This window comes from Pristiophorus japonicus, chromosome 14, assembly GCF_044704955.1.
Source record: "Pristiophorus japonicus isolate sPriJap1 chromosome 14, sPriJap1.hap1, whole genome shotgun sequence".
Lineage (NCBI taxonomy): Eukaryota > Metazoa > Chordata > Chondrichthyes > Pristiophoridae > Pristiophorus > Pristiophorus japonicus.
In genome coordinates, this window is record NC_091990.1 from 10,778,803 (window position 1) to 10,912,043 (window position 133,241).

At 45.8% G+C, this 133,241-nt stretch overlaps 1 protein-coding gene across 1 annotated transcript; it reads left to right on the forward strand.

Annotated features, from left to right (window-relative positions):
- The first annotated feature begins 22,740 nt into the window (after positions 1-22,740).
- Positions 22,741-119,962, forward strand: lck (LCK proto-oncogene, Src family tyrosine kinase). Its single transcript, XM_070898414.1, has 13 exons — positions 22,741-22,796; positions 24,904-25,016; positions 37,772-37,841; positions 42,637-42,730; positions 47,717-47,815; positions 50,905-51,008; positions 56,233-56,382; positions 59,147-59,299; positions 65,042-65,221; positions 81,870-81,946; positions 89,538-89,691; positions 117,406-117,537; positions 119,728-119,962. The coding sequence occupies exons 2-13, from the start codon at positions 24,909-24,911 to the stop codon at positions 119,928-119,930; spliced, it is 1,524 nt and encodes a 507-aa protein (XP_070754515.1). The 5' UTR covers positions 22,741-22,796; positions 24,904-24,908; the 3' UTR covers positions 119,931-119,962.
- Positions 119,963-133,241: the final 13,279 nt, after the last annotated feature.

Consider the following 133,241-nt stretch of genomic DNA (forward strand, 5'->3'; position numbering starts at 1 on the left):
TAATGTACTAGCATGGATAGAGGATTGGTTAATGGACAGAAAACAGAGAGTAGGAATAAACGGGTCTTTTTCGGGTTGGCAGGCTGTAACTAGTGGGGTACCGCAGGGATCAGTGCTGGGGCCCCAGCTATTTGCAATCTATATGAATGACATAGAAACATAGAAACATAGAAAATAGGTGCAGGAGTAGGCCATTCGGCCCTTCTAGCCTGCACCGCCATTCAATGAGTTCATGGCTGAACATGCAACTTCAGTACCCCATTCCTGCTTTCTCACCATACCCCTTGATTCCCCTAGTAGTAAGGACTTCATCTAACTCCTTTTTGAATATATTTAGTGAATTGGCCTCAACAACTTTCTGTGGTAGAGAATTCCACAGGTTCACCACTCTCTGGGTGAAGAAATTCCTCCTCATCTCAGTCCTAAATGGCTTCCCCCTTATCCTTAGACTGTGTCCCCTGGTTCTGGACTTCCCCAACATTGGGAACATTCTTCCTGCATCTAACCTGTCTAACCCCGTCAGAATTTTAAACGTTTCTATGAGGTCCCCTCTCATTCTTCTGAACTCCAGTGAATACAAGCCCAGTTGATTCAGTCTTTCTTGATAGGTCAGTCCCGCCATCCCGGGAATCAGTCTGGTGAACCTTCGCTGCACTCCCTCAATAGCAAGAATGTCCTTCCTCAGGTTAGGAGACCAAAACTGTACACAATACTCCATGTGTGGCCTCACCAAGGCCCTGTACAATTGTAGCAACACCTCCCTGCCCTTGTACTCAAATCCCCTCGCTATGAAGGCCAACATGCCATTTGCTTTCTTAACCGCCTGCTGTACCTGCATGCCAACCTTCAATGACTGATGTACCATGACACCCAGGTCTCGTTGCACCTCTCCTTTTCCTAATCTGTCACCATTCAGATAATAGTCTGTCTCTCTGTTTTTACCACCAAAGTGGATAACCTCACATTTATCCACATTATACTTCATCTGCCATGCATTTGCCCACTCACCTAACCTATCCAAGTCACCCTGCAGCCCCTTAGCATCCTCCTCACAGCTCACACCACTACCCAGCTTAGTGTCACCTGCAAACTTGGAGATATTACACTCAATTCCTTCATCCAAATAGTTAATGTATATTGAAAAGAGCTGGGATAAACGGGTCCTTTTCAGAATGGCAGGCAGTGACTGGTGGAGTGCCGCAGGGCTCAGTGCTGGGACCCCAGCTCTTTTCAATATACATTAACTATTTGGATGAAGGAATTGAGTGTAATATCTCCAAGTTTGCAGGTGACACTAAGCTGGGTAGTGGTGTGAGCTGTGAGGAGGATGCTAAGGGGCTGCAGGGTGACTTGGACAGGTTAGGTGAGTGGGCAAATGCATGGCAGATGCAGTATAATGTGAATTAATGTGAGGTTATCCATTTTGGGGGCAAAAACACAAAGGCAGAATATTATCTGAATGGTGGCAGATTAGGAAAAGGGGAGGTGCAACGAGACCTGGGTGTCATGGTTCATCAGTCACTAAAAGTTGGCATGCTGGTACAGCAGGCGGTGAAGAAGGCAAATGGTATGTTGGCCTTCATAGCCAGGGGATTTGAGTATAGGAGCAGGGAGGTCTTACTACAGTTGTACAGGGCCTTGGTGAGGCCTCACCTGCAATATTGTGTACAGTTTTGGTCTCCTAATCTGAGGAAGGACATTCTGGCTATTGAGGGAGTGCAGCGAAGGTTCACCAGACTGATTCCAGGGATGGCTGGGCTGTCATATGAGGAGAGACTGGATCGACTGGGCCTTTATTCACTGGAGTTTAGAAGGATGAGAGGGGATCTCATAGAAACATATAAGATTCTGACGGGACTGGACAGGTTAGATGCGGGAAGAATGTACCCGATGTTGGGGAAGTCCAGAACCAGGGGACATAGTCTTTGGATAAGAGGTAGACCATTTAGGACTGAGATGAGGAGAAACTTCTTCACTCAGAGAGTTGTTAACCTGTGGAATTCCCTGCCGCAGAGAGTTGTTGATGCCAGTTCATTGGATATATTCAAGAGGGAGTTAGATATGGCCCTTACAGTTAAGGGGATCAAGGGGTATGGAGCGATAGCAGGAAAGGGGTACTGAGGTGAATGATGAGCCATGATCTTATTGAATGGCGGTGCAGGCTCGAAGGGCTGAGTGGCCTACTCCTGCACCTATTTTCTATGTTTCTATGTTTCTATGTTGATATATACCACAAAAAGCAAAGGTCCCAGTACTGAGCCCTGTGGAACCCCACTGGAAACATCCTTCCAGTCACAAAAACATCCATCAATCATTACCCTTTGCTTCCTATCTCCAAGCAATTTTGGATCCAACTTGACACTTTGCCCTGTATCCCATGGGCTTTACCCTTCATGACCAGTCTACCATGTGGGACCTTATCAAAAACTTTGCTAAAGTCCATATATACTACATCGTATGCACTACCCTCATCGACCCTCTTGGTTACCTCCTCAAAAAATTCAATCAGGTTAGTCAAACACGATCTTCCCTTAACATATCCATGCTGACTGTCTCTAATTAATCCTTGCCTTTCCAAATGCAGATTTATCCTGTCTTTCAGGTTTTTTTCCAATAATTTTCCCACCACTGAGGTTAGGCTGACAGGCCTATACCTTTCTCCCTTCTTAAACAAGGGTACTACATTAGCAGTCCTCCAATCCTCCGGCACCATGCCCAGATCCAAAGAGGACTGGAAAATGATGGTCAAGGCCTCTGCTATTTCTTCTTTTACTTTGCTCAACAGCCTGGGATGCATTTCATCCGGGCCTGGGGACTTATCTACTTTCACAGCTGCTAAACCCCTTAGTATTTCCTCTCTCACTATATTTATTTCATCCAGAATATCACACTCCTCCTCGATAGCAGTATCTGCATTTCCCCTTTCCTTTGTTGAAACAGATGCAAAGTATTCGTTAAGAACCCTCCCAACATCTTCCGCCTCCACCCAAAGATTACCCTCATGGTCTCTAATCTGCCCTACTCTTTCTTTAGTTACCCTCTTACTCTTCATATATTTATAGAACATCTTAGGGTTTTCCTGAATTTTACTGGCTAAGAATTTCTCGTGCTCTCTCTTAGCATTCCTAATATACTTTTTAATTTTGCCTCTTAACTTTCTATATTCCTCTAAAAATTCTATAGTATTTAGCCGTTGATATATGACATAAGCATCCCTTTTTTTCTTAATCCTCTTCTGTAAGTTCCTAGACATCCAGGGGGCTCTAGAATTATTTTTCCCAACCTTTTTCTTTAAGGACACATGTTTGGCCTGAGCCTTCTGGATCTCCTCCTTGAATGCCTCCCACTGTTCCGACACTGATTTACCCACAAGTAGCTGTTTCCAGTCCACCATGGCCAAATCACTCCTTAACTTAGCAAAATTAGCTTTTCCCCAATTCGCAACTTTTATTCCAGGCCTATTCTTGTCCTTATCCATAACCAACTTGAATCTGACTGAATTATGGTCACTGGCACCCAAGTGCTCTCCCACTAATACCCCTTCAACCTGCCCAGCTTCATTCTCCAAAACTAAATCCAAGACCGCCCCCTCTTGTGTTGGGCTTGCTACATACTGACTAAAAAAGTTCTCTTGAATGCATTTCAAGAATTCTGCACCCTCTATACCCTTCACACTAAATTTGTCCCAATCAATATTTGGATAGTTAAAATCCCCTACTATTACTACCCTATGGTTTTTGGACTTCACAGCAATTTGCCGACATATTTGCTCCTCCATCTCCCTCCCACTGTTTAGGGGTCTATAATACACGCCCAGCAGTGTGATGGCCACTTTTTTATTTTTCAATTCGACCCATATGGCTTCATTTGATGATCCCTCGAACATATCATCCCTCCTCACCGCTGTAATAGTTCCTTTAATCAGTACCGCGACCCCCTCCCCCCTCCCCCCTCCCCCCTCCCCCCTTTTTACCCCCCTCTCTATCTTGTCTAAAAATCCTGTAGCCAGGAATATTGATCTGCCAAACCTGACCCTCCTTCAGCCATGTTTCTGTAATGGCGATAATGTCATACTCCCAAGTGTCTACCAGTGCTCTTAGCTCATCTGCCTTTTCGCTATACTCCTTGCATTAAAGTATATACCATTCAGCACAGGAAGACCTCCTTGCTTACTACTTACTAAGCCCTGTTTCCTCTGTCTTACAGATTCGCTTTCTAGATTCTTGCTATCAAATTTCAGCTTTACTTCCTTCCCTTTTGAATTCGTTCTCCGGTTCCCATCCCCCTGCCAAGCTAGTTTAAACGCTCCCCAACAGCACTAGCAAACCTCCCCGCGAGGATATTGGTCCCGGCGCTGTTGAGGTGCAACCCGTCCGGTTTGTACAGGTTCCATCTCCCCCAGAAGCGGTCCCAATGACTCAAGAATTTAAAGCCCTCCCTCCTACACCAACTTTCCGGCCACGTGTTCATCCTCCCTATCCTTCTATTCTTATACTCATTAGCACGTGGCACCGGTAGTAACCCGGAGATTACCACCTTTGAGGTCCTACCCTTTAATTTTCTTCCTAGCTCCCCGAATTCTTCCTGTACAACCTCATCCCTTATTTTACCTATGTCGTTGGTCCCGATATGGACCACGACCTCAAGCTGTTTACCCGCCCCCCCCCCCCCCCCCCCCCCCCCCCCCAGAATGCCCTGCGTCCGCTCTGTGACATCCTTGATCCTGGCACCAGGGAGGCACAAAACCATTCGGGAGTCACGTCTACGGCCGCAGAAACGCCTGTCTGTTCCCCTAACTATAGAATCCCCTATCACTAGGGCTCTTTTGTTCTTCATCCTCCCCTCACCCCCCTGTGCAGCTGAGCCACCCGTGGTGCCTTGGAACTTCTGCACGACCTGCCGAGCACACTTACTACGTCTGGTGGTCACACACTTTCCCTCTACCTGCACGCCTTTAAGTTGCGGGGTGACCACCTCCTGAAACGTGCTAGCCATGTAGTTCTCAGCCTCGCGGATGCACCTTATTGACTCCACCCGCTGCTCCAGCTCTGAAACTCGGAGCTCGAGTAGTTGAAATTGGAGATACCTCCTGCACACATGGTTGTCTAGGCTGCACAAAGCATCCAGGACTTCCCACATGCTGCAGGATGTGCACTCCAAGGGACTGAGCTGCACTGCCATCCCTCTAGTTAGACTTAGCTAGTTTAAAATCTACTTAAAAAGAAATAGAGAAAAGAGAGCTACTTACCAACTCAACTCACCGACCTCCGTGGCCTCCCGAACTCACCGACCTCTGTGGCCGTCCAACCTCTCAGTCTCCAAACTTCCAACCTAAAAGAAATAGAGTAAAGAGAACTACTTACCTTGGGATGGGCGGTTCCAGTTACACATTCCTGTGAAACTTCAGGGTGTTGCTTATCCTCCAAGGGGACCAATCATTGATAAAGGGTGGAGCATGGTGGCCATTTTTGCAGTACAAATAAACGCGTGCTATGATCAACATCCAGTGGCAAACCGAAGTAATTAGCATTTCTATATGATCCTGTTAAAATAAAGAAAACAACATCGAATCATAGAAATATACAGCACGGAAGGAGGCCATTCATCCCATCATGTCCCTGTGCCGGCCAACAAGAAGTTATCCAGTCTAATCCCACTTTCCAGCTCTTGGTCCGTAGCCCTGTAGGTTACGGCACTTCAAGTGTACATCCAAGTACTTTTTAAATGTAGTGAGGGTTTCTGCCTCTACCACCCTTTCAGGCAGTGAGTTCCAGACCCCCACCACCCTCTGGTGAAAAAATTTCCCCTCAAATCCCCTCTAAACCTCCTACCAATTACTTTAAATCTATGTCCCCTGGTTGTTGACCACTCTGCTCAACATGGTATCATTGAGCCACCCCCTTTTCTAAAAGCAGGAAAATGCCTCTTTACATGACTTTACATAGTTGGTTATGTCATTATACATTCTGTTACTCCAGTATTTGGAGGAGTATCCATGTGTACATTGAGCTAGTTGACATAGTCATCCACAGGTGGTCAGCTAGAGGTAATGTATGTACTGGTCTTTCCCATGCTGTATGTGGGGCCTGTTTGCTGTGTTGGCTCTCTTGTCATGTTGGTCTGTCCCCTTTCTGTACGTGTTCATAGCCTGACTGGGAGATCATGTGATGTTGGCCTCCATGTCAACAAGCACAACGTGAAGGTAAGAGGTCACCAAATAATAAAGAAAAAAATACAGACTTGCATGTCTATAGTGCCTTTTCATTAAAATCGATGCTTACACTATGACTAATTTCATCACATTTTCACCCCAAATTCCATAAAGCCTTTTCACCACTCGTCGCATTTTGCAGTCAGTGAAGTACTTTTGAAGTGTAGTCACTGTTGCAATGTGGGCAACGCGGCAGCCAACTCCCACAAACAGCAATGTGGTAATGACCGGATAATCTGCTTTTGTTATGTTGATTGAGGGATAAATATTGGCCAGGACATCAGGGATAACTCCTCTGCTCTTCTTCGAAATAGTGCCATGGGATCGTTTACATCCACCTGAGAGGGTAAATGGGGCCTCGGTTTAACATCTCATCAGAAAGACAGCACCTCCAACAGTGCAGCACTCCCTCAGCACTGCACTGGAGTGTCAGCCTAGATTTATGTGCTCAAGTTCCTGGAGTGGACCTTGAACCCACAACCTTCTAACTCTGAGGCAAGAGTGCTACTCACTAAGCCATGGCTGACACAAAGAATGGAAGAACAAGGATATCGTACAATGGCCCCTAAAAGGACAAGTAATGTTGGATTCATTTGGTCACACCACATGGGGGTGTTCATTAAAGGAATAGTGCCTTATGACATCTTATTGTGTTTGGGCATTAAGGCGGGTGGAAATGCTACAGCAGGTACCTGTGTTTTGCCCAATGTGTTGGCTCTGCTCATGGCTGCTCCAAGCACTGAACCTTTCTCAAGATTCCCTGGTACAGTGACACCGCGCATTTAACTTATTAATGGTCAGGACTTACTGGGACAAAAACAGTAACAAGAGCAACACTCGAACAACGGTGAGGCCATTTGCAACCGTGGCTTTCAAAAGGAAATTGGATAAGTATCTGAAGGACTATGGGTAAAGGGTGGGGCGGGGGGGGGGGAGCGGTGATGGGACTAGCTGAGGTGCTCTTGCAGAGAGCCGGCAAGGGCTCGACAGGCCGAATGGCCTCCTTCCGTGCTGTAACCGTTCTATGATTCTAGTGCAAGATGGGGATTACGTAACTGTCCTGTTTTTATGGAATTTGGGGTGAAAATGGGATGAAATTAGTCATAGTGTAAGCACTGATTTTAATGAGTAGGCGGAGAGATTCCTCCAGCTCTCTGGGTCTTGGGAACCCCCTGTAATATGAATAGTGTTGCATGAATTCATTGTGGGAGGCACAGAGGAAAAACAGACTCAGCTCCGAGCAATCAATTACATTATCCATCGACTGTTTTCTATACATCGCCCTGCAAAGCAGAGTAACATTGTCGACAATAACATAGTTGTAAAGCTCTGATATTGGGGCTGACATTGCGGTCGGAGGCTTCCCCGCGGGCAATTGCCTCCGACCTGAAACATTTCTACGAAAGTATCTGGTGGTCCGGGAGGAGCGTGGGATTCCGGTGGGGAGGCCTTCTCTTCCCGCGCTGCAAAGCGCGCTCCCGTCCTCCAGGTTCCTACGGAAACGGTGCAGTCACGTGTGACAGCTCAGCCTATCAGGTACAATGCTTTCTCATTAACAACAACGGCAACTCCGTGTCTACAAGTTCTCATTGCTATTAATTGAGAAAAACAAAACAAATACAGTAACACCAAATAAAAAATAAAAAACATACCTCACATAATTAAAATTAATTGAAATTAAAGTTAATAAATATCTTAGAGAAAATATTTTTTCCCGAGTTTTAAAAAGTTTTTTTAATTATGCTTTTAAAATAAATTTAATATAGTGGGCAGGGTTTTTAAAAATACAATATGTATTTTTAATTTTATTTTTAATGTTTTCAGTGTGTTTTAAGACTCTTACCCCTGTAAAACTAGGCTATGCGCCTGCTTTTATCAGGCGCAAGAGTTTTCAGGACATCCGCTGGGCAAGATATGGGTAAATCCCACAATCTTGCCCGTGCAAATGTCCTGGCTCCCGAGATGCATTGGAGTTGTCAAACTCCAGTTTGACAGATTGTAAAAGCCGTTTTTCAGTGCATGCGCATTATGCGCTGAAAACTGGCTTTTGCGATGCCTTCCCGGGTCTGTACGCACTCCGTACACACCCTGTACACACTCTGTACGGACCCGGAGAGGCTGGGATTTCTGGGTCTTTATTGTTTTAGCATTAGTGATTTCAGGGATGAGGGACTTCAGTTATGTGGATAGACTGGAGAAGCTGGGATTGTTCTCCTTAGAGCAGAGTAGGTTGAGAGGAGATTTGATCGAGGTGTTCAAAATCATGAGGCTTCTGGACAGAGTAGATAGAGAGACGCTGTTCCCATTGGCAGAGAACTAGAGGACACAGATTGCCAGAATAACCAAAGGCGACATAAAAACAAGCTTTTTTTATGCGGCGAGTGGTTAGGATCTGGAATGCGCTGCCTGAGAGGGCGGTGGAGGCAGACTCAATCACGGCTTTCAAAAGGGAGTTGGATAAGTACCTGAAAGAAAATAAATTGCAGGGCTACGGGGAAAGGGCGGTGGGGGGGGGAACTAGCTGAAGAACTCTTGCAGAGAGCCGAATGGCCACCTTCTGTGCTGTAACCGTTCTATGATTCTATGATTCAGTGGCAGTTAAAACAAGCTTAGAACATAAGAACATAAGAATTAGGAGCAGGAGTAGGCCTTATGGCCCCTCGAGCCTGCTCCGCCATTCAACCTCAGCTCCACTTTCCCACCCAATCCCCATATCCGGTGATTCCTTTGGAATTCAAAAATCTATCTATCTCGGCCTTGAATATACTCAACGACTGAGCATCCACAGCCCTCTGGGGTAGAGAATTCCAAAGATTTACAAGCCTTTGAGTGAAGAAATGTTTCCTCGTCTCAGTCTTAAATGGCCGATAATAATTATATGTGCGTGTGTGCGCATGTGCGTGTGTGTGTGCGAATGCGCGTGTGCGTGCGCGTGCATGCATGTGCACGCGCATGTGTGTGTGTGTGCGTGTGTGTGTGCGTGCACGTGGTTGCGTGTGTGCGTGCGTGTGGTTGCGTGTGTGCATGTGTGCGTGTGCATGTGTGTGTGTGTGCGTGTGTGTGTGCGTGTGCATGTGCGTGTGTGTGTGTGCGTGTGCGTGCATGTGTGTGCGAGCGGGAAACACTGAACAGGTCAGGCAGCATCTGTGAAGAGGATAGACGTTAACAGTTCAGGTGATGTTGGATCCACACCTGTAACATTAGCGTGTCTGTTCTGTCCACTGATGACGATCCTCTGCCCTCGGTCCTCGATTTTCTACCGAAAACAGGCCCAAGATTTAATCTTTTATTTCAAGCAGCGCTATATCATTTCTGTTCCTCTATTGACAGGACACTCACTGTGATGATACAGTCAAAGGTATTTTTTGTATGTGGGGAAAAAAATGAAGTATCCAATTATCTGAATTAAACAATGTAAATAAAACAGCAATGTGGGAATTTAGTTCCTAAAGGTTAAATTATCAAACAATCTGAATTAAGCAATTTTAGATTAAGAGGAGCACAGTATAGCATCTTACTCATTGTTGTGGAAATATTGTTGAGCAGGGATGTATTTTTTTAAAAAAACGTTTGACAAGCTTCCCCAATGCAGACAAGTAAAAGCCCATGGGATTCAGGACAAAGTGGCAAGTTAGATCCAAAATTGGCTCAGAGGCAGGAAGCAAAGGGTAATGGTGGATGGGTGTTTTTGTGACTGGAAGGCTGTTTCTAGTGGGGTTCCGCAGGGCTCAGTGCTGGGTCCCTTGCTTTTTGTGATATAGATCAATGATTTAGACTTCAATGTAGGGGGCATGGTTAAGGAGTTTGCAGACGATACAACAATTATCTGTGTGGTTGTTAGTGAGGACGACAGCTGTAGACTGCAGGAAGATATCAATGGACTGGTCAGGTAGGCAGAAAAGTGGCAAATGGAATTTAATCCAGAGAAGTGTGAGGTAATGCATTGGAGGAGGGTTAACAAGGCAAGGGAATACACTGTAAATGGTACGATACTGAGAAGTGTAGAGGAACAGAGGGTCCTTGGAGTGCATGTCCACAGATCCTTAAAGGTAGCAGGACGGGTAGGTGAAGACATGCTGGATACTTTCCTTTATTAGCCAAGGCATAGAATACAGGGATGTTATGCTAGAACCGTATAAAACACTAGTTAGGCCACAGCTAGAGTACTGCATGCAGTTCTGGTCACCACATTATGGGAAGGATGTGATTGCACTAGAGAGGGTATAAAGGAGATTTACGAGGATGTTGCCAGGACTGGAGACTTTTAGCTACGAGAAAGGATTGGATAGACTGGGTTTGTTTTCTTTGGAACAGAGAAAAGCTGAAGGGAGACTTAATTGAGGTGTATAAAATTATGAGGAGCCTAGATAGAGTGGATAGGAAAGACCTATTTCCCTTAGCAGAGAGGTCAATCACCAGGGGGTGTAGATTTAAAGTAATTGGCAGAAGGATTAGAGGGGATTTGAGGGGACATTATTTCACCCAGAGGGTGGTGGGGTCTGGAACTCACTGCCTCAAAGGATGGTAGAGGCAGAAACCCTCACCACATTTAAAAAGTACTTGGATGTGCACTTGAAGTGCTGTAACCTACAGGGCTACGGACCAAGAACTGGAAAGTGGGATTAGGCTGGATAGCTCTTGGTCGGCCGGTGAGGACACAATGGGCCGAATGGCCTCCTTCTGTGCTGTAAATTTCTATGATTCTGTGATCTGTAATCTGGACACATGCCGATCACAACAGCCAAGAACAAAACTGGTTCACTGTCACAGAAATAATTGTGAAAGGAATTCTTATGCGATAGCAAAAAAAGGCCAAAAAAGCATAAAAGAAATTAAAAAGAAATGATGCCATACAAATTTTTGTTACTTTTATGTCACTATGCTTGTATCTTTTTATATAGAAAAAACTATAGCAGCTGCAAGTTGTGGAAGTTGGATCATGTTTACTCTCTGCGTTCTGTAGAATGGCTTTTGTTACTTTCACTTGTTACCTGGAGAAGCAAAACATGTTTACCCGTGTAACAATCTAGATAAGATAGAATGATCCTAAAACCTGAAAGCAATTTTAGAATGTTGAACATTAGTTACTAGATCTTTGCTCAGTGGGTAGCACATTTGCTTCTGAGTCAAAGGTTGTAGGTTCAAGTCCCATTCCAGGAACTTGAGCACATAAACCTAGGCTGACACTCCAGTGCAGTACTGAGGGAGCGCTGCACTGTCGGAGATGCCGTCTTTCAGATGAGACGTTAAACCGAGGCCCCGTCTGCTCTCTCGGGTGGACGTAAAAGATCCCATGGCACTATTTCGAAGAAGATCAGGGGAGTTATCCCCGGTGTCCTGGACAATATTTATCCCTCAATCAACATCACTAAAACAGATTATCAGGTCATTATCACATTGCTGTTTGTGGGAGCTTGCTGTGTGAAAATTGGCTGCCGCGTTTCCTACATTACAACAGTGACTACACTCCAAAACGACTTCATTGGCTGTAAAGCACTTTTGAGATGTCCGATGGTCGTGAAAGGCGCTATATAAATGCAAGTCTTTCTTCTTCCTTCTGTTGGTCGAAGCAAGATATCTGTGGCAGTGATCGCCACAGGAGTTCCCACTGTAACTTTGCTGGAAACCCTGGCGAAATGGTGGAGGAGGCTGTTTATACTGATTGCGTGGGAGATCGGGGAACCCTGATGGAAATTCTACCCTCGATGTTGATGCAGGCTGTGCTGTGCACGTCAATTCACCGTGAACCGACGGACTGGATGTGCTGATTTTTGTAACTGGGGGGGGGGGGGAAAGATGCATGCCCAAACTTGAAAGTCAATCAACTATTACGTTTTGTTTATCAGCGCACTTGTCACAATACAAAATCGTACATTTGGATGTCTGCTGATAGATGTTGTGCCAACTGCCCCAGTCAGCTTCTCCCAGTGCTTTTTTACAATAATCAAACCAGTCATCTGCCATCCACAGCCACCTCGATGTTGTGACGAGGTTACAAGACCAACAGAGATATTGTCACAACTTGAAGTAACACCTCAATGGCCGAAGAATTTGAACTCTCTCCAATGGGTCGATTTTACTGCTCGTTACCGTAGTCTCAACTCTAATTTACGGCAATTTGCGGCACAGAAGGAGGCCATTTGGCCCTTCGTGTCCGTGCCGGCTGAAAAAGAGCTTTCCAGCCTAATCCCACTTTCCAGCCCTTGGTCCGTAGCCCTGTAGGTTACAGCACGTCGTGCGCATATCCAGTTACTTTTTGAAATGCGATAAGGGTTTCTGCCTCTACCATCCTTTCAGGCAGTGAGTTCCAGACCCCCCACCGCAGTTCCAACTTGAACAACACTGACTGTGAATTTCAACTGATGTCAAACTAGAGTCAGTTCGGGTTTTTAAGAGTCAAATGTGAGAACACTTTGGTGAGGTGATCTCCCACCACTTCAGTTTTGCACCAGCTGCAGTATAAGAATATAAGGAATAGGAGCAGGAGTCGGCCATTCGGCCCCTCGAGCCTGCTCCGCCATTCAATAAGATTATGGCTGATCCGATCTTGGCCTCAACTCCACTTCCCTGCCCGCTCCCCATAACCCTGGACTTCCTTATCGTTCAAAAATCTGTCTATCTCCACCTTAAATATATTCAATGACCCAACCTCCACAGCTCTCTGGGGCAGAGAATTCCACAGATTTACAACCCGCTGAGAGAAGAAATTCCTTCTCATTTCCGTTTTAAATGTGCGACCCCTTATTCTGAAACTATGCCCCCGAGCAGGGCTGGATTAAGGCTGTGAGGGGCCTAAATCTAATAGGAGGGAAGGGCCTGTATATGTACTATATATTGCATATAATTCATAAAATCATCAGACAAATATAATTGTATATTTATCCAAATTTAACAACTAATAAAAAATCAAAACTATGTACATTAAAAACAACATACAATTCAAATTAATTTGGAATATTCCTGTTTTGCCCCAAGTAGTTTCTAATAGGATATCTCGGGGTATCTATGGGGGATATCTAGGGGTATCTATGAGGGATATCTCGGAGTATCTATGTGGTATATCTCGGGGTATCTATGAGGGATATCTCGGGGTATCTATGGAGGATATCTAGGGGTATCTATGGGGGATATCTAGGGGTATCTATGAGGGATATCTCGGGGTATCTATGAGGGATATCTAGGGTTATCTATGCGGGAAAACTAGGGGTATCTATGAGGGATATCTAGGAGTATCTATGAGAGATATCTCGGGGTATCTATGGGGGATATCTCGGGGTATCTATGGGGGATATCTAGGGGTATCTATGAGGGATATCTCGGGGTATCTATGAGGGATATCTCGGGGTATCTATGGGGGATATCTAGGGGTATCTATGAGGGATATCTCGGGGTATCTATGAGAGATATCTAGGGGTGTCTATGGGGGATATCTTGGGGTATCTATGAGGGATATCTCGGGGTATTTATGAGGGATATCTAGGGGTATCTATGAGGACATACATACTCTACTAAATACTTTTGACATTTGACTTTGCCATCTACATTTCCACTTTCAAAAGATAAATGAAAATTCTTCATCCTTCCGTAAGCTTTCGCAATGATCAAACTTGATATAATTTATGCGTTTATCCTATGAACAGCGACATAACTCTCCGGGTGAATTTATTTTGGATATCTATCTGTGTTTCAAAATTGTCACAGAACTTTATACACAATTTGAGCCATAGGGACGCAATATTTTGCACCTCTGAAGATATAATTGTGCAGTTATATATGATATTGCTTAACCAACCTTGTGACATTGATTTAGGGTTAATGCTATAAAAGTTAGGGCCTAAACTCGAGGGTCTAAAAAATACAAGGGCCTGAGGCTACAGCCTTATTAGCCTATAGGTTAATCCAGTCCTGCCCTCTAGGGGAAACATCCTCTCTGCATTTACCCTGTCAAATCCCCTCAGAATCTTAGATGTTTCAATAAGATCACCTCTCATTCTTCTAAACTTCATATATGTATAATTATGGTTAAACGAACTCTTTATAATATAGAACGTTGGCAGACCGGCACTTTCAACATTGATGCATTCACTTGTCTTTGAAAGTCAGTTAGTCGTGTATTTAAATACCATGTGACTCCAATGTATAAGCTGTGCAATGCTGTCAGTACCAATGTTAAACCAACACTTGCAGTACAAAGCCAACACTGGTGCAGCCTGTCAACGTTGTGCTAAAACCGAGCAGCGGGCAGCTTTGTGCAACGCTTTTGTGGAGCTATAACTAGAACACGGGGTGGACAACTGCAGGCCATGGAAAATATTTTGTCATGGCCTGACCACACGATAAACCAACTGGCGAGTGAAGTGGTCTGGTTACTGCGAAACGCGTCCTTCGCTCAAAGGTTGCCCGCTGTGCATCTTGTGCCTGAAGAGATTTCAAATCCCTGAAGGTGATTGCGAAGGTGTTCATGCAGTCGGTTTGAAGGTCCAGCATCACGTGATACACAGGCACTCATGGTGCGAGGGACGGACATATTAATATAGTCATCTCTCTGTGACTGCGTCTTTGGTAACTGCACCAAGAACATTCTCCACAGAAGATATGTTTGCATTTTTCCTGTTACTATATCGGATAATTAACCAATATAAATCATACATCAAATATAATTAAAAAGGTTAATGGAATGTTGCCTTTAACTCAACGGGGCTGGAATATAAAGGGGTGGAAGCTATGTTAGTTATATAAAGCTCTGGTTATACCCCCTCTTGGAATACTAGGCTAGAAATTCGTTTGGTTAGTGCCACCTGTTAGCGCCCGCGAGGGGCACTAAGGGGCTGCTAAGCGCTTACCGCCCGAGTGCCGTACTGTCAGTGCCCGCCGCAAACTTCAGTGGCAATTTAGCGACGATGCTAACAGTTAGCGCTGCGCTCGCTAGCCCCGCCCACTTGGTGACATCACCGAGTGTGCAACGCCCCATTAGCGCTGCAATCCCGAACTTCGCTCCCTCCGCCTGCCATAGCGCCCGGCACCGTCACCGACAGGGAGAGTAGGCGTCCCGTGGGAGCTCCCGAGGGGCAGGGGCAGGTGGGGTGGTCACTGTTAAATCTTTGAACATCGCTGCGATTGTGTGAGGGCCGACATACCGCTGCTGATGTTTCCAACGCTCCCTTCAACTTTCTCTCAGTTTTCGGGTGGTCCAGCCGACCTCCCCTTTAGGCACTGGGATGCCGGTTTCCGAGCGCCAGACCTGTGTAATCCCCACGGCGCTCTCGCCCCGTCGTGCCCTAAGACCGGTGTGCAACACTTCCCTTAGCGTTCCACTCCCCTCCTGGGGCGCCAATAGTGAACATCCCGGTTGGAGGCGGTAAACATCGCCTGGCGCTAAAATTAGCGCCTCACACCGGGCTATAACGAATTTTTACCCCACTGTGTTCAGTTCTGGGCCCCACACCTCAGGAAGGATTTGGGGCCTTGCACAGGGTGCAGTGCAGATTCACCAGAATGATAGCAGGTTAAATGGTGAGGACAGGTTGCATAGACTCAGCCTGTATTCTCTTGCGTATAGAAGATTAAGAGTTGATCCCATTGAGGTTTTTAAGATGATTGCATAAGTTGGTAGGGTAGATAGGTAGAAGCTATTTCCTCTGGTGAAGGGGAGTCCAGAACAAGGGGGCATAACCTTACATTTTGAGCCCGGCCGTTCAGGGGTGATGTCAGGAAGCACTTCTTCACACAAAGGGCAGTGGAAATCTGGAATTCTCTCCCCCAAAAGCAGTTGGGGCTGGGGGTCAATTGAAGATTTCAAAATGGAGACTGGTTGATTTTTATTCGGTAAGGGTGTTAAGCGGTTACAGAACCAAGGCGGGTAGATTGAGTTAAGACACAGATCAACCATGATCTAATTGAATGGAGGAACAGGCTCGAGGGGCTGAATGGCCTCCTCCTGTTCCTATCTTCCTATATCATAAGTTGTGGTACATCAGAGAGTTTATAGTAAGAGTAACCCTTGCCACTGGACCAAGACCTAGCTCTGTCAAGCCCGTGTGGTGGCTGGTGAGCAACGGTCACCCCACGTTAAAAAAAATCCACGCACAGGCATCTTCCACCCTTCAGGATGTAGTTCAGGACCTGGAATATTAGGCTCTTCATTGAAACATCTGTGAACTTGTCCCTTTTTGGCGTGGAAGCAAGTCATCTTTGATACGAGGGACAGCCTATGATGATGATGATGATATAGTAAGAGGTTACTGTGCATCATTTCTAACGTTAGTGTTCTCTGCAAGTAATGCAATAATCCATTTGGACAATAAATCTGTCACCACGGGGTCCATGTGTAAATAAATTAAAGCATCTTCACCACGACAGCGACCCTTTAAGCTTTGGCAGCAAAGTGGTTGGGAAAGCAAAAGAGAATGATGCTTTCACTCCGTAACAATACATCCTTTCTCCTTGTGATTGCTCATGAGAGGAGGCGTGATGATATGACCAGTACAAATCAGCTTCACGGAGAATGAAGTCCCAAAGTTCAATCTGCTGCTGTCGGAGACACTGCAGTTTGTGCGAGTAACTTGCGCAGATAGAAAGTTCCATCAATGTGGAGCAACAGTGATTTATTGCGGCTCCAGTGCCACCTTAGAGAGACTCAATAGTTGTAGCTACATCATCATCATCATAGCCGTCCCTCGAAACGAGGATGACTTGCTTCCACGCCAAAACAGGGATGAGTTCACAGGTGTTTCAATGAAGGGCCTAATGTTCCAGATCCCGAACTGCATGTTGAAGGGTGGAAGATGCCTGTGCATGGATTTTTTTTAACGTGTGGTGGCCGTTGCACACCAGCCATCACACGGGCTTGACAGAGCTGGGTCTTGGTCCAGTGGCATGGATTACCCAAGACAACTGGAGACCAGCTCTGCTGCACACATATCACAGCACTCCTCTGCCACGAATAGCAGAATAATGTTCTTGGTTACATGGTATAACCGTCCTGTCCTTCCAAACATAAAAACATAAGAATTATGAGCAGGAGTAGGCCTCTTGTCCAAAAGCATTATTGTATTACTTGCAGGGAACACTAATGTTAGAAATGATGCGTGGTAACCTCTTACTATAAACTCTCTGATGTACCACGACTTATACAGTAGGGAGATAGGAACAGGAGGAGGCCATCGCCATTCAATGAGATCATGACTGATCTTCGACCTCAACTCCACTTTCCCGCCCGATCTCCATATCCCTCGATTCCCTAGTGTCTATCTCAGCTCACTAAAATGGAGCTCTATCTGACATGAGCAAAGTCGTGGGAAACCCATTGGTATTTATTAAGAATGATACTCTATCACGCATCTATGCAAGAGTATGACAATTGCCAATTCTATATATTTGGACATTCAAACTTCACGGTCAGTTGTTCAAATATTTGGCCGAACAATTACAAACACTAAGTGATATTATAAAAGGCAGCTTTACGTGTTTTTATGGCAGTGGTTTTTATTTTATTGAGAGTGCACACTGATATAGTCACGCCCCGTTAACAATAAGGAGAAAGGATATAGGGTAATGAAGTGTTATACAGTAAAAATAATTCTCTTTCGATCTCAAACTACTTTGGTGATTAAGCTTAAAGGGGCAGCACCTTGATGAAGTGTTTGCAGAACCTGCTTCCATTTGTTTCATTTCATTCAGATAGTCATCCTGATGACAGCATTTGTGTCAAAACCTACATTTTTTATTTTCATTCACGGGTTGTGGGGTGATGAATTGTTTCCACTGCTTGCTAAGACAGTAACGAGAAGGCACACATTTAGGAATCACAAAAATAGTTAAAATGTTGGTTGGCAAAAAAAAATGTTTTATTTATTTATTCATTCACTGGATGTGGGCGTCACTGGCAAGGCCGGCATTTATTGCCCATCCCTAATGGCCCTTGAGAAGGTGGTGGTGAGCCACCATCTTGAACCGCTGCAGTCCGTGTGGTGAAGGTGCTCCCACAGTGCTGTTAGGGAGGGTGTTCCAGGATTTTGACCCAGCGATGATGAAGGAAAGGCCGATATATTTCCAAGTCGGGATGGTGTGTGACTTGGAGGGGAACTTGTAGGTGGTGGTGTTCCCATGCGCCTGCTGCCCTTGTCCTTCTAGGTGGTAGAGGTCGCGGGTTTGGGAGGTGCTGCCGAAGAAGCCTTGGCGAGTTGCTGCAGTGCATCTTGTAGATGGTACACACTGCAGCCAGGGGGCGCCGGTGGTGGAGGGAGTGAATGTTTAAGGTGGTGGATGGGGTGCCGATCAAGCGGGCTGCTTTGTCCTGGATGGTGTCGAGCTTCTTGAGTGTTATTGGAGCTGCACTCATCCAGGCAAGTGGAGAGTGTTCCATCACACTCCTGACTTGTGTCTTGAAGATGGTGGAAAGGCTTTGTGGACTCAGGAGTTGAGACACTCGCTGTAGAATACCCATTATTGCATTACTTGCAGCTGATGACATTTGGAACATAAATAACCTGAACCTCTTTTGGTTCTTCTCCCTCCCGGGACAAAAAAAAGGTTACCAAACACTTTGATGTAAAGTATTGCCACTTCAATAATTAAAACAAAACATTTATATTGTGTTTCAATATTCAATACGAAAAATAGAAAAATATTGACATAGTCGGTGACGCCTCCAGTAAACAGAACAATGCTTCCTTTACAGTGGATGATAAAATTAGAGCAGAATTACTCAAGCATTCTGGTATCAGAAATAATGGCTGATTCATCTGGGAGAAGCCCATTTTACGACAAACGGGTTATTCAACAATCAGGATGAGCCACTTAACCAAGGAAACCTTTATCTGCATTCAAAATACTTACCACATAAATATAATTACACATGCTCAATGCCACTTCCTATATTTTCAGTGAGTGAAATAAACTCTGTCAGCATCCTGGAAGCATCTGCTGCAGAACGCAATGGCACGATGCGTGGATGTGAGCCATAAATGTGTCAATATTTTTATCGAGTTAAAAAAGTGCTCACGCAACATTTTGCAGCTTATTCACTGACTGAATGCTGAGGTGTCACAACAGGAAATGGATGGATTCTAATCACAAAACAGAACGACCTATCTACCTCCCTTTCAGGCAGTGAGTTCCGGACCCTCCCCACCACCCTCTGCATGAAAAAAAAATCCCCTCAAATCCCCTCTAAACCTCCTACCAATTACTTTAAATCTACGAGTTTCAGTTCATTCGTGTCACTGTGTGATGGTTGGTGTACGTCCACCTGAGAGGGCAGACGGGGCCTCGGTTTAACGTCTCACCCGAAAGACGGCACCTCCGACAGCGCTCCCCTCAACGACATAACATTTAGATCCATACCAATCTATTACCTTTAAACTTGATTTAACTGTTCCATTATAGCAGCATTCAGCATTATTAATAAGCAGGGGCAGCATGATAGAATTCTTCTCGAGGGCTTGATGGTTTTGGCAATCTACTCAAGTTTGTGCCCATCAGAAACGCTCATCACATTTAAAAAGTACTTGGATGTGCACCCGAAGTGCCGTAACCTACAGGGCTACGGACCAAGAGCTGGAAAGTGGGATCAAGCTGGGTAGCTCTTTGTCGGCCGGCGCGGACACGATGGGCCGAACGGCCTCCTTCTGTGCCGCAAATTGCCATAAATTAGAGTTGAGACTGCGGTAACAAGCAGTAAAATTGACCCATTGGAGAGAGTTCAAATTCTTAGGCCACTAAGGTTTTATTTCTCAAGTTGTGACAATATCTCTGTGGGTCTTGTAACCTCGTCACAACATCGAGGTGGCTGTGGATGGCAGAAGATTGGTTTGATTGTTGTAGAGAAACGCTGGGAGAAGTTCCTACAGGGTTATGGACCAAGAGCCGGAAGGTGAGATTAGGCTGGGTAGCTCTTTGTCAGTCGGCACGGACACAATGGGCCAAAGTGGCCTCCTCTCGTGCGGTAAATTTCCATGATTCTACGATCGGGCAGGGGTGAATAGTGGGTGCTTAATGCACTTCTGCCCAAGATGAATTCCTTCACAGCCTGTGACGGGGTTTTTATTTGTCAGCTTGAAATGCAATTTGGCATTCTGAAAAAAGAACAGTTCTAACCATATTGGGTGGATATTAGTCAGTGCCTCAGAATTTTAGGAGGAAGGAGAATGCCTCAGATAAGTAAGAGGTTTCATTTCCCGTTAGGTTGACAGGAGGAATGGACGGAGAAAACCCACAGAAAGCACCTTAGCAGCTGATAAATAATAAATGTGTTCAAGAAAATTAAAAGTTAAAAATATCAGGGGAAGATTTCCCCACTGTAACAGAATTTGAAAAGACATTTACGATTTCATTACACAAAGTACACAGAGGAACCCTTCCCTTATTGTGGCTTTGTGTTTTTATCATTCAGCCCAGAACAGGAAGATTGCGTGCGATGATGGTCATGACTGCGCTCCCTCTTTAGCAGCCTATTCTAACGTCCCGGATGGGAATATGATGTGACTTGTGCATCTTTCAGGGATACTTGCTCATCAGAGGCGCCATGAGGGAAAATCATTTTACGCCGCGCGTTGTGCTGATCTGGAACGCGTTGTCTGAAAGGATAGCGCTTACAGATTTGACTATAGCTTTCAAAATGGAATTGGATAAGTACTCGAAGGGGGAAAATTTGCAGTGCTGCAGGGAAAGAGCAGGGGGAGCACGACTAACTGGACAGCTCTTTCAAAGAACCGGCACAGGCATGATGGGCCGAATGGCCACCTCCTATGCTGTATCATTCTACGATTCTATGATCTGCTTTTGCAACAACTAAAAGACAGTCAGGTTCTTTTCATCAGCTTATGCCTGGATATAACTTGCCGAATTGTAAAGCATTTCAGCTCACCGAAACCCGCCTACTGTCATTGAAAACAAGTTGTAATTAAAATTGAGTCTGCAAGGTCATGAGATGGGATTTGTTCCAGTTGTAGAATAAACAAAAAAAGTGGATGTCTTTGTACTGAAAAGCAATCTTCCAGCACTGTGTTTGAGTCTGGTCAGAGTATAAGGTTAGAAATGGGAGCAGTAGTAGGCCATTCGGCCCTTCGAATCTGCACCGCCATTCAATATGATCATGGCTGATCTTCTCTCTCAACACCATATTCCTGCTTTTTCCCCATACCCCTTGATGCCTTTTGTTTCTAGAAATCTCCCTCTTAAATATATTCAGTGACTTGGCCTCCACAGCTATCTGTGGTAGAGAATTCCACAGGTTCACCACCCTCTGAGTGAAAATATTTCTCCTCATCTCGGTCCTAAACTTCCTATCCCATATCCTGAGATTGTGACCCCTTGTTCTAGACTTCCCAGCCTGGGGAAACATCCTCCCCACATCCAGTCTATCCAACCCAGTCAGAATTTTATACGTTTCAATGAGATCCCCTCTCATTCTTCTAAACTCTAGTGAATACAGGCCTAGTCGACCCAATCTCTCCTCATACAACAGTCCTGCCATCCCAGGAATCAGTCTGGTGAACCTTCGCTGCACTCCCTCAATAGCAAGTAACACCTTGCACTCTGTAAAATTGAGAAAAAAACCTTCAAGCAAAGGTTTGCATAATTTTTCTTATAAAAATGTTCTGTTTTGTTTATCTAAAACTCTTTTATCTAAAACCTCAGTGCAGTGCTGAGGGAGTGCTGCACTGTCGGAGGTGCCGTCTTTCAGATGAGACGTTTAAGCCAGGCCCCATCTCCCCTTTTCAGGTGGGCGTAAAAGATCCCATGGCACTATTTCGAAGAAGAGCAGGGGAGTTCTCCCCGGTGTCCTGACAAATATTTATCCTTCAATCAACATAACCAAAACAGATTTTCGGGTCATTATCACATTGCTGTTTGTGGGAGCTTGCTGTGCACAAATTGGATGTCGCGTTTCCTACATTGCAACAGTGACTGCACTCCAAAAGTACTTCATTGGCTGTAAAGCGTTTTGAGACGTCCGGTAGTCATGAAAGGCGCTATATAAATCCAAGTATTTTATTTTAAACATAAATTTGAATTTGGAAGCTTTAAAATGAGGTTCATTTGGAAACATTCACTGCACCCAAAGGGAACACTTAAAAGAGGTGCATCAGTTATTTGCCTTTCAATTGTTCCGGCAACACAAGTGTGAAGAGCAAGTGGCATTTGATGAAAATACTTTGTACAGGAGACTTGCGACTGGTACGAAATTTAAAAACTACAAAAAAATTAATCTGAAGAACTTAAATCGCAAAATGCACTGCTCGGGAAATGACAACTTGTGGTTGTAAATGGTGAGTTTTAGAACGGAATTAATAATTAGCATAACATTGGGAAACTGAAAACCATCATGAAATATTAGCAATTTTGAAAGTAATAACAACAGCTGCATAGTTCCTGAATCCACGATCGGTCTGCTTCACTGCAGAATTCCTCCCCCCATCCCAAATGCCCCAAAAATCAACAGCTTTATTTATTTTTAACATAATTCATCCGTTCAATTGAACAGGTAACGTTTATGATGCCCGAAGATACGGACATTTCAACACACTTCTAGCAGTTAAGATCTCTTCGTCGGTGTCTGCTGTGGTAAAACAACTGCGGGATTGTAAGTCGTTTCCTTCTGTCTTCTTGCCAAAGTCTTGTCAATCTTCTGTTTTGATTTACTGAGAAGTATATTCACTCTTTGTTGAACTATTAGACGTGGCTAGCCATGTTAAACTTGATACCCTGGAAATGTGTTCGCAAATATCATTGTTTCTAAAACTGTGGACGTTAATTTTTTCAAAACTTACTGGGTCTGGCCGATATAGTAACTCCAGCAATGTGGTCGATTCTTAACTGCCCGGTGAGTTGTTCCAAACTGCTACAAAGCAGCGGTTCAAGAAAACGGCTCACCACCACCTTCTCGAGGGCAATTAGGGATGGGCAATTAATGTCGGCCTGGGCAGCGATGCCCACATCCCGTGAATGACTTAAAAATATATATTTTTGTTCAAATTGCAAATGTTCACCTTGATTTCCCTAATGGTATTTCAGTGAACAGTACAGATATTTTAATAGAATGCAGCAAAATCGTTAAAAGACATGTAGAAAACTTGGATTCTTCAATTGGGGACCGTGCTTTTGTCAGGAATGTTGATATAACAGAATACATGAAGTTCTGATTGTTTCAAAAGTGTTGATTAATGTTCATTTATTCTGTTAATCACCAGTCATTTTGTTATCATTACCAAAATTCCTTTTGTGTTCCATACACGCAACTTATAAAATATGACATAGCTGCGATACGTTGAAACAAAAATAGTTGAAACCAGCACTGCAGATCAAAACTAGGTTACTGCTGCCCTGCAGGACAGATTGTTCGAAGTTCAGTATCAGATCGAAGGGTTAAATATCACACCTGGATTAGGCATTCTCAATGCCTGCGAACTGGAAGTGAATTTGGTACATTTAAATTCTACGGCAGGTATTATTCTTAAATGTTTTAGTTTTAATGATATGTTCAATGTATAAGATTATGAGGGGGCTTGACAAGGTGGATGCACAGAGGATGCCTCCAGGAGCTGTGGAAGCTGGGGCATTGAATAAATTTAAGACAGAAATAGATAGTTTCTTAACTGATAAGGGAATAAGGGGTTATGGGGAGCGGGCAGGGAAGTGGACCTGAGTCCATGATTGGATCAGCCATGATTGTATTAAATGGCGGAGCAGGCTCGAGGGGCCGTATGGCCTACTCCTGCTCCTATTTCTTATGTTCTTATGGAAGCTGTAATTTCAAATCACTACTGTATCTTATTTGTTAACTTATCTCTAACTATGAACACTCAGACATTTTAGAATTTGCACGTATGCATTTTCAGCTTACTGATGGTAGCATAGTGGTAATATTACTGGCACTGATGATCTAGCAGCCTAGACTAATATTCCAAAGTTATGAGTTCAAATCCCACCATAGCAGCTGGGGAATTTAAAATTCAGTTAATTAAATAAATTTGGAATTTAAAAAAGCTAGTATCAGTAACGGTGACCATGAAATTGCCAGCTTATTGTAAAAACCCATCTGGTTCACGAATGTCCTTTAGGGAAGGAAATCTGCTGGTCTGGCCCATACATGACTCCAGAGCCACACCAATATTTTTTAACTGCCCTCTGAATTGTACCAAATCTCTACGAAAACATCAGCGGGTCTTCTCAAGGGCAATTAGGGATGGGCAATAAATGCTGGCCTTGCCGGTGATGCCCACATCCCCTAAACGAATAAATGTTTTTTAAAAATTGATCATAAACGGTGTTATGCGCACCACCGGCTGTTTGTGCAGACGGCCGCGGACTGGTTTTATTTGTAGGTGCCGCCTTGAAAATCTTTACCCGAGGATACAAGATCAAAATAGTGTAACACGTTGAGCAGGTGGTGAATTTGCCGAAGCGACAGACGGCCGGAATGTTGGTGGGTGCCCGCGATTCCTGACGAGGCAAAATTCCCAGTCCAGAAAATGACCGGGGGGAGGGGGGGTGGGGGCAAACAGATGCCCAGCAGAGAGGGACAGAATTGAAGGGAAAAAGTAAAGTGATTATTTTTTAAACACACTAAGAACTAGGTAAAGAGAGCAGTTGTTGCACACCTGCCTGAGTGGTCTCCGCCTAACCCCAAAGCAAACGTTGTACGCTGTGGTTTGAGAAGATGAGCTGTGAGTGTGTGTGTTTTTTTTCAGTGACAATGGGCTGTAGCTGCAGCACAGACTACGATGATGATAACTGGATTGAGGATATGTGCGAGCAATGCAAACTGGAATATGAACAAGAGCAGAAACGATACCAGAAACCAGTAAGTCGCTTTCGCAGTTAATGTGGGAGACTTGGTTCCAGAGAATTGAGGATTCTGCTAGAGAAAAAAGAAAGACTTGCATTTATATAGCGCCTTTCACAACCATCGGACGTCCCAAAGTGCTTTTACAGCCACTGAAGTACTTTTTGAAGTGCAGTCACTGTTGTAACGTCGGAAATACAGCAGCCAATTTGCACACAGCAAACTCCCACAAACAGAATAGGTGATAATGGCCAGATTATCTGTTTTTGTTGTGTTAATTGAGGGATAAATATTGGCCCAGGACATTGGGGATAACTCCGCTGCTGTTCTTTGAAATAGTGCCATGGGATCTTTTACATCTACCTGAGAGAGCAGACGGGGCCTCGGTTTAACGTCTCATCCGAAAGACGGCACCTCCGACAGTGCAGCGCTCCCTCAGCACTGCACTGGGAGTGTCAGCCTAGATTTATGTGCTCAAGCTCCTAGAGTGGGACTTGAACCCACAACCTTCTAACTCAGAGGCAAGGGTGCTACCCACTCAGTCACAACTGACACTAATCAAGAGAAGGTTTGTCCAAATGAGAGGTTTGCAACAAACAAAGTAACCAGTTGCAGCATCATGGTCTGACGGGTCAGTCAGCGATCCAATTCCTATATTTCTTTGCTCATGTACCTTGAACTATAGCCTCATTGGAGCCCACCATCCTCCCCCTCGCTATACACGTTTGCGATTGGCATTGAGAGTTAATCAGAATCCAAAACTGAAATCTGAGCTCACCTCAGGTCGCTCAAAGTGAGCTAGGTGCTCCAGTTTCAAAAAAAAGATTGACTCAGATCTCTTCTTCAAAGAAAACTGTCCATTCACAGGATTAGAATTGAGCCGTGAGCACTCAGTTTTCTGGACACAAAACAGCACCTCCTCAGAGGCACAAGATCACGGTGATAAATGCGAATAATTGGAACTAGCAGTGGGAACTGCAGCAGCAACTACTTACGTTTATAGATGGCGAGAGATTGTAGAGGGTGTAGAGGGACGTGATCGGGTCCCAGCAGAGGTGTGAGTTCGGGGCCTGGGGCCCAGGGACAGCACGGGCCAGCCCACACTGCGATATGTGCGCGCACTGGGTCCGTGCAGCAGAGCAGGTCTCCAGTCGTCTTGGGTAACCCTTGCCACTGGACCAAGACCTAGCTCTGTCAAGCCCGTTTGGAGGCTGGTGTGCAACGGCCATCCCACGTTAAAAAAATCCATGCTTCAGGATGTAGTTCAGGACCTGGAATATTAGGTCCTTCACTGAAACACCTGTGAACTCATCCTTTTTTGGCGTGGAAGCAAGTCATCCTCATTTCGAGGGACTGCCTATGATGATGATGGGGTTATAGATGGTGCTCCAGACATGTGGGGAGAGGTCACATCGTTCTTTACAATAATGGAGCAAAGGATACAGTGGGCGCTGAACACAGGGAAAGGAGAAGAAAAAAGTGTTAAGCGATGAGGAGGAATTTCTTCACTCAGAGGGTCGTGAATCTTTAGTATTCTTAACCCCAGAGAACTGTGGAGGCTGAATTGTTGTAGATTCAAGGCTGAGATAGATAGATTTTTGGACTAGAGGGGAACTGAGGGATTATGGGGATCAGGCAGGAAAGTGGAGTTGAGGTCGAAGATCAGCCATGATCTTATTGAATGGTGGAGCAGGCTCAAGGGGCCAAATGGCCTACTCCTGCTCCTATTTCTTATGTTCGTAAAATGGAGAACCAAAAGTACAATTGAAGATGGCTTTGAGGAGGTTTATGAAAGTTGGGAGACAAGTGGCAAGGTAGAAGAAAACTAGGTCGAGTAAATATTGACCAATTCACAGCAGTTTGTGGCTGATGAGAATTTAGGTGCAAAATAGCATGTACTCCAATTGTCACAAACACGTCATTAATAATCTCTTTCACAAAATGGTACTTATAATTCAGCCGAGGACCCATCTCCCCCTCACCTGTGGGCTCAGCAGGCAGAATGGTCCACTTGCCTTTGGCCCACTGTACATAGCCTGGCAATGTGAAAGGGAAGATCGGGAACAGCTCTTAACATAATAAATAGGAGCAGGAGTCGGCCATTCGGCCCCTCGAGCCTGCTCCGCCATTCAATAAGATCATGGCTGATCTGATCTTGGGCTCAGCTCCACTTCCCTGCCTGCTCCCCACAATCCTTCACTCCCTTATCGCTCAATAATCTGTCTATCTTCACCTTAAATATATTCAATGACCCAGCCTCCACTGCTCTCTGGGGCAGAGAATTCCATAGATTTACAAATTCCTCCTCATTTCCGTTTTAAATGGGCGACCCCTTTTTCTGAAATTATGCCCCCTATGTCTATATTCCCCCATGAGGGGAGACATCCTCTCTGCATCTACCTTGTCAAGCTCCTTAAGAATCTTATATGTTTCAATAAGATCACCTCTCATTCTTCTAAACTCCAATGAGTATAGGCCCAACTTGCTCATCTTTCTTCATAAGACAACCCTTTTAGCTCAGGAATCAACCTAGTGAACCTTCTCTGAACTGCCTCCAATGCAAGTATATCCCTCCTTAAATACGGAGACCAAAACTGTACGCAGTACTCCAGGTGTGATCTCACAAACGCCCTGTACAGTTGTAACAGGACTTCTCTGCTTTTATGCTCCATCCCCCTTGCAATAAAGACCAACATTCCATTTGCCTTCAATAATTATTTGCTGTACCTGCATGCTAACTGTTTGTGTTTCATGTACAAGGACCTCCTGGCCCCTCTGTACTGCAGCATTTTGTAATCTCTCCCCATTTAAATAATAATTTGCTTTTTTATTTTTCCTACCAAAGTGCTACCTTAACTACCTCACATTTTCCCGCATTATACTCCATCCGCCAGATTTTTGCCCACTCACTCAACCTATCTATAATCCCTTTGAAGATTCTTTGTGCCCTCTTCAATTTAACAAATTGAGTGGCAGCTATCGGTGAGCAAGACAGCTACTAATCTCTACCGAAGGCCAAAACAGCTCTCGATTAAAATGCTCTTTCTTGTGTCAATGAGTCTGCAATCAATACTGATAACTGGTTCAATGACTTATTAATTTGCAGGATGCAGATATAGCGAATGAAAGTCCAATTTGGTTTTGACAATTTATCAGGAAGACAAAATAATGATTAAAAATGGGTGAGGTTTTATTGATTGCATGAAGCAAGTGAAACTAGCCATGGAGCGGCTGGTGACTAGCCAGATAGGAAACATGCAGTTGCTAAATTTGTGTAGCCTATGGTTAACCTATCATTTCCTTTTAGTCTTACGTAAAAGTACAGTGTGAGGGGCCTAGATAAAGTGGCTAGGAAGGGCCTTTTCCCTTAGCAGAGGGGTCAATGACCAGGGAGCATCGATTTAAAGTAACTGGGGGGAGGTTTAGAGGGGATTTGAGAGGAAATTTCTTCACCCAGAGGGCAGTGGGGGTCTGGAACTTACTGCCTGAAAGGGTGGTAGAGGCAGAAACCCTCACCACATTTAAAAAGTACTTGGATGTGCACTTGAAGTGCTGTAACCTACAGGACCTAGAGCTGGAAAGTGGGATTAGGCTGGATAGCTCTTTGTCGGCAAGGACACGAGGGGCCGAATGGCCTCCTTCTGTGCCGTAGAGTTCTATGATTCGATGATTCTAATAGTCACTAGAGCTGGCCCTGCCCATTTGTCAAAGCAGCACTTAAAAAAAAAAATTAACAGTATTAAAGTGTCCCTGCCTCAGCGAAACACGATAAAGGGTTAATTTCATAGAATCAGTGTCCAGGTTTGATTTTTTCCATGATTCAAATTCCGGCAACGTTCAAAATGAAACATTTTTTTTAAACCAATAAAGGTTTGTTCTGTGCTTACATTGCTTTTATTCTGTTAATAGTCAGGGACGCATTAATTGTGAGGCATATTAACCACTGAGTGGATTAACCACGGGGCGGATTAACCACGGAATGGGGCGGATTAACCGCGGGACGGAACCACGGGGCGGATTAACCGCGGGGCGGATTAACCGCGGAGCGGATTAACCGTGGGGCGGATTAACTGCGGGGCAGATGGGGCTGCAGCCCCAGGCCCAACAAATAAATGTAGGTAAAAAATATAAGGCCTCCCAAATAAGCTGAATAGAATCGACAATAAGAGAGGAAAACAAGGCCGAGGAAAATAGATTCACTTGTTTATACCGATACAAAGAAGTACCGATATACACTAATGTACTTATATACAGAAGTACCTATATACATTAATGTACCTATATACAGAACAGAATATGTACTAGCCTGTTTTATTTCACATGTTATTGAGAGAAATCTGCATATGTGTATAGGAATCTAATATTGCAATGTTATCAGAACCAGAATATATACCTACTTGATACAGAATATATTTCATTGTTGAATATACCGGCCTATGTTTCCACACTCAGAATCAGAATCAGATACGTAATGCACTGAACATGAATAAACAGAACTATGGGCCCATGTGGATCAGTTTGTCCCAGGCCCATCAGGCCCTGAATCCGGCCCCCTGTCAATAGTGTCACTGAAACAGACTTGGGGGTTTGGGGGGGGGGAATAGTGATCTCAAGCTGACCGCACTGTAATTGTCAATACTATGAAGGGGATCGATGGCTCTGATTGAGGCAAAGTGTTCACTATGGTGAAAGGCTGTAATACGAGGGGACTTCCGCTTACAATTCGAAAGTTAGAAATAAGATTGGAAATGTGGCTGCTGATGGTGATGAAGTTGTGACACAAGTCACCAGACAAAAGCCTGTGAGAGAGACAACATAAACAGGCTCAGGAAGCAACGTAAGAAATACAATTTCGAAATTTGCAGACATAGAAATCTACAGCGCAGAAGGAGGCCATTTCGGCCCATTGTGTCTGCACCGGCCGACAAGGAGCAGCACGGCTCTCGGTCAGCAGCCCTGAAGGTTACATATAAACCTATGAAAGACGACACCAAATTGGGATGTGTAGTTACCACAAAGGGAGAGTGCAACAAAATACAAGATGACATTAATAAACTTGCAGAATGGGCGTGTAATTGGCAAATTAATTTCAATATAGGTAAGTGTGGAGTGCTGCATTCTGGTCGGAGGAATAAAGAGGCCCCACACTGCTTGGGTAATAAGCGGGAGGAATTGATTATCGCCCAGTTTGGGGAGGCTAACTTTTGAGAGGCAGGAAACGTATCGCCAAGCGCTAATGTTCCCCCCCCCCCCTCCCAAAAAAGTTGCTTTAGCATTCCAGGAAGGAAGTGGAGCAGTAAATCAAACATCCACTTCCTTCTTGGAGCGCTGACGGGACGCAGGCTTCAGCCGCGTTCCACACTGGGCCGTGCAGCGCTGCCGCGTCCGAAGGGCCATCGCTGCAGGCTCGCCGATTAAAGAATCACCTACCTGGGTCACCGGGGAGCGGGGGAGCCACGCGATCAGCCCCGGGCACTCGAGCAGAGCGATCGTGGGGGCCGCACTCCGCGAAGAAAACGGAGAAGCACGGCGCAAACAAACTTACCTCGGCCACCTCGCCTTTAATCGTTGCCCCCGGTAACGGCCGCCCGCCCCATCTCCTGCTGCTGTCGGTGTTTCCGCTCGGCGCTGCTCCCCAGGGGCGGAAGTGAATTTCAGGCCCGGGGCGCTAACGGGCCGATGCACGCGGCGATGAGGCCTCGCTCTCCGGGCGCAGGTGGTCGGGGCGGAATGCCGTAACGTTGCCGCTAAACTCCCGCCCAATATGGCGAGAGTCGCTGTCAGCATCTCGCCCGGGCGCTAACGCATCTGTGCCCGGTTAGTACCCCCCCCCCCCTCCTCCCGTGGGTGCGAATGGAAACACAAATACACCACATTTCTAGACCTAAGAATCTAAATGGGCTAAAGGAGCAAAGGGATCAAGATACACAAATCATCCAAATTAGCAACCCAGGTTAATAAGCTCATAAAAAAGCAAATCAATCATTGGGGTTCATTTCTTGAGGGATAGAATTGAAATGCAGAGAAGTTATGTTAAACTTGTGTAGAACCTCCATTCGACCACACTTGGAGTACTGTGCACAGTTCTGGTCTCCATATTACAAAAAGGATATAGAGGCAAAAAAAGCTTTACCAGAATGATCCCAGAACAGAGAGGTTATACTTATCGGGAAACATTGAACAGGCTGGGTCCCTTTTCTCTAGAAAAGAGAACGCTGAGGGGTGACCTGATGGAGATCGTTAAGATAATGAAAGGGTTTGATTGGGCAGGCGTAGAGAAGATTTTTCTGCTCGTGGGGAGCCCAAAGCTAGGGGCCATAAATATAAGACCGTCACTAATCAATCCAATGGAGAATTCAGGAGAAACTTCTTTACCCAGAGAGTGGTGAGAATGTGGAACTCGCTGCCACAAGTAGTTGAGGCGAATAGTATCGATGCATTTAAGGGGAAGCGAGATAAAGAGATGAGGGAGGAAGGATATGCTGATAGGGTTAAATGAAGAGGGGTGGGAGGAGGCTCGTGTGGAGCATAAACCGCAGCACAGACCAGTTGGGCTGAATGGCCTGTTGCTTTGCTGTAGACGCAATGTAATTTTACAAGACTTGTGCTCTCTGCAAGGGGTCTTGCCTGAGGGGGCTCATAGCTGACATTTCACTGTAAGGGCAGCTTTTCTTAAATTAGCATTAAATATTTTGTTTGGAATGCTTTCCGCATTGCATGATGGGTATATCCCGAGATGTTTTGGGGAAGAAAGGATCCAAACCCCAGACAACTGATGAACTCTCTCACCTTTTCTCTCTCTCTCTCACTCTCTCTCTCTCTCTCTCGCCTTCTCTCTCTCTCGCCTTCTCTCTCTCTCGCCTTCTCTCTCTCTCACTCTCTCTCACCTTCTCTCTCTCTCTCGCCTTCTCTCTCTCTCTCTCACTCTCTCTTGCCTTCTCTCTCTCTCTCTCTCTCACTCTCTCTCGCCTTCTCTCTCTCTCTCGCTCTCTCTCTCGCCTTCTCTCTCTCTCTCGCCTTCTCTCTCTCGCTCTCTCTCTCTCTCTCTCGCCTTCTCTCTCTCTCTCACTCTCTCTCGCCTTCTCTCTCTCTCACTCTCTCTCTCGCCTTCTCTCTCTCTCTCGCCTTCTCTCTCTCTCTCACTCTCTCTCGCCTTCTCGCTCGCCTTCTCTCTCTCTCTCTCGCTCTCTCTCTCGCCTTCTCTCTCTCTCTCTCTCTCTCTCTCTTGCCTTCTCTCTCTCTCTCTCTTCCAGACTGATTCCCGGGATGGTGGGACTAACATATCAAGAAAGACTAGATCAACTGGGCTTGTATTCACTGGAGTTCAGAAGAATGAGAGGGGATCTCATAGAAACGTTTAAAATTATGACAGGTTTAGACAGGTTAGTTGTAGGAAGAATGTTCCCAATGTTGGGGAAGTCCAGAACTAGGGGTCACAGTCTAAGGATAAGGGGTAAGCCATTTAGGACCGAGATGAGGAGAAACTTCTTCACCCAGAGAGTGGTGAACCTGTGGAATTCTCTACCACAGAAACTTGTTGAGGCCAATTCATTAATATATTCAAAAAGGAGTTAGATGTAGTCCTTACTACTAGGGGGATCAAGGGGTATGGTGAGAAAGCAGGAATGGGGTACTGAAGTTGCATGTTCAGCCATGAACTCATTGAATGGCGGTGCAGGCTCGAAGGGCCGAATGGCCGACTCCTGCACCTATTTTCTATGTTTCTATGTATCAAGCTCTCAAATTAGACACTATATAGATGTTTGGATCAGACTAAAACCCTTTTGAGTCCTTCCCTAAGAAGTGTAGAATTCATTATGTCTGCTTACAAAATGCTAGAATCTCCATTTGTACAGGGATCTTGCCTGGTCCCACAATATGTTTGAAATTGTGCAGCATGGGAGCTTTGTAAAACAAACTTTCCTTGTAAAACAAACTCATTGTAAAGCATTCAACCATAGCTTCAAAGACTTTCCAACAGAGAAAAGAAACATGTCAGCGAAATTATCAATGCAAACAAATCAAAACATAGCTTCATTTCTGTAAAGTAACCATATTCTGCCAGATATTTATGTGGAAAGGTGTAGCTATAATTCAAAAGGTTTTACTTCGGAAAATAATTTAGACTATTTACATTAAAAGAGCTCATATCTCTTGTCAAATCACAAACCACAGCATTCAGCCTAACACACCTCAGTCTTTAGACACGTTTCGTACACATCGGTTCAAAGAAGACTACCATTTAACAAAGAGATGACAATATAAAACGTGTTAGTACATGGGCACAGTTGTATCTTCATGCGTGAAATGTCAGCACCAAATATTTATTTCTCAACTAAGAAAATGTTGTTCAATGCCTCTGGCCTGTTAGTTTAATGAAAGGGTCATTCAGGTGTGTGAAAAAGGCTGTACAATATGGACCAGAACTCAGCAAACAGTACTCGGCTGATACTTTCAGTTCATTTCATAGAATCATAGAAATTTACAGCACGGAAGGAGGCCATTCGGCCCGTCGTGTCCATGCCGGCCGACCAAGAGCTACCCGGCCTAATCCCACTTTCCAGATCTTGGGTCTGTAGCCCTGTAGGTTACTGCACTTCAAGTGCACATCCACGTACTTTTTAATTGCAATGAGGGTTTCTGCCTCTACCACCCTTTCAGGCGGTAAGTTTCATACCCCCGCCACCCTCTGTGTGAAAACATTTCCCCTCAAAACCCCCTCTAAACCTCCTACCAATTACTTTAAATCTATGCCCTATAGGTTGTTGACCCCTCTGCTAAGGGAATCAGGTCCTTCCTAACCACTCTATCCAAGGCCCCTCATAATTTTATACACCTCAATAAGGTCTCCCCTCAGCCTCCTCTATTCCAAAGAAAACAACCCCAGCCGACTGTAACTAAAATTCCCCAGTCCCGGCAACATCCCTGTAAATTTTGACCTCGTGTGGCAACAAATAGCTGCCGCTTGGCTCGGTTAGTGGCCTCTCACCTCTGAGCCAGGAGATTGTGGGTTTGAGCCTCCAGCAGAAGACATGACTCAGTGTGGAAGGTAAAAATTTAATGCTGTACTGAGGGGTTTTCCTAGTGTTAAAGATGTCACCCTTTGAATGAAATGATAAAATGAGGCCTGTTAAAGAAAGAAAGACGTGCATTTCTATAGCGCCTTTCACAACCTCAGGACGCCCCTAAGCGCTTTACAGCCAATGAAGCACTTTTGGAGTGCAGTCACTGTTGTAATGTGGGCAACGCGGCAGCTAATTTGCACAGAGCAAGCTCCCACAAACAGCAATGTGTCAATGACCAGATAATCTGTTTCTGTTATGTTGATTGTTGTCGCAAATTGGCTATCGCGTTTCCCACATTACAACAGTGACTACACTCTGAAAGGACCTGATTGAGGGATAAATATTGGCCAGGACACCGGGAATAACTCGCCTGTTCTTCTTCAAAATAGTGCCATGGGATCTTTTATGTCCACCTGAGAGAGCAGACGGAGCCTCGGTTTAAATTCTTATCTGAAAGACAGCATCTCCGACAGTGCAGCGCTCCCTCAGCATCAGCCTGGATTTTTTTGCTCACGTCTCTGGAGTCGGACTTGAACCCACAACCTTCTGACTTAGAGACGAGAGTGTTGCCCACTGAGCCACAGCTGATAGGGTTCTGGTATTACGGGCTATCTGCTAAACATCCGGTGGCATGATATAAAGAGGTCTCTGGTATCCTGACTACTGTTCCTCCCTCAACCAATATCACTGTAGCAAAACAAATTACCGGTAACTAGTCTTGGATAATATTGCTGCTATGGGATCTTGCTGTGTGCAAAGCAGCTGGTGCTGGGATGGGGGGATTGTCCGATGAGGAGAGATTGAGTAGTCTAGGCCTATATTCCCTACAGTTTAGAAGAATGAGAAGTGATCTCATTGAAACATACAAAATTCTGACAGGGCTTGACAGGGTAGATGCAGGGAGGATGTTTCCTCTGGCTGGGGAGTCTAGAACCAGGGGTCACAGTCTCAGAATAAGGGGTCGGCCATTTAGGACTGAAATGAGGAAAATTTTCTTCATTCAAAGGGATGTGAATCGTTTCAATTCCCTGCCCCAGAGGGCTGTGGATGCTCAGTCATTGAACATATTCAAGACAAAGATCGATAGATTTTTGGATATTAAGGGAATCAAGGGATTATGGGGATTGGGTGGGAAAGTGGAGTTGAGGTCGAAGATCAGCCATGATCTTATTGAATGGTGGAGCAGGCTCGAGGGGCCGAATGGCCTACTCCTGCTCCTATTTCTTATGTTCTTATGTACATAACACCAGTCACTGTACTTCAAGGTAATTCATTTGTGTGACGTGTTATGAGATGTAGTAAAAGCAAGTGTTTCTTTTTCTTTAAATCCATTGAACTCATGCCCAGATCCAATCCACTCAAATGAATGAGCTGAAGTCAATCGCTCATGTGCAAACTTGGCTCACCGATACATGTTCCATTGTGTATGACTTGGGTTTCTTGGCAAATTTTGAAGTTTGTTTTCTTAAAACTTGGAACTTGATTCCCTTGATGGTTCAGTGTATAAATAGTGAGGGATTTTGTTCTACAAATTGTTACAGATCAGGTTGGGTCATGAGTCTGTACTAAATTAGCTGATTTCAGGAGTGATTACAAGATATAAATTTCATAGCACCATAGGATGGTTACAGCACAGAAGGGGGCTATTTGGCCCATCGAGCTCGTGCCGGCTCTTTGAAAGAGCACCTCAGCCAGTCCCACTTCCCCGCCCTCTCCCCGTAGCCCTGCAAAATATTTTTTTTCAGATACTTATCTACCTTCCTTTTCAAAGCCGCGATTGAATCTGCCTCCACCACCCTTTCAGGCAGCGCATTCCAGACCCTAACCACTTGCTACGTAAAAAGGTTTTCCCTCATGTCGCCTTTGGTTCTTTTGCCAATCACCTTAAATCTGTGTCCTCTGGTTCTCGACCCTTCCGCCAATGGGAACAGTTTCTCGCTATCTACTCTGTCCAGACCCCCTCATGATTTTGAACATCTCGATCAAATCCCCTCTCAATCTTCTCTGTTCTAAGGAGAACAATCCCAGCGTCTCCAGTCTATCCACATAACTGAAGTCCCTCATCCCTGGAACCATTCTTGTAAAGCTTTTCTGCACCCTCTCCATGGCCTTCACATCCTTCCTAAAGTGCGGTGCCCCATCTGGAGTATTGTATTGGACACAATACTCCAGATGGGGCCGAACCAGTGTTTTATACAGGTTCATCATAATCTCCACACTTTTGCACTCTATACCCCTATTGATGAAGCCCAGGATCCCGTATGCTATTTTAACCGCTTTCTCAACCTGCCCTGCCACCTTCAACCATTTGTGCCCATATACTCCCAGGTCTCTCTGTTCGTGCACCCACTTTAGGATTGCACCCTTTATTTTAGAGTTTCTCCCCTCATTCTTACTACCAAAATGTATCACTTCGCAATGTAACACTTTACTGAAGAGTTCAGGTGATGTCCTGGACGATGAAAACAAAGTTAATCCAGTTTATTGCTATCTGAAGCCGAAAGTCACATGATTTTCATTGCATTGACTCCTGCAGCTCAGAAATTCCGCTCTGTGTGTGGTAATGTTACGGAGATCATTTACAGGTTGTTTATGACTTCAACATTAAAGGTATTTGATTGGTTCTGGATTATTGGGAAATAACAATGCATCTGTATTAAATACTTTCAATTGAAATGGATTTTTTTCCCCCAAAACATAAATTGCCATATTTTTACTATTATGAGGTATGACAACATAGTGGTTATGTTACTGGATCAGTGATCCAGAGGCCTGGACCAATGATCTGGAGACATGAGTTCAAAACCCACCCCCACCACGGCAGCTGGGGAATATAAATTCAGTTAATAAATTAAATAAATCTGGAATAAAAAGCTAGTGAAAAAAAACTAGTAAAGCAGTAATGGGAACCATGAAACTACCGGATTGTTGTAAAAACCCATCTGGTTCACTAATGTCCTTTAGGGAAGGAAATCTGCCACCCTTACCCGGTCTGGGCCTATATGTGACTCCAGACCCACAGCAGTGTGGTTGACTCTTAACTGCCCTCTGAAATGCCATTCAGTTGTACCAAACTACTACCACTGTTCCGCGATTCCAGTAAAATATTATCATTTTAATCTGTGATATAAAGCAACGTCTGACATCAAATTATGTCATCTTACGAGGCATGACCAGCAAAATAAGCAGGCCCAATGTAAGATAGCTGTGCATTGAGCACATGCATCTAGGCTGACACTCCAGTGTGGTGCTGAGGGAGTGCTGCACTGTCAGAGGTGCCGTCTTTCAGCTGCGACGTTACATGGATGTAAAAGATCCCATGGCACTATTTGAAGAAGAGCAGGGGAGTTATCCCCGGTGTCCTGGCCAATATTTATCCCTCAATCAACATAACAAGAACAGATTATCTGGTCATTATCACATTGCTGTTTGTGGGAGCTTGCTGTGCGCAAATTGGCTGCTGCGTTTCACACATTACAACAGTGGCTACACTCCAAAAATACTTCATTGGCTGTAAAGCGCTTTGAGATGTCTGGTGGTCATGAAAGGTGCTATATAAATGCAAGTATTTTTTTCTTACTGTAAGCTCTGAGGGCTACAAGGTAATTAGGCAAGGATGTAATAATAATGGTTTTAATTTTCTATCTTGTTATTTTGATGTTGAATTGCCTCTTCACTAGACAACAATTTATCCACTTTGTATTGTAGAGCTATCCTGAACTACGGGATCCCCTGGTGTCCTACGAACCCCAGTCTCCACCATCTTCGCCCTTTATAGGTAAGTTGCTACCAATACAAATCTGTATCATTACTTTAGTCAGAACCCATAAGTGGATGTCTGGGCTGAATGGATGGTTATCCTCAGTAAATAATGTCTGCCTGCATTATCACAACATAACCCTCCATCCCCCCCACCCCCAGCCCCTCTCCTCCTGCAGCATATTGTTAAAGTAGACATCCCTCAGGACCACAGAAAGTAAGAATGGACCCCAGAGATGTCCATCGCTATCCTGAGGTGACAGGAAGTTTGGTGCTTGAACTTACAGTGTTAGTGTGATTGACATGGGCCAACTCACAAACTGCAAAACATTTCTCAACGCAAGTAAATGTGCTCAGTAAAACTATGGGGCCTACAGGCCACATGGTACCTCTAGATGAGGAAGGCCATTCGCTCACTTGGAAAATCGCTCCAGTCTCTCCATTGCTGCACTGAATTATTTCTCAAATGTTTCCAGGGTTTTTACCTGCACAACTCCATTTAGAAGTCCTAGTTACCACATTTAAAAAGAATTTGGATGTGCACTTGAAGTAACCTACAAGGCTATGGACCAAGAGCTGGAAAGTGGGATTAGGCTGGATCGCTCTGTGTCGGCCGGCACGGACATGATGGGCCGAATGGCCTCCTTCCGTGCTGTAAATTTCTATGATTCTATGATTCTATATATCTACGATAAGTGTTGACATCTCCAGGTGAAGAAGAATTTCCTGTTATCAGTCCTTCAATTATCTTCTGCATGTTTGAACCTGTGTTCCCTGTCCCACGGCCACAGATTAATTCAAGTAATATTCCGGATAAAACCGTTTCCATGCCAATTATTACCTCGTATACCTCAATGAGATCATCTCTCGGTCGTCTCCTCTCCAGATTGAAAAGCTCACGTCCCACTAGTCATTCCTTATAACTCCAACCCTTGATACTGGAGATGAGCCTTGTCCATCACTTGAACATCTCCCTCGGTGCTCGGTGTCCAGCACTGGACATGTACTCAAGTTGTGTCTGACCACTGCACTTTGCAGCTTGACCACTACTTGGGCCCAAGTTTCCACATGATTTGCGCCTGATTTTTAGGAGCAACTGGTGGAGAACGGACTATCTTAGAAATCGCAATTCTCCACATTTTTTTTTCTACAGTTCTAGTCAGGTAGAACAGTTCCACTTTGGAGCAGAATTTTTTCTTCAAAAGGGGGCGTGTCCGGCCACTGACGCCTGATTTGAAAGTTTCCACAGTGAAAACGTACTCCAAGCTAACTTAGAATGGAGCAAGTGAAGATTTTTGTAGAACTGAAAAAACCTTGTCTACACATTAAAAAATTAGACGCAGGTTACAAATTAGGCGTCCAGAACGAGGTGGGGGGGGGGGAGGGGGGGGAAGGGAAGTCATTAAATCCTTATTTCTACTTATACAAATATTACACAAATAAATCCAACCTGAATAAACATTTATAAGCAAAGAAAAGATTAAATAAACCATCTTCCTACCTGTGTGAAAGTGCTTCAGCCTGGGAGAATGGTGCAGCAAGCCTCACAAAACGAGGCAGCCGTTCCCGAAGGCGGGCGGGCAGGAGGGTGGGAGGGAACCGACCGAACGCGGGGGGGGGGGGGGGGGGGGAGGAAGGAAGCCGTTCCAGACGGCAGGCGGGCGGGAGGGGAGGGAACCGACTGATTCCCGGGATGGCGGGACTGACCTATCAAGAAAGACTGGATCAACTGGGCTTGTATTCACTGGAGTTCAGAAGAATGAGAGGGGACCTCATAGAAACATTTAAAATTCTGACGGGGTTAGACAGGTTAGATGCAGGAAGAATGTTCCCAATGTTGGGGAAGTCCAGAACCAGGGGTCACAGTCTAAGGATAAGGGGTAAGCCATTTAGGACCGAGGTGCGGAGGAACTTCTTCACCCAGAGAGTGGTGAACCTGTGGAATTCTCTACCACAGAAAGTTGTTGAGGCCAATTCACTAAATATATTCAAAAAGGAGTTAGATGAAGTCCTTACTACTAGGGGGATCAAGGGGTATGGCGAGAAAGCAGGAATGGGGTACTGAAGTTGAATGTTCAGCCATGAACTCATTGAATGGCGGTGCAGGCTAGAAGGGCCGAATGGCCTACTCCTGCACCTATTTTCAATGTTTCTATGTTTCTATGACTGACCGAACGCGGTGGGGGGGGGGGGGGAGGAAGGAAGCCGTTCCAGACGGCGGGCGGGCGGGTGGGAGGGACGGAGGGGTCCGACCGAACGCAGGGAAGCCATTCTAGACGGCGGGGAGGGACCCAACCAACCGAATGCAAGGGGGGGGGGAGCCGTTCCAGACGGCAGGAGGGAGGGAGGGAAGGAGACAGAAGGCTGCAGGAAGCCTCAGAAATTGAGGAGCCATTTCCCGACGGCAAAAGGGGGAGGTCGTCGGGAAACGGCTGCCTCAACTTTCTGAGGCTTCCTGCAGCCTTCTCACTGCTGATGGCAATGTGCTTTTATTAAAAAATGTTCAAAAACTAAACAGCTACAAAGAACTACAAAAATGGCCGAGTGCCAATGTTTCCTTCACACTGCGCGTGCGCGAACGCTCCAACGCGCAGCGTTGCCGGCAGGAAAAAAACTAATTTAAATGGTACCCGCCCCCTCCCACTTACAAAATCGGCGCGAGTGTAGGCTCCGCCCCCCCTGGGCGCCGCGCCAAACAGACAAGGAGCTGCAGGGCGCTCCAGAATCGCGTGTTTTTTTTCCGGCGCCGTTTTAGGCGCGAAAAACGGGCGCCCAGCTCGGAGGGGCGCCCGTTTTTTATCGTGTGGAACCTTGGGCCCCTTGTACTGTATACTACTCATTGGCTATGTGCAATCAATCAATCATAAGCAGCCCCTCGAGTCGAGGAGGACTTGCTTGCATGGCAAAAAGTTCACAGGTGTTTCAATGAAGGACCTAATATTCCAGATCCCGAACTAAATCTTGTCGGGTGGAAGATGCCTGTACATGGATTTTTTTAACAAGGGATGGCCGTTGCACACCAGCCACCACACGGGCTCGACAGGGTTAGGTCTTGGTCCAGTGGCAAGGGTTATCCAGGACGACTGGAGACCAGCTCTACTGCACAGACCTAGTGAGCACACATATCGCAGTGTGGTCTGACCCGTGCTACCCCTGGGCCCTCGGCTCTTCTGGGCCCCGAACTCACGCCTCTCCTGGGCCCCGATCATGTCGCTCTACAATCTCTCGCCGCTCCTTCACCCTGACCTCGCCGCTCTTGCAGTACCTGCCCTCAATGCAATCAGCGACCTGGATCTTGGTAACGTCCAATCCAGTCGGCCTCTTCGCTGCAGTTGCTCTCCTGCTTCAGCAAGTGCTGCTCCCTGGAGTGGTATGCCGCCATGCTGCTCCCTCTGCTCCCCGGCCTGCTCCCGATGGTGCTCGCTGGCCGGGGGGGGTGGGGGGGGGCGTGCAGACTGCTGGGCCAGGCTGCTACGCTGCTCCCTCTGCTCCCCGGCCCGCTCCGATGGTGCTCGCAGGTCAGGGGGCCGTGCAGACTATGTGCACCAAGCTATTGGGCCTTGCTGATTGCTGTGCTGCATTGCCTGTATATGTTCAGCACTCAGACTCCTGGGTATCTTTTCACTTCATCCACAGCTCTTTCAAATACTGTTCACGGAGTATGCACCCATTCAGGTGCAGTCAGCATTTGAGCTTAAAATGTGATACTGCAAGTGGTAACATGTGTATTGTAGACACAGAATGCACAAGGAGGCTTGCATCAGCTCTATGAGAGGGGTCCACCCACCATTTGTACAGAAGCTCTTCTGTACCCCCTCCAAAGCCTTCACAACCTTCCTCAAATGTGGTGCCCAGAATTGGGACACAATATTCCAGCTGGGGCCAAATTAATGTTTTATATCGGTTTCGCATAACTTCCGGGCTTTTGCACTCTATGCCTCTATTTATAAAGCCCAGGATCCCATATTCTTTATTAACAGCTTTATTAACCTGCCCTGCCACCTTCAAAGACTTGTGCACAAGTACCCACTGCTCTCTCTCTTCTTGCACCCCCTTTAAAATTGCACCATTTGGCTTGTATTCCCTCCTCATTCTTCCTAACAAAATGTATCACTTTGCACTTTTCTGCATTGGATTTCATCTGTCCTGTGTCTGCCCATTCCACCAGCCTTCTCTGTCCTCTTAAAGTCTTCCTCGCTGCTTACTACACTTCCAAGTTTCGTGACATCTGCAGATTTCAAATTCGTGCCCTGTACCCTCAACGTCCACGTCAACAGTGTTCAGGAAGCGTGCCACTATATTCACGGGGTGTGCAGGATACAGGCATCATTTGTACAGGAGGGATGTCCCGCTTGCACGGGGTGTACACACAGCTGCTGTACCTATACGCCACACTGGACAAACTAATAGCCATACTACCATCACCAACATAGCTGGTCCTGCTCTCAAACATTGTCTATCCATCTTCCGTGAGTGAGCATCATGCCCAAGATATGAAATGGAGTGACTGCATACAAAGAGCTGATGCTGAATCATATACAAGTCATACAGTGCAGTCTACCCCTCCTAATTCAAATGATCATGGAATCATAGAATGGTTACAGCACGGAAAGGGGCCATTCGGCCCATCGAGCTCAAGCCGATTGTCTGACCAACCCATTTTTTTTAGCATTAAATTCCCACTTTGCTTTGTTACTTATGTTGCATAATTTAAATGATTTGGATGGTTGCAAAAAAAGACTTTGAATTCTCAGCAATAGGCTTTGACTTTTGTTATTTGTATGTAAAAACAAATGAACGGATTGTTTTCGCAGCTGATAATATATTTGTCGCCCTGTACAACTACGAGCGAACCCATGAGGACGATCTGGACTTCAAGGAAGGTGAGCAGCTGAAGGTGCTCAAACGGTAAGTCCTGTGGGAGATCGGTTCCGTACTGTGGTGCCGTGGACCAATTAGTAGAAAGTCTGAGTTGACCAATGGAAGGCCATGAATCCACCAAAACTCTACAAACACACATTGCCATTGGAGCACGATGGCCCAGAATTTGTGGTTCTGATGATGGTGAACTAACATACATAAGGGCATAAAAAATAGGAGCAGGAGTCGGCCATTCAGCCCCTCGAGCCTGCTCCGCCATTCAATAAGATCATGGCTGATCTGATCTGATCTTGGCTTCAACTCCACTTCCCTGCCCGCTCCCTATAACCCTTGACTCCGCTATCATTCAAAAATCTGTCTACCTCCACCTTAAATATATTCAATGACCCAGCCTCCACAGCTCCCTGGGGCAGAGAATTCCAAAGATTCACGACCCTCTGAGAGAAGAAATTCCTCCTCATTTCCATTTAAATTGGGCGACCCCTTATTCTGAAACTTTGCCTCTTGGTTCTAGATGCCCCCAAGAGGGGAAACATCCTCTCTGCATCCACCTTGTCAAGCCCCCTCGTTATCTTATATGTTTCAATAAGGTCACCTCTCATTCTTCTAAACTCCAATGAGTATAGGTCCAACCTACTCAACCTATCCTCTTCATCTCAGGAATCAACCTCGTGAACCTTCTCTGAACTGCCTCCAATGCAAGTATATCCCTCCTTAAATATGAATACTGTACACAGTACTCCAGGTGTGGCCTCACCAAAGCCTGTACAGTGTAGCAGGACTTCCCTGCTTTTATACTGTATCCCCCTTGCAATAAAGGCCAACATTCTATTGCCTTCCTGATTACTTGCTGTGCCCGCATGCTAACTTTTTGAACTGCCAGCGTTCGCTGTCATTCTGTCTTTGAAACTGACCGCAATGTCGGGATTTGGTGCGTGCGCACACACATGGGGAAATCCTGGAGTCGCAGTATGGTATTCACAGCCGACACGGGTTGTACTGTGCCGCCCCTCCGCCCCAGCCCCCGCCCCACCCACAGAGCCGTCAGTTTGTGGAATCGGCCAAATCGGGGAAACTGACAAAAACATCGGCTCCTCCGCAGTAATTACGCTGTTAAATTCCACACTAAAAGTTAGCCCCAAAAGGATTAGGTGCAACTGGGGTTTTGACAGCCGTATTACTGCTAAACAAAGGTTAAGGGTGTGGAAAACGCACTTTAATTTTGTGCAGTGTGAAATTTGTCCATTTTAATAAAAATTGAAACTTTTTAAGAAAACTTTCAAAAGAAATGTTTTCCCTTTTTTTTAGAAAAGTTTGTCCATCATTATTTCAGGTTTGCCTTTTCCCCGTGTGAGAGGCCCCAATCTTTATTTTGCTCTCTCTAACATATTTTAAAAGTTAGAATTTGAAAAGCGTACTCACTTCCATGTTTGCTGTCTGTGAGAATTCAGCATTTTGATTGGCTGCTTAGACAAGCCTGTTGACATCACAGAAGCTCGCGCTAGGGGATCCCCACCACCGACCACTGAATTGAAGATTCTCAAGACAGGGATTGCGAAATCTACTTCGGGGGCCAGTGGCAAATTTCGGGCTGTCGTGTTTCTGTTCGCCAATGTTCGGCATACAAGAGAAAAATCCCTAAATGCTAAGAGATTGTTTGAGCCTTTGCAAACAAATGTAGACTAAATAGGACGCACCCTGTCTCCACATTACCACCACAGCTCATCTCTCTCTAGGGAGACAATGGGACCCATTCACCAGCCATTGAAACATCGCGAATAGAATTCATTCCATATGTTGCAAAACAGTAGCGTGTGATCATAATCACAGTAAATGTAAGCTGTACATCAAAATATTTTCCCCAGTTTTGTCAGGATATTTTTGGGATGTTACATTAAGATGCTAGGGTTTGATATGATCCCACAGCGTGGTCGCCAGTAAGATTGAAGATTGGGTATTGTGATATAATCACAACCTTAAAAAAAAGTCCTCTCTGTCCTTCACGTGTTAGATATGATTTGTTTGGTGAAATACATCCTGCAAATAATACTGTGCATCTCAGAGCCAAACTGCAACATTAATCTTTGTAGCACTCCAGTTTGAGCCTTACGATGTTATAATGTCCACAAGGCAGGCAAAATGCATGGCAATGAAACTGAATATCTATGCCATGTAAAACGTACAATTTGATACTGCTTCCGTTCAGATCTATGTTTTTCAATGGCACGAGCTTTCCATCCATTAATTTGAGCATCACCATCTGGTGGCAAATCACAATTGCCCGAAATCTAAGAAAACCAGATTTAAGAACTCCATTTGTACAACTATTTTAAACTAAGTGTCCCCTTTTGGCAAGGGCACTAGAACCCATAAATTTAGAAATTAACTGGGAACTTTGCCAATCAAATTAAAATTCTGTTCCCGGGGGTGATGATGCACTCCACTCCCTCCGGCACCCACCTCTCGCCAGTCAGGCTGGACCGGTTAATGGCTTCCTTGGCCAGGCCCAGGAACCATCCTACGAGAAGGCCTTCCGACCTGCCCGCTCCCATCCGCAGAGGGTGCCCAAAGATCAGGAGCGTGGGACTGAAGTGCAACCAAAAATCAAGGAGCAGCCCCTTCAAATAATGAAAGAGGAGCTGCAACCTCGCACATGTGGAACATGGACTCCTCCAGACCGCAGAAATTGCAAGCAGCCTGGGAGTCCGTCAACCGACTCGAAAACCTATTGCACCCTCCAGGCCAAGTCCCCAATAAATAAAGGGTGGTCTCCTGCGTAGAGAGCCCTCCACTGGGGACCCCAGCCTCCTCCGGATGGCAAGTCTCCACTTGTACATGCTGTCTAATAAGATATAGGCTGGAGTATAACAGAACATAGCTCGGGATTCAGATACTGATAACTGGCACCATCTTTACAATCATATTATGCTATCTGAACTCCATTAATACGTTACTGGCTTGCAATGAACTTCCAACCATGGATTATTCCTTCTATAATATATATTTTAAACTGTGTCATGTGGCCCCTGTACACATTTATTACTGAATTCCACATTTGGAAACCATTTTCTCAGACACACTTCATTAAATGTCTTAGCAAGTCTGTTTATTAATGTTTGTAATAGAATAGCAAATACACAGGCCTTTGTTTCCAACAATAACAGGTCTCAGGATCGAGATAACATTCATAAACCACTTAACCTTGTTCTCTGTGTTTAGATGCTAGTCAAACCCCTCAATTATTGCTGCCTCACAGTGAAATCCTAGGTGTCCATTATCCTCTGCAGATACATGTTCATTTTGATAAATCTTTTCAATATGTTGTCAATCTAATTTATTTGGTTTGAAGTTATTGTTTCCACATCTATGTTTTTTTTTTATACATTCACGGGATGTGTGTGTCGCTGGCAAGGCCGGCATTTATGCCCATCCCTAATTGCCCTTGAGGTGATCGTGAGACACCTTCTTGAATACAACCGCATGGCAGGGGGCAGTTAAGATTCAACCACATTGCTGTGGGTCTGGAGTCACATATAGGCCCAGCCCCTAAAGGACATTACTGAACCAGATGGGTTTTTACGACAATCCGGTAGTTTTCATGCTAACTATTACTGATACTAACTTTTATTCCTGATCTATTTAATTAATTGAATCTAAATTCCCCAGCTGCCGTGGTGGGATTTGAACTCATGTTTCCGTTTGATTAGGCCTCTGGATTACTGGTCTAGTAAAATAACCACAATGCTACCGTTCTCCAGAAATATGCTATTTTGTGAATGATGTACCTGGGAAACGTATTCACCTCAATTATAATTTCTTTCATTAATCACGTTACATAATAAGTGAATTCTGAGATAAATTGTCAAAAATAAAGATTTTCAGAAAGTAGAAGCAATCATCATCATCATCATCAGAGGCAGTCCCTCGGAATCGAGGAAGACTTGCTTCCACTCTAAAAATGAGTCCTTAGGCGGCTGAACAGTTCAATACGAGAACCACAGTCCCTGTCACAGATGGGACAGACAGTGGTTGAGGGAAGGGGAGGGTGGGACAGGTTTGCCGCACACTCCTTCCGCTGCCTGCGCTTGGTTTCTGCATGCTCTCGGCAACGAGACTCGAGGTGCTCAGCACCCTCCCGGATGCACTTCCTCCATTGAGGACGGTCTTTGGCCAGGGACTCCCAGGTGTCGGTGGGGGTGTTGCACGTTATCAGGGAGGCTTTGAGGGTGTCCCTGCAACGTTTCCTCTGCCCTCCTTTGGTTCATTTGCTGTGAAGGCATTATGATGGCCTCTGTTTTTCATTGTACCAATACTATCCATGCTGTGACCGGAATTTATATTTACAGGTTATAATGTTTGACAATATTTTACAACTAGAACTTCTTTGGATTCTTTATGGGGAAAAATACTAAGCTTAATTATGCATTAAAAATAACATTTAACAGTAAATGTTTTGCCCTAAACTAAGCAGCTATAAGCCAAATGGTTATTGACCTATTTATCTAAAAACTTTATCCAAATTCAAGAAGAGTTTTTCTAAGTTCCTTGCTGTGGATGAGTTCTTGATCCTGACAAGTCATGGCTGTTCTGGAGGTTATGCCAGGGTGGCCTTGCGAGGGTGAGGCTTAACATGCCCCCCACCCCCCCGCAAGACCATTGGCACTGGGGGGGCATAGGGCAGGGAGTGGAGACTCCAAAGAGTGGAGCTCTCACATCCCACACTTCCTCTGGGACCCAGTGTATCGTCCGTACAGATAGACCTGGGGAGACTGGGCCTGCTGGCTGATCCAATGATGGGTTTGGGTGGGAGAGTCAAGGGAGCACGGTTTGATTTCCATTGGAGCTCAGAAAATATTAATGCAGGAAGTGCCCTCGGGGGATTGTGAGTGGGGGTAGGAGCAGGTTGATGGGCTGACTGGCCTTTTCTTGTTCTGTGATTTTTGTTTTTAATGCTATCATTTCATCATTTTGATCCAAGGCAAAATAACAAATGTGATTCTTCCTCTTTGGTAGGGAGGGGGACTGGTGGAAAGCTGAGTCCTTGCTGACAGGACAAGAGGGATACATCCCATACAATTTTGTGGCTCGAGCACATACACTGGAGATTGAATTGTAAGGGTCCTTTTTCTGTTGTTCTACCTTATTCGTTCTGACAATACTTTTCCCATTGTGTTCACCAAGATGTGAGCTAACACTATTGGAATCCTCACACACATTTTTTCCTGGATTGGCCTGTCATGTGAAAAATGTCATTTTCCCTCCCCGCCCGCGGGTATTGCTTGGTCAATAGACCCCCGCTCGACCTCTGAGCACGCGAAAGATTTGCATTTATATTTGCTTTTACGGCCTCAGGACGTCCCAAAGCGCTTTACAGCCAATGAGGTACTTTTGGAATGTAGTCACTGTTGTAATGTATGAAACGCAGCAGCCAATTTGTGCACAGCAAGCTCCCACAAACAGCAATTTGATAATGACCAGATCATCTGTTTTAGAGGTAGATTTAGAGATAACCATTGGTCCCAGGACACCGGGGATAATTCCCCTGCTCTGCATCGAAATAGCGCCGTGGGATCTTTTGCTGAGAGAGCAGACGGGACCTCGGTGTAACGTCCCACCTGAAAGACGGCACCTCCAACAGTGCAACACTCTCTCAGCCACTGCGCTGGAGTGTCAGCCTAGATTTTTGTGCTCAAGTCTCTGGAGTGGGACTTGACCCACAACCTTCTGACTCAGAGGCAAGGGTGCTACCCACTGAGATAAGAGAGAAACTAGAAAAAGCTGCAGTGTAACATTTCCATTTGCATTTCCGAACACCTTCTGCCTTTATGAAATTTCTAAACAAGCTTCTACATGTTTTGCAATAGTGCCAGATTTTGATGTGCACTCATGCCTGTCTTGAGATTAGACCACCCAGATTCATTTACCCAGACTATGGAGCAGTAAGGGGAACTTTATTCAGTATTACCTATGTCATGTATGTAACCTTCATGTAACTGTAACCTTCATGTAACAATACTGTACACTGTAAAAAACTAAGTAATGCACGCCTTGACCACAGGGGGTGAACTTGTGGGAGACACTCCTCACCTGGTCATCCAGGTATATAAAGGGAGGTCCCACGCTGGGTCATCACTTCTTGGTCCTGTGAATAAAGGTTAGGGTCACAGAGTGACCTTGTCTGCAGAATGTGCCTCGTGTGAATTTATAGTAGCGTGTAAGGACACAACAACCTAGGCAAGACTGGAATAGAAAGGATTGTTTTATTAACACACTGGTACTCAGCTTTCCTTTTAAAGTGAAAAGTCTTAATGCTTCCAATTTTAGACATGTTCTTGATGTAACTTAGCCGTTAAACTGGGACAACAGCAACTATATACGAGGCCATGGAGGGATTAGAAAACAAGGATGAGAATTTTTAAATTGAGGTGTTGCTTAACTGGGAGCATTGTGTCTAGTGCTGGTCATTGAGATATATTACTGACAGTGGGTCATTGAAACAATGGTCATACTAGAACAAACGCCTGGAAATTTAAGGTTCTTGAAACTTTTACTCACATGGTAATTATGGACGAGGGAGGATATTAGGCACATCTTGGCTCATCCATCCAGAAAGACCTACAGTCCCGTCATAGCAGCATTCAACCGATTTTTCAATGATTCCAAGGTTTTATTTGAAGAGGTACCTCCTGATATCAGTCCTAAATTTAACTTTTTCCAGTTTATGCTAGTAAAACCTATACCCTTACGGTTTAATTTAAATAATCTTCTGGTTTTATACTTTCCATACTTTTTATAAATTTGTACACCTCTATAAGATCTCCTCTCGAACATCTCCTTACAAGGTTGAAGAATGAAGAACCCAAGTTCATTTTGTTTTTCCTCCTAATTGAGACATCTATGGCCAAGGAGCAGCCTTGTGGCGCCTCTGGGTCCAGCGTCCAAATCTCTCCCTTGTATCTCAGAACTAAACACAGTGCTCACGGTGGGTCTGACCATAACTGGACACAGAGCTCGAGGTGGGTCTGACCAGAATTGGACACAGTGCTCAGGGTGGGTCTGACCAGAATTGGACACAGTGCTCAGGGTGGGTCTGACCATAACTGGACACATTGCTCATGATGGGTCTGACCATAACTAGACACAGAGCTCGAGGTGGGTCTGACCAGAACTGGACACAGTGCTCACGGTGGGCCTGACCATAACTGGATACAGTGCTCACGGTGGGTCTGACTATAACTGGATACAGTGCTCATGGTGGGTCTGACTATAACTGGATACAGTGCTCATGGTGGGTCTGACCATAACTAGACACAGAGCTCGAGGTGGGTCTGACCATAACTAGACACAGAGCTCGAGGTGGGCCTGACCATAACTGGACACAGTGCTCACGGTAGGTCTGACCATAACTGGACACAGTGCTCATGGTGGGTCTGACCATAACTGGACACAGGGCTCAGGGGGATCTGACCAGAGGCCACCCAACCCCCATCTCCATGCCCCCGCCCCCTTCAAGGGTTCCCTCCCTCCCCAATTTAGACAAGCTGAGGCCTGATGTTTCAATAACAAAGGAGGATACGTTGAGCCCCTTTGTTTTCTGCGTGCTATTTGCGATCCACATTAACGAGCATTCAGCTGACCGCCCCTCGACATTGAGTCAAATAATGAAAAGTGACGGACCACGACTATCGGGGTGCGGGTTGTCCAGATTTAGCCCACTTTTACTGCTTTGGTTTCCGTAATGCATGCACCTGTGAGTATGCTCACCTATGGCACTATTTCGAAGAAGAGCAGGGGAATTATCCCCGGTGCCTTATCCCTCAATCAACATCACTAAAACAGATTATCTGGTCATTATCACAGTGCTGTTTGTGGGAGCTTGCTGTGCGCAAATTGGCTGCTGCGTTTCCCACATTACAACAGTGACTACGCTCTGAAACAAAAGTACTTAATTGGCTGTAAAGCTCCTTGGGACGTCCTGAGGTCATGAAAGGCGCTATATAAATGCAAGTCTTTCTTTCTTTCTCTTTCCTACTTGTGTATTCGCAAATATATTTGCTGACATTATGCTTCCCAATTTGATGTGGGACTTTGTTCCTTCTTTGTAACTCTGGCTTCACTCCTTCCAGGAGCACTAGTTTAGGTCGGGATTTGACCACTGATGCATCTCATCTTTGACTGATAATCAATGTTTTTTTTTCTAGATGGTTCTTCAAAGATCTAAGCCGGAAAGAGGCTGAACGACAGCTTCTGGCAGCTGGCAATACGCAAGGCTCCTACCTGATTAGAGAGAGCGAGACCACAAAGGGTATGTTCGAAGCTTCTTCAATAGATGGCTTGGTGAGGTTGTTCATTCTCGGGTGACGTACACTTCCTTGAGGTGTGTTCACTGTAGGATTTATATCTTCCCGTGTCTGACTGAAGAACATTACAAGCTCACAAAAGCCAAATACTGCAGATGCTGGAATCTGAAATAAAAACAGAGAATGCTGGGAAATCTCAGCGGGTCAGGCAGCATCTGTGGAGAGAGAAACAGAGTGAATGTTTCGTCAGAACTGGCAAAAGTTCGAGATGTAACAGATTCTTAAGGAAGTGCAAGGGGGCAGGGAAAGGGGGAGGGGGGGGGGAAAGAACAAAAGGGAAGGTCTGTGATAGAGTGGAAAGCAGGAGAGATTTGAGAGACAAAATGAATGACGGGAGAAATTGAGATGGTAATGGCATAAGTTAGGAAACAAAAGATGAGTCCAGATAGGGTGTAAATGGTGGAATTATCACCAGCTGCCCTGGGAAAGAGACAAAAAAATAAAAAATAAAAATAAAAAGGCAGGGTGCTTCAACATTACAAGCTGGTGTTTGGATTAGCCTTAGTTACGTGTTAATCATAATAAATGATATACCAGGCATAAAATATCCCGAGAATCAACTACAGATTATTTGTTTGTGAAGCAGCAGTAATGACTTCACAAATATTATGTTAAATCTGCTCTATTCTTTTAGCTGTCACTCTAACACAGAAATAGACTTGAATTTCTTGAGAAGAATAATAGAATCATAGAAATTTAAGACACAGAAGGAGGCCATTCGGCCCATCGTGTTCGTGCTGGCCGACAAAGAGCTCTCCAGCCTAATCCCAATTTTCCAGCTCGAGGTCCATAGCCCTGAAGGTTACGGCACTTCAAGTGCACATCCAAGTACTTTTTAAATGTGGTGAGGGTTTCTGCCTCTACTACCCTTTCAGGCAGTGAGTTCCAGACCCCCACCGCCCTCTGGGTGAAAAAAGTTCTCCTCAAATCCCCTCTAAACCTCCTACCAATTACTTTAAATCTATGCCCCCTGATTGTTGACCCCTTTACTAAGAGAAAATAAGTCCTTTCTATCCACTCTATCCAGGCCCCTCATAATTTCATGCACCTCAATTAAATCTCCCCTCAGCCTCCTCTGTTCCAAAGAAAACACCCCAGCCTGTCCAAAATTTCCTCATAGCCAGAATTCTCCAGTCCAGGCAACATCCGAGTAAATCTCCTCTGTACCCTCTCCAGTGCAATCACATCTTTATTGTAATGTGGTGACCAGAACTGCACGCAGTACTCCAGCTGTGGCCGAACTAGTGTTTTATACAGTTCAAGCATAACCTCCCTGCTCTTGTACTCTATACATATAAGAAACGGTTTTTACTTTTATAAATGGTCACTATGTCAACTGGCCGACCCGACCCAAATTCAGGTCAGGGAGTTTTTGGCCTGGACCCGATACCGCCTGATTCTGATGACCGCCGAAAGCGCGTCATCAGAATGCGTACCGTTGCTTTCCTGCACCTGAGAAATCTTCCGACCAATATTCAGCTGCAGAAATCGATCCCCCGCCGCGCGGCGCCCCCAACAGCTTTCTGTGTCGGTGCACCTTATCCGCAGTGTGCGGCCCGGCAGCGCGGTGGCCCTTGAAGGGAAGGGCCCACTGCCGCGGCCGGCATGTAATCATTTTTGCCGGCCGACTCCCCAATCAGCTGCCAAGATCGTGCCCACAGGTTCGGCCGGGCCGCCAACCTGTTGGGTGCCAGGCTGCTGACCCGGCCGAAACCCTCCCTGGTGGCCCAGTGGCCAAAGACTAAAAAAAAAATAACAGAATCTCTCCCCTTTAACGGATGGGAGAGAGCGTGATTGACAGCGGCAGAGTCCCAGTTCGACCCATATCTAGCCACTTAACCTGGCTTTGAGTTTCTGGCCCGCCCCCATTGTGACACATTTCCTCAGGGACTTTGAAAAAATGTCAAAGTCCTGAAAATGGTTCTTCCAACTTGATCAAGGATCCGTGCGATAAGTACAAAGAAAAAAAACCATAGATGCGCCAGTTCTCTTGTGCTGCTGAATTTCGGCCCCTATTGCTTTTGCAATCATCCCCTTTCAAAGCCAATCTGGAACAAGTTTAAATAAATATTTCGAAACATGAAACTTGTGCACACCCTTTGCTGTTGTACACGATAAGGATGAGACACTGAGGTGAGAGACATTTGTCCAGTACATGTCCATTATAATGACAGGATTGAATGACTTCAAGCCTTAACCTATTTTCAGATTTTGTTGTTATTGCCTTCACTTGGATGCAGATTTTCAATTACTCCTCATTGTATTGTATCAGCTGTGGCTCAGTGGGCAGCACACTCCCCTCTGAGTCAGAAGGTTGTGGGTTCAAGTCCCACTCCAGGGACTTGAGCACAAAATCCAGGTTGATATTCCAGTGCAGTGCTGAGGGAGTGCTGCACTGTCGGAGGTGCTGTCTTTCGGGGATGAGATGTTAAACTGAGGCCCCGTCTGCTCTCTCAGGTTGATGTAACAGATCCTATGGCACTATTCTGAAGAAGAGCAGGGGAGTTATCCCTGGTGTCCTGGACAATATTTATCCCTCAATCAACATAACAAAAAAAGATTATCTGGTTATCACATTGCTGTTTGTGGAGCTTGCTGTGTGCAAATTGGCTGCTACATTACACTTCATTGGCTGTAAAGTACTTTGAGACACCCAGTGGTTGTGAAAGGCACTATATAAATGCAAATCTTTCTTTTATTTTATTTTATTAGATAAATGTGTAAATCCACCTGCATCTTTCAATACGTATTAAGTGCAACAACATAAATCAAAACAACGGACCGGACATCACTTTATATTTGCACCTAACAGTCAATGCAGCACGCTTTGAGATGTCTATTTCTTATCCAATGTGATTAAATAAACACATTGGGCCCAACTGTCCTGTCGGTAGCAGCCTGAGGTAATGACAGGAAATAGGGGAAGAGACGCAGGATGGCCCTCCGTTACATTGCCCAGGACCTCTGGGGCTTCCTCAAGGTGAATGTTTTCAACCTGAGCTTGTGCCTACAGTGGGCACAGTGACATCCTCTCATATCATAGAATCATAGAAGTTTACAGCACGGAAGGAGGCCATTTCGGCCCATCGTGTCCGCGAAGCCCTTTGTTGGAAGGGCCCCCATTTCTAGGGGCACCTGTAGTGACATTGCGCTCCCAGATTAGGGGGTCTTAAGGGGTCAGAAGAATATGACATAAGGACATAAGAAATAGGAGCAGGAGTAGGCCATTTGGCCCCTCGAGCCTGCTCCGGCATTCAATATCATGGCTGATCTACCTCAACTCCACTTTCCTGCACTATCCCCATATCCCTTGATTCCCTTAATATCCAAAACTCTATCAATCTCTGTCTTGAATATACTCAACGACTGAGCATTCACAGCCCTCTGGGTAGAGAATTCCAAAGATTCACCAGCCTCTGAGTGAAGAAATTTCTCCTCATCTCAGTCCTAAATGGCCAACCCTTTATTCCGAGACTGTGGTCCCTGGTTCTAGATTCCTCAGCCAGAGGAAACATCCTCCCTGCAACTACCCTGTCAAGCCCTGTAAGAATTTTGTATGTTTCAATAAGATCACCTCTCAATCTTCTAAACTCTAGAGAATATAGGCCTAGTCTGCTCAATCTCTTCTCATCGGACAATCCCCCATCCCAGGAATCAATCTGGTGAACCTTCGCTGCACTCCCTCCATGGCAAATATATCCTTCCTTAGGTAAGGAGACCAAAACTGTACACAATTCTCCAGGTGAGTTCTCATTGGGCTCTGAAGCTGGTGGCCAGATCCTCCCATATCGTCAGGCCTGAAGCTACACTTCTGCTTCTAACCCTATGTTCTGGTCCATGGGCCTATGTTGCAGATGCAACTGAGCATGTGACTGAGCTGGCCAATCAAATTCAGCCAGCCTGAGACCTGGACAGGTGGAGTGCAAATGGAGAACCAGGAAAATCAGCCCCGTTGTTATATTCATAATTACAATTGAACCAATCCAGCATCAACTAATGTGCTGTGTTTGGAAAGCTAAGTGGCTGAATCTGTCATCAGCTCAAGAGAGAATCTTTTTGGTGAATCAGAGTAAAGAAGAGAAAAAGAAAGACTTGCATTTATATAGCACCTTTCACGGCCAACGGGTGTCTCAAAGCACTTTACAGCCAATGAAGTACTTTTGGAGTGTAGTCACTGTTGTAATGTGGGAAACGCGGCAGCCAATTTGCGCACAGCAAACTCCCACAAACCGCAATGTGATAATGACTAGATGATTTGTTTTTGTTATGTTGATTGAGGGATAAATATTGGCCTCAGATACCGGGGATAACTCCCCTGCTCTTCTTCGAAATAGTGCCATGGGATCTTTTACATTCACCTGAGAGAGCAGACAGGGCCTCGGTTTAACGTCTCATCCAAAAGACGGCCCCTCCGACAGTGCAGCACTCGCTCAGCACTGCACTGGAGTGTCAACCTGGATTTGTGTGTTCAGGTCCCTGGAGTGGGACTTGAACCCACAACCTTCTGACTCAGAGGTGAGAGTGCACTCCCAGGTCTGATGTAGGACAAATTAGGTGCAAGGTAACGATCGCTCTGCTCTAGCCAAGATCATTTATTGCCTTTTGTCCCCGATGTGAATTCTTTCCACCTACCACATAAACCATCCTCGTTATCTCGCAAGAAAAATTAACAGTTTAGTATAACTTTATTCCAAATTAAGGTCAGATTTGTGCTGTGGGTTTGTGTCCACTAAAAACTTAAATGATCCAATCTCACATAGGACCGTGACGGAGAGAAGCTTCCACAGAATCATAGAACAGTTACAGCACAGAAGGAGGCCATTCGGCCCATCGAGCCCATGGCGGCTCTCTGCAAGAGCACTTCAGCCAGTCCCACTCCCCCCGCCCTTTCCCCGTAGCCCTGCAAAATACTTTTCCTTCAGGTACTTATCCAATTCCCTTTTGAAAGCCACGATTGAGTCTGCCTCCACCGCCCTTTCAGACAGCGCATTCCAGATCCTCACCACTCGCTGCGTAAAAAGGTTTTTGCCTCGTTTCGCCTTTGGCTTTTCTGCCAAGGTGAAACAAAAGAGTTCCAACCTCTTGTACTGTTTTATTGATGATTTTTAGCAGTAATAGGCTGACAAAGTTCATGCATTGCATTTTAACATATGTTTATTTTGAATACAGGCTCTTACTCACTGTCTGTGAGGGACTTTGATGCACAGCACGGAGATGTGGTGAAGCACTACAAGATTCGCTCTTTAGATAAAGGAGGCTATTACATATCGCCCCGGATAACCTTCAACACGCTCCACGAGCTGGTCAGCCATTATTCATGTAAGTACATAAGAACATAAGAAATAGGAGCAGGAGTAGGCCATACGGCCCCTCGAGCCTGCTCTGCCATTTAATATGATCATGGCTGATCCGATCATGGACTCAGGTCCACTTTCCCCGCCCGCTCCCCATAACCCCTTATTCCGTTATCAGTTAAGAAACTGTCTACCATCGTGCTGAACACCATGTTATCAACAAATCGGAGCCAGGAGCCATTTCTACAACTTACTATTTTGGTCAAATGAAGACACTTGAGGCTGGATTTTCAGTCTTCTGCCACCTCTGTTAGCGTCCCAGAGCGGGTGGCAATGGCGGCGGTAAGCACTTCCGGGCGAGCGTCCAGCTCCCAGCGCCCCGCCCGGGTCTTTCGGGGTCGGTATCGATGGGGGCGCGGGGCATTACCGCCCGGGAGAGGTGAGCCGGTGTGCAACGCCCCTGGTTGCGACACCGGTTCAATATTTGTAACGCACCCAACCTTTAGCGTTCCACAGCGACCCCTGCTGGGACCGCCTGGGAAAGCGGGCGGGCCGAGCTGTAGCGGCTGCAGTGAGGTCACCGAGGTCGACCTCGGGTAAAGTGAGATTATTTTTTTTTTTTTTGCGATTTATGTTGTGGTGGCGTGAGTTATTTATTGGGAATGTTTTTTGGTGTTCATATTTCAGGTGTGTTTCCCCTCCCAGGCCGGCTGTTTAGCTCGGGATTTTCGCTTGCTCAGCCGGCCTAGCCGCCCTAAGACAGGTGTCCAACGCCTCCCTTAGCACTCCGCCCCACACTCCGGGCCCAGCGGGTGAATTTTGCGGCGGCAGACGCAATCCATTTCCCGGCGCAAAATTTACCGCTCAGCCCGGGACACCGTTACCCAACTGAGGTGCGACCAAATTCCCCCCCCCCCACCCCGCTTGAAGTTTTTCAGTGACCGATGTGCTATCTAAAAGTTCATTGTATGGCACGGAGCTCTGGTTGTTGTGAAAGTGCCTCTGAAGATCATGTGCCCATGAACTGTGCCGCTAGAGTGCTTCCCAGGCCATTTCACATCCACCAAGCTTTTCCCACAAGGCTTGGTCAAGACTTTCCAGGGATAACAATCAGCGAAGACCGGAGTGGAGGCAGGGGGCATGGGGGTGGGTTGCGAGGGGCGATTTAATGACCTGTCTGGTGGGAAAGATGCATGGGATGGTGACAATAGTCCAAATCCACTAACCGGGCCAAGGTGGCACCATTCAAGCCCACCAATACTATCGGCGACTTTGAGCTGGTCCGCCGCTCCGGCTGCAGGAAAGCAGGGGCCTAATTGAAATCTAAACGTCACGCCCCGAGGAAGCCGTTGGCTGCTGCAGCCCTGGCGGATCCGGGAGTCCCGGGCGGGACTAACCCCGGGGCAGTCCGCCGAGTGGCCAGGAGAGGCCGCGGTGATTTGATTTTAGAAACCAATCACTTTTATGTGGAATGCTCGTGGGTTGGGAGGAGCAGGGGTGTTTCCATGGCTGTGGCCTGGTCTCCTTCTGCCCCCGCCCCCCCCCCCACCCCCGACCCACAACAGCCCCGCTCCCCCCCCCCACCCCACCCCTCCCCCTCCAGGCGGTTATGCCAGGGAACGTAACCTGAGATCCGGTCCCCACCCCAATTCCCGCTCCTTCCCGTCGACTATGATGTCATTCCTGCCAGAGTCGAGCAAGAGACAGTTAAAAAAAACAATTTAATCGAGGCCCGGCTGCCAAAATCGTGTGGGCCTCGCTTCTCCGAGATACATTGCACTCCCCAGAATTTATTATCTCTTCTAGTAATTTATAGAACAGAGAAGGCTAAGAGGAGATTTGATAGAAATGCTTAAAATGATGGAGGGCTTATGTTAAGTAAGCAATAAAAGTACAAACTGAGTACTGTTTAACTGAACAAGGGACAACCTTGGCTCTGCTTTATTACGGCCCAAAGTGCCTGACTCTCAAAATGGCTGGCCTTTTATACCAGAGCAGCACCATGTGCGCGCTGCTCAGTGGCCTCCAGCAATGACACCATCTGGTGGCTACAAACAGCATGTACATACATAACAGCTTAGATACAGTAAATAAAGAGAAGTTGTTTCCAATGGCTGAAGGGTTGATCAGGAGAGGGCACAGATTTAAGGAGACTGATAAAATAACTAGACAGCTGAGGAAAAACCTTTCTTTACGCACCGAGTGGTTAAGATTTAGAAAGCACTGCCTAATCGGGTGATGGATCATCATAGGCAGTCCCTCGAAATCGAGGAAGACTCGCCTCCACTCTAAAAGTGAGTTCTCAGGTGACTGAACAGTCCAATACGGGAATTACAGTCTCTGTCACAGGTGGGACAGACAGTGGTTGGAGGAAAAGGCGGGTGGGACTGATTTGCTGATTTGTGGATAGAGATTTAATAGCAGCCTTCAAAAGGGAATTGGATAAATACTTGAAGGAGAAAAAAATTGCCGGGATATGGGGAAAGAGTGGGGGGAGTGGGACTGACTGGACTGCTCTTCGAAAGAGCCGGCGCAGACTCGATGAGCCGAATGGCTTCCTTCTGTGCTGTACTGTTCTATGATTCTATGATTCATAACTTCCGGGGATCGCTTCTCACGCAGGTCCCGCCCCCTCTCCGCCATGGCAACCATCCCACCCAGCGTTGAAATCAACTCCATGGACATGAACTCAACGCACTTGTGTGGTTTGTTTTAATTGTTAAAATTGTCAATGCACAAGCTGTTGGTCGACTTACTGAGCTAACTCTCTCTCTCGCTCTCTGTTGCAGTTAACACGGACGGTTTATGCCAGTGCTTGAAGAAGCCTTGCCAGACGCAAAAGCCACAAAAGCCATGGTGGCACGATGAATGGGAGGTCTCCCGGGAGTCGCTGACACTGATCGAGAAGTTGGGAGCGGGGCAGTTCGGAGAAGTTTGGATGGGTATGTGCAGGAGCAACTTGCAGGGTTTTTTTCCGTTCGGAGAGGCCTGAAAGATGTCACTGTAATATGTGTCTGTGTGTGTGCGCAATTGAAAATAGCAGCTACAGAATCTCATTAACATGGACTGAATTCAGGCAATCCATAGACAAAATAAAAAGTTGGAGAATTACAATCCTGGGTACAGTTAAACCACCGATGTTATGTGCACCTGTATGCACCTTCTAACGCATTCCTGGCTTTTCATCACAGGTACGAAACAAATTGGGAAATTTTAAAAGTCTTTGTCACGAGCTAGAAGGAATGTGCTAATATTGGCTCGGATTTACCCGGGCCTACCACTGCGAACACGGTGCGTACGTGGCCCTAAGTACCCCGCAGGTTCCAGGTTTCTGCGTGTGATGCGCTTGCTCGAAAACCCGCAACTTGCGATCTCTCAAGTTTTGGCTTGACAGATACCCCGCACCCCCGGGAAATGGACATTTGGTGGCGGGGAGTTGGGCTACTACTGTCCAACAAATGCCCATGAAACTCTTGGTAAAAGCAGGTGCATCATCTTCTTTTACCAGCGGAAGAGTTTAAATAAATATTAAAATAATGTTTTTCTAATTATTTAAACATTAAAAAACTTTAAAATTAGTTACAGATTACTTTTAGCCCCTTTAAAACATTTAAATTTATTTTCCAAAAAGTTAAATTTTTGTTTTAAATGTTTAATTTTAATGTATTTTAGTTAATTTTGAACCTGTAATGATTTATTTTTTTATTGACCTGATGTGTAATTGTGTTTTTTAGGGGACTCCTATTCATGCTTATGGGGATTCTGTATGTAAATGGAATCCCCATCATCATCATCATAGGCAGTCCCTCGAAATCGAGGAAGACTTGCTTCCACTCAAAGTGAGTTCTCAGGTGGCTGAACAGTCCAATACGGGAATTACAGTCTCTGTCACAGGTGGGGCAGACAGTGTTTGGAGGAAAGGGTGGGTGGGGAGTCTGGTTTGCTGCACGCTCCTTCCGCTGCCTGTGCTTGATTTCTGCATGCACTTGGTTCAGCGTGCTCCCGGATGCTCTTCCTCCACTTAGGGCGGTCTTTGGCCAGGGACTCCCAGGTGTCAGTGGAGATGTTGCATTTTATCAGGGAGGCTTTGAGGGTGTCCTTGAATCATTTCCTCTGCCCACCTGGGGCTCGTTTGCCGTGTAGGAGTTCCGAGTAGAGCGCTTACTTTGGGAGTCTTGTGTCAGGCATGCGAACAATATGGCCCGCCCAACAGAGTTGGTCGAGTGTGGTCAGTGCTTTGATGCTGGGGATGTTGACCTGATCGAGAACACTGACGTTGATGCGTCTGTCCTCCCAGGGGATTTGCAGGATCTTGCGGAGGCAGCGCTGGTGATATTTCTCCAGCGATTTGATGTGTCTACTGTACATGGTCCATGGCTCTGAGCCATACAGGAGTGGGCGCCTGAGGAAGAGAGTGTTCGAAGATCAGGTCCTCAAATCTGGCACCAAGCTTATGGAATCCCTATAAGCATAATGGGGATCCTGATTTTTGATTGGTTGGCGTGGTCCATGGGATCCCAAGGGCGCTTGCAAACCGCCTGCGCCTCCAGGATACGGGGCCTTTACGCAGGCGTATGCCTGTAGGCCCAGGAGTGCGAGTATGCGCACCTCCAGGTTCGTACTTCTCTTGCGGTTCGGAGGCATTCGCCCGGGGGAAGCCCCAACCCACAAATTCAGTCAATTTACATCATTAGCTGGGGGAACAGTAGCATAGTGGTTATGTTACTGGACTGGTAATCCATTGGCCTGGCCTAATGATCCAGAGACAGGAGTTCAAATCCCACCACGGCAGCTGGGGAATTTAAATAAATCTGGAATTAAAAAGCTCGGATCAGCAATGCTGACCGTGAAACTACTGGATTGTCGTAAAAACCCAGCTGGGTTTTCACTAATGTCCTTTCGGGAACGAAATCTGCCGCTCTTACCCGGTCCGGGCCTATATGTGACTCCAGACCCACAGCAATGTGGTTGACTCTTAACTATCCCTCTGAAATGGCCAAGCAAGACACTTAATTAAGGGCAATTATTAATGGGCAATAAATGCTGGCCTTGCCAGCGACGCCCACGTCCCGAGAATGAATAAAGAAGAAAAAGTGCTGCCCCTGACGGTTCTCATTCTTACCCCGTGGTTTTTCCCCGTACATCCATCATGTAACATAAGGATTATATAGTATCCTTAATGGAGTAATGGTTTACGGTTGGACAAGATTAATGTGACCAATCGTAACATATTCAGAAGAGATAGTGAGGGGAAAACTGGGAGTGGATAGCAGTATCCGTAAAGGATTCTATCAGAGCTAGAATGTAAGATCAATAATCAGAGGGCATAGATTTAAAGTAATTGGTGGAAGGATTAGAGGGGAGTTGAAGAAAACTTTTTTCTCCCAGAGGGTGGTGGGGGTCTGGGGTGGAACTCGCTGCCTGAAAGGGTGGTAGAGGCAGAAACCCTCACCACATTTAAAAAGTACCTGGATATGTACTTGAAGTGCCGTAACCTACAGGGCTACAGGCCTAGGGCTGGAAAGTGGGATTAGGCCGGATAGCTCTTTGTCGGCCGGCCCGGACACAATGGGCCAAAATGGTCTCCTTCTGTGCCATAAGTTTCTAAAATTATATGATTCTACAATTCTACACAAGAATATTGTCGCGGATTGTGTTAAAACAGAATCCATATGAATAGAGTTGTGGAATAGGGAGAAAAATGGTACATTATAGATCACTAGAGATAAAATAGAGGGGGGAACCTGCAGATAGTTCAGCGAGAACAATATAACGATTATATTGGGCGTTTTTCACCAATCCAAGATAGGCTGGGATAAAGGTCACACGTAGGGTCAAACTGATTTTGGAATAGGAACCGCTGCCCTGCACCAACGTCAAAGTTCATTGATTTGAAATAACCTTAACTACAGAACAAAACCCAAGATGCCATTGAGATGCAGAATCCACATAAAACAACAGTTTGGGTCTGTTCTCCCAGCAGAACCCATGGGTAAATTAGGTTATCGTGGTGAGATGTGATGAACTCGAATAACTAAAAACCACTCGACTGCGATACAGATGCACTTCGAGGCATGGTAGCGGATGTTTGATCTTATCACACACACATCCTGCTTAACCCCTTCACCCCTTGCATGAAGCTGGAAAAGGTGCACTCGGCTTGCTGGCAGAATAGCAGAATTGGCGTGTGTAGCTGCCCCTTTAAGTCTCGAAGCCCCAACACTGGCGAAAGTCGGACATTAACTGAGCACTCACGAGTAATTATCCGCGGCGCACAGGCAGAGCTGTCAACGGTGGGCGATTTACAGGGGCCGAGATTTTCTGTCGTGGGCTCCATCCCTCAGGCATTCACTTGTGCCCAAAATATTCAGACGGCTAAAAGCATGTCTGTCACAGGAGCCCCGGGAGATTACCACGTGCTATTAATGTACTCTCTCCTCTGCTATCTGCCTTTCACCCTCTTTGGCCTTGAAATTACATGGAGAATACTGGCAAGCAAGCATTCGTATTCATTTCTTTTAACAGAGGCAATAACCAACGTTCGCTATAAGCTGTGCGGCCACACCCCGCGTAGCCTGGGACTGGCATTTTCGTTGTGTGGAGGTTGGGGCAGAATAGGGTTAAGAAATAATTACTAAGAATGAAAATGAAACGAGCGCCAATGTGCATCACGAGTCTGCAGGCACGTAACAGAACAGTCAGGCACCAGACCACCTGTTTTGATTTTTGTAATGTATTTGCTTCACGGGTTCTTTGCTTAAGAATTCATAGCAACACATTGCTGTTAAGAACTGGTTGGTTTATTAGCAAAAGTTTAACATTCACACTACACATTACCAGTTCATCCACCAAGCTCACAACCACCTGCCTCATCGTGGATCCCCTGAACCCAACTGGCTGGGGTTTTATTGAGTCTTGTGAATATCACGTGACTGGCTAAGCCACTCACAATGCAACAGCTCTACAACTATATTTTTTTAATAAAACGATGAAGCCGAGTGCCCCCTTATTAAAGGGACACCAAAACCCACAAATCACCAATAAAACTTTAAACTTTGCTGATCAAATTAAAATTAAAATTTGGTTGCCAGATGTGATGATGTACTCCAGTCCCTCCGGCGCCCACCTCCCACGTGCTCCATCTCCAAGGGCGTTATGTATGGAGAAAGAGTCAGACTGAACACTGTGAGCTCAAAGTAACGTGTGACCTTAGTCTTTTATTTGCAGGTCTCCAGAGTGCCTCTCCAATCTGTGAGCCCTCCTTAAATACCTGTGCTTCCAAGGGATTATGGGATCCCTTTGGACTCCAGGGGATGAGCCCTCTGGTGGCTGTACAGAGTAAATACAAGTTTACATTTTAACAAAGGGACACCCTGGCGTGAACGTAGCCGTGACAGTTGACAGAACGACTCCCTCGACCGCCCACTGCTTGGACCGGTTAATGGCCACCTTGGCCAGGTCAACAGCTCTACAAACCAGCAAACATGCTCACAGGTGCCTATGTTACAATAGCCCCTGAAGTAAAGGTGGCATTGTACGAGGTGGTTGCGAGGGGAGTGGCACTCCATGTCACCATTCCCATCGGTCAACAGGAAAATAGGTCAAAAATCCGACACTCCCTAATTGTTCTGAAGCTGTTAACTGTCTGTGATTCGATGTCACTCTGCACTGCCCGGTAAACTAGATTTTATAACACCCATCAAAACAACTGGTCCTGTACGAGAGTTGTGATCCAATATTAGGACGGTGTATAAGTTATGAGGGGCCGAAATAGAGTGGATAGGAAGGACCTATTTCCCTCCGCAGTGGGGTCAATAACCAGTGGGCACGGATTTAAAGTAATTAGTAGAAGGATTAGAGGGGAGTTGAGGAGAACTTTTTTCACCCAGAGGGTGGTGTGGGTCTGGAACTTTACTGCCTGAAAGGGTGGTAGAGGCAGAAACCCTCATTGCATTTAAAAATTACGTGGATATGCACATGAAGTGCCGTAACCTACATCATCATCATAGGCAGTCCCTCGGAATCGAGGAAGACTTGCTTCCACTCTAAAAATGAGTTCTCAGGTGACTGTACAGTCCAATACGGGAATTACAGTCTCTGTCACAGGTGGGACAGACAGTGGTTGAAGGAAAGGGAGGGTGGGGAGTCTGGTTTGCCGCACGCTCCTTCCGCTGCCTGCGCTTGATTTCTGCATGCTCTCGGTGACGAGACTCGAGGTGTTCAGCGCCCTCCCGGATGCTCTTCCTCCACTTAGGGCGGTCTTTGGCCAGGGACTCCCAGGTGCCGATGTTGCACTTTATCAAGGAGGCTTTGAGGGTGTCCTTGTAACGTTTCCTCTGCCCACCTGGGGCTCGCTTGCTGTGTAGGAGTTCCGAGTAGAGCGCTTGCTTTGGGAGTCTCTTGTCGGGCATGTGGACGATGTGGCCCTGTCCAACGGAGCTGGTCGAGTGTGGTCAGTGCTTCAATGCTGGGGATGTTGGCCTGATCCACCACCAACATCAGTGTTCTCGATCAGGCGTAACCTACAAGGCTACGGATCAAGAGCTGGAAAGTGGGATTAGGCTGGATTGCTCTTTGTCGGCCGGCGCGGACACGATGGGGCAAATGGCCTCCTTCCGTGCTGTAAATTTCTATGATTATGTAAGTTGCATATTCACTGATTTTTTTTTCCCCATTATGGACAGGTTACTATAACAACTACACCAAAGTTGCCATTAAATGTTTGAAGACTGGAAGCATGTCTCCTGAAGCCTTCCTAGCAGAGGCCAACTTGATGAAAACTCTGCAACATCGTAACTTGGTAAAACTCAACGCCGTGGTAACTGAGGAACCAATTTACATCATCACAGAATACATGTTAAACGGTAAGCTGTCCACTTACAGAGGAGTAACACATTCCGTTAACCCTCGTAGTGGAATTGTCATAGTGTACCCATGAACCACATCTTAGCATCATAGTTTCGACACACTGCATCTTGATTCTTGAATGTAATAGTATATTTGAAGAAATTACTCATTTTTCTTTTGCTTGTTAGTATTTTCAAAATATGTTCTCGTCCCTCTTCCATGCCCCTCATCTTCCACTCTCATGGATCCCCCAAACTGCAGTCCATTCCCTGTTGGGAAGGGCTCACGGAGAACCTGTTTGCTGGTCGTGAACTAGTTTCCAGGAGATGAACAAGAGCATTCGTGGATTGTCCCATCTCTCCCTCAGCTCAGTGCTTCTCCAGACAGCCCAGTTAAGATTGGCAACTTACTAAATAAAAAACTCTAACTCCCGACTCCTGCACCTGGAATTACACTGGGCGTCCTCCCGATCTCCCGATCCCCTGCCACATCTTTGGCAGATCAGCAAAAGCCCCAGAGAAAAAGCACTAATGGGCGTTTATGCGGCTTGTCTAAGATTCCTGTCAATCTTCTACCGAAGCTACACAGGGAGATTGGGGAACTTTTGCGGAAATTCTACCAGCTGATGTTTTTGGTATCGGCCATTTGGGAGATTTGCCTGCAACGTCCTGATTCAGGAGTGGTCCCAGATCATTTGTAAGGTATAGTATATGGGAATTTGTGGGGAGTACCTGGTGCTATTAAACTATGAAATCAGCTAATAATGGACCATATAGGAATCCTTAAAATGTGAAGACGAGGTACTAATTTTAGGCTTCTAAAACACCAACTTAAATAGGCACAAGAGCCACCTAAATTAACATCGTTCCCATCGTTCCTTTCCCTCGAGACAATGTCAAGAAAATGAACTTGCTATGATGAAAAATCACAAGCAAAAACCTCTTTTCAACTACCTCCCGGCAAAGTGTGGGGAGAATCATTCTAGCTACTGTGTAAATGAACTTCCTTTGATTGGTAGAATGACAGAATCATAGAATGGTTACAGCACAGAAGGAGACCACTCGACCCCTCCCCGTCCTCACCCCTCCCTATCTCTGTAATCTCCTCCAGCCCCACAACCCCCCAGATATCTGTGCTCCTCTAATTCTGGCCTCTTGAGCATCCCTGATTATAATCGTTCAACCATTGGTGGCCGTGCCTTCTGGAGCCTGGACCCCCAAGCTCTGGAACTCCCTCCCTAAACCTCTCCGCCTCTCTACCTCTCTTTCCTCCTTTAAGATGCTCCTTAAAACCTACCTCTTTGACCAAGCTTTTGGTCACCTGCCCTAATATCTCCTTATGTGGTGTCAGATTTTATTTGATAATCGTTTCTGTGCAGCGCCTTGGGGTGTTTTAATACATTAAAGGCGCTATATAAATACGAATTGTTGTTGTAGTTAGTTACTGCTGGGGTTCTGCTTCACTGAGCGAAGTTGTAACTTTATATATTAAACGATGAGCTAATCAAGTTGCAAAACTCCAGAACTTCACTGCTTTATTCAAAAACTCAAAGTATTGCAAGAAGGATTCCTAATTATCAAGCACAAGTTCTTGTGTTTATACAGCACAATCCCTATAATAGTACGGTATTCTGAACTCAAACTTTCTTTGGGAAGGACTCCTGATGTTTCTTTTCCATGGAAGATTAAAATCCCTGGAGAAACGTGTTTGTGTTGGAATTTTCCTGGCCCCAAACACGTGTCTTTTTAAAGAAATCTTCTGGATAGAAATAATTGCCAAGAGATTTTCAGTGGGGAAAAAAATTGCTCAGTATTCCTAGTAGACTCATTAGTTTAAATTGGAGGCAAATGACAACTTGGAGGCTGAAGACAAAGTCAAACTCGGTGGTGGGGGGATTTCATGAAATACACAACTAATAAGCACGCACAATACACTGTGTGTAGTTGAGAAAAGAAGACACACAATATAAAAAGCATCCAGCAGTTTGGATTTTGAAGAAAAGCTGCTCCAGTAAATTTGCAAGACAGCTAAGTTCTGGTGAAAGGTCCGAATCTTATTTCTAATTGTTCTACTTCAGTACCTTAATTAGCGATCGGCAAATACTTATAATGGTAAGATTAAGGTGTCAAATTACTGTGTTTTGTTAGTGTGAGCTGTGGCTCAGTGGGTAGCACACTCATCTCTGAGTCAGAAGGTTGTGGGTTCAAGTGCCACTCCACAGACTTGAGCATGTAATTCGAGGGAGTGCTGCAGTGTTGGAGGTTCTGTCTTTTGGCTGAGATGTTAAACTGAGGCCCTGTCTGCTCTCTCAGGTGGATGTAAAAGATCCCACGGCACTATTTTGAAGAAGAGCAGAGGAGTTATCCCTGGTGTCCTGGACAATATTTATCCCTCAATCAACATTATCTGGTCATTATCACATTGCTGTTTGTGGGAGCTTGCTGTGCGCAAATTGGCTGCCGCGTTTCCTACATTATAACAGTGACTAAATGACTAAAGTACTTAATTGGCTGTAAAGCACTTTGAGATGTCTGGTGGTTGTGAAAGGCGCTATAAGAATGCAGGTCTTTCTTTCTTAATGGGATGAAGTTTGTGACTGATGCCAGATTGGAAAATGTTCCAGTTTTCTTTTGCACGCAGTCCTAAGGCCAAATATTTGCAGGTCCGGCACACCATGGGATGTGTGCCTGAAGAAGCACCTCACAATAACTTCCATTAACTAAAACCCATGACTGCATTGGTGTGCCATTTCTATTGCCTGTATGCGGGTTTGTGGCACTGGATTGTCACTGCTCAGACTCATTGCACTGGCGGAGAGGGGAGTTTTAACCTTCCTGCTTGGGCTGAATCCAAACTCGATCTTGGAGGTTTTGTTTCATTCCTGGGATGTGGGCGTCGCTGGCAAGGCCGGCATTTATTGCCCATCCCTAATTGTCCCTTGAGAAGGTGGAGGTGAGCCGCCTTCTTGAACCGCTGCAGTCCGTGTGGTGAAGGTGCTCCCATACCATTTAAATAGACAGAATGCTACTCTCGTGTGCTGCCCCGTCTCAAGACCTTGGAGACGGGGCTTTTTGGAGAAACAAGTAACAAAAATAGTTGCCCAAAGTGTGTCCCCATGGATAAAGAAAGAAAGAAAGGCTTGTGCCTTTCACCACCGTCGGACATCTCAAAGTGCTTTACAGCCAATGAAGTATAGTCACAGTTGTAATGTAGGAAATACGGCAGCCAATTTGCACACAGCAAGCTCCCATGCACAGCAATGTGATAACGACCAGATAATCTGTTTTGGTTAGGTTGATTGAGAGATAAATATTGGTCAGTACACCAGGGACAACTCCCCTGCTCTTCTTCAAAATAATACCTTGGGATCTTTTACATCCACCTGAGAGAGCAGACAGGGCCTCGGTTTAACATCTCATCCGAAAGACGGCCTCCGACAGTGCAGCACTCCCTCAGCACTGCACTGGAGTGTCAGCCTAGATTTTTGATCGTAAGTCTCTGGAGTGGGACTTGAACCCACAACCTTCAGACCCAGAGGCGAGAGTGCTACCCACTGAGCAACGGCTGACACTTTGCTGAGTAATATCGGACACCCTCTTGCTTATTGGGATCATGCTGCTCTTTTAAGTCTGCCAGTAGCGTGCTTCAGTTCCAGTAAACTCGTTTGCTGCTACAAATTTTATGATATATCCATGAAGTGGGATTCCTGTACAAATATAACCATTGAATTCTATTTATTGCCGAATAAAGGAAAGACCTAATCAACGGCACAAAAGAACAATAATGGAGCCAACCAACGCCAGGAAGTTCCACCCAGTCTGTTGTGCATATTCAGGAGTTGTTTTTCATATTCATACTGCTGCCTTTATTGAATTAATATACAGGACATGCCAGAGAAGATCAGAAGTCGCATCTTTTGTATTAATGGCTGTTTGTCCAACAATCGAAAATACTGACCTCATTACAACCTATTTTAAAATATGAGAGTGCCAACATGTACAGTGCAATGAATTCATAGATAAAAGAGTTCTTTAAATAGTCAAACAAGGGTCAAACTCAACACAGCCTTTAAACATAATAACAATCAGATAGTTTATTTGAAGATTGAAAAGAGCCTTGTGGTATCTATTCTTAGGGTAGGGAACATTGGCTGCATTATCTAACCTCAGGAATTGTAAATCAACAACAACAACCTGTATTTATATAGCGCCTTTAATGTAGTAAAACGTCCCAAAGCGCTTCACAGGAGTTTTATGAGCTACATAATTTGACACCGAGCCGCATAAGGAGAAATTGGGACAGGTGACCAAAAGCTTGGCCAAAGAGGTAGGTTTTAAGGTGCGTCTTAAAGGAGGAAAGAGAGGTAGAGAGGCAGAGAGGTTTAGGCAGGGAGTTCCAGAGCTTGGGGCCCAGGCAACAGAAGGCACGGCCACCGATGGTTAAACGATTATAATCAGGGATGCTCAAGAGGCCAGAATTAGAGAAACGTAGACATCTCGGGGGCTGTGAGACCGAGGGAGATTACAGAGATAGGGAGGAACTCATCTAAGATCAGCATTGCTTGGGATCCAAAGTATGTTTTCAGAGTACAAGATTATTTATTTTATTCAAATTGATTAATTAAAAAAATAGGGGAGGAAACTTCAATTGATTGCTTTCTGACTGGTGGGAAAAAAAATCTTACGAATTCATTTTATTGATGCAACCTAAGTATTAAATCTCAAAAGTTTATAATTTGTACCACATATCCCCAGTAGAGCTCCGTTTATTATTTGCACCATGCATGCCTAGTTACAGGTCATCAGATTATGCACGTCCAGTACAGGCCAGGGAATGATCTGGAGTCAATCTGGAAAGATAACAATTTCAGTAAACCCCTTTCCCCGTGCCCTTTATCCAATACAACAACAACAACAACTTACATTTATATAGCACCTTTAACGTAGTGAAACGTCCCAAGGCGCTTCAGAGGAGTATTATGAGATAAAAGATTTGACACCGAGCCGCATAAGTAGAAATTAGCGCAGGTGACCAAAAGCATGATCAAAGAGGTATGTTTTAAGGAGTGTCTTGAAGGAGGAAAGAGAGGTAGAGGGGTTGAGGGAGGGAGTTCCAGATCTTGGGGCCCAGGCAACAGAAGGCACGGCTGCCAATGGTTGAGCGATTATAATCAAGAGGGCAGAATTAGAGGAGCGCACACATCTCCGGGGTTTGGGGGCGGGGCGGGGAGGTGCGTGGTGGGGCTGGAGGCGATTATAGAGACAGGGACGTGTGAGGCCATGGAGGAATTTGAAGACAAGGATGAGCATTTTGAAATCGAGGTGTTGCTTAAACGGGAGCCAATGCAGGTCAGCGAGCACAGGGGGTGATGGGTGAGCGGGACTTGGTGCGAGTTAGCACACGGGACAGCCGAGTTTTGGATCACCTCTAGTTTACATAGGTTAGAATGTGGGTTTATAATTTGATAAGAGATCAGAACTGAGGTCCATTTGAGAAGCAATAAATATTTTGAAAATGTAAATGTTCACAAATTCTGAACTTAGAAATGTAGGTTTACTGTTTCTGTAACATCAGCAGTTTGAGCATTTAATGGTTGCAGGGGCCAACTGCACCGAACGTCAATATAACCAGGTTACCATTTGGTTCTATTGTTGAAGAATGATACGAATGGAGAAAAGCTCTGCGTTTTGCTCTGGCCCTGAGAAAGCTTTTTCTCCTGCTTCCCTCGTGCCCTCTCTGAGCTCACCTTGCCCGTGAGACCCACCTCCTGCTCTCAGCTCCATTCCCACTAAACTGCTGACCTCTCAACTTCCCCCCCTTGGCCTCCAAGCTAGCTGACATTGCAAATGATCCCGTCTCCTCGGGCTCTGTCCCCCTCCCTTTCACAAGAACATAAGAAATAGGAGCAGGAGTAGGCCACTCGGTCCCTCAAGCCTACTCCAGCATTCAGTAAGATCGTCAACGCCAACTGAATCAGTAACACTCAGACAACGTCAGTGTTCTCGATCAGGCCAACAGCCCCAGCATCGAAGCACTGACCACACTCGACCAGCTCCGTTGGGCGGGCTACAAGGCTCCCAAAGCAAGCGCTCTACTCGGAACTCCTACACGGCAAGCGAGGCCCATGTGGGCAGAGGAATTGTTTCAAGGACACCCTCAAAGCCTCCTTGATAAAGTGCAACATCCCCACCGACACCTGGGAGTCCCTGGCCACAGACCGCCCTAAGTGGAGGAAGTGCGTCCGGGAGGGCGCTGAGCACCTCGAGTCTCGTCATCGAGAGCGCGTAAAAAACAAGCGCAGGCAGCGGAAGGAGCGTGTGGCAAACCAGTCCCACCCGCCCCTTCCTTCAACAACTGTCTACCCCACCTGTGACAGAGACTGTAATTCCTGTATTGGACTGTTCAGTCACCTGAGAACTCACTTCTCGGCCCCAAGTTTCCACATGCGGCAAAACAGGCGCCCCTCCGAGCTGGGCGCCCGTTTTTTGCGCTGAAAACGGCGCCTGAAAGAAAACGCGCTATTCTCGAGCGCTTTGCAGCTCGATGTCTGCTTGGCGCGGCGCCCAGGGGGCGGAGCCTACCACTCGCGCCGATTTTGTAAGTGGGAGGGGGCGGGTACAATTTAAATGAGTTTTTTTCGTGCCGGCAACCCTGCGCGTGCGCGTTGGAGCGTTCGCCCACGCGCAGTGTGAAAGAAACATTGGCACTCGGCCATTTTAAAAAGTGCTGCAGAAAAAGTGAAAATTTGTTTATTGAACCCTTGCAAAGGCTTGTATTTAAATTTTCTTGATATTTCTGTGTGTGAGGGTGAGGGAGTGCATTCTGTAATTAAAGATAGACTGTGATAAACGGGACACATGCACTTGTTTGAGACTATTCAAATTCTTTGTAGCTGTTCAATTTTTAACATTTTTTAATAAAACCACATTGCCCTTCCATGATCAGCACTGAGGCTTCCTGCAGCTTTCTCCCCCTGCCGTCCGTCGGGCCCAACGGCAAACCGCTGCCTCAAGTAATGAGGCTTCCTGCAGCCTTCTCACTGCCTCCCCCCCCCCCCCCTGCCGTCGGTCGTGCCCGTCGGGAACGGCTGCCTCAAGCACTGAGGCTTCTTCCAGCTTTCTCCCCCTGCCGTCGGTTGGTCCCGACGGCAAACCGCTGCCTGAAAGGCCTGCCTGGAGCACTTTCACACAGGTAGGAACATGGTTTATTTAATCTTTTCTTTGCTTATAAATTTTTATTCAGGTTGGATTTATTTGTATAATATTTGTATAAGTATAACTAAGGATTTATTGTAGAATTTAATGACTTCCCTCCCCCCCCCCCCCACCTCGTTCCCGAAGCCTAATTTGTAACCTGCGCCTGATTTTTTAATGTGTAGACAAGGTTTTTTCAAGCCTACAAAAATCTTCACTTGCTCCATTCTAAGTTAGTTTGGAGTACGTTTTCACTGTGGAAACTTTCAAGTCAGGCGTCAGTGGCCGGACACGCCCCCTTTTGAAAAAAAAATTCTGTTCAAAAGTGAAACTGTTCTACCTGACTAGAACTGCAGAAAACTTAAATGTGGAGAATTCCGATTTCTAAGATACTCCGTTCTCCACCAGTTGCTCCTAAAAATCAGGAGCAAATCATGTGGAAACTTGGGGCCTTAGAGTGGAAGCAAGCCTTCCTCGATTTCGAGGGATTGCCTATGAATGGCTAATCATCGATCTCAACTCCACTTTCCCGCCCGATCTCCATATCCCTTGATTCCCCTAGCCAACCTCAATCTCCTCAACAAAAAAAAAACCGTGAGCCCTCTGTCCTTGCAAACTGCCCCACCCACATCTCCAACCGCCCTTTCCTCTCCAAAGTGCTTGAACGTGCTGTCGCCTCCCGAATCCCAGCTGAGTGGGGGCTGCCCTCGCTGGCTTCCGCTCTTATTTATCAGATAGTAGCCAGAGCATCTCCAGCAGCGGCTTCTGCTCTCGATCCCACACTGTTGCCCCTGGGGACCCCCAAGGATCTATCCCTGGCCCCCTCCTGTTCACCATCCACAAGCTGCCCCTTAGTGAAATCATCCGAAGACATGGGTCAGGTTCCACGTGTACACCGTCCACACCCAGCTCTACATCCACACCAACTCTCGCAGCCCACCCGCCGGCTCTGTGTTGTCTTGCCCGACATCCAGTCCTCCATCAGCCGCAATTTCTTCCCGTTAAACATTGGGAAGACCAAAACCATTGTCTTCGGCCCCCGCCACTGATCACTACTGCTCAGTAGTCCCTCATGATGAGGATGACGTTCTTCATACCAAAAAAAAAGATGGGCTCACGGGTGTTACAATGAACTACATCTTAAAGGGTGGACGATGCCCGTGCGTGGATTTTTTTTAACATGCAGTGACCGTTGCACACCAACCACCACACGGGCTCGACAGAGCTAGGTCTTGGTCCAGTGGCGAAGATTGACCAAGACGGCTGGAGACCTGCTCTGCTGTGCCTCCCCTGAACCCTGACCCCGCTGCTGTTAAATGCTGCACCGCCCTTGGGCCACGACCCTTCACTTCTATAATGAGTGTTGCCACAGACATACAGTTCCCACCACTGAAAACTTTCAATATGGTCTTGCTTGTATTGGTCTCTTTCCCTTTTTACAGGCTTTATTCTGCTCTTGCTGTATTATTTTCACTGGTTACATCTCCCTCCCCAGCCACGGTCTCCGGTTGAAGCCACCTGTGCGTAACCTTGACAATCTATTTGACCCTGAGCTAAGATTTCAACCCCCTTATCCTCTCCATCACAAAGACCACCTCTGTTACATCGCCCGTCTCCGCCCCTGCCTTAGCCCATCTGCTGCTGAAGCCCTCATCCGTGCCTTTGTTACCTCCAGACTTGACTATTCCAACACACTCCTGGCTGGCCTCCCACATCCTACCGTACGTAAACTAGAGGTGATCCAAAACTCGGCAGCCCCGTGTCCTAACTTGCATCAAGTCCCGCTCGCCCATCACCCCTGTGCTCGCTGACCTACATTGGCTTCCTGTTAAGCAACGCCTCGATTTCAAAATTCTCATCCTTGTTTTTAAAACCCTCCATGGCCTCGCCCCCTCCCTATCTCTGTAATCTCCTCCAGCCCCACCACCCCCCGAGATGTCTGCCCTGTAATTCTGCCCTCTTGAGCATCCCTGATTATAATCGGTCAACCATTGCCTTCTCTTGCCTGGGCCCCAAGGATCTGGAACTCCCTCCCTAAACCTCTCCGCCTCTCTAGCTCAGTTTCCTCCTTTAAGACGCTCCTTAAAACCCACCTCTTTGACCAAGCTTTTGGTCACCTGTGCTAATTTCTACCTATGCAGCTCGGTGTCAAATCTTTTATCATAATACTCCTGCGAAGCGCCTTGGGATGTTTCACTATGTTAAAGGTGCTATATAAATACAAGTTGTTGTTGTTTTTGTAGTTTGAAATGTGTTCCTTGAGAATTGGTTGATGCAATGGCTTCGAACGTTGTCTTTTCCTCCTTGGGATGCTTGCTCAATTCTAGATAAACACAGGATCAAAGCAGTCTCCTTTAATTGTAAAAACCCTAACTGGAATTAAATTGGACAATCTCGGCCCTCCCACTGTGCACCAAATCCACAGCACGTACGTAACTGCCATGTTTTGACACTGATTTGCATTAATTGTTTTCCTTGCTCCAAGTAGCTGTATTGCTGATTGAAGTGTTGTTGAAGCAAATTAGGTTTACTCTGCATCTGGCCAATGGTGGGGCTTAATGCTGATCTAAAAGTGGAAAAGCAATTGAAGCCAAGTTCAGGGAGAGGTCAAGATGCTCCACACTCTCTCTCTCTGGTGAGAGTTGGTCTCAAATTAAATGTATTTCTGCTGCGCAAATTGCATTCCCTGTGGACACGAGTTCCACATCTCAAGCCTGACCTTGGCTTTGTTAAACAACTCTAATTTGGCACCATCACTCACAAAGGACTAATTGCGAGCATTGTTGAGGAAAATTGCATGGGTATTTAAGTAAGGGATGGTCTGAGGTTTAAGTTGGAAAACATTACAAGTCAGGGCAGTACTGGGAGTATACTGACAGTATGAACTCTATTATCTCAATTCAAGGCTTGATGATGTTACTAGGTGGAGTTCAACTTGAAAGATGTTCCATTTCCCACTATTATCCTTTATATTGGCAAGCACAAATATTTTTAAGCTACCCTTGAATTGAATGAGAAGTTACTAAACTTGAATTACTAAGGGCTAAACTGCTTTTCCTAGAATCGGATCCCAGCATAGCCAGCACTCTATGCTGGTTTTATATACAGTAAATTCTTTTATTTTAACCATTGAGACATCTTGCAAAGGCAGATTGTTTTATTTAACATTACTTTGTCCAGTTCCTAATTTTAAAAGAAAGCATCCTGTGAGAGACTGGATCGACTGGGCCTGTATTCACTGGAGTTTAGAGGATGAGAGGGGATCTCATAGAAACATATAAAATTCTGACTGGACTGGACAGGTTAGATGCAGGAAGAGTGTTCCCAATGTTGGGGAAGTCCAGAACCAGGGAACATAGTCTAAGGATAAGGGGTAAGCCATTTAGGACTGAGATGAGGAGAAACTTCTTCACTCAGAGAGTTGTTGATGCCTGTGGAATTCCCTACCGCAGAGAGTTGTTGATGCCAGTTCATTGGATATATTCAAGAGGGAGTTAGATATGGCCCTTATGGATAAAGGGGTATGGAGAGAAAGCAGGAAAGGGGTACTGAGGTGAATAATCAGCCATGATCTTATTGAATGGTGGTGCAGGCTCGAATGGCCGAATAGCCTACTCCTGCACCGATTTTCTATGTTTCTATGTTTCTACATATTTCTCACTGATTTTAGCATTGCACTGTCGGAGATGCCATCTTTCAGATGAGACGTTAAACTGAGGTCCCATCTCCTCTCTCAGATGGACATAAAAAAATTAGTTGGCATTATTTTGAAGAAGAGCAGGGGAGTTATCCCCAGTGTCCAAGTCAATAGTTATCTCTAAATCTAAATCTATATCTAAAACAGATGATCTGGTTGCTGTTTGTGGGAGCTTGCTGTGCACAAATTGGCTGCTGCGATTCCCACATTACAACAGCGACTACACTTCAAAAAATATTTCATTGGCTGTAAAGCACTTTGGGGCATCTGATGGTAGTGAAAGGCGCTATATAAATGCAAGTCTTTCTTTCGTTCTTTCACTATGACCCCAGCTAAATGACGGTGCACTTGGGTACACAAATTGCTTCTTTGAGTTCAACATGGTGGTCTGTTAATGATTAAGACAATTGGTGCTTAGATTCAAAATTCACAGAAATGTAACTACAACTATTCCTCAAAGTTGTCTATTTAGAAGAGAAATGTAGGCTGTTTGAGTTAGTTACACATTCACACTCACAAATTGGACACTGACAGTTGACTACTTACTGCCAACAGAAGCCATCTCATATCTAAGTATAAGAATATAAGAACATAAGAAATAGGAGCAGGAGTCGGCAATTTGGCCCCTCGAGCCTGCTCCGCCATCCAATAAGATCATGGTTGATCTGATCATGGACTCAGCTCCACTTCCCTGCCCGCTCCCCATAACCCTTTACACCCTTATTGCTCAAAAATCTGTCGATGCTCACCTTAAATATATTCAACGACCCAGCCTCCACAGCTCTCTGGGGCAGAGAATTCCACAGATTTACAACCCTCTGAGAGAAGAAATTCCTCCTCATCTCAGTTTTAAATAGGCAGCCCTTTATTCTAAGACTATGTCCCTTAGTTCTAGTTTCCACTATGAGTGGAAATATCCTCTCTGCATCCACCTTGTTGAGCCCCCTCATTATGTGCTGTAACCTCTATTACCTCTCAAACGACCTAGAAGTTAAGTGGAAGAAAACAGAAGGTAAATATGGTATCTGTATTAAAATATCTCATGGAACATTCCAAATAAAATGTTATTATAGGATCCTCAATTGATATTTTGAACAAACATTTAAATATCCCATTGAGCACAATGCGATTGCTTACACTTTATACGATTTAAACGTGTCCCATGAAGCGTTTATACTTAATACGTGGTTTGCTAACAGTTTGACTCAATCTTCTAAGCTAAAGTCATTTTAGAAATTTAGGGGTGAAATCCCCTTTGAATGAAAAATGGGACACAGCCTGTGTTTCTCTGTCATTAGTAGCCCATTCTCAGAGACTGACCCTGTCACCGCCTTGCATTTTCACAATTTCATTAGCAAATGATTGATTATGAGTAACAACATGCACTCTACCGTTTCTCATTGAAAGAGGGATCTCACAAATCATCCAAGCTTATGGGTGTTTTATATTGAACGATTACATAAAACAGATGTGAACACTTACCCTGTTTTTGTTTTGGTTACAGACAAAAGCCTTTTTAAGATCACACGTTATAAATAATGTGCTTTGGCCTGGGTAGTTACAGTCTGTATGCTTCCCCTAAATTAATCAGATTTCATTTTTATCATTTTGGACTGTGACAATAGCGGTCCATTCTGATATTTCCTGACTGCAACGTTCCATTTCCCATCACAAATTATTTCCGATAATTGGTGGTTAGAACTATGGGCCAGCTCTTCTTTGAACTTTTTGGATGTAGGCCAGCTCCTGTACAAAGTGGGATGCCTTTGACACAACTGAAAGATACAATGTGGAAAATAGCTTGCAACAGAAGAAAAGAATTGGGAACTGTATGTATCTAGGTCAGGGCAGTTAGCACCCAAATTCGATGGCAGATGAGGCTTCCATCTGCTTTGTGTTTTAATTTTCTGCACTATTACATAAGAAATAGGATCAGGAGTCGGCCATTCGGCCCCTCGAGCCTGCTCCGCCATTCAATGAGATCATGGCTGATCTTCTACCTCATCTCCACTTTCCTGCACTATCCCCATATCCCATCGCGAGCAGAGATTTGGGATCTTTGTCCAACTCTTGGTCCAGCGAATGTTCTTCGCGTAGAGGCCCAGGACCCCAAGTCTGCGAACCTCCCGGACCAAGTAAGTTCGGAGAAATCTTTCAGGTTGGAGGCATCCGCCTGTGGGAAGCCTCCGACCACAATTTACTGGGCCAAATATGTTTAGAACCTCGAATTCCGTTCTCAACAGATATCGACCCAGTTCCCTTTTAAAGGTGTCGAGTGACTCCAAATCGACCATCTTCTCTGGAAGCCTGTTCCGTTGGCCCACCATTCTTCGCCAGGGTGAGAAAAATGTCTTGCTTGAGCCTTGTGAATTTTAAACATTGGTCTTGGGTTGTTCAGAGTGCTGCCACGACTTAAAATAAATGAAAGACTAAAGGGGCCGCAGTCAGCACAGTTTGTCCGTGTAAGCATGAGTGACGCTGATGATAAACTCAGCATGGTCAGGAGACACCACAGGACATTGAGCACCAATTCTAGAATGGGGAAGAAGGGGATTTTTTTGTCTTAGGTGTAACATGCTTGAGACCTATGGAAGTTAAGAGGGACTGTATACAGTTTTGGTCTCCTTACCGAAGGAAAGCTATACTTGCCTTAGAGGGAGTGCAACGAAGATTCACCAGACTGATTCCTGGGATGAAGGGATTGTCCTATGAAAACAGATTGAATAGACTAGGGCCATAGTCCCTAGGGTTTAGAAGAATGAAACGTAATCTCTTTGAAATGTATAAAATTCTTAAGGGGCTTGACATGGTAGATGCAGGGAGGGTGTTTCCCCTGGCTGGGGATCTAGAACCAGGGGGCACAGTCTCAGAATAATGGGTCGGCCATTTTGGACTCCTTTCCCAATCTACCAGGTGACGGAACGACCTTGCTATTGTCATCACCAATACCTAATGCTAACGAAACGTATGTATGTATCTGTATGTACTACATTGATCATTTAAACCTCGTCCCCTAGTCCCGAATAGTTGTAATGCTATTTTTGCATTCAAAATGTTTTTGTGTGACTGTGTGTGTGAGTTTGTGTGTGTGTGTGTGTGTGTGTGTGTGTGAGTGAGTGAGTGTGTGTGTGTGACTGTGTGTGTGAGTGAGTGTATGTGTGTGAGTGTGTGTGTGTAAATGTGTGAGTGGACAGTGTGTGTGACTGCATGACTGTGTGTGTGTGTGTGAGTTTGTGTGTGTGAGTGTGTGACTGTGCGTGTGTGTGACTGCGTGTGTGAGACTGTGTGTGTCTGTGTGTGTGTGTGAGTGTGTGACTGTGCGTGTGAGACTGTATGTGTCTGTGTGTGTGTGTGTGTGTGAGTGTGTGACTGTGTGTGTGAGACTGTGTGTGTCTGTGTGTGTGTGTGTGTGTGTGTGACTGTGCGTGTGAGACTGTATGTGTCTGTGTGTGTATGTGTGTGTGTGTGAGTGTGTGACTGTGTGTGTGAGACTGTGTGTGTCTGTGTGTGTGTGTGTGAGTGTGTGACTGTGCGTGTGAGACTGTGTGTGTCTGTGTGTCTGTGTGTATGAGTGTGTGACTGTGCGTGTGAGACTGTGTGTGTGTCTGTGTGTGTGTGTGTGTGAGTGTGTGACTGTGCGTGTGAGACTGTGTGTGTCTGTGTGTTTGTGTGTGTGTGTGTGACTGTGTGTGTGTGAGTAAAAAAAATATGGTTCCACTGGTGAGAATTACGGCTTAGTGCACGGAGGGTGATTATCTGCGATGATGGCCACGAGCTGAGTGAAGGGTGGGTGTACGGTTTTAGGAAATACTGCTGTGCAGTGTTACGAGACAGCAGTCAGGACTTGCTGGGTGACGACAAGACAATGGTACCACGAGGCTGCATAAAGAATCTGGTTATCAGTTAGCTCAGAGGGGCTATGCAGATGGAACTCCTGTGTCTTGTGATATTCCTCGCTGCACCATGTTGAATGAAAAGGGAACCCTACTAATTCCATTTCAATAACAAACAATGAAAGACCGTGCTTTACATTAATGCTGCCAGCAAAAGACAGATGGCAAGAAGTTACCCTGTTTGTGAGAGTGAAATGAGAGGCACCATAAAACAATGACATTTCATCTGGCCTTCGCAATATGACCCCAGGAAACGGGCTGGGTGACTAAAGGTTTTATGCGGGGCTGGGTAAGAAGTGTGCCGATTCAAAGGCCAAGTGTATTCCTATATAAATTACCTCGACTGACAATGGGTGCTGTCCATGGTCACGAGAAGGCAAGAAATTACTGTTGGCAATTACCAAATGATTGTTTAACACATGTGTACCGAGATTCTCTACTGTTGTAACAGAAGTATTGTCCAAAGGGGGCTAGACTCTATTAATCACTTTGTTTAAAAAAAAAATGCCCTCAAAAACTGGTGGAGTATAACTCACACTGTGAACTTGTGCTGTGAAAGAAAAAAAGAAAGACCTGGATTTATATAGCGCCTTTCACCACCGGACACCTCAAAATGCTTTACAGCCAATGAAGTACTTTTGGAGTGCAGTCACTGTTGTAATGTGGGAAACGTGGCAACCAATTTGCGCACAGCAAGCTCCCACTCACAGCAATGTAATAATGACCAGATAATCTGTTTTTTTGTGATGTTGATTGAGGGATAAATATTGGCCAGGACACCGGGGATAACTCCTCTGCTCTTCTTCAAGATAGTGCCGTAGGATCTTTTTTTACGTCCACTTGAGAGAGCGCTAAATAATAAGAATTGGAAACGAGTCAGATTTTATTTGGGGGGGGGATTTAATTATTCAGGGTCATTGATATTCTGACCATATTCATTTTTTCAAACATTATACAACTGTAGACCACCATCAGTAAATATAAATGTTTAAGTAGTGGTCTCACTGTCTCCACAATAATAAGGCTAAGATGGAGACCCCTTGTTTATGTCAGTGGAAGTTAGGCTTTGTGTCTTCCTAACTAAATATAAGAATATAAGAAATAGGAACAGGAGTAGACCATTAGGCCCCTCAAGCTAGCTCCGCCATTCAATAAGATCATGGCTGATCTTCGACCTCAACTCCATTTTCCCACACTATTCCCATATCCCTTGATTCCCTTAATATCCAAAAATCTATTGATCTCTGTCTTGAATATACTCAATGATTCAGCATCCACAGCCCTTTAGGTTACAGAATTCCAAAGATTCACAACCCTCCGAGTGAAGAAATTCTTCCTCATCTCTGTCTTAAATGGCTGACCCCTTAGCCTCAGACAATGCCCCCTGGTTCTAGACTCACCAGCCAGGGGAAGCAACCTCTCAGCATCTACCCTGTCAATCCCCCTCAGAATCTCGTATGTTTCAATGAGATCACCTCTCATTCTTCTAAACTCCAGCAAGTGCAGGCCCAAACTCTCCTCATAGGACAACCCTGTCATCCCAGGGATTAATCTAGTGAACCTGCGTTGCACCGTATCTAAGGGTTCGAATAAGGAGACCAAAACTATGCACAGTACTCCAGATGTGGTCTCACCAAAGCCCTGTACAATTGCAGCAAGACTTCCTTACTGTGGTATTCCAACCCTCTTGTAATAAAGGACAACATGCCACTTGTCTTCCTAATTACTTGCTGCAAAAGTAGATCCCAAGGACTACCTTACCAAATAGTATCAAAAATAATAGAACATGGTTTCAAACATAGTACAGTCCACTGCTTAATAAATCAGAAATGTTTTGCAGGACTTTGGAGTATTTATCTTTCTATTTTTCTTTCTCTTTTAGGTAGTTTAGTTGATTTTCTGAAGACACCTACAGGATCAAAACTCAGCATCGTGAAGCTCATTGACATGGCAGCACAGGTGAGAAACTGTTTCTGGGTATGTGTGGACATGACTTGGCCTGGAGGGTGTTGCATGGGACAGTCCCGTGCAATCGATTTTTAAGTCGGTTCACGGACTCCCAGGCCGCCTGCAATTTCTGCGGTCTGGAGGAGTTCGTGTTCAATGTCTATGTTGAATGTGTGAGGTTGCAGCCCCTCTTCCATTATTTGAGGGGGCTGCTCCTCAAATTCTGGTTGCACTTCAGTCCCACACTCCTGATCTTTGGGCACCCTGTGCGGAGGGGAGTGGGCAGGTCGGAAGGCCTCCTCGTAGGACTGCTCCTGGGCCGGGCCAAGGTGGCCATTAACCGGTCCAGGCAGCGGGCGGTCGAGGGGGTCGTTCAGCCCGACTGCCTGCCTCTCTTCTGCGGTTACATCCGAGCCAGGGTGTCCCTGGAGATGGAGCACGCGGTGTCCACCGGTACGCTCGTGGCCTTCCGCGAGATGTGGGCGCTGGAGGGACTGGAGTGCATCGTCACCCCCGGCAACCAAATTTTAATTTGATCCTTTTAATGTCAAAAGTTTAATTTGTTTAATGTGTCGGTTTTCGTGCCCCTTTAAGAAGGGGTCACTTAATTAATCGTTTCACCAAAATAGTTGTGTAGACATGAAATAAAGAAAGGGGGAATGCTGGAATTGCTGAGCGGGTCAGTCAGAATCTGAATGAGCAAACCCTGGCCCATGTTTGGGTGGAAACACAGCCTCAAAATCAGTTCTGCTGAATATCCCAAGCTGATGCATTCACCGATCCTTCTCGTTGAAACATATAAGATTCTGAGGGGGATTAACAGGGTGGATGCTGAGAGGATGTTTCCCCCCGGGCTGGAGAGTCTAGAACCAGGGGTCACAGTCTCAGGATAAGGGGTCGGCCATTTAAGCCAGAGATGAGAAGGAATTTCTACACTCGGAGGGTTGTGAATCTTTGGAATTCTCTGCCCCAGAGGGTTGTGGATGCTGAGTTGTTGAGGATATTCAAGGTTGAGATCAATAGATTTTTGGACTCAAGGGGAATCGAGGGATAGGAGGATTGGGTGAGAAAATGGAGTTGAGGTTGAAGATCAGCCGTGATCTTATTGAATGGCGGAGCAGGCTTGAGGGGCCCAATGGCCTACTCCTGCTCCTAATTCTTATATCCTTATGTTCCAGGTGCTGTTCAAGCTACTCTGTCTTTCCAGTATTATTTTGTTTTGATTCATATTTCCAGCAGTCAGCTTTTCCTTTTATCTCTACATATTGCGGATCACTTCGAAAGACCTGGAGGAGATATTTGTACCTGATTTTTACAATTTATTTTTCTGCACAGTGGGCTTTGAATGTTCTTAATTACATGACACTCGGGATGTCTATGGTTTGATTCTATAATACGAAGTGGATTGCATTACTCCACTTTGTTTAACGATGATTGGGGAGTAACAACATGTTATCAATAAAAAAACCTGAACAATTGCATGTTGAGTGCCATCGAGAACCTCAACCACATCCCGTTGCACATTTAAATGTTAACAAAAGCTCGGTAAACTTGACAACGCTCACCGCAATAATGCACAATGGTTTAAAAACACGTTGCAAAGAGGCGGCCAGTATGTTAAAGGCAACCAGTCTTTATGTGGTATGTGAGAGTTCGAAGAGCAGCCAACGTATGAGCAAAAGAGCACATGCATAAAAATGAGTGCAAAAGCACGAGACTGAGCTCAGAGCCGAGTTCAGCGTGATTGATGTCTGTCTTTTATCATGTTACAGTCAAGAGGGATGGGCGACACGAGTCACTGAGGGTCATGGTGCACGAACATCCCAACTTGTAATATGGCACAGGAAAAGGGGCAGAGTAGGTGAAAAGACAGTATTGCTGTTTGACACTTGAATAGCGCAAGAATAATGGGTAGGTTAGCCGCTAAACCATTGAAAAACAGCAATATGCTGGCAAGTGAGCACAAATTTCAAATAGGGGCTCAAATTCTGGCAACATTTAAGGAAAGAGACTGTGCATGAAGCTATCTAGTAATGTCTGTAGTGTAAGAATGTCTGAAATAGGGGGCCTAGACTTAATGAAACCTTTTGACAGTTGCCTCACCCCTGTGCTCGCTGCCTGTGTCCTAACTCACACCAAGTCCCGCTCACCCATCACCCCCTGTGCTCGCTGCCTGTGTCCTAACTCGCACCAAGTCCTGCTCACCCATCACCCCCTGTGCTCGCTGCCTGTGTCCTAACTCGCACCAAGTCCCGCTCACCCATCACCCCTGTGCTCGCTGCCCGTGTCCTAACTCACACCAAGTCCCGCTCACCCATCACCCCCTGTGCTCCCTGACCTACATTGGCTCCCGGTTAATCCACGCCTTGATTTCAAAATTCTCGTCCTTGTTCTCAAATCCCTCCCTGGCCTCGTCCCTCCCTATCTCTGCAATCTTCTCCAGCCTCCCTCCCGCCCCCGAGATATCTGCACTCCTCTAATTCTGCCCTCTTGAGCCTCCCTGATTATAATCACTCAACCCAAGCCCTCATTGAGCCAAAGTATCAAAATCTTCCTGAGACCAAACACTTAAGCAATTATCTTAAATATTCTTTTTTTATTTATTCATCCATGGGATGTGGCCGTCGCTGGCAAGGCCAGCATTTATTGCCCATCCCTAATTGCCCTTCAGAAGGTGGTGGTGAGCTGCCATGTACCACTGCAGTCCGTGTGGTGATACCTCTTTGTAATGTTTGGTACAACTCAGAGGGCAGTCAAGAGTCAATCACATTGCTGTGGGTTGGGAGTCACATATCGGCCCAGATCGGGTAAGGGCACCAGATTTCCTTCCCTAAAGGACATGAGTGAACCAGATGGGTTTTTACAATAATCCAGTGGTTTCATGGCCACCATTACTGACTTTATCATTTTTATTGCAGAATTATTTAATTAACTGAATTTAAATTCCCCAGTTGCCCTGGTGGGATTTGAACTCATGTCTCGGGATCATTAGTCCAGGCCAATGGATTACTGGTCCGGTAACATAACCACTATTGTTCCCACTAAATATACATGTATTATAGTTATCATAGAATTTAAAAAGTAACGATTTGTTTCTCGAATTTTCCGTGCCTAAGTAGACGCGTACGCTTACGGAGAGCATGGTGTGTGACGGTTCCAATCCAGGTGGTGTTACAGAAGAATGGGGTGTGTGCTGACTCTGTGGGTTTGTGAGATTTCCTGCAGACGCACAAACTCTCAACTCTCATAAACTTTAGCTTTCCTAAAAGCTCAACCCGGCATTGACACCTGTCAGTATGAAAAACCGTGCGCTGTAAGAGTCAAACTACATGATCACAAATAGTTTTTCAAACATGTTATAGCACAATAAACAGCCCTCAACTACAAGCTGATTGTCTAAGAAACTGACACTGAGTTCCCTACTTAAGGGTAGGGTAGTGTCTTGAACCATAGAAACATAGAAAATAGGTGCAGGAGCAGGCCATTCAGCCCTTCTAGCCTGCACCGCCATTCAATGAGTTCATGGCTGAACATGAAACTTCAGTACCCCCTTCCTGCTTTCTCACCATAACCCTTGATCCCCCGAGTAGTAAGGACTTCATCTAACTCCCTTTTGAATATATTTAGTGAATTGGCCTCAACTACTTTCTGTGGTAGAGAATTCCAAAGGTTCACCACTCTCTGGGTGAAGAAGTTTCTCCTCATCTCAGTCCTAAATGGCTTATCCTTTATCCTTAGACTGTGACCCCTGGTTCTGGACTTCCCCAACGTTGGGAACATTCTTCCTGCATCTAACCTGTCTAAACCCGTCAGAATTTTAAACGTTTCTATGAGGTCCCCTCTCATTCTTCTGAACTCCAGTGAATACAAGCCCAGTTGATCCAGTCTTTCTTGATAGGTCAGTCCCGCCATCCCGGGAATCAGTCTGGTGAATCTTCGCTGCACTCCCTCAATAGCAAGAATGTCCTTCCTCAGGTTAGGAGACCAAAACTGTACACAATACTCCAGGTGTGGCCTCACCAAGGCCCTGTACAACTGTAGCAACACCTCCCTGCCCCTGTACTCAAATCCCCTCGCTATGAAGACCAACATGCCATTTACTTTCTTAACCGCCTGCTGTACCTGCATGCTAACCTTCAATGACTGATGTACCATGACACCCAGGTCTCGTTGCACCTTCTCTTTTCCTAATCTGTCACCATTCAGATAATAGTCTGTCTCTCTGTTTTTACCACCAAAGTGGATAGAACGGTTACAGTACAGAAGGAGGTCATTCGGCCCGTCGAGCCCGTGCTGGCTCTCTGCAAGAGCACCTCAGCCAGTCTCACTCCCCCCACCCCTCCCTGCCCTTTCCCCGTAGTCCCGCACATTTTTCCTTCAGATACTTATCCAACTCCCTTTTGAAAGCCACAATTGAATCTGCCTCCACCAGCCTTTCAGGCAGTGCATTCCAGATCCTAACCACTCGCTGCGTAAAAAGGTTTTTTTCTATGCTGCCTTTGGTTCTTTTGACAATCGCCTTCAATCTGTGTCCTCTGGTTCTCCACCCTTCTGCCAATGGGAACAGTTTCTCTCGCTCTACTCTGTCCAGACCTTTCATGATTTTGAGTACCACTATATCGTGCTGTGGTCATGTTACTGGTCTGCACTGTAGTAATCCAGAGGTCTGGACTAATAATCTAGAGAACATATACCATGCCAAAACATCCCCTCGAGTCAGTTTGAGAATTTGAATTCAGTTAAAATAATTTTCAAATAAAATGCTAGTATCAGTTTTTTTAAAGTGACGATGAAACTATCGGATTGTTGCAAAAACCCAACTGATTATTGATGCCCTTTTCAGGAAGGAAAGCTTCTGCCCTTACATGGTCTGGCCTATATGTGACTCCAGTCCCACACCAACATGGTCAACTCTTAACTTAGCTGTGGCTCAGTGGGTAGCATCCTTGCCTCTGAAGTCAGAAGGTTGTGGGTTCAAGTCCAGAGACTTGGGCACAAAAATCTAGGCTGACACTCCCAATGCAGCACTGAGGGAGTGCTACACTGTCAGAGGTGCCGTCTCTCAGATGAGACGTTAAACCGAGGCCCCGTCTGCTCTCTCAGGTGGATGTAAAAGATCCTATGGCACTATTTCTAAGAAGAGCAGTGGAGTTATCCCTGATGTCCTGGACAATATTTCTCCCTCAATCAACATCATAAAAAAACAGATTATCTGGTCATTATCACATTGCTGTTTGTTGGAACAATTGGGTGCTGTGTTTACAACAGTGACTACACTTCAAAAAGTATTTCCATAGCAGTAAAGTGCTTTGGGGACGCCCTGAGGTTGTGAAAGGCGCTATATAAATGCAAGTCTTTCTTCTTAACTGCTCTCTTCATCAAATTCTTGATGATCGTGTATTTAAGTCATTTATATCACTATTCCAACAAACAAGAGCAAAATGAATAGTTTACTTCAGGAATAAATCGTGTTTATTTAAGATGATCACATTATAAGGATAATTTGGGGATAATTAATGCATAGTCCATAGATATTGTAAACAGGTCTCAATAGGGTTCATTTGAGAAGTGAACAAGAGGAAGTATAAGATTATTAGGCTGGTTAGGATTTGGAGTGCTCTGCCTGACAGGGCGGTGGATACAGATTCAATAGTCGCCTTCAAAAGGGAATTGGATAAATACTTGAAGGAGAAACAATTGGCGGGATATGGGGAAAGAGCGGGGGGAGTGGGACTGACTAGATTGCTCATCGAAAGAGCCGGCGCAGACTCGATGGGCCGAATGGCCTCCTTCAGTGCTGTGCAGTTCTATGATTCTGTGAATATTGCCCCAGTTTGGCTCCTACGATATGTTTCTTGGGACAAATTTTGGTGTTGGCTATGGCTCAGTTGACATAGAGGGGAGAGGAAATCGAGCAACTGGAGAAAATGGGGTCACAGTTTGAGCAAGAATGGCTGGAATTACAGACACAGAGGATTCAGAAGCACAAGCACAGGCTAGGCAAGAGGAGGTAAGTTAAATGAAGGCTGAGAGCCAGCATCTTGATTAAGCAAATGGAAGAGTGACATTAATATCAACAACAACAACTTGTTATTATATAGCGCCTTTCATGTAGCAAAACTTCCCAAGGCATTTCATAGGAGTGTGACACCAAGCCACATAAGGAGAAATTAGGGCAGGTGAACAAAAAGGTAGGTTTAAGGAGCGTCTTAAAGGAAAAGAGAGAGGTGGAGTGGCTTGGGGAGGGAGTTCCAGAGCTTGGGGCCCAGGCAGCTGAAGGCACAGCCACCGATGGTTGAGCAGTTACAATCAGGGATGCTCAAGAGGGCAGAATTAGAGGAGCACAGATATTTTGGGGGGTTGTGTGGCTGAAGGAGGTTACAGAGGTAGGGAGGGGCAAGGCCATGGAGGGATTTGAAAACAAGGATGAGAATTTTGAAATCGAGGTGTTGCCAGACCGGGAGCCAGGGGTGATGGGTGAGCGGGACTTGGTGCGAGTTAGGACACGGGCTGCCGAGTTTTGGATCACCTTAAGTTTACGTAGGGTAGAATGTGGGAGGCCAGCCAGGAGTGTGTTGGAATAGTCAAGTCAAGAGGTAACAAAGGCATGGATGAGGGCTTCAGCAGCGTACGAGCTAATACCTTTAGCTGCATGATCGATACAGTAATGTGTCTCGCCTAAAATGTACTTTATTTTTCATCAAACATTCCCTTTTGTTCATATAGGTAAATTACAATATCACTTAAGATTGAATTTAAAATCTGAAGTAGATCTTGACAGCTGGAATTTAGGTTTTATGTTTTTGGGCCAATGATGGCGGCGAGGTGGGAAAGTTAGCGGCCGGGAATAGTTTGCGTCTTGGTATGCAAGTTTGGGCATCTGGGCCCTGCGTCAGGGGCGCAGCGCGCAGGGAGGCGTTGTACACCTCTCGTGGTGCGAGGATGGGAATCTCCCGAAGCTAAAGAGCTGGGCCAGGAGCTCCCCAAGAGAAGCCGGGGCGGGGGGGGGGGGGGGGGGGGCGGGGGGGCTGGTGGGGGGGGGCAGCGATGGGGGGGGGAAACTAAACAAAAAACACAAAAACATTCCCCAAAACATTGCCCACGCCACCACAACATGAATCGCCCCCAAAAATTAAAAGAATACACAATCACTCTTCACTTCGAGGTCCATTACTGACCTCGCCGCTGTCGAGATGGTAGGACCGCCCTGATTTCCCAGACGGTCAGTGCGGAGCGCGCCGCGGGGCGGGCGGGTCGGGCAGGAGCTCAAACTCGCGCCAGTGTCGCGACCAGGGGCGTTGCACACCGGGCCGGGACAGCTCTTCCACGCAGGGCCGCTTCCCGCCATCGCTAAACCCGACCCCGAGAATCGCTGTGGGGCGCAGAATACCTGGCTGCCGCCATTGCCACGCTCCAGGATGAAAAACAGAGTGCAAAAGACCAAATAAATCCAGCCCTTACTTTTTTAAAAACTTCTCAGCCCTTTAGAAGCATTGTGATTGAGGATAAATGAAGTTTCTGCTGAGAAACAAATTAGCATTGTCATTTGCAGCTCCTACAGTAGCAATGAGAGGCCCGTCTGAACTATGACTTTCTTCTGCAGATTGCAGAGGGAATGGCCTTTATCGAAGACAAAAACTATATCCACCGAGACCTTCGTGCAGCAAATATCCTGGTGTCTGAAGAGCTGAACTGCAAGATTGCTGACTTTGGCCTCGCCCGACTGATTGAAGACAATGAATACACAGCAAGGGAGGGTAAGACGTTATCCCATGTATTTGCAGGTGTGGCTCCTCGTTTCGATTCAAGGAGACGGTGTCGAGAATGAAATATCTTCATTTTATAATTTACACAAAAGGAGAAGTTTGAAGGACAAGATACTTAAGCTGTGTAGAAAAAGATGGCATGTATCATCACCCTACAGCCATTGGAGGCATGGTTAAAGCTTCAGAATGGCCACATGCTGTACATAGTAAGGGTGAGAACGTATAGAAGACAGTGAAAATGGAGAGAGGAATCCAGATACAGACCATATCAAGCCCGGGATTCAGGAGTAGTGTTACTGACGGAGTGTGAGATTGGGGAGTAGTGTTACTGACGGAGTGTGAGATTGAAGAGTAGTGTTACTGACGGAGTGTGAGATTGGGGAGTAGTGTTACTGACAACATCCCGAGATTGGGGAGTAGTGTTACTGACGGAGCGTGATATTGAGGAGTAGTGTTACTGACGGAGCGTGAGATTGGGGAGTAGTGTTACTGACGGAGCGTGAGATTCAGGAGTAGTGTTACTGACGGAGCATGAGATTGGGGAGTAGTGTTACTGACGGAGCGTGAGATTCAGGAGTAGTGTTACTGACGGAGTGTGAGATTGGGGAGTAGTGTTACTGACAACATCCCGAGATTGGGGAGTAGTGTTACTGACGGAGTGTGAGATTGGGGAGTAGTGTTACTGACGGAGTGTGAGATTGGGGAGTAGTGTTACTGACAGAGCATGAGATTGAGGAGTAGTGTTACTGACGGAGCATGAGATTGGGGAGTAGTGTTACTGACGGAGCGTGAGATTCAGGAGTAGTGTTACTGACGGAGTGTGAGATTGGGGAGTAGTGTTACAGACAGAGCGTGAGATTCAGGAGTAGTGTTACTGACGGAGTGTGAGATTGGGGAGTAGTGTTACTGACAACATCCCGAGATTGGGGAGTAGTGTTACTGACGGAGCGTGATATTAAGGAGTAGTGCTACTGAAGGAGCGTGAGATTGGGGAGTAGTGTTACTGATGGAGCGTGAGATTGGGGAGTAGTGTTACTGACGGAGCGTGAGATTGAGGAGTAGTGTTACTGACGGAGCGTGAGATTGGGGAGTAGTGTTACTGACGGAGCGTGAGATTGGGGAGTAGTGTTATTGACGGAACGTGAGATTGGGGAGTAGTGATACTGACGGAGTGTGAAATTGGGGAGTAGTGATACTGATGGAGTGTGAGATTCAGGAGTAGTGTTACTGACGGAGCATGAGATTGGGGAGTAGTGTTACTGACGGAGCGTGAGATTCAGGAGTAGTGTTACTGACGGAGTGTGAGATTGGGGAGTAGTGTTACTGACAACATCCCGAGATTGGGGAGTAGTGTTACTGACGGAGTGTGAGATTGGGGAGTAGTGTTACTGACGGAGTGTGAGATTGGGGAGTAGTGTTACTGACAGAGCATGAGATTGAGGAGTAGTGTTACTGACGGAGCATGAGATTGGGGAGTAGTGTTACTGACGGAGCGTGAGATTCAGGAGTAGTGTTACTGACGGAGTGTGAGATTGGGGAGTAGTGTTACAGACAGAGCGTGAGATTCAGGAGTAGTGTTACTGACGGAGTGTGAGATTGGGGAGTAGTGTTACTGACAACATCCCGAGATTGGGGAGTAGTGTTACTGACGGAGCGTGATATTGAGGAGTAGTGCTACTGAAGGAGCGTGAGATTGGGGAGTAGTGTTACTGATGGAGCGTGAGATTGGGGAGTAGTGTTACTGACGGAGCGTGAGATTGAGGAGTAGTGTTACTGACGGAGCGTGAGATTGGGGAGTAGTGTTACTGACGGAGCGTGAGATTGGGGAGTAGTGTTATTGACGGAACGTGAGATTGGGGAGTAGTGATACTGACGGAGTGTGAAATTGGGGAGTAGTGATACTGATGGAGTGTGAGATTGGGGAGTAGTGTTACTGACAACAGCCCGAGATTGGGGAGTAGTGTTACTGACGGAGTGTGAGATTGGGGAGTAGTGTTACTGACGGAGTGTGAGATTGGGGAGTAGTGTTACTGACGGAGTGTGAAATTGGGGAGTAGTGATACTGATGGAGTGTGAGATTGGGGAGTAGTGTTACTGACAACAGCCCGAGATTGGGGAGTAGTGTTACTGACGGAGCGTGAGATTGAGGAGTAGTGTTACTGACGGAGCGTGAGATTGGGGAGTAGTGTTACTGACGGAGCGTGAGATTGAGGAGTAGTGTTACTGACGGAGCGTGAGATGGGGAGTAGTGTTACTGACGGAGCGTGAGATTGGGGAGTAGTGTTACTGACGGAGTGTGAGATTGGGGAGTAGTGTTACTGACGGAGTGTGAGATTGGGGAGTAGTGTTACTGACGGAGCGTGAGATTGAGGAGTAGTGATACTGACGGAGCGTGAGATTGAGGAGTAGTGTTACTGACGGAGTGTGAGATTGGGGAGCAGTGTTACTGACGGAGCGTGAGATTGAGGAGTAGTGTTACTAACGGAGCGTGAGATGGGGAGTAGTGTTACTGACGGAGCGTGAGATTGAGGAGTAGTGTTACTGATGGAGCGTGAGATGGGGAGTAGTGTTACTGACGGAGCGTGAGATTGGGGAGTCGTGTTATTGACGGAACGTGAGATTGGGGAGTAGTGTTACTGACGGAGTGTGAGATTGGGGAGCAGTGTTACTGATGGAGTGTGAGATTGAGGAGTAGTGTTACTGATGGAGTGTGAGATTGGGGAGTAGTGTTACTGACGGAGTGTGAGATTGGGGAGTAGTGTTACTGACAGAGTGTGAGATTGAGGAGTAGTGTTACTGACGGAGTGTGAGATTGGGGAGCAGTGTTACTGATGGAGTGTGAGATTGAGGAGTAGTGTTACTGACGGAGGGTGAGATTGGGGAGTAGTGTTACTGACGGAGCGTGAGATTGAGGAGTAGTGTTACTGACGGAGTGTGAGATTGGGGAGTAGTGTTACTGACGGAGTGTGAGATTGGGGAGTAGTGTTACTGACAGAGCGTGAGATTGAGGAGTAGTGATACTGACGGAGCGTGAGATTGAGGAGTAGTGTTACTGACGGAGTGTGAGATTGGGGAGCAGTGTTGCTGACGGAGTGTGAGATTGGGCAGTAGTGTTACTGACGGAGCGTGAGATTGGGGAGTAGTGTTACTGACGGAGTGTGAGATTGAGGAGTAGTGTTACTGACGGAGTGTGAGATTGGGGAGTAGTGTTACTGACGGAGTGTGAGATTGGGGAGTAGTGTTACTGACGGAGCGTGAGATTGAGGAGTAGTGTTACTGACGGAGAGTGAGATTGGGGAGTAGTGATACTGACGGAGCGTGATATTGGGGAGTAGTGTTACTGACGGAGTGTGAGATTGGGGAGCAGTGTTGCTGACGGAGTGTGAGATTGGGGAGTAGTGTTACTGACGGAGCGTGAGATTGGGGAGTAGTGTTACTGACGGAGTGTGAGATTGAGGAGTAGTGTTACTGACGGAGTGTGAGATTGGGGAGTAGTGTTACTGACGGAGTGTGAGATTGGGGAGTAGTGTTACTGACGGAGCGTGAGATTGAGGAGTAGTGTTACTGACGGAGAGTGAGATTGGGGAGTAGTGATACTAACGGAGCGTGAGATTGGGGAGTAGTGTTACTGACGGAGCGTGAGATTGGGGAGTAGTGATACTGACGGAGCGTGAGATTGAGGAGTAGTGTTATTGACGGAACGTGAGATTGGGGAGTAGTGTTACTGACAGAGCGTGAGATTCAGGAGTAATGTTACTGACGGAGTGTGAGATTGGGGAGTAGTGTTACTGACAACATCCCGAGATTGGGGAGTAGTGTTACTGACGGAGCGTGAGATTGAGGAGTAGTGTTACTGACGGAGCGTGAGATTGGGGAGTAGTGTTACTGACGGGGCGAGAGATTGGGGAGTAGTGTTATTGACGGAACGTGAGATTGGGGAGTAGTGATACTGACGGAGTGTGAAATTGGGGAGTAGTGATACTGATGGAGTGTGAGATTGGGGAGTAGTGTTACTGACAAAAGCACGAGATTGAGGAGTAGTGTTACTGACGGAGTGTGAGATTGGGGAGTAGTGTTACTGACGGAGCGTGAGATGGGGAGTAGTGTTACTGACGGAGCGTGAGATTGGGGAGCAGTGTTACTGACGGAGTGTGAGATTGGGGAGTAGTGTTACTGACGGTGCGTGAGATTGGGGAGTAGTGTTACTGACGGAGTGTGAGATTGAGGAGTAGTGTTACTGACAGAGTGTGAGATTGGGGAGTAGTGTTACTGACGGAGTGTGAGATTGAGGAGTAGTGTTACTGACGGAGTGTGAGATTGGGGAGCAGTGTTACTGATGGAGTGTGAGATTGAGGAGTAGTGTTACTGATGGAGTGTGAGATTGGGGAGTAGTGTTACTGACGGAGTGTGAGATTGGGGAGTAGTGTTACTGACGGAGTGTGAGATTGGGGAGTAGTGTTACTGACGGAGTGTGAGATTGGGGAGTACTGTTACTGATGGAGCGTGAGATGGGGAGTAGTGTTACTGACGGAGCGTGAGATTGGGGAGTCGTGTTATTGACGGAACGTGAGATTGGGGAGTAGTGTTACTGACGGAGTGTGAGATTGGGGAGTAGTGTTACTGACGGAGTGTGAGATTGGGGAGCAGTGTTACTGATGGAATGTGAGATTGAGGAGTAGTGTTACTGATGGAGTGTGAGATTGGGGAGTAGTGTTACTGACGGAGTGTGAGATTGGGGAGTAGTGTTACTGACGGAGTGTGAGATTGAGGAGTAGTGTTACTGACGGAGTGTGAGATTGGGGAGCAGTGTTACTGATGGAGTGTGAGATTGAGGAGTAGTGTTACTGACGGAGGGTGAGATTGGGGAGTAGTGTTACTGACGGAGCGTGAGATTGAGGAGTAGTGTTACTGACGGAGTGTGAGATTGGGGAGTAGTGTTACTGACGGAGTGTGAGATTGGGGAGTAGTGTTACTGACAGAGCGTGAGATTGAGGAGTAGTGATACTGACGGAGTGTGAGATTGAGGAGTAGTGTTACTGACGGAGTGTGAGATTGGGGAGTAGTGTTACTGACGGAGTGTGAGATTGGGGAGCAGTGTTACTGATGGAGTGTGAGATTGAGGAGTAGTGTTACTGACGGAGGGTGAGATTGGGGAGTAGTGTTACTGACGGAGCGTGAGATTGAGGAGTAGTGTTGCTGACGGAGTGTGAGATTGGGGAGCAGTGTTGCTGACGGAGTGTGAGATTGGGGAGTAGTGTTACTGACGGAGCGTGAGATTGGGGAGTAGTGTTACTGACGGAGTGTGAGATTGAGGAGTAGTGTTACTGACGGAGTGTGAGATTGGGGAGTAGTGTTACTGACGGAGTGTGAGATTGGGGAGTAGTGTTACTGACGGAGCGTGAGATTGAGGAGTAGTGTTACTGACGGAGAGTGAGATTGGGGAGTAGTGATACTGACGGAGCGTGAGATTGGGGAGTAGTGTTACTGACGGAGCGTGAGATTGGGGAGTAGTGATACTGACGGAGCGTGAGATTGAGGAGTAGTGTTATTGACGGAACGTGAGATTGGGGAGTAGTGTTACTGACAAAGCGTGAGATTCAGGAGTAATGTTACTGACGGAGTGTGAGATTGGGGAGTAGTGTTACTGACAACATCCCGAGATTGAGGAGTAGTGTTACTGACGGAGCGTGAGATTGAGGAGTATTGTTACTGACGGAGCGTGAGATTGGGGAGTAGTGTTACTGACGGGGCGTGAGATTGGGGAGTAGTGTTATTGACGGAGTGTGAGATTGAGGAGTAGTATTACTGACGGAGTGTGAGATTGGGGAGTAGTGTTACTGACGGAGTGTGAGATTGGGGAGTAGTGTTACTGACGGAGCGTGAGATTGAGGAGTAGTGTTACTGACGGAGCGTGAGATTGAGGAGTAGTGTTACTGACGGAGTGTGAGATTGAGGAGTAATGTTACTGACGGAGCGTGAGATGGGGAGTAGTGTTACTGACGGAGCGTGAGATTGGGGAGTAGTGTTATTGACGGAACGTGAGATTGGGGAGTAGTGTTACTGACGGAGTGTGAGATTGGGGAGTAGTGTTACTGACGGAGTGTGAGATTGGGGAGCAGTGTTACTGATGGAGTGTGAGATTGAGGAGTAGTGTTACTGATGGAGTGTGAGATTGGGGAGTAGTGTTACTGACGGAGTGTGAGATTGAGGAGTAGTGTTACTGACGGAGTGTGAGATTGGGGAGCAGTGTTACTGATGGAGTGTGAGATTGAGGAGTAGTGTTACTGACGGAGTGTGAGATTGGGGAGCAGTGTTACTGATGGAGTGTGAGATTGAGGAGTAGTGTTACTGACGGAGGGTGAGATTGGGGAGTAGTGTTACTGTCGGAGCGTGAGATTGAGGATTAGTGTTACTGACGGAGCGTGAGATGGGGAGTAGTGTTACTGACGGAGCGTGAGATTGGGGAGTAGTGTTATTGACGGAATGTGAGATTGGGGAGTAGTGTTACTGACGGAGTGTGAGATTGGGGAGTAGTGTTACTGACGGAGTGTGAGATTGAGGAGTAGTATTACTGACGGAGTGTGAGATTGGGGAGTAGTGTTACTGACGGAGTGTGAGATTGGGGAGTAGTGTTACTGATGGAGCGTGAGATTGAGGAGTAGTGTTACTGACGGAGCGTGAGATGGGGAGTAGTGTTACTGACGGAGCGTGAGATTGAGGAGTAATGTTACTGACGGAGCGTGAGATGGGGAGTAGTGTTACTGACGGAGCGTGAGATTGGGGAGTAGTGTTATTGACGGAACGTGAGATTAGGGAGTAGTGTTACTGACGGAGTGTGAGATTGGGGAGTAGTGATACTGACGGAGTGTGAAATTGGGGAGTAGTGATACTGATGGAGTGTGAGATTGGGGAGTAGTGTTACTGACAACAGCCCGAGATTGAGGAGTAGTGTTACTGACGGAGTGTGAGATTGGGGAGTAGTGTTACTGACGGAGTGTGAGATTGGGGAGTAGTGTTACTGACGGAGCGTGAGATTGAGGAGTAGTGTTACTGACGGAGCGTGAGATTGAGGAGTAGTGTTACTGACGGAGTGTGAGATTGAGGAGTAGTATTACTGACGGAGTGTGAGATTGGGGAGTAGTGTTACTGACGGAGTGTGAGATTGGGGAGTAGTGTTACTGATGGTGCGTGAGATTGAGGAGTAGTGTTACTGACGGAGCGTGAGATGGGGAGTAGTGTTACTGACGGAGCGTGAGATTGAGGAGTAATGTTACTGACGGAGCGTGAGATGGGGAGTAGTGTTACTGACGGAGCGTGAGATTGGGGAGTAGTGTTATTGACGGAACGTGAGATTGGGGAGTAGTGTTACTGACGGAGTGTGAGATTGGGGAGTTGTGTTACTGACGGAGTGTGAGATTGGGGAGCAGTGTTACTGATGGAGTGTGAGATTGAGGAGTAGTGTTACTGACGGAGTGTGAGATTGGGGAGTAGTGTTACTGACGGAGTGTGAGATTGAGGAGTAGTGTTACTGACGGAGTGTGAGATTGGGGAGCAGTGTTACTGATGGAGTGTGAGATTGAGGAGTAGTGTTACTGACGGAGGGTGAGATTGGGGAGTAGTGTTACTGTCGGAGCGTGAGATTGAGGATTAGTGTTCCTGACGGAGTGTGAGATTGGGGAGTAGTGTTACTGACGGAGCGTGAGATTGGGGTGTAGTGTTACTGACGGAGCGTGAGATTGGGGAGTAGTGATACTGACGGAGTGTGAGATTGGGGAGTAGTGTTACTGACGGAGTGTGAGATTGGGGAGTAGTGTTACTGACGGAGTGTGAGATTGGGGTGTAGTGTTACTGACGGAGTGTGAGATTGGGGAGTAGTGTTACTGACGGAGTGTGAGATTGGGGAGCAGTGTTACTGATGGAGTGTGAGATTGAGGAGTAGTGTTACTGATGGAGTGTGAGATTGGGGAGTAGTGTTACTGACGGAGTGTGAGATTGGAGAGTAGTGTTACTGACGGAGTGTGAGATTGAGGAGTAGTGTTACTGACGGAGTGTGAGATTGGGGAGCAGTGTTACTGATGGAGTGTGAGATTGAGGAGTAGTGTTACTGACGGAGGGTGAGATTGGGGAGTAGTGTTACTGACGGAGCGTGAGATTGAGGATTAGTGTTACTGACGGAGTGTGAGATTGGGGAGTAGTGTTACTGACAGAGCGTGAGATTGGGGAGTAGTGTTACTGACGGAGCGTGAGATTGGGGAGTAGTGTTACTGACGGAGCGTGAGATTGGGGAGTAGTGTTACTGACGGAGCGTGAGATTGGGGTGTAGTGTTACTGACGGAGCATGAGATTGGGGTGTAGTGTTACTGACGGAGCGTGAGATTGAGGAGTAGTGTTACTGACGGAGTGTGAGATTGTGGAGTAGTGTTATTGACGGAGCGTGAGATTGGGGAGTAGTGTTACTGACGGAGCGTGAGATTGGGGAGTAGTGTTACTGACGGAGTGTGAGATTGAGGAGTAGTGTTACTGACGGAGCGTGAGATTGGGGAGTAGTGTTACTGACGGAGTGTGAGATTGGGGTGTAGTGTTACTGACGGAGCGTGAGATTGGGGTGTAGTGTTACTAACGGAGCGTGAGATTGGGGAGTAGTGTTACTAACGGAGCGTGAGATTGAGGAGTAAACATAAAACATAGAAACATAGAAAATAGGTGCATGAGTAGGCCTTTCAGCCCTTCGAGCCTGCACCACCATTCAATAAGATCATGGCTGGTCATTCCCTCAGTACCCCTTTCCTGCTTTCTCTCCAAACTCCTTGATCCATTCAGCCGTAAGGGCCATATCTAACTCCCTCTTGAATATATCCAATGAACTGCCATCTACAACTCTCTGTGGCAGGGAATTCCACAGTTTAACAACTCTCTGGGTGAAGAAGTTTCTCCTCATCTCAGTCCTAAATGGCTTACCCTTTATCCTTCGCCTATGTCCCCTGGTTCTGGACTTCCCCAACATCGGGCTCATTCTTCCTGCATCTAACCTGTCCAGTCCTGTCAAAATCTTATACGTTTCTATGAGATCCCCTCTCATCCTTCGAAACTTCAGTGAATACAGGCCCAGTCGATCCAGTCTCTCCTCATATATCAATCCTGCCATCCTGGGAATCAGTCTGGTGAACCTTCGCTGCACTCCCTCAATAGCAAGAACGCCCTTCCTCAGATTACGAGACCAAAACTGAACACAATATTCCAGGTGAGGCCTCACTAAGGTCCTATACAACTGCAGTAAGACCTCCCTGCTCCTATACTCAAATCCCCTAGCTATGAAGGCCAACATACCATTTGCCTTCTTCACCACCTGCTGTACCTGCATGCCAACTTTCAGTGACTGATGTACCATGACACCCAGGTCTCACTGCACCTCCCGTTTTCCTAATCTGCCGCCATTCAAATAATATTCTGCCTTTGTGTTTTTGCCACCAAAGTGGATAACCTCACATTTATCCACATTATACTGCATCTGCCATGCGTTTGCCCACTCACCTAACTGTCCAAGTCACCCTGCAGCCTTTTAGCATCCTCCTCACAGCTCACGCTGCCACCCAGCTTAGTGTCATCTGCAAACTTGGAGATATTACACTCAATTTCCTCAACCAAATCATTAATGTATATTGTAAATAGCTGGGGTCCCAGCACTGAGCCCTGTGGTACCTCACTAGTCACTGCCTGGCATTCTGAAAAGGACCCGTTTATCTCGACTCTCTGCTTCCTGTCTGCCAACCAGTTCTCTATCCACGTCAGTACATTACCCCCAATACCATGTGCTTTAATTTTGCACACCAATCTCTTGTGTGGGACCTTGTCAAAAGCCTTTTGAAAGTCCAAATACACCACATCCACTGGTTCTCCCTTTTCCACTCTACCAGTTACATCCTCAAAAAGATTTTAGAAGATTTGTCAAGCAGGATTTCCCTTTCATAAATCCATGCTGACTTGGACCAATCCCGTTACTGCTTTTCAAATGTGCTGCTATTCTTTAATAATTGATTCCAACATTTTCGCCACTACTGATATCAGGCTAACCAGTCTATAATTACCCGTTTTCTTTCTCCCGCCTTTCTTAAAAAGTGGTGTTACATTAGCTACCCTCCAATCTATAGAAACCGATCCAGAGTCGATAGACTGTTGGAAAATGATCACCAATGCATCCACTATTTCTAGGGCCACTTCCTTAAGTACTCTGGGATGCAGACTATCAGGCCCCGGGGATTTATTGGCCTTCAATCCCGTCAATTTCCCTAACACAATTTCCTGCCTAATAAGGATTTCCTTGAGTTCCTCCTTCTCACTAGACCCTCGGTTCCCTCGTATTTCCGGAAGGTTATTTGTGTCTTCCTTCGTGAAGACAGAACCAAAGTATTTGTTTAACTGGTCCGCCATTTCTTTGTTCCCCAAAGAGGCGTTAAGCCGGGGCCCTGTCTGCCTTCTCAGGTGGATGTAAAAGATCCCATGGCACTATTTTGAAGAAGAGCAGGAGAGTTATACCTGGTGTCCCACCCAATATTTATCCCTCAATCAACATCACCAAAGAAAACAGGATATCTGGTCATTATCACATTGCTGTTTGTGGGAGCTTGCTGTGTGCAAATTGGTTGCTGCGTTTCCCACATTACAACAGTGACTACATTTCAAAAGTACCTAATTGGCTGTAAAGCGCTTTGGGACGTCTGGTGGTCGTGAAAGGCGCTTTATAAATGCAAGTCTTTCTTTTCTCAATGTTTATGCTGGGCACCAAGTGAGCTGATAGTGAATCACACTAAGATTTGGGTTTAGGGGATGTTTTGCTTTGCGTTTACAAAGCCGATCTATATTGCCTCTTGCAAAACCCATTTTTGCTTCTTGGTTTTCAAATTGCTCCGAACCCTGTTGATAATACATTATAAGGTCTGTGCATATGGTATATGTCCGGAGAGTATTCCTTCTTAGCTTTTGAATTATGTTTCAGCAAATGTGAAGAATGGGAGTTGTATGGGAAAGTTAAGGCACTATAGGTGCAGATTGATTAGTGGAAGGCATGGGGTAATGTGGACAGGACGTCAATGCAATGGTCATTGAGAGGAAGATCTGCTGCAATGAGATCTTGCCAAATGACTATTGCGGCTGGCAAGAGATTCTCTTCTGCATTCACTTTGGGCTCCTCCTGTTCTTCGTGTTGATCCCCTTGCAAGAAGCAAGGTGCTCCCTCCTCCAGGATCTTCAAGGTGATGTGTCTTAGCAGGGAAACGCTGTGTAGCATGCAGAAGATTACCACAATCTTTGACACTTTAGCTCGGGTGTATCACAGCTTGAATTGTGTAGTGTATTTGCTTCATGGGCTCTTTGCTTAAGCATTCATAGCAACACATTGGTATTAAGAACTAGCTGGTTTATTAACAAAGGTTTAACAATCACACGACACATTACCAGTTCATCCACTTGGCTCACAACTGCATAACTCATTGTGGATGACCTCGACCCAACTGACTGGGGTTTTATTGAGGCTTGTGAACATCACGTGACTGGCTAAGCCACACACAATTCAACAGCACTACAACTATTTTAGCATAACTTTAAATCAAGTGACCCCCCTTTTTTAAAGGGCACCAAAAACCACAAATTAACAATTGAACATAAAAGGGAACATTTTCAAATCAAATTAAATTAAAATTTTGTTCCCTGTTGAAATGATGCACTCCAGTCCCTCCGGCGCCCACCTCTCGCGGAAGGCCGCGAGCGTACCGGTGGACACCGCATGCTCCATCTCCAGGGACACCATGGCTCGGATGTAACCGCGGAAGAGAGGCAGGCAGTCAGGCTGAACGAGCCCCTCGACTGCCCACTGCCTGGACCGGCTGATGGCCCCCTTGGCCAGGTCCAGGAGCAGTCCTACGAGGAGGCCCTCCGACCTGCCCGCTCCCCTCCGCACAGGGTGCCCAAAGATCAGGCGCGTGGGACTGAAGTGCAACCAGAATTTGAGGAGCAGCCCCTTCAAATATTGGAACAGGGGCTGCAACCTCGCACATTCAACATAAACATGGAACCACGGACTCTTCCAGACCACAGAAATTGCAGGCGGCCTGGGAGCCCGTGAACCGACTTAAAAATCTATTGCACGGGACTGCTCCGTGCACCACCCTCCAGGCCAAGTCCCCCAATAAATAGTGGGAGGACTCCCGCGTAGCGAGCATTTCAATGGGGACCCCCGCCTCCTCCGGACGGCAGAAGAGGATGGCAAAGTGGAGAGTGTGCCAGAGCAGCCCGAACAGGAATCCCCTCCGTGCAGAGCTGAAAGGCACGGAGGGGATTTCCCCGAGGCGGCTCAAGTTGTGAGGCAACCCCTTGCCATTTAGGCCAGTGGGCCAAATATTGATGGAATGGCAAAGTGCCTTAAAATATATTGTGATCGCCCCCTTGGGGAGCACGCGCTGAGCTGCAAAATGATGTTGGCTGAAAACGAGCTGAATAATCGTTGTAGAATCCTTGGCGATTTAGGAAGTAGGATTGTGCAATGAAGTATGTGGGGCTGCATGGAGCCGACTATAATCCCCAGGACCTGCCGCTCTGCAAGATTTTGCAGCCGTCTGACACTGCAGTCAGTTGTTCTGGAAGGCAGGGGAGGAAATTAGTTGCTCGAGCAAATAAGGCTTTATCCATTTATGTACTGCAAATTGACAAAGTTGGTTGATGTCGCCTGTGGCATCTTGAAATGATCTGGGGACACAAAAGTTAGCAGGCCCATTGATAAGTTTGATTGCAAGTCGCTTTGCAACACACAACACAATTCAATTTCAGTTTCCCTTGTGAATTGTAGCCAGTGGAAGCGTTGCTAAGATATTGAGGTCGATGGACTTTGATTGCAAATAGGGATGCAAAGGTACCAGGGAGGGTGCACCGACTGCCTCTGGTGCAGACTGACCTGCCTTGCATCCCTCTCTTGGTCCTTCTCTTGTTCCCGGGGAGCTGCCATGGGGAAAACCCAGAGGGCGGGATTTTAGGCTTTTCTGTTTTCAGGGTAAAAGCGGAGACGGGATGGGAAAGTTACCGGCTGGGAATAGGTTGCACTGTATTAAGAAATTTTCGCCATCTGGGGCACTGTGTCAGAGGGCGCAGCGCGTAGCGAGGCATTGTACAACATTCGAGGCGCAAAAATGGGAAATTCGTGAACTAAAGTGCCGTGCCTTGTGCGCTCCGAGAGAGGCCGGGGGGGGGGGGGGAACCTTAAAAAAAACACCAAAACATTCCCAAAACATTGCCCACGCCACCACAACACAAATCGCTAAAATAATTAAAAGAACCAACACTGGCACTTACCGTTACAGCACTTTACCGTCCTCACTGCGGCCGGCAACACTAGAGCGCTCTGGTTTCCCCGGCGGTCATTGTGGACGCGATTCTGGGCGGACGGGTCGGGTTCGAGTCAAAACTCGCGCCGGTGTCACACCGTGAGGCGGTGCACACCCGGCGCGGCTCTCCCTGGCGGTCCTGCTCAGTGCCGCGGCAAAACACCGACCGGAGACAAGGAGACAAGAACGCCGCCTTTCACACCGCTCCGGGGCGAAACCCTGAGCGCAAAGGACCGGAAAATACAGCCCGGAGTGTTACTGTTAATGAAGTTGAAGAAAAATGACAATGGCCCAATTGTTACCACGAAGGTAATTGGCAACTAATTGACAAGAAGATGACAAACAAAAAAAACACACAAGGTATGAAGTCTCCTTGCATTCTTCAAGTAAGGCTCTTTGGAAGCGCTTCGATCAACAGTTCAGGTCCTAGGACCACTGGATGCCCACTCTATACACTTCGGATTTTACAGTCAGCAGCAAAGTGATGGCATGTGTTGCTGACCTTAAAGATCCAGCGATCTCTGTGGCATGGATTTAACCTTTCCCGACTTGAATTTCATTCTGCCGCCATCTATACGGGATCTCCGATGTCCGGCAACAGTGATGCCATCAAGCAGGCTAAGCAGCCAATCACTTTGAAGAGTCTGCACAGATGGCAAACCCGGAAGTAAAAAGCACTGATTTTCCTTCACTTGGTAATTGTTTTACAGAGAGCAAAAATAAAGATATGGACCGACACATGGGATTGAGGTAGAAGCTGAAATATCACTAACAAACTTTAAAAAAGATAAGTTTTATTATTTTAAAAATCAATGGGAATTTTTATCATAATGGAAAAATTTGACATTCCACAAATAAGAAATTCATTTTTCCGGGGCCAGAGAGATTGCTCAGCAGTAATTATGACTTAGTACGCCATTAAAAAACAAGTTACACCTCATTCAACAAGGTTTAATTTTGAGGAGGTGGGCGGAGGTTTACAATGGGATTAGAACATTAAGAAGTGGAAGTTCATGTCAATTCAAGTGGTTTGTAAGATTTCCATCTGCGAGAACTTCAACAGCGCACCCTGTGGAGGAGCGGGCAGTCACTGACGGCAACGTTCGCATGTCCACGTTTGTCTGCGCATGTGTGGACGCCAGAAGCCGCTGTCAGTTTTACAGAGTAATGATGGCACACATTGACAGTTTCGCTGACATTACATCCGCAAATCCGGGGGCCATTGTGTGAAGAACATTAATGAGCCAGAATTTGCTTCCAACGGCGTCTACCGTGAGTTAGACTTGCTCCCAAAGCAAGTCTACTCGGAACTCCTACACGGCAAACGAGCCCAAGGTGGGCAGAGGAAACGTTACAAGGACACTCTCAAAGCCTCCCTGATAAAGTGCATCGTCCCCACTGACACTTGGGAGTACCTGGCCAAAGACCGCCCTAAGTGGAGGAAATGCATCCGGGAGGGCGCTGAGCACCTCGAGTCTTGTCGCCGCGAGCATGCAGAAATCAAGCGCAGGCAGCGGAAGGAGCTTACGGCAAACCTGTCCCACCCTCCCCTTCCCTCAACGACTATCTGTCCCACCTGTGACAGAGACTGTAATTCCCGTATTGGACTGTTCAATCACCTGAGAACTCACTTTTAGAGTGGAGGCAAGTCTTCCTCGATTCCGAGGGACTGCCTATGGTGAGACTTACCCTTGCACCCTTCAGCTCTAAAAATGTTTTCCATAAAGTTGCTGTACGTGCGAGCTGATAACGGCGCAGCGAGGGAGACAGGGCACCCAGTGAGCAGGTCAAGCAGCAGGGAATCTCCGCCACCAGTCAGACTGAAGGATTGGGAAGTAGCCACAGGAAGGACTGAGAAGGAGGGTGAAATAAAGTGAGCGAATTCAATGTTAAATCCGGTACAGAAAGAGAAATAAAAAGAGGGAAAGAAATATTGGATTAAGAGAAAGAGAGAGAGAAAAGAGACAGAATGGAAAAGTTTAAAAAAAATGTAAAGTTAAAATAAAAACAGAAAATGCTGGAAATACTCAGCAGGTCAGGCAGCATCTGCGGAGAGAGAACCAGAGTTAACATTTCAGGTTGATGACCCATCGTCAGAACTGGAAAAAGTTAGAGATGTAACAGTTTTTTAATAAGTGTCGGGGCAGGGAAAGTTAATGTTAAGTTAAAATTGGATGATTTAAAAATCTCCCCGAAAAATTCAAAACCTGGAGAAACGAGACTCAACTCTTGCAAGGGTTAATTTTGGTGTCCGGGAGGTTGATTGGCAGTCATTGACACTTAATGCTGGCGTTAAAGGGGCATTCTCACTTGTAATGGCAAAGCTTAACTTACTTTGGTGAGTTGAATGGGTAAATATAGAAGGTTCTTATTAAAAAGAACGGGGAGAGTAACAGTGAGATGCTGTTTTCGTGAAGCTAATGGAAATTCAGGCAGCAACTTTTGGATAGTCCACACATCTGCCCCTTGCCTGAAGTTGCTGTATTATTTACACATAAATAACAGCAGCTCCATTGGCCTCACCATTATTTTGACAGCAAATTCTGGCCCAACACTTACATATTGAAACTATCAGATGGCTTAGGATACTTGGGGCACAAAATATTTGAACTAGTGTGACAGACACTTCTCCATCCCAACTTTCAGGCCATCTCACCCAGTTTGCAGCAGTCTTTCACGCAAAACCGATCAGAGCATTTCGGCTCATTTGTCTGAGCATCTCTTGTACACCCCCTAGTGGCTGGTCAGGGAGCAAGCCCCTTGATCAGGAATCGTGAGGAGGGACCAAAAATACTTCTAAAAAAGCCAAGAAAGTGACTGGACTATCAGCTACTGTTGGTATAACTTCTCAATGAAACCAATTTACAATTACTAAAAAAACTGTGAAATTTCCAGTGACGTATCCAAAAGCAGGATACTTTTCTCAAAAACATGACAGTCATTGAAAAGAAAGAAGGACTTGCATTTATATAGCGCCTCTCACGACCACCGGACGTCTCAAAGTGCTTTACAGCCAATGAAGTACCTTTTAAAGTGTAATCACTCTTGTAATGTGGGAAATGCAGCAGCCAATTTGCACACAGCAAGCTCCCACAAACAGCAATGTGATAATGACCAGATCATCTGTTTTAGCGATGTTGAATGAGGGATAAATATTGGCCCCAGGACACCGGGGATAACTCCCCTGCTCTTCTTCGAAACAGTGTCACGGGATCTTTTACGTCCACCTGAGAGAGCAGACGGCGTCTCGGTTTAACGTCCCGTTCGAAAGACAGCATCTCCGACAGTGCAGCACTCCCTCAGTACTGCATTGGAGTGTCAGCCTAGTTTTTTTGTGCTCAAGTCTCTGGTGTGGGACTTGAACCCACAATCTTCTGACTCAGAGGCGAGGATGCTACCCATTCAGTAAGTTTGAGGAAGTTTACTTTTCCATCATATTTTGGTTCCTGAAGTGACATCCACCAAAAATATAACTCTGGTTATCACAAACAAAAGCCAGCTTCATCCCCTGGCATGACTCCATTAATTATCTATTGTACTCTGAATGAAATTGGAAAATTCCAATGTTGATTTTTTTTTTTTTGGTTTGGTGCAAACAAGCTACTGTACTGCAAAGTTCAATTGCTTACACAGCTTTACCATATCGAATAAAGAATGACAGGAATTACGACGCTGAATACAAAAGCAAAATACTGCGGATGCTGGAATCAGGAATAAAAACAGAAAATGCAGGAAATACTCAGCGGGTCAGGCAGCATCTGTGGAGGGGAAGCAGAGTTAGCGTTTCAGGTCGACGACCCTTCGTCAGAATACTTTACGTACACCTGAGAGAACACCTCGGTTTGACGTCTCATCCGAAAGACGGCACCTCCGACTGTGCAGCCTAACCCTAACCCTAACCCAAGCACAGCTGAATACATTAAAATTATTGGGGGGAAAATTGCGGTTGGACACTTCCTTCGGACGAACGCCCTCGACCCGAAAAAAATCTACGAAACTACCTGTAAGTCCCGGAGAGACGTAGGATTCCGGTCGGAGGTCTTCATTCGCTGTGCAGCGTACGGGGATCTGTCTTCCACGTACAGACGTCTATGTTGCAATCACGTGGGTACTGGACCACCAATCACAATGCAGTATTCTCATTGATAATAAAGGGGGCTCCGTTTGTACGAGTTCCCATTACTATCAATTAGAATCACCCTTAAAACACCCAAACACAGCACTATAAATTAAAAAAAAATACCTCACATATTTAAAATTAATTAAAATGTTTTAGAAAAAAAAATTGGAGGAATTTTTTTTAATGTGTTTTAATAGGGTTAAAAATAAACATACCTTAATGGACAGGGTTTATAACATAAAAATGAATGATTAAATTTAATTTTTCTATGCTTTAAAAGTGTTACGCTGATAAAAGTAAGCTATGTGCCTGCTTTTACCAGGTGTAAAAGTTTGAAGGACATTCGCTGGACATGAGTTGGGCAGTGTTTGAAGACCAGAACTTTAAAACCGGCACAAAGCTCATGGTCTGCAGGACAGTAGTGATACCTGCCCTCATATATGCTTCTGAGATATGGACTATGTACAGCAGGCACATCAAAGCACTGGAGAAGTACCATCAATGCTGCCTCCAGAAGATTCTTCAAATCCATTGGCAAGTTAGACGCACCAACGTCAGTGCTCTCGCTCAGGCCAACATCCCCGGCATCGAAGCACTGACCACACTCGATCAGCTCCGTTGGGCGGGCCACGTTGTCCTCATGCCCGATACGAGACTCCCAAAGCAAGCGCTCTACTCGGAGCTCCGACACGGCGTGATCCCCAGGTGGGCAATGGAAACGCTTCAAGGACACCCTCAAAGGCTCTTTGAAAAAGTGCGACATCCCCACCGACACCTGGGAATCCCTGGCCCAAGTCCGCTCAAAGTGGAAGAGAATAATCCGGGAAGGTGTCAAACACCTTGAGTCTCTTCGCCGGGAGCATGCGGAGACCAAGCGCAAACAGCGGAAGGAGCGCGGGGCACTTCAACAAAGCCGGCACTTCAACCCACGTACTTTCAACCACCGTCTGTCCAACGCTGTGACAGAGACTGTAGGTCCCGCACTGGACTCATCAGTCACCTGAGAACTCATTTTTAACATGGAAGCAAGTCTTCCTCGACTCCGAGGGACTGTCTATGATGAATGAATTAGTTGGGCAAATAGCCCAATCTCTGCCGCGCAGACTTCCTTCCTGCAGCGATGCGTAGGATCTGTCGAAAGAAATTTTGACAGATCGGAAAAGCGAGTTTTCGGCAAATGCGCCTTGCGCCCGGAGAAGCGGCTTTTGCAATCTTTGTATGCAGCCAGCAAGGCCGCACTTTTCGGCTCATTATTTCTAACCCATAGTCATGCTTATTCAGGAATTAGTTTAATGCTATTTTCTATTTAAGAACCATTAGAAGTTGGAACTATTTTTAGTGCAATGCTAAACATATTGCGGTAAAATTCTCACAAGCAGTGTTTGGGGTTTGCCATCAACCCATCTAAAATAAATTAGGTTGACAATTTTGTTAAAGAGATACACACAGGACAAGTGTTTGCCAGCGCACGAAAAATAGTACTTTGCAGAAGTTCATCCCCAAAGAGTACTTAACAGGGCGCCTCATCTTTAATCCTCAACCGTCAATGATTCATGCTTTAATAATTGTCACAGTGCATTGTTTAAATGCTGCACTCAGTGACAGATGTTGGTAGAGGACAATGAACAGGAAATCAGCCAGTGTGGGAAAGCAAGCTGACCCCATGCCGGAAGCCATAACACATCGCTCTCTGATGCAACCGTACTATTCTGGTAAAGGTCTTAACCTACAGCTACCATGTAGGCTTCCTAATGCACAAAAGAGCAACGTGCATAGGCAGGACACAACTCAGTACAGTACATTATGTTTGTTAACTTGCAGTTTCCCATGATGTCATCCAGACCTCACACATTAGCAGAATCCATTATATTATACTATATAAGAAAGACTTGCATTTATATAGCGCCTTTCACGACCACCGGGCGTCTCAAAGCGCTTTACAGCCAATGAAGTACTTCTGGAGTGCGGTCACTCTTGTAATGTGGGCAACGCGGCAGCCAATTTGCACACAGCAAGCTCCCACAAACAGCAATGTGATAATGACCAGATCATCTGGGATTTTTTTGTTATGGTGATTGAGGGATAAATATTGGCCAGGACACCGGGGATAACTCCCCTGCTCTTCTTCGAAATAGTGCCAAGGGATCTTTTACGTCCACCTGAGGGGGCACTCTGGGCCTCGGTTTAACATCTCATCCAAAAGACGGCACCTCCGGCAGTGCAGCACTCCCTCAGCACTGCACTGGAGGGTCAGCCTAGATTTCTGTGCTCAAGTCCCTGGAGTGGGACTTTGATCAGCTTCTGTCAAGAATTTTTGAGGGGCCGAATGGCCTACTCATGCTCCTAATTCTTATATTCGTATGTTTGGGAGGTGCTGCCGAAGATTAGTGCAGATTTTGCTAATGTTAGTTTGATTGCATTAATACACTACAATTGATTTCAATGACCCTCGGCTAGGAACAGAAAAAATCAGCCTGGGTTTCAATTACAGATCACTGTCCAAGGTCCCCACCAGGAAAGTGCTTGTTTGTGGCTGATGTGCAAGAACGTGATGTGGTTCAGTTGTGACATATGGCTTACCAGCCCACCAATGCTCACTGCCTAAGTTGTGGCTCAGCTGGTCACACCCTCGCCTCTGAGGCAAAAGGTTGTGGGGTCAAGTCCCACTCCAGGGACTTGAGCAGTGCTGAGGGAGCGCTGCACTGTCGGAGGTGTCAATAAACCAAGGTCCCGTCTGCTCTCTCAGGTGGACTTATGGAACTATTTTGGTATCCTGGCCAATATTTATCCCTCAACCAACATCACTAAAACAGATGCAAAAGCAAAATACTGCGGATGCTGGAATCTGAAATAAAAACAGAAAATGCTGAGAGTACTCAGCGGGTCGGGCAGCATCTGTGGAGAGAGAAACAGAGTTAACGTTTCAGGTCGGTGACCCTCCAAGTCACACACACAGAGTTCTGATGAAAGGCCATCGACCTGAAATGTTAAGTCTGTTTCTCTCTCCACAGATGTTGCCCAACCTGCTGAGTATTTCCAGCATTTTCTGTTTTTGTATCAATAAAACAGAGGATCCGGTCATTATCACATTGCTGTCTGTGGGAGCTTGCTGTGCGCAAATTTGTGGGTATCAGAGGGCGAGCATGGCCTGTGGGACCAAAGAAAAGTGTAACTCACTGTAATGTATGCTTCTGTGGGTATTGTAAGGTTTCGTGGGAGAGGACAACACGTGGTACAACATTTAGGCTTAACCCAGTGTCAGTTTTATTATGCAACGAAAACTGACTAAAACTACAGGACTAGACTGCTGAGAGAAATTTGACTTTAGACATACAATCACCAGAGATTCGTGGTCCCTGATTCTGTGACTTGTTGGTTCGTCTTCTGGCCATTCTCTACAACTTCTGTTCCTTTCCTTCCATTCCTGCTCGCTGTTCCTTCCTGTGTTCTTCCTCCTGCTTCTGCTTCAGCTGCTTGTGTGCCTGTGTCCGTATATTTATTCCCAGATTTTAAATAAGTTTCCCGCTGGGACGAAATTCGATTATCAATCTGTTTAACTGGTGAGTTTGAATGGCTACTAATTTGCACGCGGAGTCGACAATGCAAAAGATATTTCCTTATGCTGAATGCTCTTAGCCCAAAAATTTGCATTCCGTGGGGTCCTTTGTTGTCTGGTCTTATTCATCAACATAGGCAGTCCCTCGGAATCGAGGAAGACTTGCTTCCACTCCTGAAGTGAGTTCTTTGGTGGCTGAACAGTCCAATACGAGAACCACAGACTCTGTCACAAGTGGGACAGATAGTCATTGAGGGAAAGGGTAGGTTGGAGTGGTTTGCCGCACGCTCCTTCTGCTGTCTGCGCTTAATTTCTGCATGCTCTCGCCATTGAGACTCGAGGTGCTCAGCGCCCTCCCGGATGCACTTCCTCCACTTAGGGTGGTCTTGGGCCAGGGACTCCCAGCTGTCAGTGGGGATGTCGCATTTTATCAAGGAGGCTTTGAGGGTGTCCTTGTAGCGTTTCCGCTGCTCATCTTTGGCTCGTTTGCCGTGAGGGAGCTCCAGATAGAGCGCTTGCTTTGGGAGTTTCGTGTCTGGCACGCGGACTATGTGGCCTGCCCAGCGAAGCTGATCGAGTGTGGTCAGTGCTTCAATGCTTATAGACTCGATGTCTCCAGTGGCTGTTTTCCACACCCTGGTCAATCAAGTTCAAGGCCTCACGTAACAACTCCATTGTTGTTATGCATGAAGTCAGTTTTATGTTCTTGACCACAGAATGTTCTTAATTGTCCAGCTTAATTCAGAAAGCTTGGGTCAATCAATTTTTTAGTTCATGGTCTGCGTTTTTCTGAAGATTAGTAACCTTATAGTATGCTCACAGGTTTCGCGGTTCCAGTTCAACAGGGAACAGAATTTTAATTTGATTTGATTTGATTTGACAAAGATTCCTTCAATGTTCAATTGTTAATTTATGTTTTTTTGTACCCTCAAAAAAAGGGGGGTACTTGATTGAAAGTTACTTTAAAATAGTTAGGGAGCTGTTGCCCCGGCAACCAAATTTTAATTTCATTTAAGTTTCCTTTAAAGTTTTATTTGTAAATTTGTGGATTCTAGTGCCCTTACTAAAAGTGGACACTTGACTTAATTTTACATGAAAATAGTTATAGAGCTGTTGTGAGAAGTGGGCACCGGAGGGACTGGAGTGCATCATCACCCCCGGGAACAGAATCTTAACTTAATTTGGCAAAGTTCCCAGTTAATTTGTTAATTTGAGTGTTTTAGTGCCCTTACAAAAAGAGGGCAATTGATTTAAAGCTATTTTAAAATAGTTGTAGAGCTGTTGCATTGTGAGTGGCTTCGCCAGTTATATGATGTTCACAAGACTCAGTAAAACCCCAGTCAGTCGGGTCCAAGTCATTCACAATGAGATATGCAGTTATGAGCCCAGTGAATGAACTGGTAATGTGTAGTGTGGTTGTTAAACCTTTGTTAATAAACCAACTAGTTCTTAATAGCAATGTGTTGCTATGAATTCTTAAGCAAAGAAACCAGGAAGCAAATACATTACGCTGCCTCCAAGAGAGAAAGGAAGAAAAGGGGAAGACAGACACAAGGGGAAATCTTCATGCTGATGAGTGAAGCAACCCAGAACCGTGCAACATTTTCAGCACAGCAATGCTTTCAGCAATGTAATGACATTCACCAGCTGAACTATATTGTGCCTGTCGTTTGTGTAATTACACACAGGGATCCAAAGCTTTCCTTGTAATTCTGCTGGGGAAGGACTACTTGTTGCAACTTCCTTTCAGTCACTACTTAATTACCCACTCCAATCTCGTGGCTGCTTCCACTCCAAGTACTGTTGCTCACCAGCCTGACCTGCAGCTCAAAATTTGATTAAAATATTTTCCTGAAACCGTTCTGATACTGCGCTGAGTGGGTTGATTTCTGAGTTGGAGTGCAGTGTTTCTCGGTACATGTCTGCTTTATTTTTCTGCTTGCTCTGTGTTCCGTCTGCATCTATTATCAGTCTACATTTTGTTTTTTAAGGCCTCCATTACCAGTAGTTTTTCTAAGGGTGACCTTTGATTTTGCGAGTTTGAAGAAACCAATACGTGTACGATCGTTACAGGGATCATTCTACACAAGAACATAAGAAATCGGAGCAGGAATCGGCCCTACAGCCCCTCGAGCCTGCTCCACCATTCAATAAGATAATGGCTAATCATCGACCTCAACTCCACTTTCCAGCCTGATCTTCATATCCATTCAATCCCCAAGACTCCAAAAATCTATGGATCTTAGCCTTGAATATATTCAGAGACTCAGCATCCACAGCCCTCTGGGGCAGAGAATTCACAACCCTCTGAGCGAAGAAATTCCTCCTCATCTCAGTCTTATTTAGCATTCTCCTTATCCTGAGACTATGCCCCCAAGTTCTAGACACTCCAGCCAGGGGGAAACAAGCTCTCGGCATCTACCCTGTCAATCCCCTTCAGAATCTTTGTTTCAATGAGATCCCCTCTCATTCTTCTGAACTCCAGAGAGTACAGGCCCATTCTACACAATCTCTCATCATACGACAACCCTCTCATTCCCAGGAATCAATCTAGTGAACCTTTGTTGTACCGCCTCCAAGGCAAGTATATCCTTCCTTAGATAAGGAGACCAAAACTGTGCACAGTACTCCAGGTGTGGTCTCACCAAGGCCCTGTATTTTCCTGTTTTACATTGTCCCAGTTTAAATTCTTGTTTTCCCGAATGCTTGTGCGGTGCTGCTAAGTTTGAAAATGTTCCATTCTTCAGCGTAGCCCCTTGACCTCAAGCTGTGACAAAAGAGACTCTGTGCTTCTTTGCAAAGTCTTATTTCCATTACTGTTGTCACAAATACCAACCACAATTTACCATCAAAGTTATTCACCAAGGTTCTGGGTCAATGTCATCAATCCAAGTAACACGGGTAATGAGCATGAGTAATATTATTCCTAATTTTTACTCTCTTTTAAAGGATTTATCTTTCACTTGGGGTGCATTTATACTAGGGCACTGGATTTTTGGTTCTGGTCATTTCGGGGCGGTAATGGTGGCGGGGCGGTAAAGTTTGCGCCTGTTGCCCCAAAATTTACCATTTGGGCCCTGAGTGTGGGGCGGAGCGCTAAGGGAGGCATTGCACACCGCTTTTAGGACGCAAGGCTGGCTGAGCAAGTGAAACTCCTTTGCTAAAGAGCCGGTCCCTGGGCACCCCAAGAGAGGCCTCCCTGGGGGGGAAAAAACACCCCACAAAACGCACAAACACTCCCAATACCTTGCCCACATTAGGATAAATCGGCAAGATAAAAATAAACGAAACAATCAAACTTACCTCATTCATTACTAACTCCCCTCACCGTCGCCGGAACAGCTCTGGCCGCCTGTTGTTTCAGGCGGTCCCACTGTGGGGCGCGAGAGGGTCAGCGTCCAACAAAAACCGCTGCACCGTTGAAACCGGTGGCGTTCCACACTGGTGCGACGCTCCCGCTGGGTGTTGCTCTGCGCCCCCGCAAAACCCGCAACTAAATTCCCGGCGGGGCGCTGGGAGCTGGCCCGGAAACCATCCCCGCCACCGTTACCGGCAACATAGCGGAAATCCACTGCGATTTCAGTGTGAATTGAAATTGCTGTGCCCCGTAGCTGCAATTGTAGCATTAAGTGTAGCCAGAATCGGGGATCACAAGTAATTCTGAGGCTGGACCGAAGAGCAGCGAGGCCCACTTTTGGTCCACGTCAGAGTCAGTCCAGGCCTTCGAGTTACCCGACTTACACTCGCAGTTTAGTGTGATTGCAGAGCGGCTGTGACTTCACACCGATAAACCTGGGTGTGAGCACACCACAAATCGAGCTGTACAATCGAGCCCTGCATCGACTCCAATTTTTTTCTCACAAAATGTGTGAGATTGTCAAGCTGTGTGCAAGAAAGAGAGACTTGCTGTGCGCAAATCAGCTACCGCGCTTCCGACTTTACAGCAGTGACTTAACACTCCAAAAAGTACTTCATTGGCTGTAAAGCACTTTGGGGACGTCCGGTGGTCGTGAAAGGTGCTCTATAAATGCAAGTCTTTCTTTCTTCTTTAATGGACCATAATAAAATGGAGCATCAGAAACCTTTGGTCAACAGCAGAAGGCCAGCTCACTTGAGTTGAATTCCCCCTGCCCAATACTCCAGCAGTGGGACTGCACTTCTGCAGCTCAGGGAGAATGCACTGGTCTTTGCTCAGGGAGCAGGTAAACCCACGAGTTTCACAAAGTACTTGCCACTAATTTAAGTCCTTGCTATCATAAAGTGCATCAGGATTAACATGCACTGTTATGAAAGTGAGTCAATCCAAAAGTGTTATCACCAGAATTTGCAGTCTATTTTTTACACCCACAATCCTTCAATTATTGTGCTGTCAGTCATTTGGGTCACAGAAGTTATACGAGCATACGAAAAATGACAGGTAAACACCCTCCGGCCCATCGAGCCTGTCCAATACAATGGCGATACCCTGTGTATCACAATATATACTCTTTACCCCACCCCGAAACCATGTGGTCTCCTGGGAGAGGCAGAAAAACAGGATAAAAAACCCAGGCCAATTTGGGGGAAAAATCTGGGAAATTCCTCTCCGGCCCATCTAGGCGATCGAAACGAGTCCAGGAGATCACTCTGGCCCTGAATTACCTGCAGCACCCACCTTCTGCAAGAGGTGATCTCCACCGTAGCCAGAAGCAAATCCAGCTTTCGCTTGAAGGAGTTCAGCGGGTCTGCATCCACCACATGAAATGGCGGCTTGTTCCAGAGGTCGACGAACCACTTCCTGACATCTAACCTACATCTAGTCTATACAACTCAAGTTTGTGCCCCCTGAGCCTGCCTAACATATTTCATTGAAACAGCTGGAACACCATCTATTCTCTTCATTATCATAAACCTCAATCATCTCCCTCCTTAGTCTACGCCGCTCAAAGGTAAAGAGTTCTAACTCTCTTTAACCTATCTTGATAATGAAGATGCTTTAGCCCTGGAGTTAGTCCTGTGGCCCTCTCTGGTGGGCCTTTCAAAGAAGGAGCGAAAAGACTGAGGAATAGCAGTGGAAAAAATTCAGTTTCTCTTGTTTGTGTAACATTTGCTGGTGGGTTTTCCCATTGGAAATATTGACGAGAGGGGGATCCCACGCTGTGTACCTTATATCTGTTCTGTCTGTATATTAGAGAAATGTTTAATCAGAAATAAACAGTCCGATGCACTGATCCCCCTAAGGTATGCGATCATGCACCAACCGTGAGATCCCACGCGGGCTGCTCACCGGCTCCTGTAGCCGGAAGAGATGCCGCGCAACAAATTTAAAGGGACCGCGCACGGAAAATAAATATTAGCGGAAACATTGATTGTGTCGTAAATCAGTAATTGGTAGGTAAAGTCTAAACACCAGAAGAATAGACCAGGATAGCACTTTAGTTCAGAGTGCCATCTTGTGGTGGAGTTTGAAAACAGTTTTAAAATAGCGATCGATAAAATAAAAACATTGGGGTCAACGTTCGGTAGCATCCCGTTTGGGGGCGGTAACCGAGGCGAGGCGGGACTTCCTGTGCCCCACGCGGAAGTCCCGGCCCGGCCGCGAAATTGGGGTTAGCGCCCCCGAGAGGAGATGAAGCGCAATGGCGGACACTCCACTTCCTCTCGGGGGCGGTAAGAGTGCATATTTTCCAGCGCTACGTGACCTCTCCGCGAAGCGCTGGCGCGAGCACAGGGCCCGCCCCTTCCGTTAAAGGGGAAGGCACGCTGAGAGCTCCGCAGTGGGGCGAGGGGCCTCCACTGTGCCACTGAGGAATAGGGGTGCCGTGGGGAGCTATACCAAGGGATCTCCAGAGTTCTCTATTTCAAATACATCCCAATATCCCAAATACATCCTTAATTACATAAAGACAATAACGTGGGATTTGACACGCGACCCAAGACTGACCCAGGTGCAGACCAACCAAATCGCTTCATTGATGATGATCTCATCACTCCATATATTAAATTACAACTTAATCAATGCCTTGATATTTATCACGCTTTGCATCCAAGTGATCCCTTTGTCCAACTGAATGAGTCCATCTGAGGTTAGATGATGTCAGATTGAGAGGTTAGATTGTGTGAACATTTGTGCAAAACTATGCTCACTTGAGAATTAGTCAAGTCTCTAGTCTTAGTATCTTAGGATGTTACAGCACAGAAACAAGCCTTCTGGCCCATCAATTATACCCTGGTGTTTTTCACCACAAGGCACCTAGTCAAATATTACCCTCCTGTTCACGCTCATTATCCTCTTTTTTTTCCAAGCAATTACATAATTCCCCTTTCACAGCACTTACCAATACTTCAACAACAGCTTTTTCCAGAAAGAAACTTGCTCTAACTTCCCCTTTAGTTATTTTTGTGATTATTGTCTCACAAAATTTGTAAAAGTTTTATAATAGCGACCTATAAAATAAAAACAAAGGGGTCAAAATTCAATAGCACCCCGACAGCATTCTGTTCATCTCCACCAAATGATATTAGGATAACCCGACGACAATTATCCATCGCTTTACAGACTGCACTTGCAATGCTACAAAAGATATCATCATTTATCCAATATCCACATCAACACTACCTTCCTGGTCTCACTCAATATGAATGGACGTTTAACGTTTTCTCTCCCTCTTTTTGTGTAGGAGCTAAATTCCCCATCAAGTGGACAGCACCAGAAGCCATCAACTACGGCACGTTCACCATCAAGTCAGATGTCTGGAGTTTTGGAGTCTTGCTCACAGAAATTGTAACATATGGGCGGATACCCTATCCAGGTACGGCACTTGAATGTGGTCTGATATTTTTTGATATATAGCTGGAATGCCATTTTCAAGCATAGTTATGGTTAGTGACTTATCGATATAGTCAACTTGACAAATTTAACGACCCGTAATCTGCAGTCAACGGCAAAGCAAAGGTGTTCGCTGCTGGCCCCAAAGTAAGCTTCACACAAAGATCTCGCGGGTAGTGATCGGTGGCTGCAAACTTACCAATGTAGCCTTGACCTGTCAATAAAAATACAATTGTTTGAATTTTCTTGTTTGACTTCAGTGGGGCTTTTCTCTGACTTTAACCATAACTGAACATAAGAACATAAGAAATAGGAGCAGGAGTCAGCCATTTGGCCCCTCGAGCCTGCTCCGCCATTCAATAAGATCATGGCTGATCTGATCATGGACTCAGCTCTACTTCCCTGCCCGCTCCCTATAACCCTTGACTCCCTTATCGCTCAAAAATCTATCTATCTCCGCCTTAAATATGTTCAATGACCCAGCCTCCAGAGCTCTCTGGGGCAGAGAATTCCAAAGATTCACAACCCTCTGAGAGAAGAAATTCCTCCTCATCTCTGTTTTAAATGGGCAACCCCTTATTCTGAGACTATGCCCCCCCCTAGTTCTAGATTCCCCCCTAAGGGGAAACATCCTCTCTGCATCTACCCTGTCAAGCCCCCTCAGAATCTTATATGTTTCAATAAGATCACCTCTCCTTCTTCTAAACTCCAAGAAGCACAGGCCCCAACCTGCTCAACCTTTCTTCATATGACAGCCCGTTCATCTCAGAAATCAACCTCGTCAACCTTCTCTGAACAGCCGCCAATGCAAGTGTATCCTTCCTTAAATAAGACCAAAACTGTACGCAGTACTCCAGGTGTGGCCTCACCAATACCCTGTACAGTCGGAGCAGGACTTCCCTACTTTTATACTCCACCCCCCTTGCAATAAAGGCCAACATTCCATTTGCCTTCCTGATTACTTGTTGTACCTGCATGTTAACTTTTTGCGTTTCATGTACAAGAACCCCCAAATCCCTCTGTACTACAGCATTTTGTAATCGCTCCCCATTTAAATAATAATTTGCTTTTTTATTTTTCCAAAGTGGATAACCTCACATTTTCCCAAATTATAGTCCATCTGCCAAATTTATGTCCACCCACTGAGCCTATGTAGATTATTTGCGTCATCCACACAGCTTGCTTTCCCACCTATCTTTGTATCACTGCTGTGATTTCATTTTATTTATAGGTGAAGTTTCTCCCCTTCTTAAAGAAAGAAAGACTTGCATTTATATAGCATCTTTCACAACGTCCCAAAATGTTGTAATGTAGGAAACGGAGCAACCAATTTGCGCACAGCAAGCACCCACAAACTTTCCACTCATAGGGGAAACTAAAACTAGGGGGCATCGTCTTAGAATAAGGGGCCGCCTATTTAAAACTGAGATGAGGAGAAATTTCTTCTCTCAGAGGGTTGTAAATCTGTGGAATTCTCTGCCCCAGAGAGCTATGGAGGCTGGGTCATTGAATATATTTAAGACAGAGATAGACAGATCTTTGAGCGATAAGGGAGTAAAGGGCTATAGGGAGTGGGCAGGGAAGTGGAGCTGTGTCCATCATCAGATCAGCCTTGATCTTATTAAATGGTGGAGCAGGCTCGAGGGGCCAAATGCCCTACTCCTGCTCCTGTTCCTGTTTCTTATGTTCTTATGTAAACAACACTGTGATAATGACCAGATAATCTGTTCTTTGAGGGATAAATATTGTCCAGAACCACCAGGGATAACTCCCCTGCTCTTTGCAATTGTGCCATAGCACCTGTTACATCCACTTGAGAAAACAGACAGGGCCTCGGTTGAACGTCTCATCCAAAATACAACAACTCTGACAGTGCAGCGTTCCCTCATTGTCAGCCTAGAATTTTGTGCTCAAAGTCTCTGGAGTGGGACTTGAACCCACAACCTTCTAACTCAGAGGCGAGAGTGCTGCCCACTGAGCCACGATTGACACTTACTTCTTGGTGGAGTATGGTTCCTTGTGACCAGCCACGTGGAGCCTTCCACAGGAGTGTAAAGCTATTTCGTATCGTGGAAATTTAGCTCTTGTTCTCCAGCTTTCTCTGTCGTGTAATTGCTTGGTTTCTGTCTCCCTCGCTTAGTAAGTCTTCATCTCTCTCTATCATTGTCGACAGGAATGACCAATCCTGAAGTCATTCAGAATTTGGAACGGGGCTATCGAATGCCTGCACCTGAAAACTGTACAGAAGAACTCTATGAAGTTATGATCCGTTGCTGGAGAGAGAAGCCTGAAGATCGGCCAACATTTGAATATCTGCAAAGTGTACTGGAGGACTTCTTTACGGCCACTGAAGCTCAGTACCAACAACAGCCTTAACGGGGACCATGTGCCCTAGTGTTGAATAATTGTTTGGGAATGGAAACTCAGAAATACATTTTTGGGAGCTACAAGAATTTGGGGGGGGAGGGGGGACGGTGGGGAGGATATACTTTAGTTCACAAAGCCAACTTGATTACCCAACTACAATACTTGCTGACTCAAGGGACACTTGGAGTGGTCATTTTATCTGCAATACTTGATTGACCGTAGGTTGGATATGGTGAACTGAATGTTTTTCCCACTGTGAAATATGAGTCAGGAATTTCCCTCGGAGCTGTTCCCACGCCGCTGGATAGCTTCGCCGCAGGTGCAAGAAATTAAATTTATGTGCGCAAACGGAATTTCTGCCGCATTTCTGGTGAGAACACTTCCGAGGAAATTCCAGGCCGTGATCTCATTGATCAGGTTTGTTAGAAATGAATCGCGCCAAGTTGGAAAGCGTTTTTAATTTAGTTTTCTTAGAGTGCCATTGCATATTTTTGGTATAACCGTACCAATGGCAACATTACAACTCTTACCAGACACACTGAGGATATTAGTTCAGTGTATGAAACATGTCTTGTGTTTGCGGTACACCTTGGTGAAAATTAAAATCCTACTGGAGATTATCCGTTAGGTTAATGGAACGCTTCTAGGGGTTTATCACCCGACTGTTTGACTTGTTGCACCACAGTGAAGTGCACACCTTATCGCAATTAGTTTAGGGGTTAATCTACTCCTCTCTCATTAGAATTACATTTGTCTTCCAATTGCTGTATGTGATTGTCCCAACTTCAATCAGCACATCTGAAACAATAACAACAACTTGTATTTATATAGCGCCTTTAACATGGTGAAACCTTCTAAGACGCTTCCAGGAGCATTATAAAACAATATTTGACACCAAGCCACATAAGGTGAAATTATTAGCAGATGACCAAAAGCTTGTTCTTATAGATAGATAGATTTTTAACCAATAAGGGAATTAAGGGTTATGGGGAGTGGGCGGGTAAGTGGAGCTGAGTCCATGGCCAGATCAGCCATGATCTTGTTGAGTGGGGGAGCAGGCTCGAGGGGCTAGATGGCCTACTCCTGTTCCTAATTCTTATGTTCTTATGTTCTTATGTTCTTGGTTAAAGAGGTAGATTTTAAGAAGCGTTTTAAACCAGGAGAGAGTGGTAGAGAGGTGGAGAGGTTTAGGGAGAGAGTTCCATAGAAACACAGAAAATAAGTAGACCATTCGGCCCTTCGAGCCTGCACCATGATTCAATATGATCATGGCTGATCATGCAACTTCAGTACCCCATTCCTGCTTTCTCGCCATACCCCTTGATCCCTTTAGCCGTAAGGGCCACATCTAACTCCCTTTTGAATATATCTACGATGCTGAGAATGACGTGAGTATCACGTGTAGCGAGTTGGTCTTACCGCAGGAGAAGGGTCCACAGCCAGCGAGGGAATGGAAGACCAGCAGGAAGAGTAGTGCAAGGAAGGTAGTGCAGGGGTCCCCTGTGGTCATCCCACTGCAAAACAGATACACTGCTTTGAGTGCTGTTGAGGGGGATGACTCATCAGGAGCGGGCAGCAGCAGCCAAGTTCATGGCACCGTGGCTGGCTCTGTTGCACAGAAGGGCAGGAAAAAGAGTGGGCGAGCGATAGTGATAGGGGATTCAATTGTAAGGGGAATAGATAGGCGTTTCTGCGGCCGCAACCGAGACTCCAGGATGGTATGTTGCCTCCCTGGTGCAAGGGTCAAGGATGTCTCGGAGCGGGTGCAGGACATTCTAAAAAGGGAGGGAGAACAGCCAGTTGTCGTGGTGCACGTTGGTACCAATGACATAGGTAAAAAAAGGGATGAGTTCCTACGAAATGAATTTAAGGAGCTAGGAGCTAAATTAAAAAGTAGGACCTCAAAAGTAGTAATCTCGGGATTGCTACCAGTGCCACGTGCTAGTCAGAGTAGGAATCGCAGGATAGCTCAGATGAATACGTGGCTTGAGCAAAGGTGCAGCAGGGAGGGATTCAAATTCCTGGGGCATTGGAACCGGTTCTGGGGGAGGTGGGACCAGTACAATCCGGACGGTCTGCACCTGGGCAGAATCGGAACCAATGTCCTCGGGGGAGTGTTTGCTAGTGCTGTTGGGGAGGAGTTAAACTAATATGGCAGGGGGTTGGGAACCAATGCAGGGAGATAGAGGGAAACAAAAAGGAGGCAAAAACAAAAGACAGAAAGGAGATGAGGAAAAGTGGAGGGCAGAGAAACCCAAGGCAAAGAACAAAAAGGGCCATTGTACAGCAAAATTCTAAAAGGACAGAGGGTGTTAAAAAAACAAGCCTAAAGGCTTTGTGTCTTAATGCAAGGAGTATCCGCAATAAGGTGGATGAATTAACTGTGCAAATAGATGTTAACAAATATGATGTGATTGGGATTACGGAGACGTGGCTCCAGGATAATCAGGGCTGGGAACTCAACATCCAGGGGTATTCAACATTCAGGAAGGATAGAATAAAAGGAAAAGGAGATGGGGTAGCATTGCTGGTTAAGGAGGAGATTAAGGCAATAGTTAGGAAGGACATTAGCTTGGATGATGTGGAATCTATATGGGTAGAGCTGCAGAACACCAAAGGGCAAAAAACATTAGTGGGAGTTGTGTACAGACCTCCAAACAGTAGTAGTGATGTTGGGGAGGGCATCAAACATGAAATTAGGGGTGCGTGCAATAAAGGTGCAGCAGTTATAATGGGTGACTTTAATATGCACATAGATTGGGCTAACCAAACTGGAAGCAATACGGTGGAGGAGGATTTTCTGGAGTGCATAAGGGATGGTTTTTTAGACCAATATGTCGAGGAACCAACTAGGGGGGAGGCCATCTTAGACTGGGTGTTGTGTAATGAGAGAGGATTAATTAGCAATCTCATTGTGCGAGGCCCCTTGGGGAAGAGTGACCATAATATGGTGGAATTCTGCATTGGGATGGAGAATGAAACAGTTAATTCAGAGACCATGGTCCAGAACTTAAAGAAGGCTAACTTTGAAGGTATGAGGCGTGAATTGGCTGGGATGGATTGGCGAATGATACTTAAGGGGTTGACTGTGGATGGGCAATGGCAGACATTTAGAGACCGCATGGATGAACTACAACAATTGTACATTCCTGTCTGGCATAAAAATAAAAAAGGGAAGGTGGCTCAACCGTGGCTATCAAGGGAAATCAGGGATAGTATTAAAGCCAAGGAAGTGGCATACAAATTGGCCAGAAATAGCAGCGAACCTGGGGACTGGGAGAAATTTAGAACTCAGCAGAGGAGGACAAAGGGTTTGATTAGGGCAGGGAAAATGGAATATGAGAAGAAGCTTGCAGGGAACATTAAGACGGATTGCAAAAGTTTCTATAGATATGTAAAGAGAAAAAGGTTAGTAAAGACAAACGTAGGTCCCCTGCAGTCAGAATCAGGGGAAGTCATAACGGGGAACAAAGAAATGGCGGACCAATTGAACAAGTACTTTGGTTCGGTATTCACGAAGGAGGACACGAACAACCTTCCGGTTATAAAAGGGGTCGGGGGGTCTAGTAAGGAGGAGGAACTGAGGGAAATCCTTATTAGCCGGGAAATTGTGTTGGGGAAATTGATGGGATTGAAGGCCGATAAATCCCCAGGGCCTGATGGACTGCATCCCAGAGTACTTAAGGAGGTGGCCTTGGAAATAGTGGATGCGTTGACAGTCATTTTCCAACATTCCATTGACTCTGGATCAGTTCCTATGGAGTGGAGGGTAGCCAATGTAACCCCACTTTTTAAAAAAGGAGGGAGAGAGAAAACAGGGAATTATAGACCGGTCAGCCTGACATCGGTAGTGGGTAAAATGATGGAATCAATTATTAAGGATGTCATAGCAGTGCATTTGGAAAGAGGTGACATGATAGGTCCAAGTCAGCATGGATTTGTGAAAGGGAAATCATGCTTGACAAATCTTCTGGAATTTTTTGAGGATATTTCCAGTAGAGTGGATAAGGGAGAACCAGTTGATGTGGTATATTTGGACTTTCAGAAGGCATTCGACAAGGTCCCACACAAGAGATTGATGTGCAAAGTTAGAGCACATGGGATTTGGGGTAGTGTACTGACATGGATTGAGAACTGGTTGTCAGACAGGAAGCAAAGAGTAGGAGTAAATGGGTACTTTTCAGAATGGCAGGCAGTGACTAGTGGGGTACCGCAAGGTTCTGTGCTGGGGCCCCAGCTGTTTACACTGTACATTAATGATTTAGATGAGGGGATTAAATGTAGTATCTCCAAATTTGCGGATGACACTAAGTTGGGTGGCAGTGTGAGCTGCGAGGAGGATGCTGTGAGGCTGCAGAGCGACTTGGATAGGTTAGGTGAGTGGGCAAATGCATGGCAGATGAAGTATAATGTGGATAAATGTGAGGTTAAAACAGAGAGACAGACTATTATCTGAATGGTGACAGATTAGGAAAAGGGGAGGTGCAAAGAGACCTGGGTGTCATGGTACATCACTCATTGAAGGTTGGCATGCAGGTGCAGCAGGCGGTTAAGAAAGTAAATGGCATGTTGGCCTTCATAGCAAGGGGATTTGAGTACAGTGGCAGGGAGGTGTTGCTACAGTTGTACAGGGCATTGGTGAGGCCACACCTGGAGTATTGTGTACAGTTTTGGTCTCCTAACCTGAGGAAGGACATTCTTGCTATTGAGGGAGTGCAGCGAAGGTTCACCAGACTGATTCCCGGGATGGCGGGACTGACCTATCAAGAAAGACTGGATCAACTGGGCTTGTATTCACTGGAGTTCAGAAGAATGAGAGGGGACCTCATATAAACATTTAAAATTCTGACGGGGTTAGACAGGTTAGATGCAGGAAGAATGTTCCCAATGTTGGGGAAGTCCAGAACCAGAGGTCACAGTCTAAGGATAAGGGGTAAGCCATTTAGGACCGAGATGCGGAGGAACTTCTTCACCCAGAGAGTGGTGAACCTGTGGAATTCTCTACCACAGAAAGTTGTTGAGGCCAATTCACTAAATATATTCAAAAAGGAGTTAGATGAGGTCCTTACTACTAGGGGGATCAAGGGGTATGGCGAGAAAGCAGGAATGGGGTACTGAAGTTGAATGTTCAGCCATGAACTCATTGAATGGCGGTGCAGGCTAGAAGGGCCGAATGGCCTACTCCTGCACCTATTTTCTATGTTTCTATGTTTCTATGAATTGGCCTCACCAACTTTCTGTGGTAGAGAATTCCACAGGTTCACAATTCTCTGAGTGAAGAAGTTTCTCCTAAATGGCTTACCCCTTATCCTTAGACTGTGACGCCTGGTTCTGGACTTCCCCAACATCGGGAACATTCTTCCTGCATCTAACCTGTCCAATCCCGTCAGAATTTTATATGTTTCTATGAGATCCCCTCCCATTCTTCTAAATTCCAGAGCTTGGGGCCCAGGCATCTGAAGGCACGGCCACCGATGGTGGAGCGATCATAATGGGGGATGGTCAAGTAATGAATGGAAAAGGCAAAGTATATATTATTGTAATATTTTCAGATGGCCCCGAGCCACCATTATAAATTTTTATAACTTAATGTAGCATTTACTTAGAATTTAGAAATGCACATACTCCAATTATGCTACATTATCTCATTTTTTTTGAAAGACACACTTGAGTTTCTATGATTATTTTATTCAAATCAGTCCTTTAAAATTAGTTAAATTTAATGATGCTTTTTTAGCTTGACAATTACAGGTGTGACTTTCGAACCAGAAGTTACACATTGGAGTCCAAGAACTACCTGCCACTGAATACTACCTGTATCCAGACCATTCTTAGCCAGACCGTTAGATAGCACACCGTGCAAAATCTTCCACATTAAGGAGAATAGGGGATGATCACAATTAGGCAGAAAGGACAATATCCTTAATCAAAACCAATTCCACCCCCACTTATAATTGTACATATCAGGTTATATTAATTAATATACACTGTTTTGTTTCTAGCTCCTTGACGTGAAGCTCTGTCTCCACATTCCCTAAATACTGACTTCACCTCAAAATGGTTAAGAATAATAGCTGACTCCTCTGAATTGTATATATTTTTTTATTCATTCATGGGATGTGGGCGTTGCTGACAAGGCCAGCATTTATTGCCCATCCCTAATTGCCCGAGAGAGAGAGAGAGAGAAAGAGAGTGGTGGTGAGCTGCCTTATACAACTTAGTGTCTCGCTGGGCCATTTCAGAGGGCAGTTAAGAGTCAACACATTGCTGTGGGTCTGAAGTCACACATAGGCCAGACCAGGCAAGGACGGCAGATTTCCTTCCCTAAAGGACATTAGTGAACCAGATGGGTTTTTGCGACAATCCGGTAGTTTCATGGTCACCATTATTGATACTAGCTTTCTATTCCAGATGTATTTAATTAATTAACTGAATTTAAATTCCCCAGCTGCCGTGATGAAATTTGAACTCACATCTCCGGATCATTAGTCCAGGACTCTGGGCATAACATGACGACCATGCTACCATATCCATCTGACTAACTGAGTGCCGCAATATTTTATGGGACTTTTATTTTAAATAGGAATATTTTTCCATGTTGTATTCCATGTAAGACAAAATTATTTTGTCTGTAACGTGATGTGACTGTGTTGGGTTTGTAGTGGGTATATCTGTTTCTGTTGCAAATAAAGTGAACGTGAATGAATTTGTACAAATAATCCCATCAGGAGCAGGATAATCCATTTGCTTGTTAATAGAGATGTGTGGAAGCTTGTGTTATGTGAAGTGCAAGTGGTGCAGCCTTCTCGTCCTTCAAAAAGCATCTTGCGTCACTGACTAACAGAATGTCACTATAATTGACATCAATATGACTTGTCCGCTCAGTAGCCCTGCCTTCCCTGCAAAAGGATCTCTCCTGAGAGCCAACGGCAGCAAAGGAGCACAGAGGAAGGAATCTTAAACGCCTTTGGTCTGAATGGAATACTTATTTTTGTAGTTTAAAAAAAATCTTTAGTGTAGATTTTTTTAATTAAAAACCAAAACGAAATATTGGCTTTCTGAATACGGGTCAAAATTCGTTGAACTTTCTGTCAAGGCAACAATTTCCTTTCTGATTTGACGCAATACATAAATGTTGTACAGATATATACATGCCGCGTCATAATTATGGCTTTTGTGGATTTAATAATTTCCTTTAAATTGTTATTTTAAGCTTTTTTCTTTAAAATTAGTTAAGGAAATAAAGTTTGGATTCTGTTTGTGCTGTTTTGCTATTAATTCATATTGTAATAGCATTAAAAAAAAATGCTGCAATCATAGGACAATATTCGCACTGGTGATGCAGTGATTGTGGGCAGAATATTTCTCATTATAAACCAAGTTGGGGTGATTTCAACCCTATTCGCTCAGCAGAAACCTTGCAGGTGGGCAGTTAAAGTCGACCTGCTCTTTCCAGTCCGAAAGCTGCTATGGTCGCCACATCTGCAATTTTAACCTGCGCTCCTGAGCAGGCAGCATGGACAGGTTCCCGGAGTCAACTGGGTCCTTCTTTACATGTGCAGCTAGTGGTCCACCTGGAGTGTGCAGATAAAACTCACCTTGTTATTCGCACAGAAACAAAGTACTGATTCAAAAAAATACTGCAGCATGTAAACCTGCCTCTCTCCATCTCTGTTTCCTATTTCATGCTGATTCTGCAAGTAAAACCTGAGATACACATGAAAATAATAACATATAAATTAAATGTTGGCATTGTTCGTGCACAAATACTTCTTATGTTTGTTTAAAATTCCACTCTCTGCTATTTTAACAGAGGTATAGGCTCATTTAAAGTAACTAAATCAATGCTCATGTTGAAATAGTGGACAGAGCAATATCGTATGAGCACATTAATTGCTTGCCTGATAATATTGCCAAGATTAAGTTTTAGGTGAACGGTAATTAAACCACTACTTTCATAAATAGAAAAATACTCTTTGTCAATTTCGAAGAGCAGCTGATTCCAGTTGGACCAGCCAGAGGACTAATGTTGCACATTTCAGTATTGTAATCTGATATCAACATTTTTTTCAAAAGCATCAGACGTTCTGCATAAAATGGCTGAACATATATCCCCATCACTGTGCCCTTCTTCAGACATCTGTTGGTAACTCTGAGCAACACTCAGTAGCTAGTTATTAGGTAATTCTACATCGTGTAGCTTATTGGGTAGAATCTCCTCAATATTATAGTCTAGTAATTGTGTAAAAGATGGGTTGCACCTCCTAGCGACCCATTTATTTATGTATTGACATCCTTGCATTTATAGAAATGCATCTTTTGGACAGCTGCTCCTGTCCCACATATAGAAGTCTACCCTCTTAGCTCTACATTTGAATCACCAGCCTCAACCAAACTGCCATGATGGTGACATGATCCGCATTGCCAAGCCAAACTATTGCCTCTCCCTCTACTCTTCCTTCACCATCTCCTTCATAGCACCTTCTTCTGTCCCTCATGCCTCCTTTTCAAAATTCACATTGTTTACTGTCCCCTCAAGCACCTCATCAACGTTCTTACCAGGCTGTATCATATCCTCTTCCCGCATCCTCTGCACCAAGCAATTCTTCATCCTCAGCTATTTTAAGCAAAATCACAACCTTTTCTAGTCCCCTCTCTTCTGACTTCACCACCCTCCTGTGCTCTTTCAATCTCACCCTTCATTTAAACATCCCCATCCCCTTGGCCTCAATCCCCAGCATGTGCTTTCTGCACCTGTGGTCTCAATCACTGACAATGCTGCCTCTCACCATTTTCTCTTCTCCCTTTTCTTCCATATCTTTCTACCCTCCTCCAGCCCCAATATTCTCACCATTTAACCATGGGAACAAGAAAGAAAGGCACTTGTGGATTTTTTCTTCTTCATGATCAAGAGCATCTGTGCGGCTGCATTCTCTCTCCCTCCGCCTCCAACCATGCCCTGGTTTCTCACCCATTCCAGCCCGGGATCCATTGATGCCATTTCTCGTTAACCTTCCTCCTTTGCCCTCTCCCAGCTCACCTTTTCTGAGACACTGACCCTCTTCCACATTCATTGTCTCTCTCCTCAAAAAACTCGCCCTTGGCCAATCTGACCTCTCCAACCACAGCCCCACATGCAACATCCCTCTCCTCCCTCTGATTCTCTACTGTGTCGTTGCCTCCAAGCTCCAGGCCCATCTCTCTGAAAACTCCCTGCTAGAATCCCTCCAGTCCGGCTTCTGTCTTTCTCTCAGCATTGAAACGGCTCTAGCCAAAGTCACGAATAATATTCTCTGTGATTGTGACCATGGTGCATTAGAGCTTTCTCAATCTTTCTGCATGGTTGACCACACTGTCCTCATCCAATGACTCTCCTCCATTGTCCAGCTTCGGGACCGGCCTTACCTGACTCTTGTTCTATCTGAATGCAGCCAGTGTTTAGCCATCAATGGCTTCTCTTCCACCCGTGCACTGTCACCTCTTTGTATATTTTCCAGCAGGTATTTCTTCATATTTGCTTTTACCTCTTCTAATCTCCCTTTTCATCTCCCACTACATTTTCTTATATAGAATTATGTAGAATTTTACAGCAATTTGGCCCAACAGGTCTAACAGTATTTATGCTCCACATGGGCCTCCTCCCACCTTACTTCATTTCACTCTAACAACATATCCTTCTAATCCTTTCTCCCTCATGTGCAAATCGAGCTTTCCCTTAAATGCATATATGCTAACCAGTCCCACCCACCCCTTCCCTCAACGACTATCTGCCCTACCTGTGACAGGGACTGTGGTTCTCGTATCGGACTGTTCAGCCACCTAAGGGACTCATTTTAAGAGTGGAAGCAAGTCCTCCTCGATTCCGAGGGACTGCCTATGATGATGGATATGCTAATCACCTCAACTACTCCCTATGATCCACATTCTCACCACTCTCTGGATAAAGAAGTGTATCCTGAATTCCTTATTGGATTTATTAGTGATTATCTTATATTAATTGTCCCTAGTTTTGGACTCACCCACAAGTGGAATCACCTTTACTTGTACCTTGCTCCACAGATGCTTCCTGACCTGCTGAGTATTTCCAGCATTTTCTGTTTTTATGATCTGCTTTTACCTTATCAAACCCCGTCATCATTTCAAAGCCTTTTGTCAGGTCACCCCTCAGTCTTCTCTTTCCTGGAGAAAAGTGGGCCACCATGTTTGGTCTTTCCTGATAGTTATAATCTCTCAGTTCTGGTATCAGCCTTGTAAATATTCCTTGCACTTTCTCTAGTGCTTCTATATCAATTTTGTAATATGGAAATCATTCTTAAATGTGGCCTAACCAAGGTAACCAAATCTATATTCCTTATGATTACCTTAGTAGCGTAAGCCCTATTATATCCTTTCCTTAAAAGTTTCAGTTTAGCATTAATCACTATCTTTATCCACTGAATTATATTCTGCGCACTCTCTTTCACCTTACAAGAATCTATTTATTTTGTGGTCCATCCATCCCATATTTTATGATTCCCCATCACCTTCTTTGCTCAAACCAAAGCAAAATACTGCAGATTCTGGGTATCTGAAATAGAAAGAGAAAATGCTGGAAATACTCAGCAGGTCAGGTAGCTTCTATGGAGAGAGAAACAGAGTTAACATTTTGGGTCGATGACCCTTCATCAGAACTGGAAAAAGTTAGAGATGTAACAGGGTTTTAAGCAAGTGTTGGGGCAGGCAAATGGGGGAGAGGAGGAAAGAACAAAAGGAAAGGTCTGTGATAGAGTGGGAGGCAGGAGAGATTAAGAGACAAAAAGGGATGATGGTGTGAGGCAACTGGAGATGGTAATGGGACAAGTTAAGAAACAAAAGATGAATCTAGAGAGGGTGTAAATGGAAATGGCAGAATCATCAACAGGTGCCATGGGGAAAAAAACTCATCTAGACTCATCAAATAGTTGATATTAAAATAGACATAGATATTGTTTTTAGAAAGAATTAGGATCCTTACAAATAGATAGGGCTGCCGGCCCAGATGATCTTCACCTGAGGGTACTCAGAAAATGGGACAGGTGCTGTGTAAACTCCGGGCTCATATCTTTAATAGCTCACTAGAGGCTGTTTCCTTAGATTGGAAGGAGGCTAATGCAGTTCCAATCTTTAAAAAGGGGGATAAGGCACATTTCAGTAACTGTAGGTCCATTAGCTTGATGTCAGTAATAGAGAAGATGCTTGAGGTAATTATTAGGGATGCACTATATGAATACTTAGACAAAGAAGGCCATATCAGGCACACCTAACACGGCTTCCAAAAAAGGTCATGTCTCACTAAAGTTGACTGAAGAAGTCACCAAGATAGTTGATAAGGGAAACCTAGTTATCGTCTACCTGGACTTTTGATGCTATTTTTTGTATTCGTTCCTGGGATGTGAGTGTCGCTGGTAAGGGCAGCATTTACTGCCCATCCCTAATTGCCCTTGAGAAGGAGGTGGTGAGCTGCCTTCTTTAACCGCTGCAGTCTGTGTGGTGAAGGTGCTCCCACAGTGCTGTTACGGAGGGAGTTCCAGGATTTTGACCAAGCGACGATGAAGGAACGGCGATATACTTCCAAGTCAGGATGATGTGTGACTTGGTGGTGTTCCCATGTGTCTGCTGCCCTTGTCCTTCTCAGTTTGGGAGGTGCTGTTGAAGAAGCCTTGGCGAGTTGTAGCAGTGCATCTTGTAGATGGTACACACTGCAGCCATGGTGTGCTGTTGGTGGAGGGAGTGAATGTTTAAGCTGGTGGATGGGGTGCCTCTGTAGCTCGACGACAGAGGTTGGGACGGTCTTGGATCTGGCCTGGAGACGACGAAGGTTGAACAGGTTCCCACTGATTCTGTAGTTTAGTTTCACTCCAGCGGGGAGCTTGTTGAGTGTGAGGTGGAGCATTGCAGCGAGGAAGATTGAGAAGATGATTGGCGCGATGACGCAGCCCTGCTTGACCCCGGTCCGGACGTGGATTGGGTCTGTAACGTTGGTCAGGATCATGGCTTGCATGTAGATAGAGAGGATAGGAAGGACCTATTTCCCTTAGCAGGGAGGTCAATAACCTGTGCGCATAGATTAAAAATAATTGGTGGAAGAATTATAGGGGAGTTAAGGGGAACTTTTTTTACCCAGAGTGGGTCTGGAACTTACTGCCTGAAAGTGTGATAGAGGCAGAAACCCTCATCACATTTAAAAAGTACTTGGATGTGCACTTGAAGTGCCGTAACCTACAGGGCTACGGACCAAGAGCTGGAAAGTGGGATTAGATTGGATAACCTCTTGTCAGCCGGCACGGACACGATGGGCCGAATGGCCTCCTCCCGTGTTGTAAATTTTGATGATTCTATGACGTGAGCTAGACATTAAGGACTGCATCAACTCATTTGGAAAGTAGTCATATCTGCAAAATTACTGATAGCTGGAAGAGGTTTGAACAATACAAATGAGCAATGCAATGGCCCAGTTGGATTGATTCCAGTTCCTTTGCAAGGTTGAACCCCTATCACTGACACTCCAGTGCAGTGCTGAGGGAGTGCTGCACTGTCGGAGGTGCCGTCTTTCGAATGAGACATTAAACCGAGGTCCCATCTGCTCTCTCAGGTGGACATAAAAGATCCCACGGCACTATTTTGAAGAAGAGCAGGTGAGTTATCCTTGGTGTCCTGGCCAATATATATCTCTCAATCAGCATAGCCAGTTCGTTAGATATATTCAAGTGGGAGTTAGATATGGCCCTTACGGCTAAAGGGATCAAGGGGTATGGAGAGAAAGCAGGAAAGGGGTACTGAGGTGAATGATCAGCCATGATCTTATTAAATGGTGGTGCAGGCTCGAAGGGCCGAATGGCCTACTCCTGCACGTATTTTCTATGTTTTGCTGTTTGTGGGAGCTTGCTGTGCGCAAATTGGCTGTCGCCTTTCCCACATTACAACAGTGACTACACTCCAAAAGTACTTCATTGGCTGTGAGGCGCTTTGAGACGTCCGGTGGTTGTGAAAGACGCTATATAAATGCCAGTCCTTCTTTCTTGGGTTCCATTGCAAAGCTGAACCCCTTTCACTGAGTGGCTTGGGGTTCCTTTGCAAAGCTGAACCCCTTTCACTGAGTGGCTTGGGGTTCCTTTGCAAAGCTGAACCCCTTTCACTGAGTGGCTTGGGGTTCCTTTGCAAAGCTGAACCCCTTTCCACTGAGTGGCTTGGGGTTCCTTTGCAAAGCTGAACCCCTTTCACTGAGTGGCTTGGGGTTCCTTTGCAAAGCTGAACCCCTTTCCACTGAGTGGCTTGGGGTTCCTTTGCAAAGCTGAACCCCTT

Bases quoted from the DNA above. Each gene is read 5' to 3' on its own strand.
- lck (XM_070898414.1), top strand. From the start codon at position 24,909: ATGGGCTGTAGCTGCAGCACAGACTACGATGATGATAACTGGATTGAG. The intron at 56,383-59,146 runs GTAAGTACATAA...TCTCTGTTGCAG, and splicing joins GCTGGTCAGCCATTATTCAT to TTAACACGGACGGTTTATGC. The intron at 117,538-119,727 runs GTACGGCACTTG...CATTGTCGACAG, and splicing joins TGGGCGGATACCCTATCCAG to GAATGACCAATCCTGAAGTC.